This window comes from Pinus tabuliformis, chromosome Q (genome assembly GCF_031772625.1).
Source record: "Pinus tabuliformis cultivar Carrire ecotype Pingquan chromosome Q, CPIR1, whole genome shotgun sequence".
Lineage (NCBI taxonomy): Eukaryota > Viridiplantae > Streptophyta > Pinopsida > Pinales > Pinaceae > Pinus > Pinus tabuliformis.
In genome coordinates, this window is record NC_142296.1 from 770,004,785 (window position 1) to 770,148,963 (window position 144,179).

The 144,179-nt window shown below is 39.3% G+C and overlaps 1 protein-coding gene and 1 pseudogene across 2 annotated transcripts; both read right to left on the reverse strand.

Moving 5' to 3' along the window:
• Positions 1 to 12,075: 12,075 nt before the first annotated feature.
• LOC149221759 (uncharacterized) lies at positions 12,076 to 109,496 on the reverse strand. 2 transcript variants are annotated; one of them, XM_089385226.1, is made up of 3 exons: positions 109,053 to 109,496; positions 49,552 to 50,073; positions 12,076 to 12,636 (listed from the first exon to the last, which is right to left on the reverse strand). In XM_089385226.1, exons 1-3 carry the CDS (start codon positions 109,275 to 109,277, stop codon positions 12,370 to 12,372), a joined length of 1,014 nt encoding a protein of 337 aa, XP_089241352.1. In that variant the 5' UTR covers positions 109,278 to 109,496; the 3' UTR covers positions 12,076 to 12,369. The 2 variants fall into 2 exon arrangements, with proteins under 2 accessions (XP_089241352.1, XP_089241351.1); XM_089385225.1 differs by having other exon boundaries at positions 49,552 to 50,076; positions 109,053 to 109,492.
• On the reverse strand, positions 83,269 to 91,401 carry LOC149221760 (auxin response factor 2A-like; annotated as a pseudogene).
• Positions 109,497 to 144,179: the final 34,683 nt, after the last annotated feature.

Sequence of the window (144,179 nt, forward strand, 5' to 3'; positions counted from 1 at the left end):
GAGATGTTCACACCCTTTGGAAGAATGGTCAGTGAATTGGAGGATCACCAAATTGATGTTGAATCATAGGTGGATCACGATCATTAGACCCATAGATAGGAGTACGAAAATGCTAATATAAGGCACTAGCCAATGTATGGAACTATGAAAAAACAAGTGGAATGGGCAATGAATCATTTACAAGGAAAGCATAAGTGCAAAAGAGTTAATAAGTCATACAATGCACATGGGATAGACTGAAACGGGCATAGGTCATTCAACTCAATAAAATGCATTGAAGGAAGACTCATCATGGAAAACTTCAGCCTCTACAAGGAATTTTTTGTATCTTAGTTTATGGAAATTTTAATATCTCAGTTTTTATCATGTTCGTTGTGACCAATCGAGGGAGATATTGCAGACTAGTGTCACCAAATTGGATTACATCAAGTGCTATCTGTGTGAAAAAATTGTGTTAAATTTCACATCACTAAATATAACCCGAGACAACAAATAAGATCCAAATGGAATAAACATACTTTTGGATACCTACATGTAAATAAAAAAATAAAAGATAAAAATAAAAAATCATCTTTCCATCACTGCAAGTCTGCTTTTTTTGCTTCTATTCTGATCTTGCATTTTGCACTTTTGACTCCTACAACCCGTGAAGCTTTCCCAATCACTGATTATTTCATTTGAAGTGAAATTGACAACAAAGGATATTTATGATGATCCTAAAGTATAATATTATTGCAAAATCTCTTATTTATGCTTAACTAATGAATTCACAAGGACGCATTTTCATTAGAAAGCAAAGCAGGTTAATAATTGTGTTCCAAATGAAAAGCAACAAATTATCAAAATTGGTAATGCTAACACTGGAATTTTCAGTTTACTGCACTTTTTATTACATTATAAAAACAAGAAGTGCACACGTTATGGAACAGATGGAAATTTTACAACTAATCGAATTTAAAATTTAGAACTAGTTGAGTTTGGTTTCCAATCAAGGAGGCCTCAAAATTACTTCACAAACCCTATAGGTCAAGTGAAAGCAATCTTGCAGCGTTTATACTTCAAATGCACAAGAGGAATGGCTCGTCAAGGTCAAATTTTACCTCTAGGATATTTCGCTCATACTACAAGGGACTGTGCATGGAGAGAACGTTATGATAGGGACAATCCCACAATATTAAGCAACAATTTGCAAACAACAATTAACCTTAAAACAACGAAAATCACATCCAACATATATGACAAAGTAACAAGAATATATCAACAATTTCATAGTTATAGTGTAGTAGAGTATATCCAATCATTCCAAATGACAATAATGAAGCTCCAAAAGAAGATAAACCAATAACCATACATCAAAATTCATCCATAAATGCTCCAATTCATCCTCCAGCAAAAAGTGTGAAATTCTCTGAAGAAGAGAGAGATCTAATCCAAAGTTATAATGAGAAATGATTTCACCTCATTTGTATTTCTACACATCTAAGGCATTCGAATTAGCCTACTTGCCCTACATAAGCTCCAAAAATAAAATAATGTGCTAATAATACGACATTTTTGTGACAAGCCGACCAAACTAGCTCACAAATAAAAAAGTAAGCCTCTCAAGAGGACAAATAATAATCTATGCATGTCGTAGGGCCCTCTAAGAGGCCTAATGAGGTCCATCGGTGCCATAATGAAGAATAGGACCCTCAAAAGCAGTGGACAAGGGGTTTGCCCCTTGTAATAACAGGTGGTGCTCCAAATGATTGTGGGGGCACACAAGTGTCCTCATGGGTCTCCAAACAAATCGAAGATGCCTGTAGGTTGCCCCCAAGGGCTAAGATGATAATGTAGGAGACGCCACATCACCGTAGAATTCTTGTATCATCTGCCAAGTTATGGTGTATATCTGGGGTCAGTTGGGCATGATGTATCAAGTGCATCCTCCTCGTCCAATAAGTGAACCACAAGCAATCTCTGAATGGTTGTGGGGATCCATGAAGTGCAATCTGTTGCTATGGAGGCCCATGGATCTCAATGCACACCCTATATGTGCCATTGTAGCCCTCTGGAGGATTAGGACACCCTATAGGGAGACCAAACCCCAAATGGAAAACATTTGTACCCCTTCATAAGATCCAATCCATCCCCTAGGCTTCCAGTACAACAAGTCATTAGAGGAACCGAGTAAATGAGCTTACCTAATCATGGACCACAGGTGGGGACTTCATAATGGCTTGCCCTTCCATAATGGGTTTCGAGATGTGTCAATGTATCCTAATGGGGTTAACCAGGTATCCTATTAGGTGGTATCTACTTCTAAAGGGGGTAATATAGTCAAGGTACATCCTTCAAAGGTGGTGGCATGTGAGGTACATGAGGTGCCCCAACCTTAGTTTTTCCACCCTTCTTTATATGTCTTTTTCCTTTTTATGGTTTTCTTTGATTAACTGCTCGAGGCTCAAGGGGTTAGAGCATGATGTATAATATATGGCAATGCATTCCCCCCTTTTAAGGTGGATTGGTTCATCGCCCACCAGCGGTTGGGACAATCATGGGTTCTTATATGATGAGGGAGGTTCATGGAACCTTTTGGAACTAGGGTGATGGCCATGATGATGGGATAGAGCTGCATGTAATGGATTTTTCCCACATGCTAAATGTTTTGTCCCGTCCATATTTTTCATTTTGTGTACTTTTCCTGTTGAATGTGGCCATATATGCTTTTAACTTTCCTTTTAGTTGCACCAAGCTCCGGGCTTCATTCTAGGCCATGACCCAAGGTGTGGGCAAGGGGAAGAGGTGAACTGAACCTATGTGGACCCGATGGAGGAATGTGGACCCAGGGGGGAGAAATGATGGATGGGGTAGTAATGAATGGAAATGGGGTAATATGAACAGATAAGGGAGCGAAACCACGCAACTAAATTGAGGTTTCCCATGAAATACCATCCCTGAAAGCAAGTGGTCAATTAAAGAGATTCCATGGGACTAGAATCCAAGGTTAATTCTTAAAAGGGGTCTAGGGGACAGAAGCACAGACCTACCCCATTCTTTCCATTGATTCTCCCCATTAATCTATGCCCAGAAGTTTCCATGATAAGCAAGCTACAAAACTCGATTTCAAAATGACAAGGCATACCTTTAGCTTCGGGAAGTCCACCTTCAAACATACGATCATGGAAAATGGGCAAGGGACCACATAACTAGCTCAGGTGGCGGAGAAATGGCACAATGAGCTAGTTGATGGCTGCAAGGGGCTGCTAGCTGCCGGCTGAGGATCATCTTGGAGAAAAAATTTATCCTAGGGCTATTACCCACAAAATGGTGGGTAACATCTAACTTCAATTGGGATTTGATTTCTTGAAGAAGTGAGCGAAGCTACTAGAACTGGAGGTTGGGAGAACTCCAACGATCTCTTGGTTACGATAGACCGGTCACCTGCACATACAATGGATGAAAAAAACACGGGGCAGCATGTTTTCGCAGCGTCTCATGATCTCACATGCTAATATGTTAGGCCATAAAATCAACAGAAATATAAATATATGCAGATTTAAATCTAAGTGTAGTTAATCTATGATGAGAAATATCATATGACATTATTTCTAATGCAAAAATCGGCATGTGATGCATCATATACTACCATGCATATTATACAATGTCAAGTATCAAGGAAGGAGGTGATACAACTTAATTTGACCATCTCGGGCCAAAGTTCATCAATAAGTTTAGCAAAGTAGTAATATTCATCCCCAACCCTTCCATGAATCCTAACAGGTACGGGATCCTTATCTACCAAGACTAAATCCCCAACCTTATATTTGTTTTTAGGCTTCCACTTCTTGCTTGTTTGGGAGATTGGTCGCTTGAGTATTCGAATTTCTTTGGTAGGGAGAATATGGGAAGGTCTCTCGCTTTCGCATGTCTCATAATATGGTCCAGGCTTGATCACATGTGGCAAATAAGCAGGTTCCCTATAAAGGATAAAAGGGGTGTCATCAGATTGGGGAATGGTTGCATATGATAAATCCATTTGAACATGTCCCCCAACGGTACCTCCCCATTTCCATGATAACAACATCCCCCACACATCATGTGTATCAATGACAATAACATCCATGAGGAGGGATCTATCAGGATTCCTAGCTAAAGAAACGATAATATCTTTGATGATGTCTTCCACTTCCACGAGTTTGGAATTTAAACCACACACCCTTTTATATGGTCGAGTGATGTTGAGACCCAATTGCTTCATAATAGTCAAAGGCATGATATTAGCGGAAGCACCGGAATCCAACATACATTTGCGTAGAAAGAGGTCATTGATAGTCAAAGTGAGCAAGAAGGGTTTATGACGTGGGTTTCAATCAGGGATGTGAATGTTTTGCAATTCTTCAAGTATTTCCTCATCTTGAATCCCAAGGGGTGTCTTAAGTTGTTGTTCTTGCTCAAAAAGCTTAACAATTTCATTTAGGGGAACATGTATAGTCATTTTTCCTATGGCACCCCCTATGCCTATGTCAAGTTTAACTTCCTTCCCCTTTTCCTTCTTTTGATTTACTTTTGGAGGATTCTTCTTGGGAGGAACTTTGGGGATGGATTCTTTAGGAGGGGCTTGCTTAGGTAAGGGATCTTCCTTAGGCGATTCTTTAGGAGGTGAGGGGTCTTTGTCCTTTTCCTTGCGAGAATATTGGACCCCTTTGAACCTTCCCTGGCTATCAACATTAAGAATGGTTTCTTCCTTTTTTTCCTTAAGGGTGACCTCACTAATGGGGGGATGTGTGTATGATCAAAGAAATGACATGGATCAAAGAAATGATTTGACTCAATGATGTTGTGCCTAACTTTTCGGGAAATTGATGCCCTAGGCGCCCCAATGTGGCTAGACTTGGGAGAAGGTGAAAGAGTATGAGTTTTGGCGACCACCCTTGGTAAATCAGTGCCTTATGACTTGGAAGAATGGAGTCTATGTTGATTATGTGTAAGAATTCTTGGTTTCCAGTCAAGGAGGCCTCAAAATTACTTCAAAAACCCTCTAGGTCAAGTGAAGGCAAACTTGCAGCATTTATACTTCAAGTGCACAAGAGGAATGGCGTGTCAAGGTCAAATTTTACATCTCGAATATTTCACTCATACTACAAGGGAAAATGCATGGAGAGAACGTTATGATAGAGACAGTCCCCCAATATTAAGTAAAAATTTGCATGCAGCAATTAGCCTTAAAACAACGAAAATCCCATCCAACATATATGAAAAAGTAACAAGAATAGCATCAACAATTTCGCAGTTACAGTGCCTTAGATTATATCCAACCATTCACAAATGACAATAACGAAGCCTCAAGAAAAGATAAACCAATAACCATACATCAAAATTCATCCATAAATGTTCCAATTCGTGCTCTAGCAAAAAGTGTGAAATTCTCTAAAGAATAGAGAGATCCAATCCAAAGTGATGATGAGAAATGATCTCACATCACTTGTATTTATACACATCTAAGGAGTTCAAATTAGCCTCCTTGGCCTACATAAGCCCCAAAAATAAAAGAATGTGCTGATAATATAACTTTTTGGTGACAAGCCTACCAAACTAGCTCACAAATGAAAAAGTAAGCCTCTCAAGAGGACAAATAATAATCTATGCATGTCGTAGGGTCCTCTAAGAGGCCTAATGAGGTCCATGGGTGCCACAATGAAGAATAGGACCTTCAAAAGCAGTGGACGAGGGGTTTTCCCCTTGTAATAACCTGTGGTACTCCAAATAACTATGGGGGCACACAAGTGTCATCATGGGTCTCCAAACAAATCGAAGATATTTGTAGATTGCCCCTAAGGGCTAAGATGATAATACAAGAGATGCCACATCATCGTAGAAGTTCTGGATCATCTTCCAAGTGTATGGTGTAGATCTAGGGCCATCTGGGCATGATGGATTAGGTGCATCCTCCTTGTCCAATAAGTGAACCACAAGCAATCTCTGAATGGTTATGGGGATCCATGAAGAGCAATCTGTTGTTGAGTCCCATGGCTCTCAACGCACACCCTATATGTGCCACTATAGCCCTTTGTAGGATTAGAACCTCATATAGGAAGACCAAACCCCAAATGTAAACCATCTGCAATCCTGCATAAGATCCAATGCGTCCCCTAAGCTTCCAGTACAACAAGTCATTAGAAAAACCCAGTAAATGAGCTTATCTAATCATGGACCACAGGTAGAGACTTCATAATGGCCTGACCTTCCATAATGGGCTTTGGGATGTGTCAATGTCTCTTAAATTCCTAATGGGGTTGACTAGGTATCCTATTACGTGGTATCTACTTCTAAAGGGGGTAATATAGTCAAGTTACAGCCTTCAAAAGGTGGTGGCATGTGATAGATTGGTGAATGGAGTAGGGGATGAGAAGGGGTATCGCTAGGTCACATGTTGGGGTACAAGGGTAGCTCATAAAAGGGAAGCCCGCACTTGGGTTTATGATGTGTAAGAGGGAGCGATTGTGGTACATGAGGTGCCCCGACCTTGGTTTTTCCACCCTTCTTTATATGTCTTTTTTCTTTCTACGATTTTCTTTTATTAACTGCTCGGGGCTCAAGAGTTTAAAACATGATGTATAAAATATGGCAATGCATTCCCCCTTTTAAGGTGGAGCAGTTCATCGCCCACCAGGGGTTGGGACAATCGTAGGTTCCTATATGCTGAGGGAGGTTCATGGAACCTGTTGGAACCAGGGTGATGGCCATGAGGATGGGGTAGAGTTTCAAGTAATGGTTTTTGCCCACGTGTTAAATGTTTTGTCCCAATCATCTTTTGCATTTTGTGGTATTTTTCATGTTGAATGTGGTCAAATATGCTTTTAACTTTTTTTTTAGCTGCATCAACCTCTAGGCTTCATTCCAGGCCATGACTGAAGGTGTGGGGAAGGGGAAAGGGTGAGATAGCCCTATGTGGACCAGATGGAGGAATGTGGACCCAGGTGGGAGAAATGATAGATGGGGTAGTAATGAATGGAAAGGGGGTAATATGAACAGATAAGGGAACGGGACCACGCAAACAAAATTGGGGTTTCCCATGAAATACCATCCTTGAAACCTAGTCAGTAAAAGAGATCCCACTGGACTAGAATCCAAGGTTAAGACCTAAAAGGGGTCTAGGGGACAGAAGCACGGACCTAGCCCATTCTTTCTGCCAAATCCCCCCATTAATCCGTTCCCAAAAGTGTCTATGATAAGAAAACTACAAAACTCAATTTCAAAATGGCAATGCATACCTTTAGCTTCGGGAGGCCCATCCTTCAAACATAAGATCATGGCAAATGGACAAGGGACCACATGGTTGGCTCAAGTGGCGGAGAAATGGCACAATGAGCTAGTTGATGGCTACAAGGGGTTGTTGGCAACCGGCTCGGGATCATCTTGGAGAAAAAAAAAATTCTTAGGGATATTACCTATAAAATGGTAGGTAACAGCTACTACAACTAGATTAAATCAAACCCAAACTCAAAAGGCATCCAAAGAATCGAACCAAAGATAGGAGAGGACCAGTGCATTATGGAAATTGAAATGAATTAACCAAATGTCCATTTTTAACTTCATTACCTCTCCTTCAGAGGAGGTCAACATCTAACATTTTGTGGGAAGATCACTAAAGGGAGCTAGAATCTATTGCCCAAGCCATTGGAGAGCATGAACTAACAATGGAACAAATGATCCCACAACATGCTTAGCAGATCAAGCTAATATACAACCAATGGGAGAGCCACATAGCTAGCAAAGATAGCACATATTTTGCACCACCCCCAACTAACTGAGTTGGTTTTAGTCTATTATATGACAAATTCTGAAACCAAATTAGTTTCACCACCCCCAACTAACTGAGTTGGTTTTAGTCTGTTATATGACAAGTTCTAAAACCAAATTAGTTTCACCACCCCCAGCTAACTGAGTTGGTTTTAGTCTGTTATATGACAAGTTCTAAAACCAATTTAGTTTCATGATTGGGATCTCACTCCACCACATGAGAGGTGTGGGTTGTAATTCTATAAATGAGGACAGCAACCTAAGGGCAAGGGGTTGAAAAAATTTATAATGGGGGTTAACTACATAGGAATTATGTAAGAACTATTTCTATTACATTCTTAATGTTGAGAAGCTATTCTTTGCCATAACCATGTTAGAGATTCATATGCAATCAGACTATTATGTGTGCAGTGGTTTCTCCTACAAATTAGAATAAACCTATTTTTCTTATGATTCCTTGATGATGATGATTAATTTGGATGTTAATTATGCTCCATGTTTTCACATAAGGATTCATTTGAATTGTGATCCATATAGACTTATGTAGCAAAGATCTACATATTGTTGAACTTCTCAATACATGTGTGTTTTTGTATTGTCCTTTATTAGTTAATATAGATTAGTTACTTCCATTTCCATTGAGTTAATTAGTGTTTCCTTTCCTGCAATTAATATAATTTCGGATGCTATATTTTGATCAATTCACACTAATCTTGGTTGGTTGAATAATAAATTGTTTTATTTCATATTTTTCATAGCATTCTTGATTTAATGGTAATTATCCAAATAGTATTTATTTCAACTATTAAAGCCCATCAAAACTTCTTGTTGGGTATTATTCTATAGAATTCAGCTATCCCAAACAGGAGAGTGTAATTGAGCCTCTCTTCAATTGGATTGGGTTAGGTTGTGGGCCAATTAATTGAGTTTCAGATGTATTACCAACTATAGCAAGTGTTACACAAAGAAGCACCTTCAACCAGGGAAAATGCAAAAACTATTAATGATGTGTAAACGTTGCCTTCAATTGTCACCTTTGACCCATATTATGGTGTAAATGTTGCCTTCAATTGTCACCTTTGACCCAAGGATAAAATTGAAACTATAACCTGAAGCTTATATCAGATAAGTTTTAACAAGTTGAATAATATATTTTGGACCTCACTTTGCAGGAGATGAGCGGATAGGAATAATATTGTTACCAACTATAGCAAGTGTTAAAAACTATTATTACCAACTATAACAAGTGTTATACAAAGAAGCACCTTCAACCAGGGAAAATACAAAAACTATTAATGATGTGTAAAAGTTGCCTTCAATTGTCACCTTTGACCCATATTATGGTGTAAATGTTGCCTTCAATTGTCACCTTTGACCCAAGGATAAAATTGAAACTATAACCTGAAGCTTATATCAGATAAGTTTTAACAAGTTGAATAATATATTTTGGACCTCACTTTGCAGGAGATGAGCGGATAGGAATAATATTGTTACTAAAACTTGTTAACAATGATTTAAAGTCCTTTTTCATTTTCATAATATGTGGATCTGCAGGTGGTATAAGTAGGGTTTGGTTGAAGGTGTTTCTTGTGTTTAGAGGCAAAGCTTTGTGATATCTTTAGGTTGAGAATTCTTAATCTTTAGGTTGCCTTCTCATGTTTAGACGTATATGTCTTGCTTAATCTCTAAACTGCCTTGTAATGAATCAGAGAACAGTATACATTCTCTTGTAATAGTCAGTGAACAGTATACATTATCAAGATGGTTGTAAACAAGGGTCTACTTGCTATAGGTGACAAAGCCTATTGCAAAGACTGTGGCCAAGGTAAAAACAGATTCACACGAGAGAAATTTCCACATTTAATAACACTTTGGATGGATGTATTGCAGTGAAGTCTTCCATTTTTACTTACATTGAAAAGCAATTTGATAATAAAACGAAGCAATTTGATGAGAAAACCATGCATTGTGAAACCTAAGCATCAATACATTGGGTTGAAGAAGTGAATTGGACAATATAGTGAAACCTAAACATTAAATGCTGTGTTCAAAAATACTATAACAATTGTTGAAATAAACCTCAAACACTAAAAGACATGACGTGTTTACTCACCAAGATGGAACACGAGACGGCTTTAAAGTTGACAAAGCCAACACTGATCAAAAGATGCCACCCCTAAGAGTAGCAGTCATATTGGATAGGAGGATCAGAAAAGGGATGTCAAGTCGCCACCAGATCAAGATGGTTCGACTTGAATAGGAAGATAAACAATGTCGCAGTTGACACTACTCTAGAGATGTTCACACCCTTTGGAGAAACGGTCAGTGGATTGGAGGATCACCAAATTGATGTTGAATAATAGGTGGATCACGATGGTTAGACCCACAGATAGGAGGGATGCAAATGCTGATATAAGGCACTAGCCAATGTATGGAACTATGAAAAAACACGCGGAATGGGAGATGAATCATTTACAAGGAAAGCACAAGTGCGGAAAAGCTAACAAGTCGTACAATGCAGATGGGATAGACTGAAACGGGCACAGGTTTTTCAACTCAATAAAATGCATTGAAGGAAAACTCGTCATGGAATTGTTCAGCCTCTATAAGGAAATTTTTATATCTTAGTTTATGGAAATTTTAATATCTCAGTTTGTATCCTGGTCGTTGTGACCAATCGGGGGAGATATTGCAGACTAATGTCACCAAATTGGATTACATCGAGTGTTGCCTATTTCACAAATGCGTATTAAATTTCACATCACTAAATATAACCCAAGACGATAAATAAGATCCAAGTGGCATAAACATACTTTTGTATACCTACATGTAACTAAAATAACGAAGAAAAAAAAATCCTCTTTCCATTACTGCAAGTCTGCTTTTTCTGATTCTATTATGATCTTGCATGTCGCACTTTTGACTCCTACAACTAGCGCAGCTTTATCAATCACTGACTGTTTCATTTGAAGTGTCATTCACAACCAAGGATATTTATGATGATCCTAAAGTCTAATATTATTGCAAAACCTCCTATTCGTGTTTAACTCATGAATTCACAAGGACGCATTTTCATATGAAAGCAAAGCAGGTTAATAACTGTGTTCCAAATGAAAAGCAACAAATCATCAAACTTGGTATTGCGGACACTGGAATTTGCAATTTACTGCACTTTTTATTACATTATAGAAACAAGAAGTACACACGCTATGGAACAGATAGAAATTTTACAACTAATCGAGTTTAAAAGTTAAATGATTTCAAGCTGTCATTTAAGCGTTTAGAACTTTCAAGTAATATCAACTCTTGAAACCATCTAAGTGGATTTAGCATGCATGTAGTTCTGAACTATGCAGATAACATACAAAGCAAAAGTTCACATAGTTCCCCACTTGAATCAATGGGGACCCATTTTTTTAAGTGCAAGTGTATATATTCAAGCACTTGACAATTGAGAAGCCTACGAAGATATGATTAAATAGTTGAATTGAACCACTTGAACCACCATAAACAAGAGCTTTAGTATGACTAAACTTTGAATCCTCCACTTTTACAAAGAAACAGTTAACCAGGACAACTTGGACAAGATCCCACAGTTCACATATAGCAACTGTATACCTCATCAAACATTCATACAACTAAAGTTGCAAGAACCACCAATTTTTTAGTCAAAATTTAGGGTCTTAACATTCATTCATTCTCAACAGGGTACTGACATGAATCAAGTGATCCGTATACAGTACGCTGATCAAATTTCCTATATATTTTTATTGTGGTGTTCTACAATAGCGTTATACCAGGAAAACAACGATGGGAGACTTAACAAATTGTTTCAAATTACAAAACAAAAAATAACAGATTAACTGGGTCTTGGTTTAATGGTACGGAAGGATAACAAGAGACATGTTTCACCCCTCCCACGCTGCCTCGTCAATGCAAGAAGGCCATTCCTGGCAGTTGCTTCTTAGCCAGAGATGCGAAAATTAAGAGGTAAACAAAGGAACACAATCTTAAACTCCACCCAAACGTATTCATTTGGATAATCACTAATTTAAAATAGGACCACAAAACTGGCAGTATCAAATATAATAGGATGAAAAATAAGAGAACCAACTGCAGACCACACTTATGACGAAATTGAATCTAGTTATGATTTATTTGACCTAAAAAGGCCTCAAATTATAAAGTTTTCCCCATTTAAGAATCCCATGGGGAAAACTTTACCCTACTATATTATGAAGACAAGAACAAAGGTGCTCAAGTAAAAATAGTTATCAAGGTTTGGAAAACCAATGGCAATAAAAGACCTGTCTCACTGTTAACACATTGTAACATGCAAGTTGCAACCATATATTAAATTATGGAGAGGAGCTTCTATCTAATACAACAAATGGCCAGTGGCCACAGACCAACTGCTATCATTAGAGAAAATAAAATACCTCAACCATGTTGTCTGCTTGCCATTTACAATAGGGAAGGCTCAGCAACTCAAACAGACTTTGTGTAAACTTTGAGGCCCACAAGGCAATAAGAATAATGAATTTAGCCTGAAAATAAACAAACCTACAAAATTTGAGCAGCAAAGCATTATGCCTCTCTCTCTTCTGAGACATCAGAAGAATCTGATGCATTAGCATCCTTTGTTGTTTCCTTGCATTCTTCAGCTGATTTAGCAGAATGTTCTGCAGCATTTTCACAATCTTCTGCAGCTTTTGCAGGACCTGGTCCTGCTGACACTTTAACCATAGCAGGGCGCAAAAGCTTGTCACCAAGAATAAATCCTCTCCTGAATTCTTCAATAATTATGCCTTCTTCAAATAATGTAGAATCCTCACGCATAATTGCTTCGTGTAGCTTTTACACCAAACAAAACAAAACTTCGTCAGCATAGACAACCAAAATACAGCTTAAAAGAAATTATTCTAGAAAACAACTCTTCCATCATTGAACACTTCTTAATCTAAGGTATTTATGTTGTTGCTCCTCACCATAAAGTTTAGAAATTCATAATTAGACACAAAATAACCATAACAATGTAGAATCAGGGCCTGTTATTCATTGAAATCTCAACTAAATTAAACAGTAGTTGCCAGATGCATCCAGATTCATCTTTACATTTTTAACTGTACAAATGCTTTCATTTTATAGGAAACATTCTGGTCTCTTCCACATGATGCCCTTGTGTAGGTGTCAAAGAATTTTGATGCACCATCCATCATTATGAACTCATTTTGACTTTCTCAGTCTGAGATTGATGGACATATCAGGTTCCCAACATCTAGTCTCATGCACCATCCTTTATGAATTCATTTTGACCATCGCAGTTAGAGCTTGATAGACATTTCAGGTTCCCAAAATGTAATCTATGTGGCAAATAGCACCATGTTTCCCAATCGCTTTCATCAAGAGAGTGATGACAGATGTTTTCATCGTACATTTCCATGAGCTAGCTAAAAATATGCCCATCAAATTCAGAAAAGATCTTGGGTTGGACGAAAAGAATTCTTTGAGATTTCTTACAAGTGATAAAAAGAAGCAATTAATAAAACTAACGATGCGATTCCCCAAAATTTGTTTGCCTAATAAAGAAACTGCTAAAATATAGAATAGAATGTTATGCAGTTGTGAATAAACACTGTTTGACTGACACTTACTGCGTTTATTGCTGCACAACCGACCTTCAAAAAATGAACACAAATGCAACTAGTGCACACCAAAATCTAAGATCTGTGCATTATGAACTAGTGTTCCTAAACCTCAATTACTACATCCAGTATATGTTAGAATGCCCGAGTGAAATGTATCTCCAGGTGCAAATTTTCAGTGTCAGATTTAATTCTCAATTCCTTGAAAGATGTCTTTACCTGCCCCTGTGACATACTGATGCACTGAACAAGGCTACAGCATAAATATCCATATATAATTCAGATAAAATGTCCTGAAATTTTGAGAAAATCCAAAACATAATATGACAAACAAAGAGAAAATAATAGGCATTTTTATGCCACTGGTGGAACTAACCTCTGGAACATATCAAAAGAAGCAAATATATTTTTGCAACGCAGCTATACTTAAGGTGGAGAGACCCAGCCATGGGAAGTGTTGAATCCTTTTGCTTTGTGAATGAAAAGGATAATTGACCATACATACTGCCCATTACGTCTTGGAAATTACATGCTTTTACGACATGGAATCCAAAACAACTTAGACCAGACTAATATGAAAAAGGTTGTTCCATCTTGGAACTTTATAAAGGCCCGGACAAAATATCAAACCCATTACTTCCAGATACAGATATAAATTGCAGAAACTAGTATTCCATTATTGAATTTTCTCTAAGCAATCATTCAGTGTAACGCTAAATCTTTTACCATTTTATACAAAATTAACAATAGAATGTTAAAAATATTTGAAACACGTGGACAGATAAAAAGTGATAAATAAATGGTTTATTTCTCATTCATGTCATTTACATTTGGTGCATACATATGCATATCAAAGGGGGGTAACATGTTCCCTTTTTCCTGTATGGAACAAAGTGACAAATTAATGGTTTATTTCTCATTCATGTCATTTACATTTGGTGCATACATATGCATATCAAAAGGGGGGGGGAACATGTTCCCTTTTTCCTGTATGGAACAGATTACGGCTTATTTCATCAGAATCACTTGATTACTACTCGTCCTTTCATTATATGAATAACTTTATAACTGAACACTAATGACCCCAAAGGCTTAAGACATGTAAAATAAGCATTATATTGTCTAGCAGGCTAGCAGCCCCTTTAATGCTTATTTTGTTTTCAGCAACTAAATGGGTTTCCAAAAACATATTTGGGTGAGTGCCTCAATGAAAATGTCGAGTACTTGATCTTGTGACCTGCCAAAAACCAGCTTTATTTTGATGAGTACCTCAATGAAAATATTGAGTACTTGATCTTGTGACCTGCAAAAAATTAGCTCTATCTCCTTTATTACATACTTGCTATTTCATGTAATAATGATGAACTTCTGTGTCTTATTTGTGAAAGAAAAACTGGATTCCTTTGTCATTTTTATTGTCACAATGTAAAACTGTTAGCCACATCTGATGTAGTAGCTTCAAATCATTCGATATTCTGCATAGCCAAACTATTTCACAAGTTGCTCTGACTACTGATTTATATTCTGATTTTGTTGATGAAAATGCAACAGAGGTTTTGACTTATCCAAGAAATTACACCATTTCCAATGTTCAAAGGATAACCTGATGCTGATTTTCTGTCATCAATCTCTCCTATCCAGTCTACATTTGTAAAACTACTCATTATATAAAAATAATATAATTTATAAAAAAATAAAAAATAATGTTATGAATATAATTTTATTAAAAATAATAATAATAATAATGATCATAACAATAATTAATTAAATAATAATTTGTACTGAAAAGGCATGTCTAAGGGGACATGACCGTTCATGAAAGGGCACCTGCCTAGGCATATAAGCGGGCCCTATTTTGTAACATCATCTCATGTCTTCTGTACATTTTTATTAAATATATTTGTCCCGTTGTCACCCAAAGTGTACACCTAAGGCACAATGTTCAGAGTAGGGGCTGTCACCTATACCCTACTCACTCCGTTTAGACTCTCTCTTAGCTAAGTCAAGGGGGGGTAGTCCCTAAAGGATGAAAAGTGGATGAAACTTGTTGGAACAACAAGTCTAGGAGATATGAGGGCAAGACAATTATTATTAGTGTAACTTGATTATTAATTAGAGCAATTTTAAGAGTTTATGAGCAATGTTTAAAATGGATTCAATTAGGATCAATGAGGCAGATATAAGATTAAATATGACAGACCAGTGCCTTAACAAATGCTCAATGGATATTAAGGATACTTGCAAATAGATGTCTCAAGTCACAATAATAACAACGCTGCAAGAAGTATGGTATGAAGTGGCAAAGTATCAAAGTATGAGCAGATAATACAATTTGCAAGAGAGAGGACCTGTACTTCAAAGGAAATGCTCAAGTAAAATATAAAGATGTAGATAGACAATGAGCAAATTAATCAAAGATAAGCACAAGGTTGCCAATGTAATATTGCAAGGAAAATAAAATGCCCACAGCTAATAATATGCCATAAGAGAAAGAAAGTTACAAAGGTGAAATGAAAATCTAAACTAGGTGAAATGCAATGTCTTGGTTGATTTTATTTATATGCCTAGTCTATGTGAAAAATTCTCCTCAATTGTTTTGAAGCAACTCTCACACAAGGTTGTCGAAAGAAGTCCACAAGTGTTGAAAAATGTAACTAGGTTTGGTCCTCATAATGACATGTAATTGTGATTTTTGTAAATGATGTAATGAAGAAAAATAAAATTATTATTATGCTTGCTTCATGGGTTTCATAAGCAAGGGATTTTATTTTTAGATGGCTCCCATTGAAAGCCTTAGGATTGGTCATTAAAGTCAAAGAGTCTATGTCATGTATGGAGAGCCCTTCTTGGGCATGTTACGAATATATACTAGTCTATCGGATTGTCAAATAGCCCTCTGTTAAGTTTTGGTATGTTCTATGCTAGAGCAATTTATTTAAATTTTCACAGTTAGCAATCACATCAGCATTAAGATAAACTGCAGATAGAACATAAACATAAATCGTAGAAGACAAGCCAAGACAAGAGGACACAAGATATGGCGCGAGCTAGGGACAAACCCCACAATGTGTGGGGAAACCCTTTGATCAAATCTTCTTTTATTTATACTAAAAGCGTAAGGTTGAATAGGCATGACGTTTGGGCTTCTAGAGCCTACATGAGAGCTGGTCGGCTTGATAATAATTACATAAACAAAATAAATTCATATCTCCATAAATACTTATCGGAATCAGATGATCTTTGGATCAATCCTACACCTCTCGACGAGAGGGATCCAATAAAAATATCAGCTTCCATAAATAAGCTGACCCACATGGAGTTTGGCCCTAGTTGCCAATTTAACACTCCCTCTCATCTAGGGAGAACTCCATCCGCTGATCCATATGTACGACTGTACTATCTCTGCCATTAGTGCCTTGCACTACTTTGCCTAGCTCTGTTGGCTCTACTCATCTCTACTGGGTTTGCTCTGCTATGCTCAGCTCTGCTGGCTCGGCTCTGCTCTGCTCAGCGCTGCTGGCTCTGCTCTGCTCAGCGCTGCTGGATCTGCTGGCTCTGCTCTGCTCAGCTCTACTGGCTCTGCTCTGCTCAGCTCAGCTCTGCTAGCTTTGCTCTGCTGGCTCTGCTCTGCTCTGCTCATCTCCGCTGAACTATGAAGAAGAAGAATTGATCGAGAATGAGTCATATCATTCTCCACTGACCTGAAGTCAGTCTCAGAGTGCATACCACTAGTCCCAGACCAGTCTCAACTGACCCGAAGTCAGCTTCATAGTAAGTACCACTCCTACCACTGGTCCCAGACCAGTATCGTAGTCTCAGAGAGTGTACCACTGGTCCCAGACCAGTCTCAACCGACCCGAAGTCAGCCTCATAGTATGTACCACTCTCACTGGTCCCAGACCAGTACTGCACTGACACGAAGTCAGTCTCGGAGTATGCACCACTGGTCCCAGACCAGTCTCAGCCGACCCGAAGTCAGCGTCATAGCATGTACAACTCCTACCACTGGTCCCAGACCAGTATCATTGATCCCAGATCAATGGAGGACATCCTAGCATAGGGAGTACGGTAGATACAACGATGCGTCCATCGGTATTACTATGGTCCCTAACTTCATTTCCCTGCTCATTGATCAGATGAGAGGTACTTCCCATGAGTCCCAGACTGCATGGGTAGGAAGCCTCAACAAGAGAACTTAATCAATCCTGTCCTCACAGGATAACACATCAATCCTGCTACAATCGCCATGGAGAACACATCAATCCAGGCTGCCATGGAGAACACATCAATCCAGGCCTCACAGGAGAACACATCAATCCTGCTACAATCACCATGGAGAACACATCAATCCAGACCTCACAAGAGAACACATCAATCCTGCTACAATCGCCATGGAGAACACATCAATCCAGGCCTCACAGGAGAACACATCAATCCTGCTATAATCGCCATGGAGAACACATCAATCCAGGCCTCACAGGAGAACTAATCATCCTGCTACACAAGAGAGTGAATCATCTTGTCCCACAAGAGAGCGAATCATCTTGTCCCACAAGAGAGCGAATCATCTTGTTTCAGTGCGCACCACCAGGGGAGGGTGAGTCACCCTGTGGTCGTATGTTGCTCCAATAGAACTGCAAGCCCCCCAAAGCTCCTAGAGCTCAATGTATGCAGCATGCAGGACCCTTTTACAAAGGTCTCTCGACGACTCCAAGTCGTTCGGGAAAATCACAAATTTGATCTTTCCTCAGGGCTCTGTCCTGTACATCATCTCATTGTGATGGAGCCTCCTTGATCATCGACTTACCATATCCCAGATAAGGCAGTAATTGATGTCTATCTGCTGGAGCAATTGTCAAATACGGGATTCCTCAATAATCGAATCCCATCTCTGGTTGTCACAGAGATTCACAGTGGTATTCATCATGTGTACAAACAGCTCACTGAAGAGCTTCAGCAACCGGACTGCCTCATAGAAGGCCATACTATCAGCAATGTATTCTGCCTTGGTGATGCTCAGAGTCACCGACTTCTGCTTCCTGCTCATCCAGGATATCAAGGCAGATTCCAAACAACACTGAGAAGTGCTCTAGTGATCCTCCATGCTTCCTGCCCACTCATCATTCGAATAATCATGTGATTTCATATTTCCGGCAGTGTATCTCAATTCATGAGAGATTGTGCCCTGAAGATATCTTAGAAGATTCTTGGCACCAATCTAGTGAGGCTCAACCAAATATGAGCTCACCATGCTAACTGCAACATAGATGTCCAGACGAAGGTTCTCCAAGAACATCAATGCGAATGAGTTTATGAAACTTAGAGGCATTTCCCAAATCTGGTCTGACACCATTACCATATAACTTCTGAAAGTTAAGATCCTCGAGGCAATCACAAGCTTGCAGCTTATCTTCTCACATTCAGAATCCAACTCCCTCTGTCTTCTATAAATGAGAGGGTTTGCACCTGTCAGACATAGGTGCCGGTACGAGAGGTTTATCATCCACAACCTTCGAGTAATGGTTTGGATTGGTTTCACTCCTAGTGAATCTCAGCTGCATTAGACAGCTATCAATCCTCTCATACTATGCCCGAGGTGTTTTTCTTCAAGCCATAGAGGGATTTCTTCCACCTGTATACATGATTCTCAAACTCCTCGGGTTGTTCCAACCCTGTGAACCTGCTGCATGAGGGGAATGGTCCCCTTATAATATTTTCCTTCGGTACTTTTCAGATATGTACCTTCATGCTTCTTTTTGAATTCAGGCATCCTAGTCACCATCTTACTCATAGACCTCGGGTGCTGAGTCAATGGACATGGTCCCTAGTGGACTTCCTGCAACTTGATACAACCCTGAACTCAAAAACATCTTTAAAAAATCTATTTTCAAACACGTACCTTTCCATCGATAAGTGCCACCCTGCAACCTTTGACTTCCATTTCTGAGATGGACATCAGGTTCGATCAAGTACATAAAAGAGATTCAGGTAAATGAATCGAGTTACCCTCATTCAATTGAGGGGTAACATTCCCTACACCCTTTTCGGGATAGGTGGCATTGGCTCCAAGTATGATCCCACGATTATTTCCATCTCTACCAAATTAGAGAGTGCACCCATCTATCCGATGAAGTGCCTTGAAGCACTACAATCAATAAGCCAGATTCCCAAAGAATCTGAAGCAAAGGGCCAATACAAGATAACGCTTCTTTATCTTATCATAAACAACATTTGATTCTTCATACCTGGGGTTCCTTGCTTTCTATGAAGAGTCGGCCATTTCCTTGAAGACCTGCATTACTTTTCATTCCTTTGATCATTGAAGATGTCCCTGGAATGATTGTTATCTTCATCAAGAGATGTGTCTCTACCATTCGGACACTCCTTCGCATAATGGCCGAACTAGTTATCTGCCTTTCCTTCCACCCTGAGATCCGGTCTTCCAATGAAGTGATCTTGAGGTAGGCCATATTCCGCTGCGCCATTCTGATAATATTCTCTGCTTCAACTTCACCCTTGGTGAATTTGAAGAGGGATGAGGAATGCACTGATTCTTTTGTCCTTTCCCAACTGTCTTCGGTGATTGCTCTTTCACTCTTGCTTGGGCATTGTCTTCACCTCAGCTCTGATACCATGTTAAGTTTTGGTATGTTCTATGCTAGAGCAATTTATTTAAATTTTCACAGTTAGCAATCACATCAGCATTAAGATAAACTGCAGATAGAACATAAACATAAATCGTAGAAGACAAGCCAAGACAAGAGGACACAAGATATGGCGCGAGCTAGGGACAAACCCCACAATGTGTGGGGAAACCCTTTGATCAAATCTTCTTTTATTTATACTAAAAGCGTAAGGTTGAATAGGCATGACGTTTGGGCTTCTAGAGCCTACATGAGAGCTGGTCGGCTTGATAATAATTACATAAACAAAATAAATTCATATCTCCATAAATACTTATCGGAATCAGATGATCTTTGGATCAATCCTACACCTCTCGACGAGAGGGATCCAATAAAAATATCAGCTTCCATAAATAAGCTGACCCACATGGAGTTTGGCCCTAGTTGCCAATTTAACACCCTCCAACGACAAGCAAAAGTCCTCATGTCGGCTTCAAAAAGAAGTAACAAACTCATGTTGGCTCACAGTTTGGAGACACGCCTATACATATCTTCATGTTGGCTAAATATGACGGATATACCACTATAAATAGGCACCTCGGCCTATTCCACAGATAGAGATTTTCAGATACATCTCTCTGAATTTTTCGGATGGGTATTAGAGAGACAAGCTCGATGGAAGTGACAACGAAGACATGAAGGGACAGTAAGGGCTGATCTCAGTCAACATAAGTTCAGATCTTTTCTGAGTTCGATGGATACATTACAGTGACAAGAAGAGCAGCAAGTTCAGATTACAGTGCCAAGGGTGAAACTCTGTCTTGGTACAGCAAGGAGAAAATTCAGTTAAGACTACAATAATCACATTCGGTATAATTACAAGAAGGGTATCTCTCTCTGTTTTGGTGTAATTGCAGAGGTCATATTTCGGATTGAAGCAGAGAAGCTAGACAAGATTTTGGTGATATCACAGTGACATCCCCTGACTGTCTCGGTGCTATACCACAGTGATGATCTTGGAAGAAGATCACAAGACAAGGTATCAGTGCTATCACATGTAGAAGGTCTAGATACGAAGAAGACCGAAGTGGAAGTGGATCGAAGGAGAAGGTTGACTGTCAAGAGAACTTGTGTCTTGGTCTTGGAGAGGCTACCAGGTCAAGGGTCTTGGTCTTGATCTTCGTCAATTGGAATCTCTATAAGAAGAATTTGTGCAGGTTTTCCTCTCAAAGAATGAGAAGCTTTGGCCCTGGCTGATAGCCTACATTCTGTGTCTCTTGTCTATATTTATGTTCATGTATTGGTTACTGTTTGTTGGAGAAGAACACTAATCATCGAAGAAGAAGAAGATCCTAATCTAAAGAAGTAAAAAGAATTCACAAGGAGTTACTAATCAAAGAGAAATCACCTAATACTAATGCCCTAGATTTCTCAACACAAGATCTGGGAGAAGTCATGTCTGATAGAGAAATGACTACAGTTGTATTAAATGCACTACCATAGAAGTGGGGTAACTTTACTTCAAGTATTTATGGGAAGAAAGAAGCTACTCCATTCTAGGATCTATGGTCACTTTGCAAGATTGAATAATCTAGACTAAAGGCCAAATCTGTTGTGGGAGCAGGTGAGCAAAGTCAAGCTTATGCTGCAATGACAAAAAGAAAGGGACAATTTGGAAAGTTTGGTCCTCAAAAAAAGAAGAAGAACATGGCTACATCTGGTGTCTTTGATCTTCGTGTTATGATTTTGGTAATTGCTTGATGAACTAAGATAAAAGAAGAACACAAGAAAGTTAATAAGAACATAAGAATATCACAAGTAATTATCAACATAAAGAAAATATTTCTGGCTTTCTGATTTTCCAACATGATTTCGGAGCAAAGATAAAGATGAAGGAAAAAAGCAGCCTGAAGATCTATTGAAAGGAGAATAAGGAGTTTTAAGAAGTTTGAATAAGAGTCATCAAGTAAAAGGATCATATAAGAATTCAAGCCTACTATCTTCAAGAACAATGTCTAACTCAATGAAGGGAGAAAACAAATTAGGAGCATCCAATTACAAGGCATGGAAAAAGGAGTATAGATCTCATCATTGAGAAGAATAAAGGGAACCTTGATAAAGAAAAGAAGCATATCTCCCAAGTTGAGAGGTGTTGAAGAATCTAGGGCAATTAGGTGTAGTGTAATTCTTCTTAACTTCATAAAAATTTGTAAAGCACTTTCAGAATTATCTTAGCTTGATCTTCTTCTTATTATTAGTGTGTGTGTTTCATCAAACTGCTACCAAAAACATAAAGACAAGAACACAAGATGTTGGCTCTTTGCCAGGACCAAAACCTCGCTTCTCTTCAGAGGAAAACCCTTCGGTAAGTTTTCTCTAATTGAAGCTTCTTTCTTGATCAATGTCAAACCCTAGACCCTTGACTAGAAGAACCTCCAAGCATAAATCAAGTCCTTCCTTTTCTTTGTACTATGTTTCCCCGACACTTTGTCTACCTCCTTACGGCACTTCATTCCCCGACACTTCGTCCTTCTTCCAGCTCTTCATTCTTCCTTCCACTATAAGTAGATCTTCTAGAAGAGATACTTTTACTTAGTGATATCCTTCACCTAAGGATACTCATTCCTTCTCTTGATCATCCGAGTTCCTTCTTGATGTATGGTGGTAGGCTTAGTGTGACAGTACCACAGCCCTAATTCTCGCACGTGTGAGAGGTACCCTAGAGAATTAGGGTCCTTTTCCTTCGCTAGAGAGATAGGCTTCTTCACTTGACTTGGGAGGCCTTGTAGGCCTAGTTTCAAACCCAACCAACACTAATTCATGAACTGTTTGATCCTACTGTCATACCCACAGACTTACCCTCCTCTTCTTCGCACGTGTGACTGTTTCTAGCCCTAGAAACAGTCCTCTTCACTTCGGCCTTCTTCCTTCGCTTGACTTGGAGACCCTTTAGACTAGGCTTTCCCTTCTCTTTTTCGACTACTTCCCTTCGCTGATTTCAGAGATATTTCAATGCGTTATAATGGAGTGGGAAACCTCTATATATAGAGGATTGTCCCTCTTTTTAGGTCGACTAGAAGGCCGACTTGGGGACAATCTGCAAGCTGATTTGTTGTGCTTGCTTCGAATGGCTTCTTTGGTGGTGTAACATGCTTGAAGGAGCTTCTTTGATGGTGCCTTTGCATAGGAGGGGACTTGACTTTGCTTGGAGGTATTCTCTTGACCCTAATACATGGTGTAACATGCCCTTAAGGCCTTCAACATTTCCTTTTGACTATTTGACTCACCTATAGCACTTAACATGTGCTAGACCTATTTCAATGAGCAAGAAACTCATTGATATATATAATAAAAATAATATTTATTTTCTTGAGTAAGTACAAATATCAAAAGTACATTTATGAAGACCGAACCTAGTTACATTTCCTTCAACAAGAGGAAGGGCATATTGTAGTCATGATGGATACCTTAAAGAAGAAATTGGAGAATGTATATTGAGATACTGCTAAAGAAAGGAAAGCAAGATCGAGTTGTAGAATATGTTGCTGCATGTGAAAGGAAGTTGTATGATTGAGCAAACTTTTGTCAAGATTTTCTTGGGAAGCCTCTAAGACCTACTGTGATAAATTGTGAAGCAGCATCTAGATATTTGAAAACCCTGAAGTTTCCTGTTTATGTGTATTTGAAAGGTTGTTAATAATTGGGGTTGTGATTGTTCAGGTAAATCTCTTGAAGTTTTGGAAGCATGCTTGATGTTACCGATTTGTTTGATCGGGAGAGATTTGATGTGTTGAGGCTTTGTGTGTAATACACATTTCCTAGGAGGGCATCTGGTTGCCCTGCGTGTTGATGTCTAGTTCTCAAAGTAGGGAGGGTGACGTTGGTCATAGAGCTCTGACCTTGCATTACGCACCTAGTTCCCTGGGTTGATGGTTAGCAAGTAAGCCTGATGGTACCTAGAGAGGCTGAAAGCTTTAGTCCATCTTAGTCCCACCCGGATAGATTTCCCTGGTCAAGAATCTAGTCCATGGCACTAAGTGTGCCTAAACTCTTCATGGTTCATGTGTTTTGAGACCTTCCATGTACTTGTATATATACGAATACCTCCCTAGTTAAGAGGGAGTGTTGAAGAATGTAATTAGGTTTGGTCTTCATAATTGTATTTGAGTCGTAATGAAATGTATTTATCAAAAGAAAGAAAAAGGAATTTTTATTATTATTATTATGACTTACTAAAGCATGGGTTTCATGCTTGCGTCATCATGTTTTAGGTCAAAAGTCCCCATTGAGGACTTCTAGGTTTTATATTGAGTCAGTAGAGTCATTGTCCATTTTAAGAGGACTGCTTTGGAATCATGTAAAAAGAATTATTATTGAGTGAAATTAGGCATTTGTCACCTCCACACCAAGTCGACCCTTACTTGATCAAGTCGGCCTACATGAGGGTAATTCGAACTCCAAAAAAGGCTATATATAGAAGTGCAGTTCGATTCATTTGGAGCATCTCACACGTAAGTTCGATACTCAAGAAAAAGCAATAGAAAAAGTGCGAAGTTGCAGAAGGAGTAGGATAATTGCAGCAAAAGACAAGATAGAATTTTTGGGCTATCTCTCTCTCACACGTGCGTAGTTACTGGGCTACTACTAGGGTCAAAATTTTGGATTCCACTACAAGGTCAAAGATCTGTTGCTGGAAGTCTAAACTTTGTTGCTGCAAGATCGAAGTGCTAGGTCGAAGTTGTTGCTGGAAGGTCATCATCTGCAGAAGAAAGGAAGGGCTAAATTAGTGATTGGAGGAAGTTTGTGTCTAGGTCAAGGAGTCTTGGATCATCTCATGAAACTATTGAAGGAAGAGTTGTTGACTGGGTTTTCCCCTAGATAGGGGTTTTTCCCTGGTTGTCTGCCTACATCTAGTGCCTTTGATCTTTGTGTTATGATTTTGGTAATTGCTTGATGAACTAAGATAAAAGAAGACCACAACAAAGTTAATAAGAACATCACAAGTAATTATCAACATAAAGAAAATATTTCTGCCTTTCTAATTTTCCAACAGAGGTAACCCTATAAATCCTAGGGTACTCGCACGTGTAAGCAAGAGATGGCAAGATTTCATATTTAATTCTAGAGCCTCTTCCTTCTTCGCTAGCCTTCCTTTGTCTTCTATGAACCTCGTATTCCTTCTTCTATTGTAGATCAAACCAAGAATGTGCTTTATTGGTTATTTCACAAATGAGGTTGAACCCTTTCTTTATATATCCTTTCTTAGGGCTCAAATATCCCTCACAAGGCCGACTTCATGTAGGTTGGCCAACTTGGTTCTTAGGACACTTCTAGACATTTCCATATACAAAATAATTTTTCTTTTAATGATACAAATGTCGAAAAGGTCTTTCACAATAATAATGACTCTTTGACTCATGATAAACCCTTGGAGACCTAATGACCAATAACTTGAGCATGAAACCCATGCTCGAAAAATAATTTTCTTTTATTCTTTACATCATTTTCTTTCTCCAAATAATATTTACATCATTACATGAGTCAAATGACAATTATGAAGACCGAATCTAGTTACATTCTTCAACACTCCTTCTTAGCAAGGGAGGTATTCATAATTGTCCAACTGGTAGAAGGACAATACTCCCTTTGAAAAGTCCTCATAAGAAGAGTTGGATTGATAAGCCAACTATAAGCATCAACATTCTGATCAACCAGCATTGTCCTTTGAGGCCTAACTGGACAAGCTCTACTTCATTCAAGAGCATTATGTTGGGAGACTTTACATGTGATAACGCACTCCTCTACAAGGGACATACCCCATCCGGATGTCCACAAATAATGACCTTTTAGGACTATTCTTATCTTGGATTCATTTCCTTGAATCCTCAAAGAATATCGATCCTCTTTGCCCACTCTTATCTTGAATACCTACCACATCCTCAAAGAGTGTTGGTCCCTTTCCTTTCTTGGATGTTCTATCCTCAAGGAAACCATAGATGCTTATCCAATCCTCTACCATTCTCTCTCCAAGTGTTTCACTTAAACTTATGGTTGTTAGTCCTAGTCAAGTGCTTAACACATGAAGCAGAGAATGCATATGTGATGTCCAACATCACTACCTCTCAACCTAGAGAGGATATCCCTATTCTCCTTTTAACTTGAGAATAGATCCTTGCTCCTATTCAAGGAGACTCCTTCACTCCTCAAATCTAGAGGATATTTATGACTTCCTTTATAATTGGGAAGTCATATCCACAAGCCTTCTAGCTTGTCTTCATAAGAGTATCAGATGCCAATTCTTTATAGTTGCCTGGCTCGCTCTTTTCTCTACATCTCATCATATCGAGCTTGCTTCCTTTCGAGGTATCACAAAGCCATCCTTTTTAATCTAGTGACAAGTTCCACAACATTAATCTTGCAAATCAATTTCAACTTGTCAATTTCGATGAAGGCATTATATTGAGCCTTCCCAAGTTTCCAGTTGATCATAGCTTCCTCAAGAAAGTGATCTCCTTTGACCTTCAAGTTATCTTCTCGCACTGCTACCTTTCAATCCCAAGATGAGCGCATCTTGACTTCACAGTTGCCAGGTACCATATATTGAACATCCCTCAACATTCTTCATACATTTCGTTCATACAGGTGAACTTGCTTCAACTGTCATCCTGCAACATTCTTCCAGGTATGAAAACAATCTATTAACCAGATAACTGACAATAAAATATTAGACTTACCTTATCATGAAAACTTTCTCATCATCAACATCCTTATAGTTCATCTCCACTTGAATGTTCCTTCATACATCAGAGTGCCTAAGGATCGAACTTGATTACCAAGTTACCATTTGCTTCTGGAGATTGTACTTGATGTTGATTATTAGTAAATATATTCTAGCAAGAAAGTCTTAACATTCTATCCATTCTAGAGTAAGTCAAATTCATCTACTTAGGCATCATATAATCAAATGAAAGATTCACTATGCATGTGACCAACCTTTCTTCTAGGATTATATGAATCCTACCTAAAGGTTACCTCTTAAACATGTGTTCCTAATCTTTCAAGCAATCATCTAGTTATATGTATTTCACAAAGAGCTTACAATTTTACTAACTGCATTCGTTGATTCTTTTCAGAGAATTGTTTCCATATAGTATGGAATATGTACTAATATTGTCATAATGCTTCTTTCAAGAGCCTTCCAATGATGATGACTCTTACAGGATCATGATGATCCACCTTAGCAAAATGACTTCCTTTAACATAATGTTAGACAATATATGGATGAATACTTATGTAGAATGGTCCCGAAGCTTTTCATTCTTAAGGACTAGATGATTTCAAGCAATTCAAACAAATAGACTTAAATATGCTACTATCACATTCCTCTGTCTATGATGCCATACTAAATCAAGATTCTTCTAGAAAATACAATGATGCCATATCATTAGTTTCTTCGGGGTCCTTACAGTTCCCTCCTTCCATCATGCTTATCATTAACAAGCACAAGGACTACTTCGCTAGTCCATCCTTCTCATTTTGCTTCCTTCATTATGTACTTGCAACATTCACCGACAAGTATGACCAAGCAAAATACAAGTACAAGAGCATGATAATGACCTAGGATTTCATGGTTTTCATATAGGGTATTCTCCTAGGATTCTCAGACAAACCCTAAATTCCTTTGATAACTCTCATAGAAACATCATCCCTAGGGTTTTGAATTCATATCCTAAATTTCAATTCCACCCTCGCTCAAGATTATCATATACCCTAGATTATTTACAAACCCTAAAATTCAAAGAGTTAGAGTTTCTATGAGGGAACAATCAAATTAGGGTAAGGGTTCTTAACTAGGGTTTTCTAGTCCAAGTTTTATCTAGGGTTCTTAGATACCAAAACTTGCAAAGTTTATGAACCCTAGATTCTAGTCATACAAAACATGTTAGAAAACAGGGATCACTTTATCAACCCTTTTATCTTTAAGCTAAACAAATATACATACCTTAAGGACCACGTACCTTTGTCTTTCGTGATCACTTGGAAGTTGCTACAAGACCTTCTTCAAGATCTCAAAATCTTGATCAAAGCATGATTACTTCCACTTTTGTCTCGATCTTTCTAACAGTGCTTCCTTCAAGATTTTAATTACCTTAAATGATCCAAAGCCACTTGATGCTAATTCAAGTTACCAAGTTGTTGCTTCTTTTGTTTTTCTGCTTAGGGTACATTGTAATTACCATAACTGTGCTTCTAACTCATCCTTATTCTTCTTCAAATAATTTGTGGATGAATTGTTTTTATCAATAGGTCAAGTACATATTTCTGATCTATATATATCTTGATAGTTTTTAAGCCTTTTTCTAAAACTTCAGCCCTCAAACTAGGGCTTCCATTACAGCTCCTTGCTTTTTACTTCAATGCCTTTAACAATAGATTAGGATTTCCACTATTACTCTACAACCTCAGCCCCTCGACTAGGGCTTTTTGTTGTCACTATAATAGCCTTTAATATCAAGCTTAACAATGGATTTATTTACTGCAGCTTCCCTTCTTCTTTAAGGTAACCTCTTTGCGACCTCAATAGCCCTGATCTGAATTTGATTTAAGGCTTTATGGCCCCTTCAAACAATCCACTACAAGACCCATGATCCTTCACTAAATGTGACTTGATCTAGCCACCACAAACAACCCAAAAATATTTTCCAAGACTTCGCTCTATTATAGGGATGTATCTTTCATCAAATCATGCTTAACTTTTTCAAGCGACCCTCTTATGCCCTTGTTTCAGGGTTGCGGTTCTGATTTCAAGTTTTGATCTGATCTATAGCTAAAACAATGATGAAGATAGGCTTATTTTAGGCCTTAACTAACTCAAAACTCGACGACCTTAGCTCAAATTATTTCAACCCTCAAGTAGATTACTAATAGTCCTTACGTCTTGTCCTTCAAACTAAAGTGATCTTCTAGTTGCCCATGCCTTGACCTTAGCTTTCATACCATGTTAGAAAATTAGATAAGGTGGCATTTAGATTTATCTTTTCCATTCATGACAGTTATTGGTGATTTATATTCTTCTTCTTGTTTATTATGCTTATGTTCTTATCATTAAATAAATGCCAAAACAAGATCACAACCATACACAATAAACACAAGATATAGGCTCCAAGCCAAGGCAAAACCCCTCCAGGGGGAAAACCCAAAAAGAACTACTCTTCTTATAGAATCAACTTCAAAGGAGACTTCTAAGACCAAACCCTAGACCCAGGTTGCCACCAAGAACCAAGTCAACCAGCCGATCTCCAAGGATAATGCAACAAGATCCCTTTAAAATGAAGGCCCTTCTAGCCTATCGTCCATGTCAAGACAGCCTGCAACTCTTTCCGCAATTTAGACTTGACGTAACCCTAGAAACCCTAGGGTACTCGCACGTGTGAGCAAGAGATGACAAGATTTCAAACCTTCTCTTAATTCTAGAGCCTCTTCCTTCTTCGCTAGCATTCCTTTGTCTTCTATGACCCTCACATTCCTTCTTCCTTTATAGATCGAACCGAGAATGTATTTTTCTTGATTATCTCACAAATGAGGTCGAATCCTTTCTTTATATAGCCTTTCTCCCTCACAAGGTCGACTTCATGTAGGCTGGCCGACTTGGTTCTTAGGAGCCTTCCAGACATTTCCATATACAAGATATTTTTTCTTTTAATGATACAAATGCCCAAAAGATTCTTTTACAATAACAATGACTCTTTGACTCATGATAAACCATAGGAGACCTAACGACCAATAACTTGAGCATGAAACCCATGCTCCAAAAATAATTATATTTTATTCTTTACATCATTTTCTTTCTCCAAATAATATTTACATCAATACATGAGTCAAATGACAATCATGAAGACCGAAAGTAGTTCCATTCTTCAGCAAGGGTTTCTAACCTAACCTAGAGCACACTAATTCAAGGTTTGTGATTGTAAACCCTGCTATTTTTTCCTAATATATAAAGGAAGTCGAGGGTTGCCACAAGTGTGTGTTGAATTTTGTAGCTATGGTCGGTCATTTTTATTGATTAGCCCATGAAATTGTAGCTATGAAAATGTAAGACATGTTCTTTGCATCATTTTTATTGATCAGCCCATGAAATGATTAATATAAGACATGTTCTTCATGTCGATTTCAAAAGAGAAAATTTTGAATTTTGAATTTTTGGCTCCAAACTTGTCAAGTCAAGTCAGACCCAGGCAGAGAGACACCCATTCGGCTAGGCAGAACACTATATATATGGCACTCGACCTCCTCCATAAGGCACCATTCGACCTCTCACACGAGAAGATGTATTATGGGCAATGGGCATTCAAGTGAAGGAAGAAGAAAGACAAGAAGGGCAAAGAAGCATGAATTCATCTCAAGCATATCTCTCTCTCTCTCTCTTTGACATCGCACATGTGACTTTCTAGGCACATTCTAGAGAGCAGGTTGAACTTCTAGGCAACAGGGCCAAAATTTTGGGGAATATTCTAGGCAATTTATGGGTGGTCAAAATTTGGCCTAAGAAGATCAAACAGGGCTGAGTTTATTGAGCTTGACAAGAGGGCAGTTTGACCAAGTTTGACCATTGTATTGTAGGTCAGTTTAGCCATCATATTTGTTGAGAAATGTAACTAGTATTGGTCTTCATAATTGTATTTGAGTCATGATGTAATGTATTTGTCAAAAGAAAAGAAAAAGAAAATTATTTGTAAAAGAAAATTAATTATGAGCATGGGTTTTTATGCTTTGCTTATTTTGTTTTTAGGTCAAAGCACCCATTGTGTACTTCTAGGGTTTGTTTCATGAGTCCTTGTCCTTGTCTTTTTGTAATAAACCCTTCTTGGGCTCATTGTGTCAAAGAAGAAAAACATTTTTTATGTAAATAGTGTCATTTGTCACTCCTCCACCAAGTCGAACTAAAGAGAAGACAAGTCGGCCTTATTAAGGGAATTCAGCCACACAAAAGGTTATATATAGAAGTGTAGTTCGACCTATTTGAGCTATCAATCAAGCAAGAAGTTAGATCTGCAATTTAAAGTGAAGAATAAGGTGTAAAGAGGCTAGAAAAGAAGAAGAATCGTAAGCGAAGGAGGAAGGATCATTTGTCAAGCAAAAGGAAGTCGAAATCCTCTCAATTCATTCACACGTGCGAGTTTTTTGGGTTCCAGAAAGGGACTGAAATTGCAAGTTTGCAATAGAGACCGAAATCCTATGCGGTAGGGTCGAAATTCTTGGTTGAAGCAGTATTGATGCAGTGTTGATGCAGTATTGAAGAAGTTGATTAAAAGGACTATCTTGGGAGGTTGACTTGGTGGATTGGAGGTGGTCTTTGCCTTGGTCAAAAGGTCTTGGTTATCTCATTATATTTGGTTCTAAAAGAAGAGAAGAAAACTTTTGAGTTTTCCCCTAGAAGAGGGGTTTTTCCCTGGTTGAGACCCTACATACTATGTCACTTGTTGTTTTGATCTTCATACATTTATGTTTTGGTAATTGTTTGATGATAAGAAGATAAAGAAAACATAAAAGAAATTAATAAGATTGCAAAGAAATCAAAAGTAATTATCAAGATAAGAAAAATTTCCTACCTTTTGATTTTCTAACAATATTGACTAGCAGAATTAGGCGTATCTCTTGTTGAACTAAAGAATTTCTCTAAGGAAAAGGTTGTTAGGTTTTTCCCCCAAATGGGTTTTCCCATGGTAAATCTTGTGTTCTCTTTGTGCATTGTGATCTCTATTGTCCGTGTGAATTTTGTTGAAAATGTAACTAGGTTCAGTCTTCATAATTATCATTGTACTTGTATCAATATGTATTTTATGTAAAAGCAAAAGAAGAAAAAGAAATTATAATTGTTATTGTTATTTTCTGGTCAAAAGCATGTTCTTCATGCTTCTAGGATTTTTTGAGTTAAAAAGAAAATTTGTCACATGTCAAAATCCCATTTGAACTATTTGTATAAAAAAACAACTTTGATTTACGTGCAAGAAAGAGGAGAAAAACAAAGAAAGTTTAAGGAAGAAGAGAAAATGTAAAAGGAGATAAAGTGAAGGTCAAAGGAGAAAGAATCTTTTGATTTCTAGCCTAAATTTGCCGCACGTGTGAGATTTGTGATCTGTTGCAGGGTCGAAAATTTCAGGGTCACTGCAGGGCCGAAAAATTCAGAGTTTGATCAAATTTTTAAGGTGCTGACCAATGTTGACTTTGTTGGATTTGACTTCGTTGAAGAAGGATTGCAGAAGGGTTGACTTGGGTCTTATGGGAGGTCTTGGTCTTGGTTCTTGGGTTGACTTGGGTCTTGCGGGAGGTCTTGGTCTTGGTTTTTGGGTCTTGGATTTCTCACTTTGATCTGATTCTATAAGAAGAGGAGTTGTTTGTGTTTTTCCCCTTGTGGGGTTTTACCCTAGCTTGGAGCCTATATCTTTGTGTTCTTTGTCTCTTGTGATCTTCATGGTTTTATGTTTTGGTAATCGTTTGATGAAGAGAACATAATATAAGAAATAAGAAGCCAACAAACATTCACAAGCAATTATCAAGTAAGAGAAATCAACCCTAGTTTGCTAGCCCATTGGTTTCTCAACACATTTATGGTTGAAATTTTGAAGTGTAATTTCTTAATGATAAATTGGAATTTCTAAAAGAATATCTACATTAGAAGTAATTATTAGTTCTCAGAAATTAGTGTGTGTATCTATTGCGCTTGAAAAATCAACAGTGTGGTCATGTGTTATTGAGTTTTGGAGCTATAGTATTCTACCTACTATTTCAGATTTAATAAACAGAGATGCACATTTGAGAGTTAAGGTTTCAATGTGTTTGATTTTTTGTTTTCTACAATATGAGTTTGTAGATTCTGGCACTTAGAACAATGCAATTTTCACTAATGTGATCAATTTTAACCTATCTAGTTTAGGATGATTCTTCCAATGCAAAATCAGCTTACCAAGGTTTAGAAAAAATTGAAATGAAGGCTCTATAAAATCTTCAAGAAATCCCTTTATATATACCAAAGAAGGGAATAATACCAGCTTGTAACCTAAAGAAAACCAATTCCTAGTTTCTAATTGTAAACCCTAGTTGTTTTTCCTAGTCTACAAAGGACGCAAAGGGTTTCAACATTCCACAACTGCTTTTGATTTTCAAACTACATCATTCTTACTGCTATTTTCAAATTTAACAAAAACATAGACACAAATCAAAACAATGAAGAAGAAAACCCTAACAGTAGTTCTTATGATCCTTAATCCTTGTAATTGAATCACAGACAACATATCCAAGGATATGATAGAAAATCCCCTTAACTCTGTATATCAAAATACCATCATGATAAGGCAATACCATACAATGATACTTTTATGTGAGAATCAACTCATATGCACTTGCCTCAAAGGAGGCATCCTCCCAATGAGCTAAGCTCTAAAGATGCTCTATAAAGAGGACTCCATGATAGCTGGAAAACCCTAATCATAATTAAATGCTGACAACCTAGCGGACCTTCTAAATGAGATAATTTTACATTCACTCCCTAATAACTACCTAGTGGGTCTCATTTAATAATTACAAACATAATGGACCCACTCTACCTTTCATTGAATGTTCGCCATTATTATTAGTCTAGTGGGCTCTCCAAACCCCCGTTACATTGTAGTGAGGATCTACAACCATAAACTAGGGTGCCATGTATGAGTGTTGACAAACACGCTAAAGTAATCCAAGAAACTAGGTTCCCTGTACAAGTGTTAGCCTCGACGTTGAATAGCCTAAGATGTCCATAAATGGGGGTCCCATGTCTCGATGCTCATAATTCCCAATTGATAACAACCATTATTGATGAATGGTTAAGTATTGTGTCCCAAATTCTAATCATGATGATACAAATCCAAATAAATATAACCATCCTTGTCCAAAATATTATCCACATAGTTGTAAAAGGTGAATTGTGGATATAGAAGAATACTACTATTGTAGAATATGCACGTTGAAAACTAGTAGTCATGACCTACTCTAGACTTCCCTCCATGGTGTTTACTTCATAGGAGACAGTAGCGTCATCAAAGAGAAGTTGGAAATAGTTGTCATTCTAGAAACGATACTTGTCGATATATTAGTTATCACAAGAATCCTCTAAATCACCCCAACCATATATGTCTCTGATATACTCTTATTTGATGAAAGGATATGTCTCACCAATGATATAGAGCTCCTCGTATTTTCCAAACTCTCTTGAATATGTATGCACTTGTGGATCATTTTTCTTAACTTCACTATTCTTGGGCTCCATTAGATTATTGAGGCAACAAATTTTAAATGGTCCTAACATCCTTAATGCTAATTAGGATTATTATCATGACCCCAATCTCAAAATTGCACAACTACTCTACACCAACCATTGTTGATATAGCTACAATCTAGGCTCTCTATCAAAAGATATCTTCTTTGCAATATTTGTGGTCATCAACAACAAAAAATATGGTTTAGTTTAGTTTAAATCAACAAAATCTTCACTTCCCAAACTCTTTTTTAAATCAAGTATTTTTCAAGAGGAACTTAGATCTAAAATTTGTTTCTTCAAATTCTACACAAAGAGCTTCAAAAATGGATCTAAATTTTACAACCCTAATTTTCCCCTTGAACATTTGCAAAAATAAGGAAAAAAACACTTCCACTTTCTTGCCTGGGAAAGAGCTCTAAAGCGCCACTTGTTGTGATCATTAATTGTGCAAATTGAATCACAAATAATATATCCAATAATATGATAGAAACCCCTCTTAAATTCATATATCAAAACACCCTTATGGTAGGGAAACACCATACAATGATCCTTCCATGGATGGCTAAACACATATCCAATTGACTCTTCAAGGGGGTCATCCTCCCAATGAGTTAAGCTCCAATATAATATAGTCCATAACATGCTCCATATGGAAAACTCTGTCCTTATTTATAACCAGCTAGAAAACCATCATCATAATGTTATGAATATAATTCATAACAAGTAATTAAATAAAATAAATATAAATATTAAATAATTAAATATTAATTAGGTTAAATAGTCATTAAGTTAAGTGAAAAGGCATGTCTAAAAGACATGCCCATTTACAAAAGGACACCTGCTTAGGTATATAAATGCAAGTCCTCATTGTAAACAATCATCACTTCTACATCTTATATATATATTAATAAATTATTATTACAAATACCTATGTGTATTTTAACATATTAAGTTTTCAAGCTATCAGTTTTGTGCTTCAGCATAGTTTTTTATGCTTCAGTGGTATCAGAGCCATGGCGCCCAATATAATCATGCGGGTCTCTGAACGTTGTTCGCCGCACAATGTGCCATTACGTTCACGTCCTGAATGCGTTGAACAGTTTAGTAAAATTCAAGAAGCATTTCAGCAATTAGAAAAATCATATGCAGAAATTAAAGCATGTCGAAGGGAGATAGATAATAAGGAATATAATAACAATAGTAAAGAAACAAAACAAGGTAACGCAGGAAAAGAAGATTTTGATCAGAATGATAATAATGAAAACAAAGATGAAACAGATAATGATGAATATGACAATGATATAAATCAAGATGATGATCCAAATAAAGGTGATGATATTAATATGGAAAATTTTGAAGAAGGGGTTGTGTCAAATATAGATTATGATCCTAAAAGCAGAGATGACTATGAAAATGATAATGATGAAAATGACCTTGAAACATTTAAAGTTGTGCAACATGTTCCCTTAAATGAATTTGGTAAACTTGATCCATCAACTGATGAGAAAGGAAACCATGATCAAAATGATGAAAATAATGCACAAAACATTACGTTTTAATGGTGAAGATAAACTTGATCGTAGTAACGAAGATCCACATGAATATGATGATGATCGCAACCATAAACATAGAAAGAGAGTCACTCAGTTTCAATCTTTTGATTGGGATGGTGAAGAAGATGATGAGACAAGACCTATCAAGAAGCAAGGCAAACTTCCAGATAATGGTCAGTGATTGCAGGAAGGTGAGGCACAGTTTTTAGAACACTGAAGGGAATATACCCCATTACAAATAGAGAGAGAAGGATCTGTAAAGTTTGACAAGAAGTGTTATGGTTATTCACCCTTTGCTCGGTTGAATGTGAAGGGAGGTCAAAATCGGTGAGGGGAAGTCAGACATATCGTGTTGGACTTGCTCCTCGGTTTGATGTGCAGAATTCCCTTCTTCGTGCTCCCTTAGGAAGAGGAAGGGGAAGGAGTATAGGTAGCTAGGCTCTACATGATTCAAGGTTCACCTCTATGGAGACAGTTGATTTTTCGTCAATAATGCCTCAGGGACCTACGTCTTCAAATATGTATCGTGCAAGACCTATATCAAATCCTGGAAATTTTGCAAATTCATCGTGGGATGCATTTGGGCTGATTCCTGGAATGCCTAATAGTGGTCCGAAGCAGATGCATACACTACACATGTTAAATTACAAGAAAACTGGCAATTTGAAGTCACATCCTTTGTTATGCCACTACCCTATCAAGGCTCAGTTCTTGAAGAACGGTCCTTTTTATACTTCATGTGCTATTAGTTGTTGCAAGTGGAGAATTGGGCATAGTTGTCAAGACATGCACTGGTTCTATAACATTCAATGTTATAAACATATGCACTGATGTAGGGTTCGTAGTGTTCAGAGATGCCCTTCATACCCCACTGCTCTTGTTTTACACTGCTAATTTTTGTCAGCCATGCACTGAAGTTGTTGTTATTACTTCTAAGGAAGTATTTGAGTTCGGTCATTGGGAAAGAATGGAAGCAGGTAACAGAAGCAATGCAATTGATGAACTAGTTCTCGGTATTCTGAGAGACGTTGAAGCAACAATAAACGCGAGTATTATTCCTGGTCCTTCTTTAGAAACCTCAACAGAGACAATTACAACCATTGAAAGGCCCCAAAACGAAGGTGCAGATGTTGAGCATTTGGTGTCCAGCGTGACTGTTAATATAATAGAGTTGCAGAATCTTAGTACGAGGGAATTGCATAATTTCACAGAGAATGTTGATCTACGTGAGTTGGACAAACAGTGGCAGGAAGAGAGCATAGATCGCATTAGAATGGATGAAAGTGAAAACGAGATGATGAGAATGTATGCTCGGTATGCTGAAGACCTTCAACAACATCTTGCTATTACGCGTGTTGAACACGCCGAATGTGGGAGACCAGCGAACTGTCATACCCCAAAGCATTGCGGGTACCAATTACACGGTGCAAGGTTTAACAGCATAAACAAATAGCTTATGTGAGTGTTCTGCTGTAGTCTGGTTGTCGAGCAGGGATATCGAGCAGCAGGGATCCGCAGCACTGTCGATCATTCACTGTTAATTAAAAACAAAAAACAAAAAAACATTGTTGCCGCCATCATAGGTTATGCCCACGGTCAAACGTTGAGTCATACCTACATGACCCTTAGTGATACGACGGGTCCGTTAAAAATGGTCCAAAGCATAGTCATATAACGGTTACGCGTTCATAATGGTCCAAAGCATAGTCATATGATGCGTTGGTCACACCGTTTGAAAACGACCGGTCAGTAAATACAGAGGTTTGATAAAATATTTAGGTATATATATATATATATATATAATGTTAACAAACCACAAACCAACCAAAAAAAAAAATACAACTTAAATTAAAAATATTTATAAAAAAATAACATTATAAAAAAAATAATATAGAGTTATTTAAAATATATATATATTATAAAAAAAAAAAATATATATATATATATATAGAGTTATTAAAAAAAATTAAAAAAAAATCCAAGGGAATATTACTAATGAGCTATAAGACGCCAGATTATATACGTCAAGATGACAGACACTAAGTGAAGAAAATCCACAACAATATAGCTTTGAGGACAAAGCTTCTGAAGGAAGGGGCTATGTTATGAATATAATTCATAACAAGTAATTAAATAAAATAAATATAAATATTAATTAGGATAAATAGTCATTAAGTTAAGTGAAAAGGCATGTCTAAAAGACATGCCCATTCACGAGAGGACACCTACTTAGGTATATAAATGTGGGTCCTCATTGTAAACAATCATCACTTCTACATCTTATATATATTAATAAATTATTATTACAAATATCTGTGTGTATTTTAACATATTAAGTTTTCAAGCTATCAGTTTTGTGCTTCAGCATAGTTTTTTATGCTTTAGAACCAAATGCTAACCATCTACTAGAACACCTTTTACGAGGCCACATTACTCTTACTCCTTATAACTACCTAGTGAGCCTTCTTAAACAATAACAAACTTAATAGATTCTAATCCACCTTACATTAAATGGCCAACATTATTACTTTAATGGGACCTTCACACCCCCTTTGAAATCATGTTACGATCACAAGAGAAACAGGGGATCAAATGTAACTAAACAATGAAACAAAAAATCTAGAGAAGTTAAGGAGATAAATGAACTAAACAAGTGCACTAGAGAATGGAAATAAAATGTAAGCATAGAACAATAAAATCCCAAAGATTTAGTGCTTGTTTAACACTTATATAAAGGAATGATGCCCATAGGCAAAAAAATAATCACATGAACACGCAAGATAATATTACAAATGAGGTTTGACTTATGTATTTATAAACAACTCAAGGCATCCTCCCAAGAATGGTTATGGGCCCACATAAATAGGGCACACTCCCCAAAAGGGTTTTGAGCCCACATATCAAAGTTAACTAGGTCAAACTTAACCATAAATTAGTATTACAATAAATGATGGCTTTAACAATAATTAATTCCTATCAAAATGAATTAATGACACTAGGAAATGGTCATGGTCGCACGTGAAAATTACACCATTCCGAACATTCGCCTCTTCTCTCACAGGAGACACCACAACATCCAACTAACTCTTAACATATCAAAATTATTCAAATGTTAAGGTACTAACCTAAATAAACTTTTTAGGGCCATCTTTTGTGTTCAAACTAACACTTCTCTTACTCACAATATAAAAGTGCACATGACACCCAACATTTTAGCACTTTAATATTTCAATGCCCGCAACCTTTTGATTTATTAGAAGGAAAATAGAGTTACTCAAGGCTTGAGGTTATAATATGGTCATCACATCAAAAATTTGTATTAAAAACAAGGACAATTATACTAATACTTGGATTCAAGTTTCATCATTCTATTAAATCCTGAACCTAGCACCCAGATTATTATTGATCTACTTAATAAAAGCACAACTAGGTTCTTAACACAATTATTTGGTGCAAGCAAAAATATTAACCAATCTCAATCACATGTGACACATGCAATTTCTACCCAATCAGTTGTTCTTCATTAACTTAATAATCTAAACCAAATAGGTCTCTCATCCTGGGATAATGACCCAGTTGAGGAAAATACCTTGATATGATCTAGTTGATCAGGGCGTAGATTTATCCTTGATATGCTTGGTTGATCTGGTTCTCTAATGTTGTAACCTTGTACCTTCCTCGGACCTAGCACATTTGAGTATCTTAGTCCTCACTTGAGAAAATCTTTTTCTTGATGCCTTGTGCCATTGCATGGTGTGTCCTTCTCCTCTCCTTAGCCTTGCTTTTTTAACTTTTTGTTGAGCTAAATCCTTAACCCTAATCTCCAAAATGACGAATGGATATGATTAGATCTCACCTCACATGAGATCAATGATTGAGATTAAAACATGAACACTAAAGTAAATACATTATTTTTCCTAAGTTTCTTTAGATCAATAGCCAACATAATTAATTATATAATTTTCCTAGGTTAAACTTATGCTAAGTAACAATATAAACTTACTCAATACTTGAGCAAGGGTCCTAAGGAGACTTTGGGTGACTTCTCACACCTAGACACCTAGGCCTCTGCAAAAGCACCTGCCCAAGCTACAAACATCAACACTCCCTCTTAGCAAGGGAGGTACTTCTGTCACATGGAACTGACTAAAATCCTAAAAATGCATCTGCTACCATGGCTACTCACTTTGAACAAGAAGCATTCCTCGCCACTTGGTTTGGAATCATCCTTGAAGACCTGCTCACTTTGGACTTGTTCCTAGAAGCCTCTTGCTCCTGAACATCCTATAAGGTGATCTTATACCATGAGAACTCTTGATAGATTTGGAAGGATCTGCTCAGTACTCCCCACCTAAACCTAAAGACAGACTCCATCTACTCTACTCAACCTCGAAGCTTTATGTTCCTTGTTCTTTGTCACCATCATGTTTCTTGCCATGGCTCAAATAAGATAGCCCTTTAGCCTATACTAGTTGCCCTTTCTAACTCCAATAACGTGGCCATTGTCAAAGCTAGATACCATGGGTCTCATTAGTGTTTGTTCATCCTAGAATGCTACACTGAACCCCTTCTTCTCTATCATAGAGACTGTGAGCAAACTCCACCTGAGTTCCAACACCCATAGCACATTCTTCGCTTCCAACACACCTCCTGACTCATGCTGGAATATCACTACTCCAACTCTTACTATGAGACCTAAGTTAGACTTATGTTAAGTTACAATAGCAAGTTACTCGATACTTGAGCAAGTGTCCTAAGAAGACTTTGGGTGAGTTTTGCACGCCTAATGAGATCCCATGAGTCTTATTAGTGCCTATCGATCTGGAAATGCTTAACCAAACCCCTTCTTCTCTATCATAGACTGAGAACAAACTCCACCTGAGTTCTAGCACACATAGCGTGTCCTTCACTTCCAACACGCCTCCTAGCTCAAGCTGGAATATCACTATTCCATCTCCCCCCACTACATTTCTTGTATCGACACCAAACTCCACATGCATCTCTGAGTCCCACTCTGTCGGTCTTGTCAAACAGTGCATGTGTGCCTCTCCTTGTGGCCCCTATTCTAAGTCCTTCTAGCACCCACAAGAAAGTTGTTGGTCTATAGATCGACAAAGATATTCCTTGTGAATCTGTCTCAGTCCTTTGAGACACCTACTGAAATAATCCACTGCCAATCCCTATACTGCTATAGTCTCCCTCTCTGCCTCTGAGTGTTGACCTCCGCCAATCATGCTAGCAAACCTAGTAAACTTGTACACTTTGTATGGCCCCTGCTGACTGACCATGTTGGCTATTACCAACTCTAACAAACATTACTAGCTTGTTCCTGTCGCAATAGATTCGTTGCCCAATGACTCTTCACCTTCTTACAGCTATTGTCTAGCATACTGCAAACTTGCCCGTAGCCCTACCTACCACTCTGCCCCAACTTGGTGCTCCTGCTCAAGGTTGAACACCTCACCCACACTGAAACATCATCTACTAGATCTTGAGGGTCCTATCATCCACCAATCTTCGATTGCAGTCGAATTGATACCTTACAAGCGACTACACTTTCGTGCACAATCATGTCCAAACTGGCTCCCATTGTGGCCCACCTACATGTTGAACTATTAGGTCCCCATAATACTAGTGATTACCCCATTACTATTGTAGTTGTATCCTTTATTAATATTGTTGTGCCCCTATTGTCCCCATATTGTTATTACTGTGCCCCATAGAATCCCTCTATTGTTATTTTTGTGTCTTTATATTATTATTGTTAGGTCCGTTGGGTTATATTGTGACTCCTTAGACTCCTATATATAGAAAGGAGGTTTTGTCATTTCAATCATCAAAAAATCATTCATTTGTGTAATGTAAAGGAGGATGCCCCCTCGAAGAGGCTGAATTCTAAGGCGTTGATCTATCTTTTCTATCTTTTTGTGAGCTGGTTTCATAACATTTGGTATCAGAACTTTTGGATTCTAGGGTTTCGCTGCTCCAAATAGGTCATCGTGGCATTTTCGCTATAACTTTTTTCTGTGACGTTTCAAAAGCGAAAAAAAAAAACCCATTTGAAACAAAATCGCACTGAACCTCGGGTCCGAATTTTAGAGCTTTTCGCACTATATTTGTGGAGATATGATCTGAGGAAGTTGGTCTTTTTGCAGACTCCTGAATTACATTCCAAACAGGTGACCTGGGGAAAATCATCATAACTTTCTCTCTGAGCATCGGATTGAAATTTCGTAAGAAGGTACAGAAAGAGGATGGACTGTAGTTTCTTGTATATATTTTTCAGAGCCAAAGGTCGAAACAGGGACACGTGGCACGTCGTACAAGTTCGCTCTACTGAACTAGTCTATAATCAGGTCATTGTGGGAGATTTGGCATAACTCTTCCTTGGAGAATCCAATTTGGATCAGACTGGTGGCATTGGAAAGAGGACACAGAGGGCTATTGTAGGTTGCAATTTCAGAACTGGATGATCCGAAATTATAGAGATACATCAGAGGCAATATCGAGCTCCTATAAAGTGAAAAAATGTGTGTAGATTTTTTTAAATTTTTGCTTAAGCTTGGTTTGAAAATTTATTTTGAAGGAATTCAAAGAGCATAATAGAGCATTGTTATCGGTAACTGATGCCCCAAGGAAATAAAATGCAAACACCTAGTAAGCAACCTGAAAGCTCTAGCATGACTCATGAAGAAGAGGAAGAAAAGCTACATGAAATATCAAAAAATGCTCCATGATATATCAAAATTACAAGACCACGTGCAACAAATGTCGCTCTCACAAATGCTAACAGAAGCTAAGATAAATGGTGTGGAAGCTAAGATGAATGGCATGGAAGCTAAGATGGACAATTTGAAGATAGATTTGAACACAAATTTAAAGACAGATTTGACAAATTTTCTACAAGAAATACTTACTAATGGTGAAAAGGTAGTAAAGGAAACTCATGATGCGAACAAAAGAAATGTTAATCATGATTTCATAGACTCTAATGTTGGATTGAAGACCCACCATATTCCAAAAATCGATATGAGGAAATTTGATGGCAAGGATCCCGCAACATGGATATTACAAATGGAGCAATTTTTCGATCTCAATAATGTGCAAAACACACAAAAAGTACGTATTGCAACTTTATATTTGGAACCCAATCAGTTTGTATGGTATCAATGGCTTTTCTCTCATAAACAGATTATCACTTGGGCAATTTTTACGTAAGAATTGACAGCACATTATGAGGATACAAAAAGCAACACTTTTTTTAGCCAATTGATAAGTCTCAAACAAAAGAGTTCAATAATGGAGCACATTGAGGAGTTCCAAAAACTGAACATAAGGGTAAAAAATATTCCAGAGGAACATAGGATTGATGTGTTCATAGGGACTTAAAAGGATAATATCCAACATGATGTTCGCCTTTGGGAACTTGATTCATTAGAGAAGGCATTCAAGTTAGCAAGAAAAATGGAAAGCAAAATTATGGCAACCAGGAAGCATACCACTCACAACTATAAAGATGGAAGTGTTGTTGCCCCTAGTCTTCCACAACCTATAAAGTTGACACCACAACAATTGGAAGAAAAAAGAGCAAAAGGGCTTTGTTAGAGTTGTGATAGCAAATACACTAAAGGTCATAAGTGTGCTGAGAAGAAATTATTCTACATAGATTGTGAAGAGGAAGAAGAAAAGGAGAAAGAAAGGTCAAAAGAAGAGGATATACTCCAGGAACAAAGCCTAGATAAAGAAGAAATGAATCCGACCATATTTTGTAATGCATTGGCTGGAATTACCACTCCTCTAACCATCAAGATAGAAGGACAAATCAAGAAGAAAAAGGTAATAGTGTTGATTGATTCATGAAGTACCCACAATTTTATTCATTGTAAAGTAGCAAAAGAATTGGATTGCTTCCTATATCCAACACCAGAGTGTCAAGTGATGGTTGCAAATGGCGGAACAATAAATTGCTCTGGAAAGTGCCATAATATCAAGCTATCCATGGGAGAATATGTATTAACTAGCCCAATGCTTTCCATTCCAATGGGAGGTGTTGATGTTGTACTAGGAGTCCAATGGCTACAATCCTTGGGTACAATAGCTTTTAATTTTCAAGAACTTTTCATGAAATTTTCTGCAGAAAGAAAAGAAGTTGAATTAAGGGGTATTGCAGGGAAACCGGGAAAGATAATCAACTCTAACGGTATGACCAAGCTTCTAAAAAAGGAACAAAGAGGTGTAATTGCACAATTATGTTCGCTAGATGTTTCCACATCGAAATCATCTATTTTTCCAGATCTCCAAAAAGTCTTGGACAATATTCCAAGGTATTTGAGACTCCCAAAGGTCTCCCACCTATTCGTGATCATGATCATGCTATTCATCTGATTCTAGGAAGTGTTCCTCCAAACATCAGGCCGTACAGATATCCCTATGCCCAAAAGAGTGAAATTGAACATATGGTTGCAGAAATGCTAAAGGTCAATATAATTCAACCTAGTCAAAGTTCTTTCTCTGCTCCAGTAGTATTGGTGCACAAGAAGGATGGATCATGGCGCATGTGTCTGGATTATAGGGAGCTCAACAAGCTCACTATTAAAGATAAGTTTCCCAATCCTGTCATTGATGAATCACTAGATGAATTGCATGGATCAATTTACTTCACCAAGTTGGATCTTTGTTCAGGATATCATCAAATCAGAATGAAGACTGAAGACATTCCGAAAAAGCATTTAGAACTCATGAGGGTCATTATGAATTTTTGGTCATGCCTTTTGGCCTTACCAATGCACCTTCTACATTTCAAGGTTTGATGAATTCCATTTTCAAACCCTTCCTTAGAAAATTGGTGTTAATATTTTTTGATGGTATACTAATCTACAGCAAGTCTTCAAGGGATCATGTTGAACATGTTGACAGGGTGCTACAACTATTGGAGGAGAAACAATTATATGCAAAAACATCCAAATGTTTCTTTGGAGTACAAGAGTTGGAATATTTGGGTCATATTGTATCTCATGAAGGAGTTAAGGTAGACCCTAGCAAAATTAAAGCCATTAAGGAATGGAAAACCCCCACATCCATAAAGCATTTGCGAGGATTTCCCAGGTTGACAAGGTATTACTGCAAGTTTGTTAAGAATTATGGGAGAATAGCAGCACCTCTAACAACATTATTGAAGAAAGATGCATTTTCATGGACTCCAAAAACAACAAAGGCCTTCGAACATCTTAAAGAGGCAATGTGCCAAGCACTGGTCTTAGCTACACCGGACTTCACAAAAACCTTTATTGTGGAATGTGATGCTTCAGCAAAAGGAATTGGTGTTGTTTTAATGCAAGATGAAAGACCCATTGCTTTTGAAAGTTGTCCAATCAAGGGAAAGTTTTTACACAAAGCTATTTATGAAAAGGAAACGTTGGCAATACTACATGCCCTTAAGAAATGGCGACCCTACCTAATGGGAAGACACTTCAAGGTAAAAACGGATCATGATAGCCTTAAATACTTTTTAGAACAAAGATTATCCTCTGAAGAGCAACAAAAGTGGGTCACAAAGATGTTGTGTTATGACTTTGAAATCATCTACAAAAAAGGGAAGCAAAATGTGGTCGCTGATGCACTCTCAAGAAAGGATGAGGATGTGGAAGCATTGTTGTGCACCATTTCTATTATCCAACCAGATTGGATAAACAAAGCAAGGGAGGAATGGAAGAATGATGAAGAAGTGTGGGCACTTATTCGAAAGTTACAACAAGATTCCAGTACATCTGATACATTTAGCTGGCAAAATGATTCGTTATGGTACAAAGATCGCTTATACCTCTGTAAGAATTCCCAACTCAAACAAAAGATTCTTATGGAATTGCACACTTCTCCCTTAGGAGGGCACTCAGGACTTTTAAAAACTTACCACAGGGTTAAGAAGGAATTTTTTTGGGATGGCCTTAAATCGGATATTCAAAAGTTTGTGGCGGAATGTTTGGTTTGCCAACAAAATAAAGTTGAAACAATTAAGACCCCGGGCCTATTACAACCTTTATCCATTCCAAGCCAACGTTGGGAGGAGGTTTCAATGGATTTTATCACAGGTTTACCCAAGTCTGAGGGAAAGAGTGACATCATGGTGGTAGTTGACAGACTTACCAAGTATGCACACTTTTGTGCATTATCACATCCATTTAAAGCCAGTGCAGTTTCTACTGCATTTATGGAAACAATTCAAAAGCTACACGGAAACCCAAAGATTATTGTAAGTGACAGAGATCCCATTTTCACTGGAAATTTTGGACAGAATTATTTTCTTGTCTCGGTACTCAGTTAGCTCATAGCTCATAGCTCGACTTATCATCCTCAATCTGATGGGCAAACTAAGATAGTAAACAAATGTTTGGAAGGATATCTTCGTTGCTTTGTATCTGATAAACAGACACAATGGGTCAAATGGTTGCCTCTGGCTGAATGGTGGTATAACACTTCCTTCCATACAGCAACAAAAATGACCCCATTTATGGCACTTTATGGATATCACCGACCATCCATCACATCATATTTAAGAGAAAATTCTAAGGTTCAAGCAGTGGAACATCACATCGAGCATCAACAACAAGTCCTCCAACTCTTAAAGGATAACCTCGTGTTGGCGTAGAATAGAATGAAACAACAGGCAGATCAACACAGCAGCGAAAGAAGTTTTGATGTAGGTGATTGGGTATTCCTACAGCTACAACCTTATAAACAAATGTCCCTCAAGCAAGCTAAGAAGGATAATAAATTATCACCAAAGAATTATGGTCCGTACAAGGTGTTGCAAGAGATTGGTACTATGGCATACAAATTGGAGCTTCCTGCAGCTTCTCGAGTGCACCCAGTTTTCCATGTTTCATGTTTAAAGAAGGTTATAGGCGACAAGCTCCCCGTTCAAACAATATTGCCAGAACTTGATGAGGAAGGAAAAATTATATTGGAACCGGAAGCAGTCAGAGGAACAAGAACTCGACATCGACGAAATCGATCAATTTCAGAGTATCTCATCAAGTGGAAGAACTTATCCGCTGAAGATTCCACATGGGAGGATGAGAATTTTATACAGAAGCATCCAGAACTACTCAAGCGTTGAGAACAACACTTTTTTGAAGGAGAGGGGCATATTAGGTCCCTATAATACTAGTGATTACCCCATTACTATTGTAGTTGTATCCCTTATTAATATTGTTGTGCCCCTATTGTCCCCATATTGTTATTACTGTGCCCCATAGATCCCTCTATTGTTATTTTTGTGCCTTTATATTATTATTGTTAGGTCGGTTGGGTTACATTGTGACTCCTTAGACTCCTATATATAGAAAGGAGGTTTTGTCATTTGAATCATCAAAGAATCATTCATTTGTGTAATGTAAAGGAGGTTGCCCCTCGAAGAGGCTGAATTCTAAGGCGTTGATCTATCTTTTCTATTTTTTTTGTGAGCTGGTTTCATAACATGAACCTTGTTAGCACCTTTGTTTATGGCCCTTCGCAACAGATCCCCTACCCAGCAAATCATCACCATATCCTGCTCGCGGCACCTTTGTTGTTGATAGTTGCTAGTTGTTCAAACTCTTAGTCTCGAGGCTACTCCTCACAGCCTGTCCTTAAGCATCTATTTTTCTCAACTAGGGGTTACCTACTCAAGCTCAACCCCTCATGTCCCACTCTACAGCTTTACCTCGATAGTTATGGCCTCATGCTCAGCTACTTTGTACACGACCCTCAACACACCTATGACGACTATGTTATCTTGTTTCCCCGACTTGTGATAACTCTCTACCTATGTGGCAACTCTATTGGGTGTCGACAGTTTCCACCACAAACCCCAACCACCTCGTGTTCCCTGTTGACCCACCTTACCTCGCCATTCGCTACCATTTACACCCTTGGTGGTTGTCTGCATGACAATTGCTCATACACCCAACACTATTCACCAACACAATGGCCCTTGCTACATGACTAGTCGATTGCCAAATCCCCCGCACTTTGTTGGCTATTACCCATTTCCGCATGGCAGCACTCTGACTCACCCTACAATTGTTGCAAACTAACCTATCTACGGGCCACATGTCAGTTGGGCTCATACATTTTCTCCCAATGGCTCTGTCAACCCTTACTCCTATAGGGCCTTATCACATCTATCCACTACTACAAATTCTTCTACCCTTCCTGGTTGTCGACCCAACAAAACCTTTTTTATTCTTTTTTTAACTTAAATTTTTTGACTCACCGTACAATCAATCTCTACACAATTTTGGCCCTCCTCCTGTGTTACCTGTACGACAACATATACAATCAAGTTTCCTTTGTTGCCTCCTACGATTGCGGTCGAACTTGGCCCTTACAGCGCTTGTACACTCCTAGCACCATTGTGTGATTCAAATATTTGTCCCTCAGAGTTTACGCTCTAATACCATGTTAAATCTTGAACCTAGCATCAATTATTAGTTCCTAGCATATTATTACCGATCTACTGAATAAAAGCACAACTAGGTTCTTAACACAGTTATTTAGCCAAAGCAAAAATATTAACCAATATCAATCACATGTAACACATACAAATTCTACCCAATCAATAGTTCTTCATTAGCTTAATAATTTGAACCTACTTTGGCTCCCATCCTAAGATAATTGCCTAACTAAGGAAAATACATTTACAACATACCCTCAATCTGATCCTGTTGGTCAGGCCCTAGATCTATCCTTTCTTTGCTTGGGTGATTTGCATCTTCAATGTTGTACCCTTGTAACTTCTTCGGAACCAACACACTTCATTACCTCACTCCTCTTGCGCTCTTCTTGAGAAAATCTCTTTCTCAATGGCTTGTGTTGTATGGTGTGTCCTCCTCTCCTTAGCCTTGCTTTTATAATTTTCAATGAGCTAAATCCCTAACCCTAATCTCCAAAGTGATGGAATTTCTTTAGCTCAATAGCCAACATAACTAATTATGTGCTTGAGTTAAACTTATGCTAAGTTACAATAGCAACCTACTTAATGCTTGTGCAAGCATCCTAAGGAGACTTTGGACTTCTTTTGCATGCCTAAACACTTGAACCTGTATAAAAGTACCTTCCCAAGCTAACATCAACACATTCGGAGTACAAAGATAATAAATACTAGCATATAGGCACTATTCACTGAGATCCAAAGCTTGGGACCGACTGAGAATTGATTTTCCATCAAAAATAGATTATTTGAATTTTCGTAACTAAAACAATCAGAGCAGAGTTAAATGCGTATTTACAAGTTTTCTGGTGTTGTTGATAATTTCCTAAGATTTTGAAACCGATATCTTCTGAGTAACATAAAAAGAAAAAAAATTAAGTTCCAGAAATGCTTTGCTTTTCTAATTTGACAATGCCTGTGCCTTACCATGTGTGGCCATAGAATAACTCATGATTGCTTCAATTTTGGTGCTGGCAATTCATTGAACAGTACATAGGGCAAATAAATTCAATTTGATCATAACATTTTCAAGGCCTTACATAATCATCATACTTTAATCGATGTCTCCTAACGGCAGCACAACTGACAAAATCAGGCTGTTTTAGTCTCTCATTGCACGAAAAACACGTCTGAAGAATGCAGAGACATTGATAAGGAAAGAAGTTATAGAATGAAAACGTACCATAGGATCAAATGGTTTTCCAACAGTATTGACCACATTAACATTAAATCCTTTCATGATTTCTACGAACTGTTTATAAATACCCTGGTAACTTTTATCAATTTTCTCCTCCCCTTCTGTTTGTATCTTAATCTGTGTTTTGGCTCTTTCAAAATTGTCCACCATAGGCAGCAGACTTTCAATAACATCACCTTGAATGTTAGATGCCAAACTTAATCGTTCTTTCTCTGCTCTCTTCCTGAAATTGTCAAAATCTGCATTTAGACGTAGTAACTTGTCCTTTCCTGTTGATGCCTCTTCTGTTAAAGTCGCAACCAGCTTAGACAAAGCAATCTTTTCATCCTCAATAGCCTGAAGCTGTACCTCTATTTCAGAAACCCGAACATCATCACTGTTCGCAATGGCTTCTTTATAAGCCTCCAACAAAGTAGAAACAAGAGATGCAGGTTTTTGCTCTGTAGTAGCAGCCTTGGACTCCTCTGTATCACTTTCCTCAAGCTCGTCATCACTTTCTTCCTCCACCTGCTGCAAGAAATTGAAAAAAATAAGATAGGGATCATATTAATGTTATGCACCCAAATAAGCAAACACTTACAGTTTACTCACCTACCCAAAGACACAATCATTAGATTTATAATTAGTAAAAGTGTCATTCATTATATTTAGGATCACCAACTGAGGTGTAATATAAATCATTTTTTTTGTGTATTACAATAGTATGGCTCTTCCTTATCAGCCAGGACCTTAATGTTATAATTTACTGACTCGTGAGATAACGTATCACATGGTAATGCTGCAAGTTAGGATTGACACAAGATTTGGCTCAATATGATAATGCTAAAGGGAGAAACAGGTGCATAAATATGCAGTCAGGCATTCAGTTGTAATTGTAATGATTTTCATAAAAGCTCCTCTAAGGATATGCTTGAGAGCAAGGTACCTGTTTATTATTTTACATTCAGACATATTTATTTTGTTTATAGCTATCAGAGTATTCAACTACGTGATCTTCATCTACCATTATTATATTATTTGTCTATGGAATCATTTTCAGAATGTGAATGAAAATGTGAATATTATCTATTCTAAGTACATATTCCAAGCCCCACACCATAATTATTACTGCCTTTCTTCTAGCAACTCTGATGTGTCAATAAATCACTCACATATGAATCTGAAATTTAATCTGATTGTAATGTCCCATATTTCATGTCCTTCATTAACCCTGACTTAAACCTTAAGTTATTAGTAAATGAAGTCAACTGTCTCTGGCACCAAGTTGGTTCTCAGAGGATATGAGAGGTATTAGTAAATAGTTATCTCGACTCGTGGTTATGCGATATGTGATCATGATCAGTGAATGTTAATACTACCTTGAGATGCCCTATGTTGTTATTGAGCGACTTCCACTTTTGTAATTTACTGTAGTGCCCCACTCGTTACTCAAGACTTGTAGACCTGATGTGCACTGACTCAGAGGCTATATGTGAAATGACATTAATTTGATGGGACTAAATTTTTACTGGGACATCAAATGTTATACCTGTGTAGTTTTTCTGTTTAATATAAACATATGTTGATTGCTGCTATATACTGATATGTATGTTATATGATGCTGGCACGATGTGACGACAACATACTGTATTGACTTGAGACAGGTTATGGATTATGTCTTTCGATTTATAATTTCATGTTTCACGTACGATGCAGATAGTCACAATACTCGTTACAAACAAAATTACAAATACTGATATTCAGCACACGTCCAATCTAAATTGTGGCACTATGGATATATGCATATAATGACAAACTGACTGTACATTTCATGGACAGTTTATGCCCTTGATTACAGCATGTAGATATGCTAGTTATGTTATTAGCATGTCATGATTGATTATTTTGTACATGTGATCACTAATTGTCATGTTGACATGACATGGACAAGAAGATTTTCAAGATCCCTTGAGCACTAGAGGTTTTCAAGATGCCAATAACACATAACACAGCATCTAGTGTCTCAAGGTATTTGTTGTTTGCTTAATAGTGCACAAGTAGGGTCCACACATGATAGCCACACATGCACACCACTCACCTGCACACTACTAGTAGTATATTAGCAAGTGCATTTTTAGTTGATGTCTTAATAGTAAATGTGTATTTTTAGTTTATGTCTTAATAGTAAATGTGAATTTGTGGCATTACACTGATACATCATAAATTTCCAATATGAACTTGCATAGTTTTACTTCAAAGTGCCTTCAAAACTGTAAACCTTTGTCTCTTTCACTCATGTGTTAAAATCTGAAAAATCTATACAGAAATTTGAAAGCTCTATGCAGAAAACTGAATGTACTTTGCAGAAAGTTTAATGTACTTTGTAGAACACTGAATGTACTTTGCAGAAAACTGAATTTACTTTGCAGAAATTTGAATGGAACTGAATGTACTATGCAGAAAGCTTAATGTATTGTGCAGAAAACTCACTATACTTTGCACATAACTGAATTTTCTATGTTGTTGCAATTCCCTGAAATGCAAATTTCTTCTTCAAAACTTTTCAAATCAGCAATTGTAGATAAAACATAAACTTAAGGATCATATGAAGACATCCAAGCACAAATATAAGACAGAGAGAGTTAAATCCAATGACCAAGGCAAAACCCACAAGGGGAAAACCCAAATGATTCTACTTCTATTAGATTTCTTCAATTTTTCAGCACAGTACAAAGAAAGAGAGAGAGAATGAATAAATTCACCATTGCCTAATCAACTTGCAGTTGAAGTGCTCTTTCTATTTGTTTGAATATCTCCTTCTCTTGATCAGATCTTGTCCTTCACACTTGCTCTAGCTCTTCCCTTGCTCTTACTCTTTACTTGCTCTCACATTTCTCTTGCAAACACTCAACACTAGCTCTCATTCTTCACAATGAACATGTTACTCTTAACTCTCACTTTCTCTTGCTTAAATAGATGAGAAGGGAGAGGAGTTACAAAATGAATTCATGCCTTGCGCCAATAATAGGAGAATCGAACTCCATGACGGAGGAGTTACGTAAGGAGAAGTGTAACTCATCCCAAGAATAGAGAGAGAAGTACACTTGTCTTTAGGAGTTACAATTTGAATTAGGGAGAGAGAGAGTTACACAGACATTAGAGAATATTTGGTGAGAGCTACAAATCGAATTGAATGAGGGAGTTACAAGTGCATTTTATGAGGAGTTACACTTTTATCATACATTGAATTAGTGAAGGAGAGTTACACGCTCTTAAGTGTGGAGTTACAATTATATTCCAAGAGATAGGTTCGATTTTCCAAGTATGAGATTCTCAATTTAATTTACATATTCCATGAGAGAATTCGTTTTTTATTAATCCATTAAAAGTAAATGACTTTAGACTATTTTATAAATAATAGTATCATAATAATAATCATAATACTAGTAAGGATAAATATATTAATTCTTGACCTGTATAATCATGATTGATTTGATTTTAAAGTGGATTCCATATGTCAAGATCATCCTTGATCATTTAGACATGACTTTCTATTTTCAGAAAGTCACTTCCAGATTGAGATGTGACTTACTATTTTTGGAAAGTCATATTAGAATTGTTAGAAATGAAATTTTATTATAGGTGGTTCAAACAGAATTGAAAGACATGATTTTTTCTAGGAGAAATTCATCCCTGAGCTGTCAAATTTTAACATTGTGAAACTGGTAAATTCAACTACTTTGAAGAACATGCTAGTCAAATTGCACTTGGAGTGTTTTTGCTTGCACAGATATCAATGATTACGAGTCTTTATGATGGACGGATACAAGATTATGAGGTGAAGCTTTACAATCATTGAGGGGCATTACGGTTGTGCTCACAGTCTTCTCAACACTTCCCTTATGACTCTATCAACCAACTTTGGGTGGGTGTTGAGGCGTCTTGAGAAGAGATATTCTTGTGCAATACTTCTGGGTGTTGAAGAATGTAACTAGTGTTGGTCTTCATAATTGTATTTGAGTCATGATGTAATGTACTTATCAAAAGAAAGAAAAAGAAATTTGTATTATAAAAGAAATTGACTTACTAAAGCATGGGTTTCGTGCTTGGGTCAGTGGTTAGGTCAAAACCTCCACTGCAGGCTTCTAGGGTTTATGTCAAGAGTCCTTGTCCTTATCGTCATGTAAAAGACTCTTCTTGGGCTTCATCTATCAAGGAAGAAATTTATTTTCGTGTCAAATAAGTCATTTAGGCCTCCTCCACCAAGTCGGCCTTATCAATGGAATTCAACCTCACACAACCACTATAAAAGGGTAGAAACTCAACTATTTGGAATACATCCACAATAAGTTTGATCTGCATTTGTTGGAGGCAGAAAAAGGATGTGAAATTCAAAGAAGAGGAAGGAAACCCTAGCGAAGGAAAAGGAAGTCTTTGTCAAGCATAAGAAGTCGAATTTTCTCTCTCCTTGTCTCACACCTGCGAAGTTGTTGGGTTGCTGGAAGGGCTGAAATTGTAGTATTGTAGCTAGGCTGAAATTCTAAAGTAGTTGGGTGTTGAAATTCTGGATTGTAACTAGGCTGAAGCTGTTGGACAAGAAGACACTACTAAAGTGTGTTGAATCATCTTGGAAGGCTGACTTGGTGGAGAAAGCAGGTCTTTTGGTCAAGTCTAAGGTCTTGGTCTATCTCAATTTCATTAGTGGAAGAGTTTGACTGGGTTTTTCCCTAGAGAGGGGGGTTTTAGCCCTGGTTGAGTGCCTACAACTAGTGTCATTGATCTTCATGTTTTGATTTGACGCTTGCTTGATGAAACTAAGATAAAAGAACATAAAGAGAAGACAATAAGACTACAAGATTATCACAAGTAATTATCAATATAGGAGAATCTTTCTAACTTTCTAATTTTCTAACATGGTATCAAAGCTAAGGTGAAGAAGGAAGGAAAAGGCAACTTGAAGGTCAATTGAAAGAAGAGTTAAGGAGGAAGGAACAAAAGAAGGTCATTAAGGAAAGGATCATATAAGAAGAGAAGCCTACTATCTATAGAGACTATGTCAACCTCAATGAAGACAGAAAACAAGCTAGAAGGAGACTCCAACTACAGGGCATGGAAGAAGAGGATAGATCTTATTCTCGTTAAGCATAAAGTTTTGGATCTTGTTCAAGGAAAAGTTAAGAAACCTACAGGAAAGGAGAAATTCAGGGAAACCAACATCTTGGCCATGAATCTGATTGTAGATGGAGTAAAGGACAATTTAATCCCATACATATCCAATATAGATTCCGCTCAAGAAATGTATGAAGCCCTCTCCAAATTGTTCACCATCAAGGATATTGGTAAGATAATTGGTCTTAAGAATGAACTAAGAACAATAAAGATGACAAAAGATGATATTCTGTCATCATATTTTGTAAGGATCTCTAGACTAAGAAATGAACTCCAAGTTATTGATGAAGTTGTACCAAAAAAGGAAATCATGATTGCTACTCTACTAGATCTACCAAAATTTTGGAGTGCTTTTGCATCAGGAATTAGCAGTTGGAAAGATACACCAACCTTTGAACAAATGTGGAATGCATGTAGTCAAGAAGAAGCTCGTATCTCATTAGTAAGTGACAAAAAGGAGGATGAAGAAAACAACCCTTCAAATGCCTACACTGCCTGTCATAAGAAGAAGGGAGTATACAAGAAGTTCAAGGGACCAAAGAGAATGGTGTCGAAGGAAGTGTAACTAGGTTCGATCTTCATAAATGTATTTTTGATATTTGTACTTATTCAAGAAAAGAAATATTATTTTATAATATATGTCAATGAGTTTCTTGCTCGTTGAAGTAGGACTACCACATGTCAAAGTGCTATAGGTGAGTCAAATAGTGGAGAGAAAATATTGAAGGCCTTAAGGGCATGTTACACAATGTGTGTGTATATATATATATATATATATATATATATTAAAGTCAAAGGGAAAAACCTCCAAGCAAAGTCAAGTCTACTCCTATGCAATGGCACCTTCAAGAAGCTCCTTCAAGCATGCTACACCAACATGGAAACTATCCGCATTCAGCTCAACAAATCAGCCTCCAATCTTCCCTCAAAGTCAGCCTACAAACAATTGACTAGTTGGCCTTCTAGTCGGCCTAATGGAGGGGCAGCCCTCTATTTATAGAGGTTGTCCACTCCAAATAGAATGCACTCACTCAACTCTAAAATCCGCAAAAACAGGAGGACAAGAGGAACAAAGGAGGCAGAGTTATAGGTTTCACTAAAACAGTGAACTAAAGAGGAAGAACAGTGAAGTGTGAGGGATTGTTTTTCTAAGGTATATATAGTCACACATGCAAGAGAATCTGCGGCTATATCAACAGTGAGACAACAGTCATATATTCCTCCTTGTTTGGGCTAGTGACTTAGGCCTATTAGACCTAATACTCAAGCGAAGAAGAGGGTCTCTCTAGCGAAGGAAAAAGGAGCTAAAAGCTTGAAGGAAACCTCCCACAAGTGCGAGAAGGTAGGGTTGTAGTGTTGCCGCATCAAGTCTGCAATCTTACATGAAGAAGAAGCTCGATTGGTGGGAAAAAAAAGGAAGTGCATCATCCTACGTGAATAGGTGCACTTAGGATCAAGGAAAAAATCTCTTCTAGAGCTAGCATAAGAGACCCTATCACCAAGGAATAGAAGAACGAAGTGCCAAAAGAAGAAGGACAAAGTGTCGGAGAACAAAGCGTCGGAAGAAATGTCGGGGTATATGGTGCAAAAAGGAGAGAGGTCTTGACTTGTGCTTGGAGGATCTTTTTGTCAGGGGGTCTAGGGTTTGGCATTGATCAATAGAAGCTTATATAAGAGAAATTCACTGAAGGGTTTCCCTCTCAAGAGAAGAGAGGTTTTGGCCCTAGCAAAGAGCCAACATCTTGTGTTCTTATTTTTATGTTTTGGTAGCAATTTGATCAAGTACACACAAATGCACTAATAAGAAGAAGAATAAGCTAATAAGGAAAAGTAAAAATACTCCACAAATTGTTACCAAGTAACAAAGAATCACACTACACTACTTTGCCCTAGATTCTTCAACAAAAGGTTGATCTATCAAAGATTGAATGCTACAATTGTCACAAGATGGGACACTACAAAAGTAATGTCCTAAAAATCCATGGAATAAGAAGAGAGAAAGAGAACATGCAAATGTTGTTGATAAACCGCCACTTAAGAAAAACAACACTGAAGAATTTGAAGTCATAGACTTATACTATTAAGTTTCCTCTTACATTTCCTTCTTAGTCTACTATTTTAAATTTTGTAATATGTATTGATTTCTAGAGTTTGTATATCTAATATTGTTAATTTTAGGTTACAATGGTATGTCCTATGCTTAAGAGAAATTTACTTCAAATTCTTTATTAGCCCAGTATCCATATCCAGTTTAGCAATCACATCAGCATGATAGTAAAATGCAGATAGAACATAAATATAAAAGTAGAAGACAAGCCAAGACAAGAGGACACAAGATGTGTCACCAACCAAGGACAAACCCCAATGTTGGGAAACCCTTGATCAATTCTTCTTATATTCTTCAATAGTTCAGTAGAGAGAGAGATAGTACAAATTACAAATCTGTTAATTTATGGCAGAAGCAGAAAAGCCCTAACCAGAAAAGTCAACGTTGGTCAAACAAGGCAGAATCCTTCCTCTAAACAGCTCGGTCAAACCCAGTCAACTTTGGCCTCCAACAGCAAGCTCAATCAACGCAAAACAATCCGAAAAAGTCCAGTCAAAGGTTGGTCAACATAAGTCAAACTGCGACCAGATCTAGGGCAGTCAACGTTGGTCAAATGAGAGGTCAAATCGCCTCAATTTCAGTGCCCGGATCTACGGCCTGCTAAGAGAAAGATACCTTACAAAATCGGCAGTCAAAAGAAGGTCAACACTGATCAACACAGCCCAAGGCCCCAAAACAACAACCTCTAAAATTCGATCAAGTTGGTCAACGCAGCCCAAAACAGCAACCTCTGAAATTCAGTCAAACAGGTCAACGCAACCAAACAAAATACGTCCTCCTTCCTTTGCACGTGTGAGAGACAGCTGCCCAGATTAGCGTACCCAAACAAGTGAGGGGAGAGATATGTGAGGAGATGAGATGACGACAAAATGACTTGAGGTCTCCTTTTATATGCAATGTTGAGGATGAGTTGGGGGTTTGAATGCCTATTTTGCTTGCTAGCTGACCTCAACAATTTGTCCATGATATAAATAAATTCATATCTTCATTTTCACATGTCGAAATTGGATGATCTTTAGATCAATCCTACACCTCTCGGAGAGAGGAATCCAAGAAAAATATCAGTTGTCATAAATAAGATGACCCATTTGGAGTTTGGCCCTAATTGCCAATTTTAACACTTCCTCTCAACTAGGGAGAACTCCATCTGCTATCCATCTGCCAATCTGTACTATCTCTGCCATCAAAGCACTGCTCTGCTCTGCTGAACTAGGAAGAAGAAGAAGTGATCAAGAATGTATCATACCATTCTCTATTGACCTGAAGTCAGTCCTAGAAAGAGAGTGTGTCATAACACTCTTACTGACCTGAAGTCAGTTGCAGCAAAAGAGAGTGTTCTACCACTCTTACTGACCCAAAGTCAGTTCTAATTGATCCCAGATCAATATCAGTCAGTCTAGCATTGGGAGTACAGTAATACACGATGCATCCATTCGTAGTACTATGGTCCCTATCCTCATTTCCCTACTCATTGGCCAAATGAGAGGTACTTCCCATGAGTCCCAGACTGCATGGGTAGGATGTCTCAGCAAGAGAAGGATGAACCACTCATCCTGCCTACATGTTGCCACGGGGTATCACAGGGGAAGGCTGAACCACTCACCCGATGGTTGCTCATCGCTCCAAGAATTACCACAAGCCCCTCGGAGCTCCCATAGCTCAATGTCCATATCATACAGGACCCTCATAAGAGGGTCTCTCCACGACTCCAAGTCCTTCTCGGAAGGCTAAGAACTTGACCTACCCGAGGGGCTTTGTCAGAATATCGACAACCTGCTCATCAGTCCCAATGTGATGGAGCCTTATTGCTCCTCATTGTACCATATCCTGTATAAATTGGTATCTGATATCATCTATGTTCTTGGAGCGATCATGAAATATGGGATTCTCTGATAATCGGATCCCACTCTGGTTGTCACAAATAATCACAGTGGTATCCAGCACATGTCCAAACAACTCACTGAAGAGCTTCCTCAACCAAACAACGTCACAGGAGGCCATATTAGCAACTATGTATTCGGCCTCACCGGTGCTCAAGGCAACCAATTTTTGCTTCCTACTCATCCAGGATATTGAAGCAGAACCCAAAGAAAAACGACACCCAGAAGTGCTCTTGCAATCCACCACATTGCCAGCCCAATCAGCATCAGAATGACCATGCAGCCTCACATCTCCGACAATGTATCTCAGTCCATGAGTGATTGTGCCCCGAAGATATCTCAGAAGATTCTTCGCACCAATACAATGTATATGATGAGGCTCAACCATATATTGGCTCAACGTGTTAACTACAAAACATATGTCTGGACGGGAGTTCACCAAGAACATCAGTGCTCCTATGAGTTGACAATACTCAAAATCATTCCCGAATTCAGGTCTGGCAACACTACCACATAACTTCTTGAAGTTAAGTTCCATAGGGGTAGTCACAGGCTTGCAATCCACCATCCCAAATCTTTCCAATATCTTCACAACATATTTTCCTTGAGATAGGAAAATTTCTCCTACCTTTTGCTAGACCTCCAACCCTCGGAAGTAGTGCATCAGTCCTAGGTCCACATCTCAAATTTAGAAGCCAGCTCCCTCTTACATTTGTGAATGAAAGGGTCTACACCTGTCAGAAAGAGGTCATCCACATAAAATACTCGTATGAGAGGTTTATCATCTTCAACCTTAAAGTAAACTTCACTTCTAGTAAATCTTAGCTTCATCAAATAGCTATCAATCCTCTCATACCAAGCCCGGGGTGCTTGCTTCAAGACATACAGAGCTTTCTTTAACCTGTATACATGAGATTCCCAGTCATGAACCTCAAACCCCTCGGGTTGTTCCACATAGACTTCCTCTTTGATCGAACCATGCAAGAAAGCGGTCTTGACATCCATCTGATCTAGGTTCCATCCTTGCGAGGCGGCAAGGGCTATGATTGAGCGGATGGTGGTGTATCGGACAACAGGTGCAAATATCTCATCGTAATCTACACCTTCCTTTTGAGAGAAGCCTCGAGCAACAAAGCGAGCCTTGAACTTTTCTGCACTTCCATCAGCTCCATGCTTGATTTTGTAGAGCCACTTAGAGGTGACAACCGATTTGGCCTGGGGTCTACGGACCACATCCCAGACACCATTCTTCATAATTGACTCGTATTCTTCATTCATAGCATCCTTCCATACTAGATGCTTCACGGCTTCTTCGAATGATGAAGGCTCATTTTGAATAATAGTGCTCATGCCGGTCAAATATACCTATTTGGCTTCTTTCTCTCACGGAAAGTCCCCCTTGGTGCAATGTGTCTCTTGGCATCTTCGATAGTCTCCCTAAGCCATGAGGGTCTCCTCTTGGAGGAGGAGGGCTCTTGGGAGGAGGATCAATAGGATCCATAGGTTCATCAACATCAGGCATTGTCTCGTCCTCTTTTTCACCCTGTTTTCCGGTGTCATATTCTTTGTCCTTCCTTGGGATAGGAACGTTGTTGATCTTGCTGAGGGCCATTTCTACGTCAAAGGTGACATCATGACTTGAGATAACTTCCCTTTGACCAGCCACATAAATTCTATAGCCCTTAGAATTTTCGCTATAGCCCACAAAGATTCCTTTCTTCCCTAATGCACCCAATTTGTTTATTTTCTCTTTCGGCACATGAAAATATACGAGACTTCCAAAAATTCTAAAATGAGAGACATCGAGTTTCTTACCAGTGAACATTTCTTCAAGAGTTTTGGAGTCCAATGCTTGATAAGGGCATCGGTTTTGAACATACACGGTGGCATTCATTGATGGAAAGGTGGCATTAAAATTCCTTTTCCAAACACGTACCTTTCCATCGATGAATGCCACCTTATATCCATTGTTGAGATGGACACCAGGTTCTTCTCGAGATGAGGTGCATATAGGACTTCTTGTAAATGAATCGTGTTACCTTGATCCAATTGAAGAGTAACATTCCCTACTCCCTTTACGAGATAGGTGGCTTCGTCTCCAAGGATAATCTCCAAGTTTCTCTCCTTCTCTATCAGATTAGAGAGAGCTTCCTTGTATCTGGTGAAGTGCCTTGAGGCACCACTATCAATTAGCCAAATTCCCCAAAAAGTCCGGAGGAGAGGTAGTGGAGAGGGTCGATATAAGATAGTATTCCTTTTGCTTATTGTTAACAACATTTGATTCTTCATACCAGGAGTTCCTTGCTTTCTTGGAGGGTTGACCATTTCCATGATGTCCCGCATTCCTTTTTCCTTTGCCATTGAACCTGCCATTCCTTTGATTGTTGTTGTTGAAGTTACCCCTGGAATGATTGTGATCATCATCATGTGACTTGTCCCTTCTATTTAGACACTCCTTTGCATAGTGGCCAAACTTATTACAAACAAAGCACCCACCCTTCCTTCCACCCTTAGATTCAGGCTTTCCATTGAAATGACCTTTAGATCCTACATTATTTCTCCTTTAGCGTGAGCAGAGAAAGCAATGGGATTGCTTCTATTAGAAGGCATTTCTTGCTCCACCATTCTTGTTTCTTCTTGAATGCATCTCGACATCAATTCTTCAAACCCTGGAATTCGATCATTATTGAGAATAGTGGTTCTAAATATATAGCACTCAAGTGGGAGTCCTCCAAGGGTAGTGATAGTAAGTTCCCTGTCAGGAATGACCTCTCCAATCAAAAGTAGATCATTCTTGATCTTAGTGATCCTTAAGAAGTAGGATTGAATATCCTCGTCCTTGCCCTTCTTAATATCCTTCAACTTATTTTTGAGAAATAAAATTTGATTTGCATCACTAACCTTGAACATGTTGACCAACCTGTCGTAGATCTCCTTGGAGGTGTTCAAATCAGAGATGTAGGCCACCAGACGCTTGTCAATGGAATCTCTAATAATCTTCTTCGCTTTGACTTCAGCTCTATTGTACTTGGTCTTCGCAGCAGTCGGTGCATTTGAAGGAGGCTCAGGGATTTTACCCTTCACATAATCCAACACTTCTTGTTCTTCCAAGGTCAAATCAAGAGACATCTTCCATCCATGATAGTCAGACTTTTCACGGAGCTTGTCTTCAGCTGGGAAGTGGGATGAGGAACCCATTGAGCCTTTTGTCCTTGTCCAACTGTCTTCGGTGATTGCTCCTTAACTCTTGCTTGGGCTTTGTCTTCACCTCAGCTCCGATGCCATGTTAATTTTAGGTAACAATGGTATGTTCTATGCTTAAGAGCAATTTACTTCAAATTCTTTGTTAGCCCAATATCAATATCCAGTTTAGCAATCACATCAGCATGATAGTAAAATGCAGATAGAACATAAATATAAATAGTAGAAGACAAGCCAAGACAAGAGGACACAAGATGTGGCACCAGCCAGGGACAAACCCCAATGTGGGGAAACCCTTGATCAATTCTTCTTATATTCTTCAATAGTTCAGCAGAGAGAGAGTAAAAATTACAAATCTTATCATTTATGACAGCAGCAGAAAATCCCTCACCAGAAAAGTCAACATTGGTCAAACAAGGCAGAATCCTTCCTCTAAACAGCTCGGTCAAACCCAGTCAACTTCGGCCACCAATGGCAAGCTCAATCAGCTCAAAACAGTCCAAAAAAGTCTAGTCAAAGACTGGTCAATGAAAGTCAAACTGTGGCCAGATATAGGGCAGTCAACGTTGGTCAAATAAGAGGTCAAATCACCTCGATTTCAATGCCCAGATTTGCGACCTACTAGGAGGAAGATACCTCACCAAATCTGCAATCAAAAGAAGGTCAACGCAGCCCAAAAGAGCGGCCTCTAAAATTCGGTCAAACTGGTCAATGCAACCAAACAGAAAACGTCCTCCTTCCTTCGCACGTGTGAGAGACGGCTGCCCAGATTAGTGTACCCAAACAAGTGAGGAGAGAGAGATGTGAGGAGATGAGATGATGATAAAATGACTTGAGGTCTCCTCTTATATGCAACGTTGAGGATGAGCTGGGGGTTTGAATAACTATTTTGCTTGCTGGCCGACCTTGACAATTTGTCCATAATATAAATAAATTCATATCTTCATTTTTACATGTCGGAATCGGATGATCTTTAGATCAGTCCTACACCTCTCAGAGAGAGGAATCCAAGAAAAATATCAATTGTCATAAATAAGATGAACCACATGGAGTTTGGCCCTAGTTGCCAGTTTTAACAAATATACCTTGTTAGAACATTTTTGAATTGTTTTGATAATTTGCAAGTATCCCTCAGAAAGATTAGATTAAGAGGGAGCCTTCACCATTGTACCAAAATATAAGTATGTTGTGCCTAGTTTCGTCTTTTATGTTTGGTTTCCTCCTCACATCGAGATTTGTTTGTATTGTACACTCATAACCTTTTCTTTATATTTTCCTTGGTAGGAAAGCTTGCAAAGTACACAAAGGTTGTGGAGGTGACCTCAAAGGAAAGACTTGAATCATGAAAGAAGTTTTGTTGCAAAGGAAGCCCTTCAAGAATTGATGCCCTACAAGGTTTGTTAAAAGAACAACTCAAGGTATGTCTTAGACTACAAGTATACAAAAGGTATGATCATTCCCTTTTGAAATCTGCTTTACATTACTAGCATCTTTATGTATAGGGTTTTCAATCATAAAGATTCTTGTTAGGGTGATTAATCATTAGATTGAATCTACCCTTGTTATATTGTCTCTTGTCATTTGATCATTCTTGTTAGACCAACCCTTAGGGTTCACTGCAAAACCCTAGCCTCCTAATGCTAAGGGTATGTCAATGTTGATTATGAAGCCCTAGACTTCTTAGGGTTTGTTGATAAAGTCTAGAACATATAATGAAATCCTATTCTTTTGAAGTTTAGGGTTTTGGGAAGGTCATGTTAAAAACCCTAGTCCTTTAGGGTTTGTTGTTAATGTCTAAATGAAACCCTAGTGTTTCAGGGTTTGGTGAATTAGGATCTATGAACAAAACCCCTGAAATAGTTATAATAAGATCCTAGGAAAAAAAATCTTGGGTGTATATTCTTTCGTATGATCGAAACTGTAACCTGATTAAAATTGTTGTATATCTAACATTGATGTATTAATGTTTGTATCTTGAGTTTACCTAGTTGATATTAATATGAGATGCTAGTGCATGATAATGAAATCCTAGATATGTATATGTGAGTATGCTAAACAAAATCTAGGGTTTGTAACAAAACCCTAGTAGAATCTGTTATGAATTCTAGGACATAATATTGAAGCACTAGATGTACAGTGCTATGATTGCATTAATATCTTGATTGAATTGCTTTAAGTCTTGATAATGGAGTCTAGGGTTTGTGAAAAAACCCTAGCAAGTTGTTGAGGTCTAGTATATCAAAGACATGACCTTTGTTAATTATGAACCTAACTAAGTTTAGGTATTTGATGTCTAAAGCTTGATTATTTTGATGCTTCCATTGTCATATAGTTGACTTCATGCTTCTATATATTTGTATTTGGTTGTACTTGTTATTAAAGTTTTGCAAGTAGATAATCTTCAAGATGTTGAAGATGTTTGTAATTGAAGATGATAATAATGATGAGCATGATGAAGGAAGCTATAAGAATGATGATGATCAAGATAGCCTTGATGCCATGAGAAAGAAATGAAGCCTTGAAAGGATAAAGTTACTCTGATATTATAAAAGAAGGAAGTTGATTATCTCCCTAAGTTGAGAGGGAGCTTGGATAGAAGAAAGGGTATAACTCCTTAGTTAAGAGGGAGGACATATTATGACAACCATAGTAAATACCCTAAAGAAAGAATGAATGCAAACAAAAGACCTGACAAGTATTGAGGTTGTATTTGGTGAGACTGAAAGAAGAAAGCTTCTGACAATTTGATGTTGATATAAGCAGCATCAAGATAATTGAGGACCCCGAAGGTTTGTGTTTACTTGTATATATCTGAAGGTTTATTATTGATTGGGGTTGTGATTTTGCAAGATCTCTCCGCAAAAAGGTTGAATATTTGAAACATGCTTGGATTGGTGGATATATATCTGATAAGGAGAGATGAAGCATCTTGTGGCAACAAGATGCTTGGTAGGACAATTGGTCGGCCTATGTGTTAATGTCTAAATCCCGAAGTATGGAGGGTGGCATTGGTCATGGAGCTCTAACCTTGGATATGTACCTAGATCCTTGGGTTGGTCTTAGATCTTAAAATCCTGATGGTACCTAGAGTGGCTAAAGCTTAAGCACACCTTAGTCCCACCCGATTAGAGTACCCTGGTCAAGTATCATATCTATAGCATTGTGTGTGTTGTGTCTCTTCATAGAGTACATCATTTGAGATCTTCCATGTACCTCTGTATACTTGTAATTATGAATACCTCCCTAGTTAAGAGGGAGTGTTGAAGAATGTAACTAGTGTGACTCTTCATAATTGTATTTGAGTCATGATGTAATGTACTCATCAAAAGAAAGAAAAAGAAATTGACTTATTAAAGCATGGGTTTCATGCTTGGGTCAATGGTTAATAGGTTAAGGCCTCCATTGCAGGCTTCTAGGGTTTATGTAAAAATTCATTTTCCTTGTCATCATGTAAAAGACCCTTTTTGGGGTTTTTTATCAAAGAAGAAATTTATTTTAGTGTCAAATAATTCATTTAGGCCTCCTCCACCAAGTCAGCCTCAAAGAAGGACAAGTTAGCCTCATCGATGGAATTTGACCTCACACAACCACTATAAAAGGGTAGCAACTCGACTAATTTGGAATACATCCACAACAAGTTCGATCTAGAGGCAGAAAAAGGGTGCGAAATTCAAGAGGAAGGAAACCCTAGAGAAGGAAAGGGAAGATTTTGTCAAGCATAAGAAGTTGAATTTTCTCTCATTGTCTCACACATGCTAAGTTGTTGGGTCGTTGGAAGGCCCGAAATTGCAATGTTGTAGCTGGGCCGAAATTTTGAAGTAGTTGGGGGTCGAAATTTTGGATTGTAGTTGGGCTGAAGTTGTTCGACAAGAAGAGACTATTTAAGTGTGTTGAATCATCTTGGAAGGTTGACTTGGTGGAGGCGGCAAGTCTTTTGGTCAGGTCTAAGGTCTTGGTCTATCTCAATTTGATTAGTGGAAGAGTTTGACTAGGTTTTCCCCTAGAGAGGGGTTTTAGCCCTCGCTGAGTGCCTACATTTGGTGTCGTTGCTCTTCATGTTTTGATTTGATGATAGCTTGATGAAACTAAGATGAAAGAAGAACATAAAGATGAGATAATAAGACTACAAGAATATCACAAGTAATTATCAATATAAGAGAATCTTTCTGCCTTTCTGATTTTCTAACACTATGCCTATTGTTGTTGCCATCTAGAGAACATCATTGTGGTGGGATTGTTTCTAATGGTTTATTACTGGTATACCACAGTTAGATGATATGGCATTGTCTTTCAAGTTGGCATCATCATCTCTTGCTTGGAGACTTTTATCTAGCACATGTGGTATTTGAGGGGTGTTTGAGGGTCATGCATTGCTCAATGGCTCACATATTTGATTGACCCTCAACACATTTATGGGGAGAACTACCCATCAACTAAGGGCCTCCCTAAGTTTTATTGGTTAATTATTGCTCCTTGATGTGGTGAATTAGTTACTTAGTATGTTTGCATGGGTTAGTTTTCACCTAGATTATTGATTCATTATTTTGATTGGTGGACCTTCAACTCATTTTTGCCTCATGGCGTGAATGCCCATGAGGATATTGATAGGGTGGCATTGAATTAGGCATTATTTGAGCCGTCGATTACTTGGTGGTGTACAGTGCTCCTCTTATTTGGCATCTTTTCACACATGTGGACGCGTGTGGACCTTGCTTTCACATTGCTATAGATCACTCTACATTAGCATCTACGGTTTTGGAGAATGGTTCGTGGTATTTGAACATGGTTTCTCTTGTTTCTGGTAGGCTTCCTTATTGTTATATTGTAAGGTGTTCTAGCTTCATTGCACAATCACCTAAGGCAAATTGTTTGTGATATTTATTGCAAGAAATGAATGGGTACATGTACATCTAACTATTTTGACACATTCACCTAGGGCACACTACTCTTGGAGAATTATTTTCTTGATGGATGCCCTAGATCCATTGGAAAGCATAACTACCTCTACACACATCTCAAGGGTTCTCCATTTTCTGGATTATTATATTATTTATTATGAATATATAACTACTTTAGTCAATTGGGTTTATCTCAGGTGGTTGGGAGGAATGATTGTTATCCTCCCCGCCCAAGTTCAATTTCCGCAAATCACATGATGAGCTTTGTTGTAATGGCTTCGAGCCTTGTGGTTGAGTTTGACTAGTTTGTCGAGGACCGAAACAAGTATATTCCTCATATAGAATATAAAGATATTTCTCATGGGAAAAAAAAAAAATATATATATATATATATATAGATAACTACTTTTGCACATTCTTGAAGGGCACAACCTCCAAGGAATATTTTATGTTATTTTACTTGGTCGACATGGTCACAATTCACCTCATTGCACATTTATCTAGGGCAAACCTCTTGGGGAGTTGATTTGGCACATATATTGTGAGAATCCAACGACTAAAAGCACACTCTTCAAGGGCACATTTTCTCATGGAATATTTTGTATTATATGGCCAAGTGAAGATGACCAAAAGACTCCTTGCACATTTATACAGGGCATGCCTATCCCTTTGATTATTCTACAATATTTGACAGTTGTGGCATGATGACTTTTCCACCCTCCTATACTGGAGCTCTCCATTATGTGGACTTCTTGCACATATTTCCATGGACTACTATATAAGGAATGTTTGTTGAGCCTTGGAGTAGCACCCTAACCTCTTACTCTATTCTTGGCATGTATGGTGTTGGTTTATGTGCATCCAACCACCTAGGGCACACACATCGAGGTTGTCCCACTCTCTTGTGATGCACTTATTCCTATGTTTCTTGTGAAGCGAATCATTTATTCCTTGGAGAGAGAGTGCTTGTACTCATTCACAGATATCTTGTGTCATTTATGGATATATTAAGGGTTCAACCCCTCATTCAGGTAGAGTGTTCTCATACATTATGGTTATTGCACATGTTTTTTTAAGGCCTCTACTAGAGCAACCCCCATATTTTATCTTATTTCACACATGTGGAGGTAATAGGCAGATATGTTGACTTGTTATAGAACTAAGCCCTAGCCATTCTCCCTTTGCATTGTTGATTGATACCTATTCTTGTGGGGTTCTCCACCTTAAGGAGTGATGTGGCACATTTTAGAGGCTCCTTAGAGGGGGGAAGCATTGGAAGACTTAGCTATGATTTCATTATTGAGCAAAGTGTTGTCATTGATGTCAAAGGTTAGTCATTCAAGTCAACCCCAAGGAGAATGTTGAACAGGTTGCTAGGTGATAGTCAATCACGTGAAAGTGAATACAAGCTTAGGGGGAGTTGAATGTATGATCCAATAGCCTATCTTTGAAGGTATGTTGTCTGCAAGTAACTATCTCAAATGCCCTTGCAAAGAATGTAATTGGATAGTTCTCTCAGAGACCTTTCCAATGGTATATGACACTTAGTCAAACTCCCAAGGATTAATGAGAAAACCACTGTTGAAGTGAAGGTGGGTTTGACTGAAAGAGAAGGATTCAAAGAATTTGGGGGCATCCGAGCAATCTAGGGTGCAAGCAAGTTAGCGTGTGGCTAAAAGAGTCAAATACCGGATTCATTTGGACTAATCCAGGATATCTGAGCAATCCAGGGAGCAAGCAAGTTGGTGCGCGACAGAAAGAGCCGGATTTTGTCATTCTGACCTATCCGGGCACATCCGAGTATCTAGGAGCTACGCAAAGTAGCAAATTAACAAAACACCCAGATCTTAACTCTATTCGACATTTTAAGGATCAAGGTTCCAATAAAGTGTGGTTTCGCAGAGGAAAGTGTAACCTGACCTCCGAATCTTTTGAAAGAATGATAAAGAAATACACAAGAAATTGACAAGATACTAGATTTCCTCGGACTAGTGATGATGTGGTAGAGATGAGAGGTGGCAACTATGGATTGACTGACGTGATGACTTGGCAACCAAGCTAGCTAGCTAATGTGGCAGGGAGAAGTGCATACAAGTATCCGAGCCTCAGGGCATGGGAGCAGATATGCCATTTTTTCTAAACACTCAAATCTGGCTTTTTCAAAAATAAATCGACGTGGACCCCAAACCAATGCAAGGACAACAATGACAGATGGCATAATAATGACGTGGCATATGACATGGTGCCAGATGGCAATGACATGGCACACTAATGGCATGACATGTGGCAAGTGGAATTGGCCTTATTGGGTGGTCAGGCGGCCTATTTCCAAGTGACATGCAGCATCATCCAAAGGGTGCCATAGGGCACAATGATGTCAGCATGATGATGTGGTAGAGAGACCAAACAGAGCTAAGGTGGCAAAATGTGTGCGGCTGAGAGGACAAGTGTTAGGGCTCTTATATGTTTTGGTGTCATGTACACAAAACAACAAAACGCAAACCCCCCCTCCATTAACCGTTGTGCATACAAGGGACCCCGCAATGAAATAGGTTGTTGGATCCAAGCAGTTGGAGATCTCTTTGTGGTGCGCTTTGAGGAAAATGCATGGGAATCGGGCACAAATACGACAAATTGCAGACCACCCCCCCCCCTCATTAAACATCGTACAAGCAAGGGGACCCAGTAATGAACCTCGGTCATTGATCAAACATAAGTGAAATTAATCGATGGCCAGTCGATGTGACCAGTGACCAGTGACCAGCAAAAGAACAGGTGGTGCTGAACAACAGGGTGAAGCAGCAGGCAAAGGGATGTGGAGACCAGACAATAGCTGAGGTGTGGCAGCATAATGTGGCAAAGGTTTTAGCAGCGAGAGGTGTATTTGGGCATCTGGGTCTCCGGGCATTTTGTACAAATGTCGTAACTTACAATCACCTAGATACCAAATTGAACGAGAAAGGTAATAAGCGCTTTTTGGCTTAAGCCATTGGTCCCGACTCTAGGTCATATGGGGCAGAGCACTAAAGTTTGAGGGGCAGCGAAAATAAAAATTGTCCTTTTGAGCACCAAATTCAGAAAAAAACATTAAAGGTTGTTAGTTGCAAGGTTTGTTGTGGCCACGAATAAAATCGAAGCCAAGGCAGCATGACAATTGGGAACCAGCACTGACAATTCAGTCTTGATTATCTTGTTGGAGAAACGAAGAGACTAGCGAATTTCAAACAAACAGCGTGAACCTAAAGCAATTTGACTTCTAATGACTGTGAAGGCGAAAAGACGCAGTTGACTGAGAGGGAAAGAAGAAGAAGAAATAAATATAAGTTGAAGTTCCTAACTGAAAATGTATGAAGATAATTGAAGAGAGAACCTGTGTAGTGAACGATGTTAAACAAATGTAAGGGGTTTCCATGCATGATGAGAGAGAGAACTATTGGTTCGAACTGTATGTGAAGAAGAGAGTTATGCACATGACTTGGTCTAATTGATTCAGTCAAACGACTTGTTCTAGTTGATACCGTCAATGTGTAAATTACCATGAGCATATACCATGGACTGATACCCATGGTAAATGATGGAGAGAGTTATAAAAGAAAAGAAAATCAATGAAGGAATGTTGGTTGTCCCAATGGAGAAATGAAGAAGCTGAATTTCTGATAGGGCCGAATTTGTGAAAGAACTAAGACTATCAAAGGTTCTGTTGATGGAAAATAGAGGTTGAGTAGGAGAAACAATGGGTTGTTGCTGCAAAAAACAAGAAAACGATGACAATCGAGAGAGTCTGAAGACTGTTTAAAAAGGTTGAGTTAAGAAGAAGAGCCCACAACAGATTTGTCTCTAGATTTGAGGTCTGAGATGCTACTGATTGGTAAAATAAGCAGATCTGAGTAATGATATCACATTTAAGATTGCAGAGCAAGAGTTGCCAGAACATGTCTGAGAAGTTGTGATCAGATCTGGAACTGAAGGAAGAGTTCCTGAGCAAACCTGAAGAGTTGTAACCAGATCTGAGTGTAAGGAGAGAGTCGCAGAAGACAGACAGAGTTAAAATCAAAATTATAGATGAACTGAGTATAATGGTAGTGTAGTAAGATATTTGGCTTAGTGAGAATTAAAGCAATGAGAGCAGCAAATACAAATATCAAGTTTAACGTGACAGAGTACTTGTGGATCTGAGTTTAAAAATGGATAAAAAATGGACCTGCTAGGTTCTGCAAGTTGGTACCTGCACATTAGGGAGTTGGTACTTACTTCAGGTCGGTGTATGTAAAACAAGTGGGGGTTGGTGCCTCCTAAAAGTGAGTGCTTTCAAATCAGGGAGTGGGTACTTTCTTTTAGTTGGTGCCAGTAAACATAATGTAGTAGCAGGTTGGAGCTTGCATTTGCATAAATAACTAAAACAAGATTGGTGATTTTTTCCCTTTATGGGTTTCCACGTACATCTGGTGTCTCTGTGTGTTACATATGTGTATGTTGTTGTGTGATTCATGAATTGTTTACATGGTTGATTGTTAAATGAATTGAAAATTTGTTTATTGCTAATAATTGTTAAAATTCGCCATAATACTGATTGAAGCAGAGAACTTATGAACGCAGAAATAGATATGCAAATATTTATTAATAATTAGATAAATTACAGATGATGATGTTTACAATGGGTTGCCTGGCTTATATACCGCCATGGGCACCCTTTGGGAAAGGGCATGATCTTATGATCATGCCCTTTCATCTAATTAAACCTAGAATTAAATAATAACCTAAAATTAACTAATTTTTTACATAACATTGCCTTCCTCTCGAAAGAATGCTTTGTCCTCAAAGCATACGTAACGACGGATGTTGTTGACAAAATGCTTCATTCTCCCATGAAGCGTTTTCTTCGGCAAGTCTTTCCACTTGATTATATATTCCAAAATGATCAAAGTCACACATTGTAAAAGGTCTTGGATTAATCTCTCAATTTCCGTTTTTTGGAGATGTGGATATCGGTATGGCTTGATGTTGACAAGGTCTGACTCTGTTTTAACTTCTGTTCTACGCTCAATTTCCGTATTAGGCGGCATCTTCATAGGTAGGTCTTGAATCTCTGGTGATTCTTCTCTGGTCATATTTGCAGATATCATTTCTAATTGGTGACATTGTACTACATAAGTAGGTGCTCCTTTTCGACTCAGCTTCATCATCTGGGATGATGATGTAACTTGATTTTCTGGTGGTTGGAATCCGTGTAGCTTGTACTTCTGACCTCCCCATTTGAATTTTATAAATTGTACTTGATGGTTGGCGGCATAAGTACCTAAAGTTCGTAGCCATTGGATACCTAAGACTACATCTACTCCTCCTAACGGTACTGTGAAAAACGGAGACTCTAAACTGAAGTCTTGAATCTGCAATTTAACCTTATGGCATTTTCCCACCTTTTCAATCTTTTTACCGTTAGCTATCATCACTTTCATGTTTGGTAAGAGAAATGAAAATATATTGAGTCTCTTTGCCACGGTTGCATCTAAAAAATTGTGTGTGCTTCCAGAGTCGATGAGAACCACTACGTTGTTCTTCTTTATGTGTCCTTTTAACTTTAAACTCTGAGGTTGTGATATACCTGTCATAGCTGATAATGACACTTGCGGAATACTTCCGTCATCCAATTCTGGTGAGAATTCTGGGGCGTCTTCTGTGTCTTCTATGTCATAATCTTCATTGTTTGAATCATTGGTTGCTTCACAATTATATAGGTTCTTTGGTTCTTTTCCTTTAGCACATCTATGTTTGGGGTCCCACTTCTCACCACAGCGTTTACATTTACCCTCTTTTATCCTTTGCATTTCCACATTAGATTTTTCATCTTCATGACGATGTGGTGGAACATATCTTGTATTATTTGAGTCCACATACTGGGGTATCCTTCGTCTTGCATAAGCTTTTTCCGCTGTTGACCAAAATATTGGTTCGGATTTCTTTTCGGCTGTTTTTGCTTTTCGTCTTGCTACTTCTATAGATGTAATGTCATGCATCTCAAGTTCTGCTTGTAAATGGGTTTTGAGTCCCGAGATGTATGACTGAATTAGACGAGATTCTGATAACCCAGGTACTCGTGTTACTAAGGTCTCCCATTCTTGAGTGTATTCATCCACACTTCCTTTTTGTCGTAATTTGATGAGTTTTGAAAAGAACTCTTCTTCCTTTACACCTTGGAATCTTTTGAAGAATGCATCTTTAAATCTCCTCCAGCTAATGACGTGTGTTGTCTTTTTCCACCACATATACCAGTTATATGCTTCTCCCTCCATTTTCATGGATGCATGTCTGAGCTTTTCGTCATCGTCAGTGATGTCATATATCTCAAAGTATTCTTCTGCTTTATTTATCCATGCAACATTGTTTTTTTCGTTCCCATCGAATTTAGGCATCTCAACCTTTACCCTCTTCTGGTATGTGGCTAATGGTTGAGCAAAAAAAGGGTGTTGATTATTAAGGGTATCCCAAAGTTGCTTGTTTGTAAAGGCAGTGTTACTTGCTTCTTGGTGGGGTGCCGTTGATTTTCTTGGAGATTCAACCTTTTCATGAGAATTTGTTGACTTTGTTGAATCTGATGAGAGATGTTCTTGATTTTCTTCACCATCTTTTAATAGCTCTTCGGGTGTACAATTCGACTTTTTACACAGACTTTTCAGCATTGTTAAGACTTCTCTGAAATTTACTCCTGTTTGGACATGTTGACTTTCCATCTTTATCTCTATTAGATTTGTCGTATCTTCAAGATTTTTGATTTTGTCCGCTTGCTCCCCAAGCTTGCTCTCGACTTCATTTAATCTTTTACTGACCTCGTCGTGGTTGTTATTTATCTTTTGCTCTGCATCCAACAACCTTTTTTGGAAATCCGCCATTGTCATTGTCGACATTGAGCGGGTTTGCAGAGGCGTGTATTTATTTGCCAGCTAAAATATTTTTCGAAATAATTAAATTAATTAATTTAATTATTTGACAAGTTAGTTATTTTTTTTTAAATTAATTAAATTATGTATATAATATATAATATGATTATGTATATATGTTACTTCACGTTATATATATATAAATAAATGTTATATATATACTTGACTATATATAACTTTTTAATTAATTAAATTAATTTTAATTAATTAAATTATACGTATTATATATAATATATAATATAATTATATATATGTTATATATTATATATAAATTAACGTGTATATGTTTCACGTTATATAAATATACAAATAAATGTTATACGCTATGTGTATATTTGATAGTTTCCCTGACCGTCACGTTCGCTGGTGGGGTCGCCTCCTTAGAGCAGAGAACCTTTGAGTCCCGATAACACTTCGAACCAGAGAACTTTTGAGCAGATAACACTTCGAACGAAATAAAAAAAAGATTGGCAACTGGTCAACAGAGCGAATAGTTGCGTATATTTTTCTAGCCGTCGATGTTGGAGGCGGAGAAAACCGCTACAGGTGGGGGCGTCAGCAATAGAAAATGTGGTTAACAAACTGACAGCGTCGATAGTGCTGAACAGCCCGCTACACAGTGGTTGGAAACGCAGTGTGAGCACAGCAGTGGACGGAAGGGCAGAAAGGCGATGGTTCGAAAAGTTTAATTGGGGGTCACACCGTTTGACTCCCAATCAACACAAAGTGGGCAGGTCTGATTATGATAGGGTTTATGACAAGAGTGCCAGTGGTTTAGCGCCGGGACGTATGATGCAGGGACGGACTGAGACAAGTCGATAATACAGTTGCAACAGAGACTTGGACTGTGGACGAGACGATTGGGACGAAGTTCGCAGACAGACAAGCGTAGAGGAAGAATGGTGTTGGACGTTGATTCAGTGGAGGAGAGCGGAAAGAGATGTGTTGTTCAATGATTGTTGGGAGGACGTAAGCCACGCGACAGAAAAAGATGGGGTTACATACCGGATAGGAAGCAACAGAGCGACAAGGAGCAACGGATCGATTAAGAAGGACAGATGGTGAGTGAAACACAGTGAGTGAAACTAGCACAGGGAGGATTCGATGGCTCTGATTACCAGATGAAGCAGAGAACTTATGAACGCAGAAATAGATATGCAAATATTTATTAATAATTAGATAAATTACAGATGATGATGTTTACAATGGGTTGCCTGGCTTATATACCGCCATGGGCACCCTTTGGGAAAGGGCATGATCTTATGATCGTGCCCTTTCATCTAATTAAACCTAGAATTAAATAATAACCTAAAATTAACTAATTTTTTACATAACACTGATTCACCCCCCTCTCAATATTATCCTAGCTTCCAACATTGATGGAGGCTTTTACATGGTCAAATCCCCAAAAGTTCAAGGAGGGTGTTTTGTCCAAGATAAGGACAAGTGGCATCCCCATTGTCTAGTACATTTCACTTGCTTATTTTATTGTTAGGGGTTTTGACTTGTCAATTGCTACGAGGATATTGTTTGTTTACTCCTCCCCGGGAGAAATTTAGGATCTAACATTGGATATATTATTTTGTTGGAGGAGGTTTTGATCTCTTATGGAGTGCTCCTCCTTAGGAAGTGATGAGGCACATTTTTAGAGGCTATTGTAATGTCCTAAGGTAATTTTAGCCCTTAGGGTTCTATGTTTGTCTAGGGTTACAATAAATCAACAAGATTATACAACAGCTGTACTCATTCATTCAACATCAGATATCATTCAAATAGCACAAATGTTAAATGAAGTTAGAGGAGGAAGGAGTGTTGGAAATGTAACTAGGTTCAGTCTTCATTAATGTATTTGAGTCATTGTGTAATGTACTTGTCAAAAGAATAAAGAAAAAAAAAAATATTATTGTACCAATGACTTCTTAAAGCATGGGTTTCATGCTTGGGTCATCAATATATTAGTGAAAGTCCCCATTGTGGACTCCTAGGATTAATATTGAGTCAATAGAGTCATTGTACATTTAAAAAGACCCTTCTTGGGCTTTGAAATCATGTAAAAAGGTTTATTAATGAGTCAAATATAATTTATTTAACCTCCACACCAAGTCGGCCTAAGGGACACCAATTCGACCTCACTTGGAGCCTATAAATAAAACGAGATCGAATTCATTTGGAGCATATCATCTCAAGCAAGTTCAATATCTTTAGTGAAGCTGGAAAAGTGTGAAGTGGGTCAAAGAAGTCTAAAGGAAGTACAAGTTGGGTCAAGTCTAAGGAGAAGGAAGAAATCGAAGTTTTGGTGCTAATCTCTCTCTCTCTTTTGTGCCCTAGTTTGGGAGATTGAAGTCTTGCAAGTGTTGCTGCCAATTGTCGTCTGATGTCGTAAGTTGCTGCATAGTCGAAGTTGTTGGGGTGGAAGTACTGCTGCAAAAAAGTCGAAGATCTAGAAGGGTTGACTTGGTGTGGAGGGAAGGTTTGGTCTATGTCTAGGTTGAAGAGTCTCAAAGAATACTATTGAAGGAAGAGAATTTTTGACTTGGTTTTCCCCTCAAGGGGGGTTTTTCCATGGCATAGTGCCTACATCTTGTGTCTTGTGTTTTTGTGATCGTCATACACACATAATATGGTAATTGCTTGATGAAACATAAGATAATAAAGATGTAAAAGAAGCCAACATAACTCACAAGTAATTATCAAGTAAAAGGAATCAAACCCTAATCTACTTGCATTGATTTCTCAACATGGTATCAGAGATAAGGTCAAGGAAAGTTGAAGATCACTTTGTTGGCATGGATTCTCCCTCTTTGATAAACTACATGAGAATAGGTATCAACACTACCGAACGCTGGATCAAGAAGGTCATCTACTACTTATTCAACAAGGTCAAAAGTCAAGGGTTATTGGTTGCTCTTACAATTTCTCTTAGTGATGACAATGCATGGATCATTGATAGTGGAGCATCAAGGCACATGACAAGAGAAAGTAAACAACTTCATACACTATCAAAGGAGCCATCTTCTCATGCAATGGAATTGGGTGACAACAAAAGCTATGTTGTTAAAGGCCTAGGATCAACATCGTTGAAGCTAGAAAATGGATCGAAGTTGCACCTCAACAACATACTATATGTTCCAAGTTTGAAAAAGAATTTGCTTTCTATTTCTTGTTTAGAAGATAAAGGGGATATAGATTTGCATTTGTTGATGGAAAAGCATTGGTTTAGGGAAAAGACTCTAGCATTGATAAAGGTAGGGTTATTGGGGTTCGTGAAGGAAGCCTTTATAGAGTTATTACACCACCTCCTCAAGCTTTGGTTCATATGGAGATCAATCCCATTGAGCTATGGCATAGGAGGTATGGTCATCTACATTATAAGGTCATCCCTACTCTTAGTCAATTGGTTCATGGCATCCCCAATATGAAGTTAGATCATGAAGGTGTATGCAAGGGATGCTCTTTGGGAAAACATACAAGAAAGCCATTTCCGAATAGTGAAACTAGGTCTAAAGAGATATTAGACCTCATTCATTTTGATGTGTGTGGGCCCATATCTAACAAATCACTTGGAGGTCATCTCTACTATGTAACATTCATTGATTACCATTCTAGAAAGACATGGCTCTACCTTCTCAAAACAAAAGATGAAGTATTTGAAAAGTTCAAGGAGTATACGTCCGAAGTGGAAACCCTAACCGAAAGAAAGATAAAAACTCTATGGTCCGACAATGGTGGGGAATACACTTCTAAGGAATTGATTGCATATTGTAAGGATGCAGGAATTAAGAGGGAGCTCATTGTTCCCTATTATCCCAAACAAAATTGAGTGGCCAAAAGGAAGAATAGATCAATTGAAGAAGGCATTCGAACAATGCTCCTTGATCTAGACCTACCAAAATTCTTATGGGAAGAAGCAGCAATGACATCCGTGTACATTCAAAATAGAAGTCATCATTGAAGTCTTAATAATATAACACCCGAAGAAGTATTCATAGGAAAGAAGCCAAGTGTGGATCACCTCTAAACCTTCGAAAGTCTAGCATACATCCATGTTCCAAAGGATAGGCGAAAGAAGTTGGATTCTACAAGTATCAAGGGAATATTCATTGGATATAGTCTCTCCTCAAAAGCATATAGAATATACATTAAGGAAGGAAGGCATATCGAAGTAAGCAAGGATGTCATATTCGATGAAAATCAAGCCTACAAGAAATCAAAGGACATTCCTATTGATTCTGATGACAAAGAAGTTCCAATATTTGAAGAAGAAGAAGATCATCATGAAAACCCTACTACAAATCAAGAAGGGCCAAGTGAGTCTATTCAATTTGTGGTCTTCCCAACCACAAGGAAAAGACCAAATTCGCTAAAAGCTACATTAGAAGATGTTGAAGGACATGAAGTTGCGAAAGGAACCTTCAGGGAAAGTAAAAGACCAAAGAGATACTCTGGTTATGCTGCATATATGACGAAGTTAATTGAAGCGGAACCATCTACATTCAAGGAAGTTGCTCATCAAGAGGTTTGGAAGAAAACGATGCAGGAAGAATATCAATCCATTAAGAAGAATGGGGTTTAGGAAATTGTTCCTAGACCTAATGACAAATCGGTTGTCACCTCCAAATGGATCTATAAGATCAAACAGGTTGTTGATGTAAGTATAGACAAGTACAAAGCTAGACTCATTGCAAGGGGTTTCTCTCAAAAGGAAGCCATTGATTATGAAGAAACCTTTGCACCCATAGCAAGGTACACTACCATTAGAGATCTTTGGTTTCATTGATTGCTACAATGGGTTGGAATATCCATCAAATGGATGTGAAGACTGCATTTCTGAATGGGACCATTGATGAGGAAGTGTATATCGAACAACCCGAAGGCTTTGAAGTTAATGGTAGGGACTCTCATGTTTGTAGACTCAAGAAGGCCCAATATGGTTTGAAACAAGCACCCAGGGCATGGTATACAAGAATGGATGTATATCTACTCATAATTGGGTTCATAAAGAGTTCTGTCGATCCAAATCTCTACATCAAGGTCGTGAATAATGAGCCCATCATTATTCTACTATATGTCGATTATCTATTCATCACAGGTGTGGAGCGAAGAATTCAAGAATGCAAGAAGATGTTGGCAGTAGATTTCGAAATGAAGGATTTGGGACTAATGCACGATTACCTGGGTCTAGAAGTATGGCAGAAACATGGGGAGATATAATTGGGGCAAGGAAAGTACATCATCTAGTTGTTGCAGAAATTCGGGATGATGGATTCCAAGCCGATGACTACTCCTATGATCACCAATCTCAAGAAGTTGAGGGACTTTGACTCTAGTCTTGTGGATCCTACCTCCTATCGTCAGTTGGTGGGCTCCATAATGTATCTAGTAAATACTAGGCTAGATCTTTGTTTTGCAGTAAACATTCTTAGTCAGTTTCAGTTGGAGCCTGGTCATGATCACTGGATAGCTGCCAAACACATATTGAGGTATCTTTGTAGCACTGTACATCACTGCCTGAAGTATGATAGTAAGGAAGTCAAGCTAATTGGCTTCACAGATTCTGATTGGAGTGGCAGTGAGACCGATGGAAGGAGCACTACCAAAGGATGTTTTAGTCTGGGAGCTGCTATGATCTCATGGATGAGTAGAAAGCAAGATCATGTTGCTTTAAGTAGCGCTGAGGCAGAATATGTGGCTGCATGTGAAGTAGGAAAGGAGGTTGTTTGGTTAAGGAAGCTTGTGACAAATTTGTTCGAGAAGTCTCTAGGTCCAACTGTGATTAATTGTGACAATCAAACTTGTATCAAGATGTACTGAGATCTCGTGTTTCATGATAGAATGAATCATATCAACAATAAATTCCACTTTATTAGGAACTTGGTGCAAGATGGGATCGTGAAGTTGGAGTATGTCTCAACAGATGAACAGGTAGCAGACATAATAACAAAGCCTCTTCCTAATAAGAAATTTGAATATCTAAGTAGCATGCTTTGTTTAGTAGATATTGCTTATTGTATTGATGATAAGAGATTGGAAGAGATTTGTTGAGGCTTTGCGAGTGAAGCGTTGCCTAGGAGGACATATGGCCAGCACTTTGTGTTGATGTCTAGGTCCCAAAGTAGGGAGGGTGGCATTGGTCGTAAAGCTCTAACCTCGGATACTCACCCAGGTCCCTGTGTTGGTGGTTAGCAAGTAAGCCTCATGGTACCTAGAGAGGCTGAAAGCTTGAGTCCACAGTAGTCCCACTTGGATAGATTGCTCTAGTCAGGAATCTAGTCTGTGGCATTGCAGTGCCTAAATTGTTGAGAGACCAATGGATAGATTGCCCTGGTCAAGAATCTAGTCCATGGCATTGCGGTGCCTAAACTCTCATTGTTCATATAGTTTGAGATCTTCCATTATATTTGTATATTATGAATACCTCCATAGTTAAGAGGGAGTGTTGGAAAATGTAACTAGGTTCGGTCTTCATTAATGTATTTGAGCCATCATGTAATGTACTTGTCAAAAGAATTTTTATTATTATATCAATGACTTATTAAAGCATGGGTTTCATGCTTGGGTCATCATTATATTAGTCAAAGTCCCCATTGTGGACTCCTAGGATTAATATTGAGTCAATAGAGTCATGTACATTTAAAGAGACCCTTCTTGGGCTTTGGAATCGTGTAAAAAGGTTTATTATTGAGTCAAATATAATTTTTGTAACCTCCACACCAAGTCGACCTAAGGGACACCAATTCGACCTCACTTGGAGCCTATAAATAAAAGGAGATCGAATTCATTTGGAGCATATCATCTCAAGCAAGATCGATATCTCTAGTGAAGATGGAAAAGTGCGAAGTGGGTCAAAGAAATCTAAAGGAAGTGCGAGTTGGGTCAAGTTTAAGGAGAAGGAAGATCGAGTCTTCCAAGTGTTGTTGTTGCCAGTTGCTACCTGATGTTGTAAGTTGCTGCATAGTCGAAATTGCTTGGGTGGAAGTACTGCCACAAAGGGGTCAAAGATCTGGAAGGGCTTACTTGGTGTGGAGGGAAGGCTTGATCTATGTCTAGGTTGAAGAGTCTCATAAAATACTATTGAAGGAGGAGAATTTTTGACAGGGTTTTCCCCTCGAGGTGGGTTTTGCCCTGGTATAGTGCCTACATCTTGTGTCTTATGTTTTTGTGATCGTCATACACACATAATATGGTAATTGCTTGATGAAGTTAAGATAATAAAGAAATAAAAGAAGCCAACATAACTCACAAGTAATTATCAAGTAAGAGGAATCAAACCCTAATCTAGTTGCATTGATTTTTCAACAAGAGGTCTGCCATATTTAGCAGGTGCACTAAATTTGGAGGGACCCACAAGTGGGGCTAAGGCACAGATTTCACTTTTTCTCATCATTTTGACTTTAAAAAAAAAAGTATCTTATAGTCAAAAAGTGAAACGATCTCAGCCATCCATTGAGATTTAATCTCAACCATTCGTGGAAAATGGTGGGCCCAAATCGACTTCAAGGACGGAAAAGGGTGCAGATTCAGCTCATTATGCACTAGAGACTTGGTGGCGGGAGGGGCAATAAGAAGAGAACACTTCAAGCTAGGGTTTCAGCGAATTAAAAGCTTCAAATTAGCACAGATATAGGAAGAAATAGAGATTACAGCATCAGATCTTTTCCAACCATCACAAACTTCAACTAGGTTGTATTCAGTGCGCAAAGGAGGTCGTGTTCAAGCCATATAAAGTTGTACAATTTCATACAGTGCACAAACTTATTGGGCCGAGAGGTTGTGAGAAGGTGTGTCAGCGTGTTGAGGAATTTGCGAAAACAAGGGAAGCTTTACCTCCATTGTAAAAAAATTCTAAACGATATTTTTGCTCAAGCGCCTTAATAGAAGCCACCAAGTTTGCACGTTTTCCCCAGTAGGGGTTTCCTAGGTAAACCATTGTGTATTGTTTTTTAGTGTGTGCTTGTCTTCATCCATTCCTTTCGTTTTCCGCTGCGTGCAAGTTGGAAAACTCAGCTTATTCGTGAGTTAGAAGTTAAAGTCCAGATTTTCATTATTTCTGTGGTTAAAATTCACAGATTAGTTAGCTAGGTTTTAGAAAACAAACAACAATGATTTCCATAGTAATAAAGATCTGTAATAGCAATATGATTCTTCAACAAACACAATAAGTTAGGGCAGGTTGCCCAATGAAACAGTGGATTCCTCAATAATCCACAATATAATTCTAATTCCAAGATCAAATTTCAGCTCTTCCACTACTCCAAATTCTACTGTGACTATACCAATTACAATTCATTGCCTAATATCTAGTAGCAAACAACACACAAATGACAACTCACTATGTGAAGCCCTTGGCTATTGTCATGGTATGTGTTGTTCCAATGAGGACTGATTATTGTTGTAGAGATTGGAACTCCTTGTTCTTTCCTCCAACAATTTACAAAATTTCTCTATTATTGACTCGTCACATTAACCAGAATTAGGGTTGACCACAGTTGGATTTCACTAGCTCACTGTTGTTGAAGATGGTTGTTTGAACTTTCAACTAAATGTAGAAGGCCCTAATCCGTTTTTGATCCATGGAATCTGAGTTGTCCCCTAAAAATAGCCGCAAAAATGGACTGTAATAGGGCTCGGATATCTTCCCTAAGGATACCCGCACCCCAAGCAAGGTAATTGCTAACCTCAAGATGGCCTAGTTAGGCTCGTTGTATTGAACAATGCCCCAAAAATGGTTGGTTAAACAAACAGTTATAGTAGTGATTCAGTAGTCCTTTCTAAGGCTAGTCCTAGCCATAGAAGGCTAGTCGCTAACCAGATGTGCCTAGATATACTTTTTGTTCCAAACAGAGTTGTAATGATGTCCTACTTTGCACCTTCGATTGCACAAGAACCTTTGAACCTCAGATGAAAGGTAGAGCCACGAATCCTCTACATAAACCTTCTTTGATGTGTCAAACAATAATTGATCGACCAGAGGTAGAAGAGTGTTTACCAGATAAGTGTTCAAGAAGATGCTTAACTAGGGTGGAGTCTTTCACCACCAAAATTAGATAGAAGCTAGCTAGGGTGGGATCACCAGCGCCGAAACTAGATAGGAAAAAAGGGGTCTTAAAACCCTTGGAGCCTCAAGCTCAAAGAAAACAGAGATAATCAATCCAATTCAATGAATGATAAAATGATCTTCACTATCTCATATTTATAGATTCTTCATGAGGGGTTTCTCTTCCTTAATGTAATGTGAGGGGTTCATGTGTAACCCCCAATTTGGGCTTTTTTGCCCCAGCTACCCCAAACTTCACACAATGTTGACCCAAAACATTAGATAATGGGTTTCCCCCTTTATCAATGACTATAGCTTATGAGGTTGAATACGCTACTCCGTCCTCCCTTGGGCAATTAATCCATAGAGGACATTACAGTGCCCCCTTTCCGACATTGCTATCCCCAAGTAATGGCCAACCTGGGTGCTGCGAAATTTATCTTCCTATCTTCAAGAATAAGGACCTCCCTCGATTGGACATCCTTGTCTTGTGAGTTGTCTAGAGGGGACCATGATCGGATGGTACATGCAACCCATCATCTGAACTAACACCATCTTTTGTCATTATACAAGCAGATTCCTTGAACAGGGAAAATCCAAAAAAAATTGCAAATCCACTCTTCTTTCACTTTGCTAATATCTTTTGCCTGAGGGTAGGGTGCCTCTGAAGCAACATGATGCTACCTAAAATACAAACACATGGCTTCCCTCAGGGAGACTTCTGTGGAATTATCTCTAGAGGTATCTTCAGTATCTTTTGACAAACAAGGGAAGTTGAGGAAGTCTTAAATCTGGCAACTGTTTCCACTATTTTGGGGGTAGCACTAGTAATTCGTTAGGGACTCTATTCAAAAGGAAAAGGTTGCCCAAAGTCCCAATGTAGATCACCTTCCAAGGGTCACTTACTACAGAGCTTAGGAATATTGTAGACAGATGCAACTTTGAATTGCTTATTGGTAATGACTTGAAAAGAAATGTGTAAAGAAGTCGATGTAGTGTAAGCCCCATTGCTCAAAGGTAGTGCAACACCATTCTCCCTACCTAGTAGCTGTGTAAAGCACTTGAGTTGTTGTTGAGTTGCATCTATGCTCTTTGCAAATGGAAAATTTATGGAGCTTGGAGTCTTAAGTTCATGTAACCATCCATACTTCCATTTGTCACATGGTAATTTTGAGGAAGAAGAAATATTTGTTTCTCCTGAAAGAAGCCATATTTCATGTCCTGACCTCCTTGCTCCTTCAGAGACTTATTGTTTAGTATTCATCAAATCCATTATATCAGTTCTTAAAGGCATTTTTAAGGGTGACATTTTTAATCTTGCAAGACTTTTTGGAATTTTGATGATTCTTCAATGTCCGATAAAGTATCCCCGTCAAGGATAAACAATTTTGTTGGTGCAAAAGGAAAACTTGTCCCAAGTATTTTCTTTCTTGGATCTAGCAAAGCATTCAATCCTGTAGCAAAAATAAGTGGTTTGGTTTCCCATGGAGACAACTTGTCCTACCTTTCCTGTGTTGCATGTTCATCTGTTAATTTTAGATAACAATGGTATGTTCTATGCTTAAGAGCAATTTACTTCAATTTTCTTATTAGGCCAATATCAATTTCCAGATTAGCAATCACATTAACATGATAGTAAATGCAGATAGAACATAAATAAAAATAGTAGAAGAGAAGCCAAGACAAGAGGACACAAGATGTGGCGCCAGCCAGGGACAAACCCCAATGTGTGGAAACCTTTTGATCAATTCTTCTTATTAATCTTCAAAAGTTCAACACACAAAGAGAGTACAATATGTAATATTCACTTGCCCAATCAAAGTGAAATTTGTCCAGTCAAACAGCGGCCACATGAAGCCCTAACCAGAAAGTCAACACTGCTCAACAGGGAAGAATTTATCCTCCAAAACAGCTCGGTCAAACCCAGTCAACTCGGCCTCTAACAGTCAACCGAATCAGCCCAAAACAGTCCCAAAAAACTCAGTCAAACTTGATCAACGTTGATTCAAACTTGCAGTCAAACCCTTCTACAGTCAACGTTGGCCAAACAATACAGATTGCCTCGATTTCTGTGCCCAAAAATGCGGCCTGCCTAAACAGAAATAAATCCACAAAAATTGCAGTCAAACAAGGTCAATGTTGCCTAGTCAATGCTGGTCAAACCTCCCTGAAATTCGATCAACGCTGAAACAGAATATTACAGTCTTCTTCGCACGTGTGGAGAGAGAGGCTGCCCAGAAATCCATACTGAATTAGATGAGGAGAGAGAAATGTGTGAGTGATGAGTGTCCAAATGAGGTAGATGCACCTTCTATTTATAAGCAACGTCGAGGATGAATAGACATGTCTTTTGGGCTTCTGAGCCTACATTAGATTATTGGCCGACCTTGACAATTTGTCCATAAACAAAATAAATTCATAATTCCATTTGTACATGTCAGAATGAGATGATCTTTAGATCAATCCTACACCTCTCGGAAAGAGGAATCTAATAAAAATATCAGTTGCATCCTATGAGCTGTCCAAGGTGGAGTTTGGCCCTAGTTGCCAAATTTAACACTCCCTCTTAACCGGAAGAACTCCACCTGCCAAACCATCTGACAATCAGTACCATCCCTGTCATCCCTACTCTGTTGAACCATGAAGAAATGATCAAGAATGTATCATATCATTCTCCACTCACCCAAAGTCAGTCTCCAATAATCGAGAGTGTATCATACTAGTCTCCACTAACCCGAAGTCAATCTCCATTGATCCCAAGTCAATATCAAACATCCTAGCATAGGGAGTACGGTAGTACGCGATGCGTACATTGGTAGTGCTATGGTCCCTATCCTCATTTCCCTACTCATTTGCCAGATAAGAAGTACTTCCCATTAGTCGCAAACTACATGTGTAGGATGTATCAACAGGAGAAGATGAACCACTCATCCTACTCATATGCCATAGGAGAAGGTGAACCAATCATCCTATGCATATCTCAACATGGGGTATCACAGGGGAAGGTGAACCACTCACCTTGTGTATCACGCACCACTAGGGAAAGGTGAACCACTCACCCTATGGTCGCTCATCGCTTCAAGAAGTACCCAAAGCTACCCAAAGCTCCCAGAGCTCAATATCCATCTCATACAGGACCCTCTTATGAGGGTCTCTCCACGACTCCAAGTCATTCATGAAAGGTTAAGAATTTGACCTTCCCCAAGGGCTTCGTAAGAATATATGCGACCTGATCATCAGTCCCAATATGACGTATAGCCTTATTGCTCCTCGTTGTACCATATACTGGATAAAGTGGTACCTAATATCAATATGCTTGGAGCGATCATGAAACACGGGATTCTCAAAAAGACGAATCGCAATTTGGTTGTCGCAATAGATCACGGTGGTATCCAGCAAATGTCCTCAACCAAACAACTTCACAGGAGGCCATACTAGCACCAATGTATCCAGACTCAGCAATGCTCAAAGCAACCGACTTCTGCTTCCTGCTCATCCAATATATTGAAGCAAAACCTAGAGAGAAGCAACATCCAGATGTGCTCTTTCGATCCACCACACTGCCAACCCAGTCAACATCAGAATAACCATGAAGCTTCACATTCCCAGCAGTGTATCTCAATCCATAAGTGATTGTGCCCCAGAGATATCTCAAGAGATTCTTGGCAGCAATCCAGTGTATGTGATGAGGCTCGACCATAAACTGACTCAATGTATTCACTGCAAAACATATGTTTGAATGGGAGTTCACCAAGAACATCAGAGCCCCCACGCGTTGATGATACTCAGAAGGATTTTCCAAATCAAGCCCAACAGCACTTCCGCATAACTTCTTGAAGTTAAGTTCCATCGGAGTAGTCACGGACTTGCAATTCACCATCCCAAATCTTTCAAGTAGCTTCACAATGTATTTTCCTTAAGAAAGGAAAATCTCACCTGCCTTTGGACAAACCTCCAATCCTAGTAAATAATGCATGAGTCCTAGGTCCGTCATCTCGAATTTGGAAGTCAACTCCCTCTTGCATTGATGAATGAGAGGGTCTGCACCTGTCAAAAAAAAATCATCCACATAAAGTACCAAGAGGAGAGGTCTATCATCCTCAACCTTAAAATAAAGGTTTGGATCAGCTTCACTTCTCCTAAATCCCAGCTTCATCAAATAGTTGTCGATCCTCTCATACCAAGCTCGGTGAGCTTGCTTCAACCCATAGAGGGCTTTCTTCAACTTGCAAACATGTGTCTAACAATCTTGAACTTCGAACCCCTTGGATCGTTCTACATAGACTTCCTCCTTAATTGAACCATGTAAGAAGGCGGTCTTGACATCCATCTGATGTAAATTACATCCTTGCGAGGCAGCAAGGGCTCTAATCGAACGAATGGTGGTATATCGAGCAACAGGTGCAAATATCTCATCGTAGTCCACACCTTCCCTTTGAGAGAAGCCTCGAGCACCAAATCAGGCCTTGAACTTTTCAACATTTCCATAAGCTCCATGCTTGATCTTGTAGAGCCATTTCGAGGTGACAACAGATTTGTCCTTGGATCTAGGGACCACATCCTAGACATCATTCTTCATAATCGACTCATACTCTTCGTTCATAGCATCCTTCCAAACTTGGTGCTTCACAGCTTCTTCGAATGTGCAAGGCTCAAATTGAACAATGGTGCTCATGGCAGTTAAGTACCCTTGGTACCTATTCGGCTTCTTACTTTCACGAAATGTCCCCCTTGGTGCAACATGTCTCTCAGCATCTTCGAGAGTTTCCCTAAGCCATGAGGGTCTCCTTTTCGAGGAGGAGGGCTCATGAGGAGGTGGATCAATGGGATCCATTGGTCCTTTAGCATCGGGCATTGGCTCATCCTACGATTCTCCCCGTTTTCTTGAATCTGCTTCTTTGTCCTTCCTTGGAATACGAAGGTTACTAGTCTTCCCAAGGGCAACATCCTCATCGAAGGTGACAATCATGACTTATCTCCATTTATCTTTGACCAGGCACATAGATTCTATATGCCTTGGAAGTTTCATTGTAGCCCACAAATGTTCCTTTCTTCCCAGAAGCATCCAATTTGCTTCTCTTTTCTTTCGGCACATGAAAATATACGGGACTACCAAAAATTCTAAAGTGAGAAACATCAAGTTTCTTACCGGTGAAAACTTCTTCGGGAGTTTTGGAGTCCAATGCTTGATGAGGGCATCTATTTTGAACATACATGACAGTGTTTGCAGCTTTGGCCCATAGAAACTTTGGAAGGCTTTGATCATGAAGCATGGCACAAGTGGCTTCTATAATAGAACAGTTCTTCCTTTCAGCAACACCATTTTGCTCGGGAGTATATGCGGTAGTAGTCTCCCTCTTAATGCCAGCTTCTCTACAATAGTCATTGAACTCATTTGATTCATATTCAGTTCCATTATTGGTCCTCAATATTTTGATCTTCTTCCCAATTTGATTTTCAACCAAAGCTTTGAAAGAACGGAACCATGAGAATACTTTGTCCTTCTTCTTCAAGAAGTAAATCTAAGTCTTGCGAGAGAAATCATCCACAAAGATAGCAAAATATAAATATCCTCCCAAAGAGTTCACGGGCATCATACCAGATAGATCAAAATGAACCAATTGCAATATGTCAGTAGTCTTGCTATCACTTGAGGGGAATGGTCCCCTTGTATGTTTTCCTTCAACACACCCCTGACAAACACCTTCATGTTCTACTTTAAATTTGGGCATACCTGTCACCATCTTCCTCACATTGGGTAGAGCCTTATAATGCAGATGAGCAAACCTTCAAAGCCATAATTCGGATTGAAGTCATGTGTCGCAAGACATAGCTCCCAGTGGACTTCCTCCAACTTTATATAGGCTATCAACCCTGAATCCAAGTGTAAATGCATCTTTGAAATTTGTATTCCACACACATACCTTTCCACCGACGAATGCCACCTTGAATCCTTTGTCCTCTATTTCCGAAATAGATATCAAGTTCTTCTTTAGATCGAGTACATAAAGTACTTCTTGTAGATGAATGGTGTTACCTTGATTAAATTGAAGAATAACATTCCCAACTCCCTTCACAGGATAGGTGGCATTGTCCCCAAGGATAATTTCCAAATTTGTATCCTTTTCGATCAGATTTGAAAGAACTTCCTTATACCCGGTGAAGTGCCTTGAGGCACCACTATCAATCAACCAATTTCCCAAAGTGTCCGGAGGAGATGCAGTAGAGAGTGCAGATATAAGATAAAATTATTTTTGCTTGTTATCAACAACATTAGATTCATCATACCTGGAGTTTCTTGATCTCTTGGAAGGACGACCATTTCCATGACGAGTAGCGAGAGAATTCCTTTTTCCTCTATTGTTGAATTTGCCATTCCTTTGATTGTTGTTGCCCCGGAAATTGTTGTTGTTGTGGTTGTCATCATCATGAGGTGTATCCCTTCTATTAGGACACTCCCTAGCATAGTGGCCAAACTTGTTGCAAATGAATCATCTTCCCTTCCTTCCATTTTTGAAACCCGGTCTTCCTTGACATTGCTTCTTTGAACCTGCATTGTTCCTCTTTTTTGCATGAGCAGAGAATGTAGTAGGATCATTCCTATTTGAAGGCATATCCATTTCCATCATCCTTGTTTCTTCTTGAGAACATCTAATCAACAATTCTTCAAAACTTGGAATCTTGTCATTGTTGAGAATAGTAGTGTTGAACACATGTGATTCAAAGAGTCCTCTAAGGGCAATGAGAGTGAGCTCCCTATCAGCGATAGCTTCTCCAATCGAAAGAAGATCATTTTTTATCTTAGTAATCCTCATGAAATAGGATTGAATAATTTCACCTCTTCCCTTCTTTATGTCCTTCTATTTGTTCTTGAGAAAGATAACTTGGTTTGCATTGCTAGCTTTGAACATGCCAACCAACCTGTCATACATTTCCTTAGATGTGTTTAAATTGAAGATGTATGCAACCAAATGCTTGCTAATAGAATCCCTAATAATCTTCTTTGCTTTGACTTCACCCTTCTTGTACTTTGTCTTCGTGGCAGCCAGAGCATTTGAAGGAGGTTCACAAAACTTTCCCTGCACATAAACCATAACATCCTACTCTTCCAAAGTCAAATCAAGGGACATCTTCCATGCATGATGATCAGACTTATCATTGAGCTTATCATCAGGCTTTAAGTAAGATGCGGAGGCCATTAACTCTTGTCCTTGTTCAACAAATCTCAGTGATTGCTCTTTTCACTCTTGCTTGGGCTCTGTCTTCACCTCAACTCTAATACCATGTTAATTTTAGATAACAATGGTATGTTCTATGCTTAAGAGAAATTTACTTCAATTTTCTTATTAGCCCAATATCAATTTCTAGATTAGCAATCACATTAACACGACAGTAAATGCAGATAGAACATAAATAAACACAGTAGAAGACAAGCCAAGACAAGAGGACACAAGATGTGGCGCCAGCCAGGGACAAACCCCAATGTGGGGAAACCCTTTGATCAATTCTTCTTATTAATCTTCAAAAGTTTAGCAAAGAGAGAGTAGAATATGTAATATTCACTTGCCCAATCAAAGTGAAATTTGTCCAATCAAACAGCAGCCATAGGAAGCCATAACCAGAAAGTCAACGTTGGTCAACAGGGAAGAATTTATCCTCCAAAATAACTCGGTCAAACCTAGTCAACTCGGCCTCTAACAGTCATCCGAATAAGCCCAAAACAGTCCCAAAAACTCAATCAAACTTGGTCAACACTGAGTCAAACCTGAGGTCAAACCCTTCTACAATCAACACTGGTCAAACAGCACGGATTGCCTCAATTTCAGTGCCCAGAAATGCAGCCTGCCCAAACAAAAATAAATCCACAAAAATCGCAGTCAAACAAGGTCAACACTGCCTAGTCAATGCTGGTCAAACCCCCCTGAAACTAGGTCAACGTTGAAACAGAAAATTACAGTCTTCTTCTTCGCACATGTGGAGAGAGAGGCTACCCAGAAATCCTTACCCAATCAGATGAGGAGAGAGAGATGTGTGAGTGATGAGGGTCCAATCAGATATGGAGAGAGAGATGTGTGAGTGATGAGGGTGCAAATGAGGTAGATGCACCTTCTATTTATATCCAACGTTGAGGATCAATAGACGTGTCTTTTGGGCTTCTGAGCCTACATTAGATTGTTGGTCGGCCTTGACAATTTGTCCATAAACAAAATAAATTCATAATTCCATTTGTACATGTCAGAATGAGATGATCTTTAGATCAATCCTACACCTCTCAAAAACAGGAATCCAATAAAAATATCAGTTGCATCAGAGGAGCTGTCCAAGGTGGAGTTTGGCCCTAGTTTCCAAATTCAACATCATCCCATCCTACCTTGAAGGATTCCCATCCTGAATTTGGCAATCTCATAGGATCATTGCCACTTTTCCCAACAACTATTCCAATATACCTTCTTTTAGTAGCATCCTTGGTTTCAACATTCATTTTGAATCGTGTCCCAATAGAAAATGAGTGGTTAAAACTTCTTACATTCTTGTGCTATAGAATCACAATTTTTGTAGGGCCTTCATTGCCTTTACTAGATGCATCCAATATTGTAGTAAAACCTTGTATTGTGACACAAGAAATTTTCATATTTGTAAATATACCTTCTAATTTTGATGTGAGTTGATAATCACATTCTTCCTTCCATATTTCAAGCAAGCTCCTTTTTGCATCATCTGAAACAATCTTGCTTGAGAGAAGTTGCTTAGCCAAGTGTTGCTTGTAGTACTTTTCAAAGACATCCTTTCTTGAAAATATCAAAACAAAATTATTACATCCAAAATTACTTCGACACCTTGTTGACCCTTTAAGGCTTATAATCTTGTCGTAATACTTTAGTTTTTTAGTAGATTCCTAGCCTTTTCAGGATGTGCCTTTTATAGTGTAAGCCTATGACTGTGGTGATTATTGTCTCTCATCTTTTAAATGCTCAGCTTCTTGTCTTATTTTCTCATCTTTAAGCTTTGCAGATGGGTTTCCCAATCCCTGGGTTTGATGGTGTTTTCTTCGAGGAGCTCAGACTGTCCACAATTAGGTATTACTTCTAGTAATTTAGAATCTCATGTTTTCCTTATGAAGACCATTCTACCTTGAGGTGCTTTTATATTGTCATCAACTGGCCACTCTTCAGCGTTATCTTCATTCTCGTGTAAATGCCTTTTCAAACGACAATGCCCCCTCTTTGAGAAGACCATTCTGCTCCCTGAGATTTGGTCGACTTCGTTCATCTTCTTTGGTAATACGATCACCCTTGGCAAACCTACCATTAGGAGGAATATTGTTTGTCTTGTCAGGAGCGATATGCACTTATTCTAAACTTTTATTTTGACTAACAATGACCTGCTCTTTCTACATAGCTTCAGATACTACTGGTCCACTAGATACCATTTCACCTTTAGGATTTTCCTCCTCCTGAGATGTTGCAACCCTTCTATTCAACTCTTTCAATATTGCAAGAACCCTTTTGTTCAACTCTTTCAATTTTTCAACATCTTTTGCCTTCTACTCTTTCGTTCTCTCTTCTTCTTCTTTTTGTAGCCTCTTTGCATGTTGTGCCACAATTTCCTTTACCCTTGCACGCTTGGTCTCATAATCCACATCTCTTGTCATATCCAACACATCACATGCTAGTTGATTATCATTGTTCTTAAGTAAAGGAACGTTATCACTCACCTTAATAGTTTTATATGGGGCATTAATTGACCTTGTTGGTTGATCAAGTGCTCTCGATGATGTCATAAGTGCCTATGCCCTTGGAGTTAATAACAACATTGACCTTACTTGAATAGGTTTTTCATTAACGGGCAAACTAGATATTATGTATTGAACAAAGGGATAAGATTACCCTCTATGACCAATACAAACTGGAGGCATGGCCTAAAAATTGCCACATGGATCTGTTATAGTTTGTGGTGTGGTGACCATTATATTTTGTTGAGCGGGTCACCCACATGTGCTCTGCCCAAAAATTGGCGTTGATATGTCACCAAAACCATCAAATTGAAGATATTGATCTCTTGTATTCTTTCTTGGATGATATAGCCAATCAAAATTGTAAGGTGTGTTACCCACCAAAATTGGGTGACCCCATAGGAGAAAAAATTTCTCCCACACTTCACATCCAGCTAGCTAGCCAACAGCCAACAGCCACCACTAGGCAATGGTGTGCCACTATTCATCTCCACCACCTGCATCAGTCTGATGACTTCTCACCCATCTCGCAAAAGCACATGAACAAAGGTGGGCTTCTGATCAAAAGGTACTTTATTCATTTTGCAATCGAGTGCTTATGCTTTTTGTACTTTGGGCTTTTGATATGGATTATGGGGTGACCTAGAAGGAGGGATTTTGACAGTATATTGTTCCCTCACCTTAAATGGGGGGTTAATATTCAATCCTAGTCCAATGGAACCTTCCTTAATGGCCCAATGGGTATAGGAGGGGCATTACTTAAGAAGCCTTGATTGAGATAGTGTGTTCCATCTATCTCGATTCTATACTTATCACTTTCCATCTTACATTACAAGCCCTATATTCCACCTCCATTCTTCAGATTCAACTAACCATTGGTTCTTTGGGATTTGGCACCCATACATCCTCATACCTGGGTAGGGCTCGGAACTTGGCCCTGGGAGGTTGATGCAGCGAAAAGAAAAGGAAAAAGCATATATTGGCCACAAGCAAAAATAAAAGAAAGAATGTTAAAATGCAAAAGATGGTCGGGACATACACATTAGCACGTGGGCAAAAGCCTAGCATGAGCTCTACCTCATCCCTTATAGCCATCACTCGGTTTTTGAGCACCATATTGCTCCTTTTTACATCATAAAAGGAACCCTTGCATGTCCCAACCCCGATGGGCAATGAGTTGCCTCATCATTAAGAGGTAATACCACCATTATACATCATACAAAGCAAGCTCTAACCCTTTGAGCTACGAGTTGTAATACAAATAAAAATCAAGAAAAAGTAAAAGGCGCACAAGAGAGATGGAAAAACAAAGGCCGAGTTGGCAACTCATGCATCCACAATTGCTCCCTCCTCACATCTATACACTCAGGATGTGGATCCCCACTATGTTGGTCCCCCTTTGACCATGGCACTTGGCCATGAAGTCTTCTTCCCTCCGTTAATATCATTGTTCACATAACACCTATTTATTGAAGGGCGGAAAAAGGAAATGTCACTTCCCCTTGGGAGATGGAAACATTCAAACACCTAAGAAGGTTGTCCTTTAGCCACTCCTACCTAGGGAGGAAGCACTATTGCACTATCATGTGTTCAATGCCCCGGATTTGGAAGGGAAGCCTTGTTTGAAGTGTCAAATAGCCCCTTACATTCAATTTTGGTCCACTTAGATGCAAAAATGATTGTTGTACATGACGATTTGTTGCTTGCTAGACATCATGATGTGATTGTTAGGTGGTTTCCACAGCCATGACCTAGGCAATTTAACTGGGCCCAAGCCTCCAAAGAAGCATATTGACACCCACAAGTGGAACACTGAGAGCCATAGGATTCCAAGCAGCAGAAGAGCATCATACACACCCTTGGGCACCTCTAGCACCCACAACGTTTTGACACTTTGCCCTGCATTTCATGACTTTTTGGGATGAGGCACTTGAACCCAGCAGGCCCCCAGTCGGCTTAGCACTTCATGAGGGATGGGTGTTGATCCAAGGCCCAAATGAGGATGGTCTCACAACTTGAGACATGACGGGGGTAGCACCATCTTGGAAGCCCTCGACGTTGGAGCAAAGAAACCCATGAAACCACTTTTCTTGCCCAAAGATGAATTTTGGGCTCCACAAAGGGGTATTGATAGAACTTTGAGGGTCAACCATTAGAGGTAACTTTAGAGATCTTCTAAAACAAGTTTGGCACCCAGAAGCACCAATGCATGCCCTAAAAGGCCTAATGCATGGATGATGTCAACATATCTTGCCCTATTTATCCAAATTCTTATGTTTATTGTCTAAGCTAATGGGTTAGCTTGTGACCCAATTCATCATTGTGACATAACTTGTTGACCTAGGGGCTTTTAGGCGAAAATAGATGTTAGTCCTCCCCTTATAAATAGAGGAGAGGACACTTGTATTTTCATCATCACTTGGAATTGGATATTTCAATCTCTTTCTCTTGTGGAGGAAATTGGATTTACGAATCATTTTGATATTTGTAGCTACTCACTTATATTTGGAGCTATTATCTTGGACCAATGAATGGAATTTCATACATGTTATCTTGTAAGTGAGCATTTTGTTATATAAATCTTTTCTTTATGTCTAAATGTATGGAATATGTTGAATCTAGGGTTTTCTATTGTGCCCTAATTTATAGAAAATCGATTAGATAGAATCTAGATATCATTATTGCATGCATTACTCACGAATAACATGTGAATGATTCCCATAAAATTTCTTGATCCATTGCATAGGTAATCGCTAGGATTTTTTATGCACGGGCATCAATTATCCTACCTCCTTAGCAACTTTTAGCCATCCAATCAACTCATAGAATCCATCCTCCCAAGGAATAAGGCACTGGCCTACCTTGTTGGTGATCAAACTCACTTTTCATCCATAAAATTTATCTCCTTTCCTCTTAACCTAATTCGGCCCCTTCAAGACCAAGCATCCAAGCTAGGGCTTGGTGGGAATTTCTAGGCAAGGAAAGGAAAATTTTTGGGATTGGGGAGTCAAAATGCCTAGAGCATAGTTGGTTGCCTCAAAATCAACCCTCTTGGTAGGAATTCACTTCAATTTTATCCATAAACTTTCTTGCCCTAGATAAACCCTAGTTTGGTGTTTCTTCAACTTAGGGGCTTATTAGAGGGTTTCATGGGATTTTGTCTTATTGAAAATCAATGTTTGAAACTCTTTCTCATCACCTTGACCTTTGGCCATCCCAACACTCAACCTATTAAAAAGCCCTAGGTCTTATGCCTCGTAAATTCAGCTTCTCTTGGAAAAGCAATGTGCCTCCATTTGATGATTGAAACCTTGTACTTAAGTTGAGATTTTCCCTTAGAAGCATATTGGTCATCATATTCCTTTGTACTTAGATTATCCATCATAGGTGACCTCATATCGAGACTCCTCCCATTGGTGAAAGTCCATAAAGAGCAAGGGGAGGTTTTGGCCACTGCCCCATCATTGTCTCTTCGTCTAGTAACAACCTTGTAGGGTACCCCTCTCCAAGGCCTACTAGATTTTGCAACAACAAGGTGAAGGCTTTAAGTTGCCCATAGATTCTAGAGATTGAGTTTTTTTATTCTGTTTATGAGGGTACAGGCATGACCAACCATGTAGGTGTGCCTTAATCCATGCTTTAGTCTATTCTCCCATTTCTATGTTGTCCTTGGCACGATCTTCAACTTTTGCAAAAACTGAGAAAATTAATGTTTGCTACACATTTTCTCATGACCCTTCAAGCTGGCAGGAGAGCCAGCTTTGATAACACCATAATATCCTAAGGTAATTTTATCCCTTAGGGTTCTATGTTTGTCTAGGGTTACAATAAATCAACAAGATTATACAACAGCAATACTCATTCATTAATTCATTCATTCAACAATAGATACCATTGACATAGCACAAAGATTTCCACAGTAAAATAAAATCTCTAACAATGATATGATTCTTCAACAAACACAATAAGTTAGGACTGACTGCCCAATGAAACAATAGATTCCTATATAATCCACAATATAATTATAATTTGAAGATCAATATTCAACTCTTCTACTACAAATTCTATTGCGATTATACCAATTACAACTCACTGTCTAATGTCTAGCAGCAAACAGCACACTGTTGACAACTCACTGTCTGATACCCCTGCTATTGTGATGGAGTAGGTGTTGTTCCAGTGAGGTCTGATTACTACTAATGAGATCCTAACTCCTTGTTCTTTTCTCCAACAATTCACCATGTATCTTTGGTATTGGACTCGTTGTCACATTAACCAAAATTAGGGTTGAACGTAGTTGGATTTCACTACCCCACTATTGTTGGAGATGGCTGCCCAAACTTAACTAACTGTAGAAGACCCTAATTCGTCCTTGATCCACAAAAATCCAAGTTGTCCCCTAAAAATAGCTGCGAAAATGGACTGTAAGAGGGCTCGGCTATATTCCCTGAGGATACCTGCAACCCTGGCAAGGTAATTGCTAGCCTCAAGAACCAAGATGGCTTAGTTAGGCTTGCTATATTAAACAATGCCCTAGAAATGGTTTCCATTTGAACATACAGTTACAATAATGATACAGTAGTCCTTCCTATGACTAGTTGCAACCCTAGAAGGTTGGTCACTAACAAAACGTGCCTGCATATGCTTCTTGTTCCAAACAGTGCAATAATGATGTCCTACTTTGCACCTTCACTGCCACAGGAACCTTTGGACCTCAAATGAAAGGTAGAGCCACAAATCCCCTACAAAAACCTACTTTGATGTGCCAAACAATGATTAAACGATCTAATATAGAAGAGTGTTTACTAGATAAGTGTTGAGGCAGATATCTGACTAGACTGGAATCTTTCACCACCAACCCCCGCAACCCTGTACCTGCTATTTAGTGGTGGATATTATCCCTAGTAGGGAGGCTTCCTAGGTAAGGCTTAGTGGTTAGATCACTGTGGTTCCAAGCCAAATGGCTCTCTAAGGAACTTGCAGATAAAATCATCTAAACAAATCTTCAACAAAAGGAGGTTTATGTTGAAGAATGTAACTAGTGTCAGTCTTCATAATTATATTTGAGTCATAATGTAATGTATTTGTCAAAAGAAAGAAAAAGGAATTTTATTGTAAAAACAATTGACTTTATTAAAGCACGGGTTTCATTATTGGGTCCATGATTAATAGGTCAAAGCCTCCATTGTAGGCTTCTAGGGTTTATGTCAAGAGTCCTTGTCCATGTCATCATGCAATAGACCCTTCTTGGGCTTTGTTTATCAAGAAAGAAATTTATTTTTATGTAAACTATAAGGTATTTAGGCCTCCTCCACCAAGTCGGCCTCAACTTAGACAAGTCGACCTAATTGGGAGGTAGAATCCACTATATAAAGGCAACAAATCAACCTCATTTGGAACATACATACAAGAAATTCGATCTGTAGTTGCAAGAAGACAAAAAATAAGTGTGAAATAGAAAGGAGTGAAGAAGCCTAGAAGAAGAAGAACCCTAAGCGAAGAAGGAAGAACCTTATTTTCTCTCTCTTGTGTCTCACGTGCGAAAATCTGAAGTTGCAGGAGGGCCGAAGTTGCAGGGCTGCAGTAGGGCCGAAGTTGCAGGGCTGCAGTAGGGCCAAAATTCTGACTTGAAGTTAGGTTGAGGCAGTTTGACAAAAGTTGACTCCTAGTGTTTGGTTTATCATCTTGAAAGGTTGACTTGGTGGGGGAGGAAAGTTTTTTTTGGTCTGGTCTAAGGTCTTGGATTGTCTCAAGTTTGATTTGAATCTACTAGTGGAAGAGTTTGACTAGGTTTTCCCCTTTTTAGGGGTTTTAGTCCTGACTAAGTGCCTATATCTGGTGTCCTTGATCTTCATGTTTTACTTTGACGATTACTTGATAAGAAGAAGATAATCTTTCTGCCTCTCTGTTTTTCTAACATGGTATCAGAGCTAAGATGAAGGAGGAAAGAAAAAGGCAGCTTGAAGATCTATTGAAAGGGTCAAAGAGAAGGATCATATAAGAAGAGGAAGACCTATTATCTAGTAAGGAAAACATTATAAAGTCTATGGAAACTTCAATGAAGACAAAGAATAAATTAGGAGCCACCAACTATAGAGCATGGAAGAAAAGGATGGATCTCATCCTTGCAAAACATAAAGTATTAGAATTTGTTAAAGGGAAAGTTCAGAAACCACCAGATGATGCAGGAAAAGAAAAGTATAGGGGCACTGACATCTTGGCCATGAATCTAATTGTAGATGGAGTAAAGGACAATCTAATCCCCTACATATCCAACATAGATACTACACAAGGGATGTATGAATCAATGAAACAGGAATCGCCGATTTTGGCGATTAATCGCGAGTCATACTCGGCTTGGCGGAAAAAAGTTTCAATTTGAAACTCTGCAAGTCAACTCACGTTGACCGAGTTTGACTCGTGGTCAACGCGAGTCTGGCGATTTACCCGACTCTGCGTTTTTTTGGCGAGTCCCGCCAATTTTGCGTCGGGTTTTGGGTTTCGGTTTGTGGCAATAACGCGTTTATAACTTGATCATTTACGTGATAGCGTTGTTTCAATGAAAGGAGGCAGAGTAATTTGTATGCAGGAATATGAGCTTGTGTAAGTGGTGAAGCATTTCAACGTGAAGATCAAAGATTGGCTGCGGAAGACCAGAGCAGATAGCAGCAAGGATATTCTGGTAGCAGTGATTCATAGTCCCGAGTTCGCAGAGTCTTCAGTCGACACCGCCGCAGAGTCCTCAGTCGACACCGCTGCAAAGCCGCAGAGCTGCATTCGACGCCGCAGAGCCTGCGTGAGCCTTCAGCCTTGACGTAACCTGCGTGAACGGTGAACGGTGACGTATTTACTATTCGGTATTCCTTTAACTTTATATGTGAATCGTGATACTGTGAGTGTGATGCGATACAGCAGAGAACAGAGATGCTAATGCGGCAATGCCGTATATATAACTGTGATGTCATAGTATGATAGTCAAGTGCTTAGTTGGGTCTCCCTTAAAATAAACCTTGCAAAAAACAAAAAAACAAAAATGATCTCCTCAAAACTCCGGAAGAATACATTTCTGTGTGCTGGTTGCCTCCTTGTATTGCTCTTAAACCAAACGCTTCTTCAAATGCTTGATACTTGACCATTGATCTACCTATGCTGTAACTCGTTCCGTTGCTTTAGGCATTTTCCAGAATCGTAATAAAATTACAGATTTGGAATGAATTTTTTAGCTTCTTTAACGACCTTTATTTGAACCCAAGGCTTGCTCCACCTCAAATCATACTGGGGTTATGGCTGCTCTGGAAAATACTGCAAGCCTACCTATAGAGTGAAGACATGCTGGTATGGTGGTACCATGTTACTGCCTTCTACACAAGCAAATAGAAAAGAGATTTACCTAGAACATGTGATCAATGGTCAACCTGAGTTTGAATAGTTCATTGTTCAGTGAACCTAGCAGCATCCTAATAAAGGATCGTCTCCGCTGCTACCATAAGAGTGCCTTCAAGAAAAGTGCCAACAATTTGTGATCTTCAAGGCTGCCACTGCAGTAGAGTCACCGTCGGTCTTGTTTGTACAGGAAATGAATGTTTTTAGAGCTTAGTTCAAAATATATTTTCATAGTTTGTTCAAGGATGATAAACACCCTATTTCAAGGTCTGCTGAGTCTAGAGTCTAGACTCTATACTAGATACTTATACTATATAGAAAGCCTGATCCATTTCCATCTAGAAACTTTTAAGAACTGAGTTATCCTTTTCTATAGTGCCACTAAAATTCAAGCCATTGCCATTGATCCTCAAGTCACATTGCCGCTGTTATGACTGTTCTCAACCAGCAAAACTTAAAAGGCAATACTGCACTTTGGCCTTTCAGCATGACATGGCACTTTCTTGGTGTGCTTTTGTGCCAGTTTTTAGAGCTCTGTTGTGCTCCATTGAATAAAACCAGGGTTCTGCATGTTTTCTGGTTTTATTGAAAGGCAACATTTCTATATGTTCACTGACATCTGTCTTCATTTAATTTTTTAAATTTCTAGCATATTTTAAATTTTTGGATCATTTTTAAATTTGATTTTTTGTTGTCTTTCACAGGAGCCACAAATTAAATAGAAGCCAGACTCCAAATCTTAACAGAAGCCACAAATTAAACACAAGTTCAAAGCAACAACAATGCCGAGAGAGCGGGATTTTGCTTGGGCTTATTGTGACAAGATTCCCAGAAAATCCATGTTCCTTTGTAAATTTTGCAAAAAGGAATGTAGTGGAGGCATTTATAGATTCAAGTTCCACCTTGCACAAATACCTGGCCATGATATAGGTCTTTGCGGCAAGGTTGACGACAATGTCAAATACCAAGCAGCCTTGGCCCTTGATATGTTAGAGCAGCATAATGCCAAGAAAGCAAAGCAAAATGTTGAAATAGGAACTGGTTGAGTTGATACTTTTTCTGCCACTAGCCCCATGTCACCTCAATCTGTTGAATCCTCAATGTCGTTCCCAAGTTTTCCACACATGCCTCCAAGGCCAAGTCAAACTCAAAGCCATGCGAGTCCTTCAACTCCTTCCTTCAACACTGGAGGTGGAAACATAAACACCTTTTTTGCTCCCCGCACAAAACCCGGTTCCCAACCTACCTTGGATGGCACTGGTTGGAAAAAAAATATCTATAGTCAGGCAAGGAAGGCCATTGCTAACTTTTGGTACTATTCTGACATACCTTTCCACTGTGCCAGAAGTCCTTATTGGCAAGCTATGATTGATGCAATTGCTGTTGCAGGTCCAGGGTTCAAAGCCCCTACATCAGAGAGCCTTAGGACAGATATGTTGTTAGAGAGTGTTGAAGATGTCATGCTTGTGCTAGCTGAGTTTCGTTCATCATGGGTAGAAACAGGGTGCACCATCATGAGTGATGGATGGACAGATCAGAGGAATAGAACTTTAACAAATTTCCTTGTATCTTGTCCCGCAGGCACAATGTTTCTCAAATCAGTGGATGCTTCAGACAAGGTTAAGACTGCCCAAATTATCTGTGAAATGATGGAGGAAGTCGTTCAAGAAGTGGGAGAAGAACATGTTGTACAAATTGTCACCGATAATGCAGCGAATTATATGGCTGCTGGTAGACTTTTTGAGATGAGGCACCCCACTATTTTTTGGACCTCTTGTGCTGCCCATTGCATAGATTTAATGCTTGAGGACATTGGTAAGCTTCATTGGATACATGAGGTTGTGGAGAAGGCAAAATCCATAACCAAATACCTACAACCACACTATTTTCCTAAACACTATGAGAATATACACTGAAGGTAAAGAAATTGTTCGACCTGCAGTGACTAGATTTGCAACAAATTTCATATCTTTGCAATCTATGGTTGAGCAAAAGATAAATCTGAAGAGGATGTTCTTGGGACCTGAGTGAATGGGATCTAAACATTCCAAGACCCCTGAAGGCATCGAAATTGTTGCACTTGTGTTTAATGATGGCTTCTGGAAAGATGCCGAAGAGATTATTGCTGTGACGGGGTCCCTTGTTAGAGTTCTCAGGTACTTCAAGTCTTTTAACTTTTTCATTTTTTAAATTTCATTTCAAGCTTCTTTTTATTTAGAATGTTTCATATTTCTTTAAATTTGAATGCTTGAACTTTCAGGATGGTTGATGGTGACAAACCCGCTATGGGTTACATTTATGAGGCGATGGATCTCGCAAAGGATGCCATCAAAAGAAGATATGGGGATGATGAGACAAAGTATATGCCTCTTTGGGACATTATAGATGCACGTTGGGATAGGCAATTGCATTCCCCCTTACATGCTGCTGGGTACTTCTTAAACCCACAATATTTTTATGATAAGAGCAAATTTAATGAGGATGGGGAGGTTGGCAGAAGACTTATGACATGCGTGGAAAGGTGCTTCCCTGATCCAGAACAACAAAGTCGTGTCTTTTCCCAACTACAAGATTATAGGGCACCATCTAAATTGTTTGCCTATACTAGTGCTATAAGACAAAGGTCTAAGATGTTGCCAGGTACCCAGCTTGAAGGCTTCATCAATTCATTAAATTTGTTTAAACTTTATTTTGTATGTTAAATGTTTTATTAAATTTTCTTTTCTTTTTAAGTTTTTACTATTTACTAATTTAGTACTTCTAATCTTCTACTCACAAACCCTTACCACTTGCTAGGTCTTTGGTGGCAAAACTTTGGTTGTGATATGCCAGATTTGAAGAGATTTGCCATTCGAATCTTAAACCAAGCATGCAGTGCTTCGGGTTGTGAACGCAACTGGAGCATGTTTGAGAAAATACATTCTAAGAAGCGCAACCGATTGACACAAAAATGCTTGAATGACCTTGTATTTGTCCATTACAATCTACGACTTCGCAACAAACAAATACAAGGTGAGATTCGAGAGCTTGAATTTGAAGGTTTCATAATCTAGTTCGTACTTTAAAGTTTAAAGTTCAAACTTCAAACTTCAAACTTCAAAGTGAAATTTTAATTCACATTTCAATGTCTTGTGATAATGGCAGGTATGGATCATTCACCAATCGACCTTGAAGAGATAGATTTGCAAGCTACAAATGCGGCAGACTGGGTTCAATTAGATGAGCCTCCTCTTTTAAGCCTTCATGACTTGGAGAACTTTGAGAGTCAAGCAAGCAAAGGAGTGGAAGGAATCGCTTCTAGTTCTCACTCTTAAGAGTCTTAGACTCTTAGTTGCTGATTTTTTTCTGATTAGTATGCAATTTTTAACTTTTTTGTGAACTTTTAGAAGCATATGCTTCTAAGGACTCAAGACTCAGTGCTTTGGATCATGCGTGGACCTATAACATATATGAGATACTTATTTATTCATGATATTTTGGACATCTATTGATATTATGCATTGTTTGGACATGCCTTTACCCAATATTAATGAAAAATGGTTTTTTTTAATTCAATATATGTGTATATTTTTATTTAATGAATTCAACAATTATTTCCCGATTTTTTCCCGATCCGATTAAAACTCTTCGCTCTTTTGCCTCGCCGATTTATTGCCGATTCCGAGTCTGGTAACAATGGTTTGACCAATGTTCACTGTGGTTAGGGCTGATCACAGTTGGACTGTTTGACCAGACTTTAACTGGGCAGAATTTGACTATTTTCAAGGTTGTTTCATCTTGTTGTTTGGAGGCCGAAGTTGACTGAAATTGACCGAATTGTTGAGGGTCAAATCTACCATGTTGACCAGCATTGACTTTTCTGGTTAGGGCTCTTTTGCTGCCGTTATACATTATCAGATTTGTAAATTGCTATGTTGCCAGGAAACGTGGGTGCGGGGACGGGGACACGGACGGGGGCGGGGACGGGGACGGCATTTTTGGAAACAGGGTGCGTGGGTTCGTCGGGTAATATAATAATATTAAATTTTAATAATTAAATTTTATAAATTATAAATTTATAATTAATAATATATATGAAATTTGAACATGCACATCATTAGAAGGAAATGCCCCATGCATGGTGTGCTCTGTGGTAAAGCAATCCCAAAAAGTTAAAAGTTAAAACAGTGGCAGCCTTACCCTTCCACAAAACACGCTTATTCATTTAGGCATATTTTCCTAGTTTTAATCTTAACATGATGTTATCAGAATGCTGTGAGAAATTGGCAGATTTTGATACTTAATTTAGCCATTGTCCAAAATAGCCCTTCGCCATTTAACAGCATCAGCTGATTACAGCTTATGGCTGGTCTCGACTCTCAATCCTACTTTCTATTTGACCGAAAATGTCTGAACCTGTATGTGTGCATTTACAGTTTATAATTTGATGGTTATTAAGTTATTAACTTATTTGGCTTGGGAATGAATGTTTCATAAATTATTAAATTCATTCCAAATTGATTTACAAGAATCTACAGGCTCAAATTACAGAGTAAGAGGTCTCTTTTCCAGTTCTGGTTTCGATGCCATATAATATTAAAGGCATTGAAGATCCACAAATACAGGAGATTCATAATTTACATTGAGACTCTAACAAACCTTGGGCATAAGTTTTGAAATTGTTTTTATAGCATAAGACTAATGGAGAGACTGATCATAAGAGTCTCCTGTGGTAGGAAGGGACTCATGAATGTGCAAACAGCTACCCTTTTTTTTCCAACTATGGTCATCACCTTATTAAATATTTCCACAAAGCTACAGGCAATATGATATGATATTCTGCTTGTGGGATTGTACACCCATAATGTTCCTTTTATAATATTGAGATATCATAATCATATATGATTTCAGAATACTGTGTCGCTCATAAGTTTTGAAAAACTTATCACTGTTGATAAATTTTTACAATGATTCATTACCCTTGAGCAGCACGTCATGCCCACAGAGCAATGCTAAGGCATGTGAACAAAGACAGTCTTCGGAAACTGTAATCTTTGGAAATGAGAACACGGGTCTACAGAGAACAGAGAACACGGGTCTACAGGCCTGGGTTTTTGGTTTTAAACTTTTAAGGAAAATTGAAATAATAAAATTGCAAAGGAAAACTTGTAAATACCACGGTCCACTGCCGTTGAAGTTGCTCTGTCCATTGCCGCTGAAGCTGCCCACTGCTGCTGAAGCTGCCCACTGCCGCTGGATTTAGGGTTTCTTAAGTTTACCTTTGTTATAAGTTATTTATTAAATTTCAATAAAAAAAATTATTTGAAAATTAAATTTTTAACATAGTTTTTTATGAAGAACCCAAAGAACCCAACCCGAAGAACCCAAAGAACCCAACCCAAAGAACCCGAAGAACCCAAGAACCCAAGCACCCGAAGCACCCGAAGAACCTGAAGAACCCAAGAACCCAAGCACCCGAAGAACCCAAGAACCCGTTAAAGGAAAAGAACCCAATTTTTTTTTTGAAGAACCCGGTTCTTCTGGGTTCATCTGGGAAGAACCCGTACCCGAATCCGGTACTTGGGTGCGGGAACCTGGGACGGGTTCGAGAACCCCACCCCCGGGTGCGGGTTCGAGAACCCCACCCCCGGGTGCGGGTACCCGTGCAACACAGGTAAATTGTATTATCTCTCTCGACTGAACTATTGAAGAGTAAAAGAAGAATTGATCATGGCTGGTGCCACATCTTGTATCCTCTTGTCTTGGCTTGTCTTCTACTGTTTATGTTTATGTTCTATCTGCATTTTACTATCATGTTGCTGTGATTGCTAAATTGGATATTGGGCTAAAATTGCTCTAAAGCATAGAACATACCATTGTTGCCTAAAATTAACAGCATCACCATCAACTAAGTCTCCATCTACAAGCCAATCGGCAAGGCGATCATCGACCCGTGTAATGTCCAAGTGGCAAGAAGAGCTTTGTTCTAACTGAAAGGCCATGGGGTCAAAGAGAAGTGCTTAAGGAGGGGTGTTTCTATACTCCATGTCAAACAGAGCAATGGCAGATGCAGAGCTGACATGCGCTGGAAAGGATGTAAAGCTAATAGGCTCTAGAAAGCACCGAAGTCTGACCTGTTTTGATACCACTGTTGCACTGTGCAAGCCAGAATGAAAAATAAGTGTGAATGCATTTTCATTAAGAGGATAGAAATATAAATACAATGTTCATGATTGTTGGATTGATCTTCCAAGAGGTTTCTTGGACTTCTCTTGAACACCTACCCAATATAAATATATTGGATAGGTGCTCAACAGGCTCTCCAACTCCTGTTGGATTATTTCATTAATAGTCGTGTAGGGCATCGAGTGGGGAAACATGCGCATCATCAACTAAGTCTCCATGTACAAGCCAATCAGCAAGGCGATCATTGACCCGTGTGATGTCTAGGAAGAGCTTTGTTCTCACCAAAAGGTCGTGGGGTCAAAGAGAAATGCTCAATGATGCTTACGGGGGGCGTATCTATACTCCATGTTGAACAAAGCAAAGGCAGATGCAAAGCAGACATGCTCTGGAAAGGATGTAGAGCTAACAGGCTCTGGAAAGCACCCAAGCATGGCCTGATTTGATACCACTGTTGCATTGTGCAAGCTAGAACGAAAAATAAGTGTGAACGCATTTTTGTTAAGATGATGGAAATATAAATACAATGTTCATGACCATTGGATTCCTCTTCTAAGAGGTCTCTTGGACTTCTCATGAGTCGTGATTGTTGGTGTTCACTTGAGGCTTTTCGCCTTCCTCTCATGTGCATAAGCCAAATTTAATTTACATAACCCAAGATGATTGTGTTTCCAACAAATTGTTATCCTCACTACCCAAGTTCAATTCCCGCAAGTGACATGTTGAGCATATAATGAGTATATTGTTGTAATGGATTCTGGCCTTCTTGTTGACTAGCCTTTTGCCCTAAAGAATATAGGGATTATCCTAGGTACCATCCTCAAAATGAGGGGAAGTATTTTGGGGTTTTCCCAAGGCATGTAACCTAGAAAGGGCAAAAAAGGTTATCCAAATAACTTAGGCAAATAAGGAAAAGAAAAGTTAGAAATAAAAAGAAAAGCTAAAAGCTATCTACAAGATATTTTAGAGCCTCTTTCCATTTATGGAGCTTTGTATGCTTTAACTTGGACTATGATTTCTTGTTAGTTCTAAATGTGGTATGGAAAGAACGCAGAGCCATTTATGCTTTTTTTTATTATTACTGCAGTTTATTCTTTTATAATTTCTCTTGTAGCAGTCTTGGGGACCGGCTACAATCTCCAAATCAGTGTTCCCAAGAATTCCAACTAAGGCTTATCATCCTTAGGTTGGAGAAAAAACAGAAAGGAACCTAATGACTACCCAAGTCAGATCAATGCAACAGGAATCACAAGTCGAACTTGTTGACTCTGCTCAGTACAGTAACATTTTTTCCACTTTGTGCCTGGCCAGATTCATGGTCAAAGAGAGTGATTAATCACAAGCCATTGATTCGAAGAACGGGAGTCAACAAGTTTAACTTGGGACTTACAAGTCAAACTCACCAGCACAGTATAAAAGCCCAAAAAGGGTGCATTTTGCTAATTTTCTCCTTCCAAGTGAAGACTATCTTCAACCTGAGCTCTGCCACATCGATTGCAAGCCTAAAAGTGACCAATAGAGAAAGGTGTGGAGGGTGCATTTTGCTCATTTTCTCCTTTCAAGTGGAGACTATCTTCAACCTGAGCTCTGCCACACTGATTGCAAACCTAAAAGTGACCAAGAGAGAAAGGTGTGGTGTTCCTGTCGCATGGAACATCCAGGTGTTGATGCATATGCAGCTGGGAGTGCTATGGGAGTCTGTGGAAGGTTGTCCATGTCTGCACCTGGATAACTGTGGATTTAGATATCATTGATCCAGGGGCAACTGAAGGCACGGGTGCAAGTTCCTAGTTTATAGAAACAGATGGTTCCCATTTTGTTATCATTTTTGGATCTATGTCATATAATATATTGTATACATTAAATATTTGACATATATTCATATTTTGCATTGTATGGAACATGGATTTGTTTAATATCAATAAATAAATTAAAAAACACAACAACAAAAAATCAATCAAAAAGTAAATATTTCTTTACATTGTTTAACTTGCCCACAGTTTCTGTTGAGCCAAGTCAAATACTTGACTCTTTTGCCTCAACGAGTAATTATGCGAACCGAGCCCGGTAATCATGGCTCAGGCCTTGTCCAAATGCTCTGCTAGATACAATAAAAGAGAAAGACACGCATGGGGACTTCCTGATGTAGCAAAGTACGTTGCACTCTGGCATTTGTCTGTTATATTTATATCCTAGAAAAAATTTACTTAAGAAAAGTGATGGATACAATACTTGTAATTGGGGGGGCCCAATGCCACTGATTCGATAATGGTTAGTGGTAAGCAGATATGTCTGGGAATTTACTTTTAGCATCTATTCCGTAATTTTTGTTTCTGTTTTTTATTACAGCTTCAGAGAATTTTGTATAAAATGCCATTTTCTGACCCCAAGGTGGTGACCTTTATTGTCACCCGTGTTTTCTTGCAATGTACACCATGTACAGATTATGTTATTGGTAGAATATTAAAACATATTTTCAATGAGGGTGGATACAGATGAATGCACCAAATGTGGCATTGGCATATCCTTGTTGTCTGCTGGAAATCTCGATTTGCTATGAAAAACAAAAATAATAGACCACAGAATGTAGCTACAAGATGCTGGAATCGAACGAGTCAACAATATTTAGGTCCACTAAACCAAAGCAGCAAAATAAATAATCCGAAAAATATTACCATTAAAGACACCTGTACGTAATACAACGAATTTCAAGCATGGCACTGGGTTACAGTACAATAACAGGAAATGTAGAAAAATCATACTGATAGAATGAGCTTCAAAACATCATAAAACCGATAAATAAGTGGACTGGTGGCATTTATAGGAAGAGAAAACTCTAGCATGAACTGAAAGCTTCTAAACACTGTCTTTTGAAAGCGAGCTCCGCAAATGCTTAATTACCAGAAGAAAAGCGGGGGACCTAGATAATTCTACCCCAAATTTTAACAAAATTCGAAATTCAGACATTAGACTTCAAAGATACAGACTCAAAACTGTTGTCTTACCTTCGACTCCGTTTCTGCAACCTTTTGGTATACAACGAACCTCGAACGCTGTCTGTTGACGGGATTTAACGGTACAAATCCCATGGCAGCTGTCTTAGTAAAATGTCCACTGTTTTTAACAGAAATTCGGAATTGCGAACAAGGATTCAGCTTGGTTCGAGATGGTTTGAAGCCGGACTGAGATACAACGAAGACAGCCGCACCTGCTAAAGCAGTGGACGCCATTGAAAGCTTTCTCGAGGTCCGGGATTCCAAACCCTACCAATGAAAGTAACCAGAAAAAAACCAAAAAAAAAAAAAAGAAGGAACTCAGATGAAAGAGGGGAAAATGGAATTAGGATAACAAGATGGTGTCTAGATGTTTCTGAGTCTCAAGTCAAACTAAGAAAATTTAGCGGATTCGCAATTTCCCCACATAGGATATGCCCGGTTGGTACAGAAACTAAGGGTTTATATTTTTAATAAGTTTTTTCAAGCAAACGACAGGTGGTTACTTTTAAAACCACGTTCTAGAAAGCCTGCAATAGAAAGGGCTGAATAAGAGTATATTCTGTACCATATATTTCAATTATTGGATTATTGTAATATTGCGTTTAACGCATGTATTTATCTTTCAAGAGTGTGGACGGTGAAAAGGTAATAATCTATTTCAGTAGGGCGGTTTTTAGGAAGGTGGATAGTGAAAAGGGTAAATTATATTGATGATGATGATGGTGGTGGTTAATGTCTATTGAGACTAAATTGGTCTATTGGACCTATAATTTTCTTAGTTTTTAATTATCTGGCTCCTCGTCTTTCTTGGCGAGATTGGTGTTGTAGCTTTCTTTTTTGTCTCTACGGTTTTCCAACTTCCTTTATCTTGCATCTCCTTCATCTCTTATGGTTCTTGGGACATTGGTGTCTTAGCTTCGTGATCTATTGTGTTCGTCCTTTTGAAGATAGTCGAAGAAGAAGTTTGGTCTAGGAAATCTGTTTCGCTGTTAAATGAAGATTTATTTTGTGCGGTATTCGAATCCTCATAACTGTTGATTTGTTGGGCGGGGCTTTCTCCCTGCTTGTCTTGAGAGTTGTTTCTTTCTTGCCCGATTTCTTGTGATTCAGAGTTTTCTCTAGAGTATTCTTCTTTGATGACAGTGTAGTGTTCTTTTTGTGCTCCTTCCCACCATGTATGTAAGGACCTGCAGTCCTTGACACGCCACCGGGTGAAGTGCGACCGCGACCAAACGAAGGAGAGCAATTGGAGACACGAACAAACAGCTTGAAACGATGAAGTGCGAGCTCGGACCTACGATGCGATGGCGTTATGTTATAATGCGGGTGCATAAGAGGAGGAGTGACGGTTTTACAGATGTGTGGGGAGCATGAACGTTCAACCCACGGCCGACCTACAAAGCACCAAGGCCGACATATGTTTGAAGGCTTTTGTGATGGAGTTGAGGGCGTGGGCAGGTCAGCTGGGCAGCCAAGACCTCGCCCTACCACGCATATATATTGGTCATGCGATGGAGTCATTTCCACCATCGCTCAACACACAACGACTTCGCTCATGAAGAAGAGGAAGGCACAGATCTAAGAGGTGGATGCAGTAAAATAAGGAGGCGCAGATTTTGGTGATGCGCCCATTCTTGGGCAAGGCCGCACAGAGATAATGTCGTTTCTCGGTTTTGGTCAAAGGGCGCGGGTAGAGGTCGCCCGCCGGTTGGAGCAAGGCGTGCACAGGTGTGGCACCCAGTTTGTGCGATGACTTGGCACGGGTTCTTAGGTGACTCGGGTGAGCGCCCGCCCGTCGTGCAAGTGTGCATGGTGTGACTTTTGGTGAAGTGTTGAGATTGTGAACGGAGGTGCGACTCGTGCAGAGGCGCCCGTGTGTGGCGACTTGGTTACGACAAGGTGCGCCCAAGTTGGGCAAACAACACGATCGTGCGACAAGGTGAACAAAGGGTTGGTGAGTCATGCGGCGACCATGCGGAGGCGCCGACGAGCTAAGCAACCGAGTTTGCCGAAGATTGTAAATTTGGCTAAGTATGAAACTTGGGGATTCCAAGTATACTTGTAAAGCTTTGTAATATTGAAATATTGTATAATATATTATCAGGCAGACTCATTGTTCAGGGAGTTGCCCCTCCCTTTATACTGTGCAATTGTGTTCTTCATGTATAATTGTTGATGTTAATGAATGTGTATGGGTGTTCATTGGTATAAAGGAAACATTAATAATACTTGGTTGTGAAACACAAACTAAGTAGGAATAAGTGGTTAGGTGTAGTCCACGAACATAAGTATTGGTGAAAAGAAAGTGTTCGGTGGTGCCGCACCTCACCTAGCATGGTTGAAAGACTACCGTAGGCTTGGGGGCGTGATAGTTGGTATCAGAGCTCGGTTGGAGCTAGTGAGCAGGGTTGCTCGTGACAAAATGCAGGTGTGGATACACTTGAAATTGAAGACAGTGAAGCAGGTACTTGCAGGTGAAGGAAGTTGTTCCACATACAAGTGGAACAAGAGCTGGTTCAGGTTGCAGGCACCTTGGTGAAGCTGTTGGATGGTCAAAACTAGATCGCAAAGAAGAAGGAAGTTGTTAGCAATGGCAGCTGAATCTTAGGCTGGGTCTAGTCATGGTGCGAAGGATGCTATTATGGAATTCATTGAAAAAGTGTTGGAGAAGATGGAGGACTTAGAAGCTTTCTGGACTAAGAAGATGGACTTGATCGAGAGAGATCAAGAGGCCAATTCGAAGATGAAGGAAGAGCTCGATGAACTCCGGACTCAACACGAGTACAATGATCTTATGTGTACACAACTTGAAGTAAGGGTCAAGGAGGTTGAAGAGGCAAGAGACCAAGGTCTTGCAGAGATCTTGGACTTGCGAAAATCTCTTGACGAAGCCAAAGATGAGATCGCGGTGTTGAAGAAGGTCGTAAGGCATAACTCAGATGGAGGAGTGCCTCATCTGAAAGTCAAGGAACCGGAATCTTATGATGGTACAAGGAGTGCAAAGACTCTTGGCAACTTTCTACGGGACATGGAGCAATATTGGAACAATTGGGTTTATCTGATGATGAGACGAAGGCCAAGGTAGCTGCTCAGTTCTTAACAAAGGATGCTAAGATGTGGTGGCGAAGGAGGATGGATCAGATTGCCAATGGCAGTGCTGGTGACATTCCTTCGTGGGATGAGATGAAGAAAGCTTTGCAGACCCATTTCAGTCCTCAGGATGAAACGTGGGAAGCAAGGATGAAAATTAAGTTCATAAAGCAGACCGGGAACCTTCAGACATATCAGCGAGAGTTTGAAAGTGTGGTTCTGGAACTTCCTGACATGGCGGAGAGGGACAAGGTGCTCAATTTCATTATTGGATTGAAACCTTAGGCACGCAATGAAGTGAAGAGGCAGAGGATTAGAACACTTGGGGAAGCTTTTGTTGTTGTGGACAGGTTGGTGGAGCATTATGATGAGACTTCTGATGATAGGAAGAAGAAGTCCGATAAGCCGAAAGAAAAGAAGAAGGATGATGCTTCGAAATCAGATGATAATTCGAAGACGAAGGAAGCCTTGAAGTGTTGGATATGTGTTGGACCACATACAGTGAAGAATTGTCCTTCTAGACCAAAAGTGGCTACGATTGCACAGTTTAATACGAAGAATGAAGAAGCTTCTGTGGGGATGATGCAGATACTTGGTGGTGGTGTTGCTACAGAGGTGATCTCTCGAAAGGATCCTGAGAGGAACAGGTTGGAGGATGTTCAGATGAAGGTCGGGGTGCTGATATACTCACTATGGTGGATAGTGGGGCTACTCACAACTTCATGGGCGAACATACTGCGAGAAGAATTGGGCTTAAATTTGTACCGGTGAAGCCACAGATGAAGACAGTCAATTCTCCTCCGGATAGTGTTCTTGGTGTAGCTGAAAAAGTGGACACAACACTAGGTGAATGGACAGGGAAGGTCGACTTCACTATAGTGCGGATTGATGACTACGAAGTTGTGTTGGGAATGGAATTCTTGAAACAATTCAATGATATGATTGTTCCACATTTGAAGAAGTTGTACATTTACGATGGAAGGGAGGATGTATCCATTGGTGTTCCAACCATTGGAGTGACAAACCCTGAGTGTAAGTTGGTAGTAATGCAAATGGAGGATGAGAAGCGAATGGAAGATATGAGTAAGCGATTGTCCATGGTTGAGACGAAGCTTACCGAGCAGTCATTGGTCATCAGGACACTTTCAGATAGTATCTTGGATTTGTCAAGAAGGCTAGAAGTGGTCGAGGATGATGATGATGATGAGGAGGTATATGTGAGGCCGTGTCCGGGAGGAGGATCGGGTCACTTATCTACAGAGGATGGAGATAGAAGATCCTGACAGATGGATTGAGATGATTAGCGAGGGTGAGCCTTCAGGCTCTACCCCCTCCACATCTTCTTAGATGACATAGAAGATGGGGCTCATTGTTAGCTGCTCATGGTAGTGAGTCCTTAGAACAGGTTGAGCAGGTATGACAGACGGTGCAGGGATGGCTTGGCATCAAGCATCATGACATGTTGCAGGTGGGATGGAGTTTCCATGGACCTGAGAATGGGTGAGATTCTTGGTGAGTCCGGGATGTGGCAAAATCCGAGATAGACTGATAGAGGCATAAGGATGTTCACTCTCATGGCTTGAGCGTGACAATTGGATTAGCTACCCAACTAGTTCAAACATAGGGCCTGGAAGTGCATGGAGAGATGCTGGGATCAGGCAGGCGAGGAGGACAGTTCACAGGATGAGGATGAGACATGATGGAGATGGAAGTTCTACATATGTTGCAGGGATGTTTGCAGTATGTGGAGGAGTTGACATCATGGACCGAGGATGAGACAGATATTGATGATGATCTTGGTGGATGGCTACCAGGATGGTATGTTATCGAGGACGACAACGATTTCAGGTGGAGGAGGATGTAAGGACTTGCAGTCCTTGACACGCCGTCGGGTGAAGTGCAACCGCGACCAAACGAAGGAGAGCAGTTGGAGACACGAACGAACAGCTTGAAACGATGAAGTGCGAGCTCGGACCTACGATGCGATGGCGTTATGTTATAATGAGGGTGCATAAGAGGAGGAGCGACAGTTTTATAGATGCGTGGGGAGCATGAACGCTCAACCCACGGCCGACCTACAAAGTAGCAAGGCTGACACATGTTTGAAGGCTTCTGCGATGGAGTTGAGGGCGTGGGCAGGTTGGTTGGGCAGCCAAGACCTCGCCCTGCCACGCATATATGGAGTCATTTCCACCATCGCTCAACACACAACGAATTCGCTCATGAAGAAGAGGAAGGCGCAGATCTAAGAGGTGGACGCAACAAGATAAGGAGGTGCAGATTTTGGTGATGCACCCGTTCTTGGGCAAGGCCGCACGGAGATAGTGCTGTTTCTCGGTTTTGGGTGAAGGGCGCAGGTAGAGGTCGCCCGCCGGTTGGAGCAAGGTGTGCATGGGTGTGGCGCCCGGTTTGTGCGATGACTTGGCACGGGTTCTTGGGTGACTCGGGTGAGCGCCCGCCCGTTGTGTAAGTGTGCAAGGTGTGACTTTTGGTGAAGTGTTGAGATTGTGAACGGAGGTGCGACTCGTGCAGAGGCGCCCCATGTGTGGCGACTTGGTTACGACAAGGTGCGCCCAAGTTGGGCAAACAACACGATCGTGTGACGAGGTGAACGAAGGGTTGGTGAGTCGTGTGGCGACCGTGCGGAGGCGCCGACAAGGTAGGCAACCGAGTTTGCCGAAGATTGTAAATTTGGCTAAGTATGAAACTTGGGGATTCCAAGTATACTTGTAAAGCTTTGTAATATTGAAAGATTGTATAATATATTATCGGGCAGACTCATTGTTCAGGGAGTTGCCCCTCCCTTTATACTGTGCAATTGTATTCTTCATGTATAATTGCTAATGTTAATGAATGTGTATGGGTGTTCATTGGTATAAGCGAAACATTAATAATACTTGGTTGTAAAACACAAACTAAGTAGGAATAAGTGGTTAGGCGTAGTCCACGAACATAAGTATTGGTGAAAAGAAAGTGTTCGGTGGTGCCGCACCTCGCCTAGCACAGTTAAAAGACTATCGCAGGCTTGGGGGTGTGACAATGTAGATATGTGGTGGTTTTTTCTAGCAGAATTTTTCTGGGTGGCTTTTGGGCAATTTTTGGCTAGATGGTCTGTCTCAAAGCAGGATCGACATCTGAAGCGGACACTTTCATAATCGAGTTTCTGGTTCCACACATAGTCTTTACTTGTTAGGTTTATTTCAGTGGGGAATCCAACGCTGAAGTCCATTTCCACACAGATGCATGTATAGGTGGTTCTGGCAGTTTTTCGGGGGCAGATTTTTAGTTGATTTTTATTGATATCGAGGAAAAAAATTATAAAATTATGTTTCAAAGTTGTGTAGTTTATATGGTTTAATTATTACTATTTCATTAGAAGTTGTTTATTTTATATAGTTTGATTATTATTATTTTAAAATGTGATATTTTAAAGTTATTAATGCATATAATCGGACTATTATTATTTTATTAAACTATATATTATTTATGTGACATTAATTGTAAAATATTATTTTCTGGAATAAATATTATTATTTTATTAAACTATATATTATTTATGTGACATTAATTTTAAAATATTATTTTCTGGAATAAATAAATATTTATAATCGCCATATATAATAAAATTTATTTATAATTGCCATATGAGTTATTAAAATTTTAAAACAAGAATAAGAATAAGGTCTTGAAATAATGAGTAAAATAAAAAAAAATAATAAGATTTGTGTAGTTATTTAAATTGTTTAACAATTTATTTATTTTTTAATTTTCAAATCACCAGTGACACATCAATTTTATTAATTTTGAAGTTGGAAGGCAATCACCATGTACACAAGAATCTTATTAATATCGAAGTGGGAAGCCTTTGTTCTTAGCATAATTTTGAAGTTGGAAGGCAACCATCATGTACACATGAATCTCATTAATATCGAAGTGGGAAGCCTTTGTTCTTAATTGTTAATATGCTAATTTTTTTTAAAAGTGGGATTTTTTTCTATTCTAAATAAAGATTAAGGTTTATTTTTTTGAAATTTAATATATTGATTTGTAAAAAGTAATAACTTATATATTAAATTTTATGATCTAAGTGATAACAATTACGTTACTTCTCTTTTACTCTCTCATTGTCAATAGAGTATGGCAAACATCTCACGGTTCATTCTATGGGAGCATAAAAAACGAACATTTAAGAATATTGGGGCCTCCGCGGACTTTATTTAGCAAGCTATCCTAAATAAAACAAGGGAAACAATTTCTTCTCTTCCTTGGTCCTCCAAAAATCAGGAATGAAATCGACCTGAAAAATTCGTTCTAACCAAAATGGGTCTCTCCCCCAATTCCTTATGGCAGACTCCCTTTATCCCCAATTTCTTCGCTTCCAACCCTTCCTTCAAATCCCCCCCCCCCCCCCCCCAACTCTAGAGGACTTCACCAAACTTAACTTCAGCGAGACCTTGAAAGAAGATCCAAGCCAAGACAGTTATGGTGGAGTCTTTCATAACGCTAATGGGAAGATTCTACATGTTTATGCAGGTGCCATAGGCATCAACATTAATAATGTTGTTGAAATCTGGGCACTAGAGCAGGGTTTCTGAATTTCTATCCACAAACAATTTCACAAGCTCATTATTGAAGGAGATTCCAAGACCATTATCAATATTTTCTACAAAATCCAATGTGGATTAGACCCTTCCAAAGTCTTTAGGAGTTGGAGGTTGGAATCTCAAATAGGTAATACTACAAAACTCTTGCCAAAATCATAGTTACCCTCCTCTCCCATGTATGCAGGAAAGGCAACAAATTGGCTGACAAGCTAGCCATTTTGGTCTCAACATAACAGATCATCCTTTTTACTTGGATTGGAGTCAGAACATTCCAGAATATATTCTATCTCACTATCAAGATCTAGCTATGAAGGACCCTATCCCCCAAGGAGGGTACCCAGGAGTGGTCGTCTGCCCCCCCCCCCACCCCCTCTCGCCTTGATATGATTCCAACTAACACAAGGAGATTGTTGCTCCCACTATACTTGGCACATTGCATGCACTCTCGTTGCTTCATCGGTCATGTTGGGTCCCTATAATACTAGTGATTACCCCATTACTATTGTAGTTATACCCCTTATTTATATTGTTGTGCCCCTATTACCCCCATATTGTTATTTTTGTGCCCCATAGAATCCCTCTATTGTTATTTTTGTGGCTTTATATTATTATTGTTAGGTCGGCTGGATTATATTGTGACTCCTTAGACTCATATATATAGAAAGGAGGTTTTGTCATTTGAATCATCTAAGAATTGTTCATTTATGTAATGTAAAGGAGGTTGCCCCCTCGAAGAGGCTGAATTCTAAGGCGTTGATCTATCTTTTCTATCTTTTCTTGAGCTGGTTTCATAACATTTGGTATCAGAGCTTTGGATTCTAGGGTTTCGCTGCTCCAAACAGGTCATCGTGGCATTTTTGCTATAACTTTTTTTTGTGACGTTTCATAAGTCCCAAAAAAACCCATTTGAGAAGAAATCGCGCTGAAACTTGGGTTCGAATTTCAGAGCTTTTCGCGCGATATTTTCGGAGATATGATCTGAGGAAGTTGGTCTTTTTGCAGACTCCTGAATTACATTCAAAACAGGTGACCTGGGGAAAATCGTCATAACTTTCTCTCTGAGGATCAGATTGAAATTTCGTAAGAAGGTGCAAAAAGAGGACGGATTGTAGTTTCTTGTATGCATTTTTCAGATCCATAGGTTGAAACAATGACTCGTGGCACGTTGTACAAGTTTGCTCTACTGAACTAGTCTATAAGCAAGTCACTGTGGGAGATTTCGCATAACTCTTCCTTGGAGAAACCAATTTGGGTCAGACTTGTGGCATTGGAAAGAGGACTCAGAAGTCTACTATAGGTCAAAATTTCAGAACTGAATGATCCAAAATTACAGAGATACATCATATTCAATATCAGGCTTCTACAAAGTGAAAAAAGGTGTGTAGTTTTTTTTTTTAGTTTTTGCATAAGCTTGGTTTGAAGGAATTCAAAGGGCATAGTAAAGCATTATTATCGGTAACTGATGCCCCGAGGAAAGAAAATGCAAACACCTAGTAAGGAACCCGAAAGCTCTAGCATGACTCATGAAGAAGAGGAAGAAATGCTACATGATATATCAAAATTACAAGAACAAGTGCAACAAATGTCACGCTCACAAAAGCTAACAGAAGCTAAGATAAATGGCGTGGAATCTAAGATAAAGGGCATGGAAGCTAAGATTGATGATTCAAATGTAGATTTTAAGAGAGACATGGCAGATTTGAAGACAGACATGGACGAATTGAAGATAAATATGAATAAGTTGCTACAAGAAATGGGCACTAAGGATGAAAGGGTACTAAAGGAAACTCATGATGAGAATAAAAGAAATGTTCATCATGATTCCATAGATGCTAATGTTGGATCGAAGACTCACCGTATTCCAAAAATCGATATGAGGAAGTTTGATGGCAAGGATCCTGCCACATGGATATTACAGATGGAGCAATTCTTCAATCTCAATAATGTGCAAAACACACAAAAGGTACGTATGGCAACTGTATATTTGGAACCAAATCAGTTTCTATGGTATCAATGGCTTTGCTCTCTTAAACAATTTATCACTTGGGCAATTTTTACGGAAGAATTGATAGCACATTATGAGGATATAAAAAGCAACACTTTTTTTAGCCAATTGATAAGTCTCAAACAAAAGGGTTCAGTAATGGAGCACATTGAGGAGTTCCAAAAATTGAACATAAGGGTAAAAGATATTCCAGAGGAGCATAGGGTTGATGTGTTCATAGGGTCTTTAAAGGATAATATCCAACATGATGTTCGCCTTTGGGAACCTGATTCATTAGAGAAGGCATTCCGGTTAGCAAGAAAAATGGAAAGCAAAATTATGGCAACCAGGAAGCATACCACTCACAACTATAAAGATGGAAGTGTTGTTGCCCCTAGTCTTCCACAACCTATAAGGTTGACACCACAACAATTGGAAGAAAAAAGAGCAAAAGGGCTTTGTTACAGTTGTGATAGAAAATACACTAAAGGTCATAAGTGTGCCGAGAAGAAATTATTCTACATAGATTGTGAAGAGGAAGAAGAAAAGGAGCAAGAAAGGTCAAAAGAAGAGAATATACTCCAGGAACAAAGCCTAGATGAAGAACAATTAAACCCGACCATATCTTGTAATGCATTGGCGGGAATTACCATTCCTCAAACCATAAAGATAGAAGGACAAATCAAGAAGAAAAAGGTAATAGTGTTGATTGATTCAGGAAGCACCCACAATTTTATTCATTGTAGGGTAGCAAAAGAATTGAATTGCTTCCTATATCCAACACCAGAGTGTCAATTGATGATTGCAAATGGAGGAACAATAAATTGCTCTGGAAGGTGCCATAATATCAACCTATCCATGGGAGAATATGTATTGACTAGCCCAATGCTTTCCATTCCAATGGAAGGTGTTGATGTTGTACTAGGAGTCCAATGGCTACAATCCTTGGGTACAATAGCTTTTAACTTTCAAGAACTTTTCATCAAATTTTCTACGGAAGGAAAGGAAGTTGAATTAAGGGGTATTGCAGGGAAACCATGAAAGATAATCAGCTCTAATGGTATGACAAAGCTTCTAAAAAAGGAGCAAAGAGGTGTAATTGCACAATTATGTTCGCTAGATGTTTCCACATCGGAATCATCTATTTCTCCAGATCTCCAAAAATTCCTAGACAATCATTCCAGGGTATTTGAGATTCCCAAAGGTCTCCCACCTATGCGTGATCATGATCATGCTATTCATCTAATTCCAGGAAGTGTTCCTCCAAACATTAGGCCGTACAGATATCCCTATGTCCAGAAAAGTGAAATTGAACGTATGGTTGCAGAAATGCTAGAGGCTAGTATAATTCAACCGAGTCAAAGTTCTTTCTCTGCTCCAGTAGTATTGGTGCACAAGAAGGATGGATCATGGCGCATGTGTCCGGATTATAGGGAGCTCAACAAGCTCACTATTAAAGATAAGTTCCCCATTCCTGTCATTGATGAATTACTGGATGAATTGCATGGATCAATTTACTTCACCAAGTTGGATCTTCGTTCAGGATATCATCAAATCATAATGAATATTGAAGACATTCCGAAAACAGCATTTAGAACTCATGAGGGTCATTATGAATTTTTGGTCATGCCTTTTGGCCTTACCAATGCACCTTCAACATTTCAAGGTTTGATGAATTCAATTTTCAAACCATTCCTTAGAAAATTTGTGTTAGTATTTTTTGATGATATACTAATCTACAGCAAGTCTTGGAAGGATCATGTTGAACATGTTGACAGGGTGCTACAACTATTGGAGGAGAAACAATTATATGCAAAAACATCCAAATGTTTCTTTGGAGTCCAGGAGGTGGAATATTTGGGTCATATTGTATCTCATGAAGGAGTTAAGGTAGACCCTAGCAAAATTAAAGCCATTAAGGAATGGAAAATCCCCACATCCATAAAGCATCTGCGAGGATTTCTTGGGTTGACAGGGTATTATCGCAAGTTTGTTAAGAATTATGGGAGAATAGCAGCACCTCTAACAACATTATTGAAGAAAGATGCATTTTCATGGACTCCGGAAGCAACAAAGGCCTTTGAACATCTTAAAGAGGCAATGTGCCAAGCACCGGTCTTAGCTACACCGGACTTCACAAAAACCTTTATCGTGGAATGTGATGCTTCATGAAATGGAAATGGTGTTGTTCTAATGCAAGATGAAAGACCCATTGCTTTTGAAAGTCGTCCAATCAAGGGAAAGTTTTTAAGCAAAGCTATTTATGAGAAGGAAATGTTGGCAATACTCCATGCACTTAAGAAATGGCGACCCTACCTAATGGGAAGACACTTCAAGGTAAAAACGGATCATGATAGCCTTAAATACTTTTTAGAACAAAGATTATCCTCTCAAGAGCAACAAAAGTGGGTCACAAAGATGTTGGGTTATGACTTTGAAATCATCTACAAAAAAGGGAAGCAAAATGTGGTGGCAGATGCACTCTCAAGAAAGGATGAGGATGTGGAAGCATTGTTGTGCGCCATTTCTATTATCCAACCAGATTGGATAAATGAAGCAAGGGAGGAATGGAAGAATGACGAAGAAGTTTGGGCACTTATTCGAAAGCTACAACAAGATTCCAGTACGTCTGATACATTTAGCTGACAAAATGATTCGTTATGGTACAAAGATCGCTTATACCTCTGTAAGAATTCCCAGCTAAAACAAAAGATTCTTATGGAATTGCACACTTCTCCCTTAGGAGGGCACTCAGGATTTTTAAAAACTTACCACAGGGTTAAGAAGGAATTTTTTTGGGATGGCCTTAAATCAGATATTCAAAAGTTTGTGGCGGAATGTTTGGTTTGCCAATAAAATAAATTGAAACAATTAAGACACCGGGTCTACTACAACCTTTATCCATTCCAAGCCAACGTTGGGAGGAGGTTTCAATGGATTTTATCACAGGTTTACCCAAGTCTGAGGGAAAAAGTGTCATCATGGTGGTAGTTGATAGACTTACCAAGTATGCACACTTTTGTGCATTATCACATCCATTTAAAGTCAATACAGTTTCTACTGCATTTATGGAAACAATTCAAAAGCTACATGGAAACCCAAAGATTATTGTAAGTGACAGAGATCCCATTTTCACTGGAAAATTTTGGACAGAATTATTTTCTTGTCTTGGTACTCAGTTAGCTCATAGCTCGTCTTATCATCCTCAATCTGATGTGCAAACTGAGATAGTAAACAAATGTTTGGAAGAATATCTTTGTTGCTTTGTATCTGATAAACAGACACAATGGGTCAAATGGTTGCCTCTGGCTGAATGGTGGTATAACACTTCCTTCCATACAACAACAAAAATGACCCCATTTATGGCACTTTATGGGTATCAACCACCATCCATCACATCATATTTAAGAGAAAAGTCTAAGGTTCAGGCAGTGGAACATCACATCGAACATCAACAACAAGTCCTCCAACTCTTAAAGGATAACCTCGTGTTGGCACAAAATAGAATGAAACAACAGGCAGAACAACATCGCAGTGAAAGAAGTTTTGATGTAGGTGATTGGGTATTCCTACGGCTACAACCATATAAGCAAATGTCCCTAAAGCAAGCTAAGAAGGATAATAAATTATCACCAAAGTATTATGGTTCGTACAAGGTGTTGCAAAAGATTGGTACTATGGCATACAAATTGGAGCTTCCTACAACTTCTCGATTGCACCCATTTTTCCATGTTTCATGTTTAAAGAAGGTTATAGGCGACAAGCTCCCAGTTCAAACAATATTGCCAAAACTTGACGAGGAAGGAAAAATTATATTGGAACCGGAAGCAGTCACAGAAACAAGAACTCGACAGCTACGAAATCGATCAATTTCAGAGTATCTTATCAAGTGGAAGAACTTATCCGCTAAAGATTCCACATGGGAGGATGAGAATTTTATGCAGAAGTATCCAGAACTACTCAAGCGTTGAGGACAACACTTTTTTGAAGGAGAGGGGCATGTTGGGTCCCTATAATACTAGTGATTACCCCATTACTATTGTAGTTATACCCCTTATTTATATTGTTGTGCCCCTATTACCCCCATATTGTTATTTCTGTGCCCCATAGAATCCCTCTATTGTTATTTTTGTGGCTTTATATTATTATTGTTAGGTCGGTTGGATTATATTGTGACTCCTTAGACTCCTATATATAGAAAGGTGGTTTTGTCATTTGAATCATCTAAGAATTGTTCATTTATGTAATGTAAAGGAGGTTGCCCCCTCGAAGAGGCTGAATTCTAAGGCGTTGATCTATCTTTTCTATCTTTTCTTGAGCTGGTTTCATAACAGGTCATGACACGGAGCCAGCACAAGTTAAACATCATTTGAATATTGAAGGTCGCATGAGGAGGAATAGGAGAACTCAACAAGATAATTCTATTAGATTGGTAGAGAAGGAGGAAAAAAAATATAGACCGCAAGTTGACCATTCTATCCAAGAGATCAGCCAACATCTCTTTCTCCTCATAGGAGGTAGTGACCAGCCAACATGGATGCTTAGAGATTCTACCCAATAGTTGTTATGACTCACTAGCTTTTTGCTTGTAGCACTAGTCATCCTTTCTATCCTCTTATGTCAATGTCTGTCAAGGTCTTACACAACCAGGTTATTTTTATAAGTTTTTATTTACAAGATGCTCTAGTTAAATGAGGTTCTAGCAACCTTAAGACTCTAAACTTATGTTATTGATATGGTTTCCATTAGAGTCGATTAACAACAACAACAACAAAAATTAATCTATGATCCTCATTTAACACAATGAAAAATGTTTAACTTCGAAAAAAACTTATAAATTTAAAAATATAATCTAAATATGTAAATGTTGAATCTCTCTTCATTAATACAAGATATCATTATCTTGATTATTCAACGCATAATAAATTGCCATGCATAACATTATTAAATAAGAGTTATTGGAAATCCATATCAGAGTGAGGCCTTGAAATAATAGGTAAAATAAAAAAACTGATAATAATAAGGCTTGTGTGGTCTTTTAAATGGATTGAAAAGTAGATTTAGACCATTTCAACTTCCAAGTACCTTTGAAGGAAATTACCATGTATATTAAAGTGGGAGGCACTTGTTACCACTTGGTAACCTAATGAATATGCTCATTTTTCCAGAAGTGGAATTCTTTTATATTCCTAATTAAAGATTAATATTGTTTTTTAAAAATATAGTATATTGATTTATAAAAAGCAAAAACTTGTATATTAAATTTTATGATCTAAATGATAATAGTTTTAAATACGAAGTAATAGTATTGCAAATTTATAAATATAATCTAAACATGTAAACACTAAATTTCTTTTTATTGATAGAAGGTGCCATATTTATATCTTGATCATGTAAATATATCCAAATATAATAAATTGTCATATATCATTATTAGGTAATAATTATTAGAAAACCATAGCAAGAGTAAAGCCTTGAAATAATGAGTGAAATAATAATAAGGTTTATGTGGTTCTTTAATTTGTTTCACAAATATACTAGGCCATTTAAATTTTTAAATATCTTGTAAGCAACCACTATGTACACATGAATCTCATCAATATTGAAGTGGGAGGAAATTATTACCACTTTCCAACCTATTAGATATGTTCATTTTTTGGGGAGGTAGATTAAGATTGACTTTTTAATATATTGATATATAAAGAACAACAATTTATATATTAAATTTTGTGATCCAATTGATAATAGTTCTAAATAGGAAGTAATAACATTATAAATTTCTCCCCTCAATTTATAGAAGCAAAGCTCACAAGCTAGGGTTTTGTAGGCCCCTTGCATTGAGTCAGAGACATCGATACTAGCCATCACCCTTTCCTAAGGCTATCCCTTCTATACTCACCCTTGTACTAACATGTTCATGGCCCCACGGACTTGGAGCTCGCGCTGATTGGATCGCCTGCATAACCCTGCGCCTGAGGCCGTCGCCTCGGCCCTGAGGCCGTTTTGGAGGGCTTCCCTCTTCAGCGTGACGCTTCTTCTGCGAGGGGTTCGTCATTTTAATTGGTGGATCGGCCTTTGCTCCTCCTTGGGGCTTCTTCTGAGTGGTTCTGGGGGATATGTTCGCTGGTTTTGGGTGAGCTCGATTAGATCGAGCTATGGCTGCCTCAACGGAGTCCGCCTCGCCCCCTTCTTCTGAAGTCGAGGCTTTTGTCAACCTGCTGAACTCTCTTCCAAAGAAGAAAATGACAGAGTCTGCGAAATTTGTAAAGCGCTTGGACGACATCCCTGAGATCTCGCTTCCCCCTGAGAAGCCGATCCAGGTCGCCCTTTCTTTAGCGGAGCGAGCTTTGGTTGGACAGTTCACTGGGCTCTGGCCCTCCCCCAAAACCACGGAGAGCTGGGTCACAAGGAACTGGGCGCCGCTCATTAAAAGCAGAGTCACCTCGTACTTTCTGGGGAAGGGTTTCTTCCTGATTGAGTTTGCTGAAAAAGAAGATAAGGAGATGATATTCCGCAATGGTCCCTATTTCATGGGTCCTCAGGGGTTGTATCTTAACAAGTGGACACCTGATTTTGATCCATTAGTTGACGTCCCCTCAGCCGTCCTTGTGTGGGTTCGTTTGCCCAATCTGCTAATGCACTGCTGGAACTGGGAATCCCTCAAACACATCGGAAATACCCTAGGCAAATTCATTGACCGCGCCAACAACAGAGATCAATTTGACTGTGCTAGAATCTGCTTTGAAGTTGACCTTGAGGTCCGTCTGCCTGAGGCAATAAAGATTAGGGTTGGAAGCTGGTCGCATGTTCAAAAACTGGATTATGAGCAACTTCCGTTCAAGTGCAGGAAGTGCCATGTCTACGACTAGGGACTGTCCAAAAAACAGTGAAGCAGAGAAAAGTAAGGGGGAAGGATAGACGCAGGTCAAAACAACAAAAAACAAAGCCCCAAGATCCAGAAACAAAAATGCCAAAGCTCCCCAGACAGGCTCTGGGCTTCAAACTTCTCACATGGAAGAACAAGGCAATAAATTCATCCAGCTAAGCTCAGCAACAGAGGACTCTCAAGGAATAGAGATACAGAATGAAGGATCGCCCCACAAAGAGCCCCCCTCGGAGCCAAAGCAAGTCGAAAACAATGTAGACAGAACGGAAGAGATACCCACAGAAGAGGCTGAGGAAGTGCAAAGCTCGGAGGATTCAGAAGAAGAAGGTGAAATAGCAGGCTCGCAATCCTCGGCCAGAAGATCATTGAGAGGCCGAAAAACTGCCCGCGAAAAAAGGGAGCAGGAGACTTACAAGGACAAATTGCAAGGAAGCCAGCCTACCCTTGAGAAACTTTTGGCTAAAACCCCGAAGATGACTAGAAACCAGCACCAAAGCTCTAAAGGAGCTCCCCACTCCAAAGGCAAGTGATGAGGATTGTCTCCTGGAATTGTAGGGGTATGGGAAGCAAAATAAAAGAAGAAGCCATCAAAAGTCTGATAAGATCCGACTCTCCCGACATACTCCTAATCCAAGAGACTAAAATGGAGGATAAGGTCTTCCTCCATATCTGGAAAAACTTATGGAAAAGAAGTGAAGGACAAGCAGTCTCAGCCAGGGGGGCCTCGGGAGGCCTGGGCACCCTCTGGAATGCAAACAAATTCTCTAAGGTTAAAGAGGTCGCCAACCCACATTGGCTATTCACAAAGCTGAAACATGCAGACTCAGTTGAGACCCTCTATCTCTTTAATGTGTATGTTCTAGTTAGCGCAGGAGAGAAAAAGATCTGCTGGGAATCCATCAGAGGACTGGCAAAATCTGAAGATTTAGCAAATATCATCATTGTTGGAGATCTAAACCTCACTTTATCTCTAGCGGAAAAACGTGGAGGAAGCATAGTAAGGGATCTGGCGCGTGAATGGGTGGAGGATCTGCTCTAGGATTGGGATATGATCGACATCAAACCTTTGTCGGGCAAGTACACCTGGACCAACAGAAGGCTCGGTCCGGGTCACATAGCTGCAAGGTTAGACAAATTTCTTGTTCAAAGTTCCTTTCTTCTTCTTGGTTTAGAATCTAGAATGCATATTCTCCCTTGCAGTGTATCTGACCACAAACCCATTAAACTTGATCTTGTGGCCCACATGGATCAAGGTCCCATTCCTTTTAAATTCAGTTCCCTTTAGGTCAAGGAACAATCCTTTACATAATTAGTAAAAGACACTTGGAAGAAACCTGTCAATGGCTCTGCCTTCTTTGTTTGGGAAGAAAAGCTTAGGAGAGTGAAAGCTGCCTTGAAAACTTGGGCAAAATCGCTTCCTAACCCAGCAGTGGAAAGGGAAAAGATTCAAGAATGCCTCGAGATCCACCATCTGAAATTGGAAAATGAAGTGATCACAAAAGAAGTCCTTGACAAGGAGGCAGATCTTCAGCAAAAGCTTCTCAAAGCAAGTTCGGTCGAGGAAGAGTATTGGAGGATCAAATCTTGGAGGCTTTGGCTCAAGGCAGGAGATAGAAACTCTGCCTTCTTCCACAAGCAAGCTCAAGCTCGGAAAAATTTCAACTCCATCTCTGAAATTAAGGTAGAGAACACCAATCACAGAGATATGCAAAGTATAAAAAATGTTGCCTTCCTCCATTTCAAAAACCTGTATAGTGAGAAAGAGGCCCTGGGGCAGACTTCCACCTTAGTCAATGAGGTGCCCACTCTGATATCGGCTAGAAAGAACCAGTCCTTGGAAGCAGAAGTCACCAACGAAGAAATCAAAATCGCTCTTTTTGCCATGGAACCTGACAAGGCCCCGGGCCCAGATGGCTTCACTGCCAGATTCCTGCAGAATTGTTGGCAGATTGTGGAAAAAGACTTGTGCAGAATGATCTGGAAATCTCAAGCTTGTCAGAAATTAGGGGGTAGCACCAATTCGGCTTTCCTAGCCCTTATCCCTAAGGAAAAAGGAGCCAACACCTTCTCCAGATTCCGCCCCATCTCCCTTTGCAACATAGGCTACAAACTGATAACAAAAGTGATTGCCAACAGGCTGAAAACTATTCTTCCTTCCATTATTCCAGAGAATCAGGGAGGTTTTATTCAAGGAAGACAGATAGTGGATAATTATATCCTGGTCCAAGAGGCGATTCACTCAAGCTTGACTCGGAAAGAGAAAGGAATGGTTGTCAAATTAGACCTGGAAAGCGCCTTTGACAGGGTGAGACACAGATTTCTGTTTGATGTTTTGCATAAGTTTGTGTTTGGGGCCAAATTCATCAGTTGGATCAAGGCATGTATCAGTGAGCCATGGATTGCCCCTTTGGTGAATGGGAGGGCCGCTGACTTTTTCAAAGCCTCTAGAGGGCTGAGGCAAGGGTGTCCCCTATCCCCCTTGCTCTTTGTCCTCCAAGCCTCTGTCCTTAGCTTCCTCTTGAATAAAAAACAGACTGACCAAGAAATAATGGGACTAAACATAGCAAGAGGTGTTAAAAGCATAAATCATGCTCTGTTTGCGGATGACTCTCTCCTGCTGGGTGCTGCCTCCTTACCCTTGGCTGTAAGATTCAAAGAAGTGGTGGATGCCTACTGCGAAGATTCAGGAAGCAGCCTCAACAAAGGCAAATGCCACATTTACTGCTGGAATGCAACGATCAGATCGATTCAAGCCATATCTAACTGTTTTGGTTTTGCAGCCTCTTTTACTTGGTCATCCTTCAAGTATATGGGCCTCCCTGTCTTCCAAAAAAGAGCCCTCAGCAGAGACTGACTGCCTCTGATGGAAAAATTCAAGTCTAAAATTCGTTCATGGGATTCAACTGGCTCAATCTAGCAGGTAAGACAGTGCTTATAAAAGTTGTTCTGAATAGCCTTCCCATTTACCAGGCTGCAGTGATGATGGCTCCTATTGGCATCACGAGGAAAATGGAGGAGTATATTAGAAACTTCTTTTGGAAAGGTGGCAAAGCAAATGAGAAGAGAATTCCATTAATAAGCTGGGACACAATCTCCTTGCCCAGAATGGAAGGTGGGTTACATTTTAAGAATATCAATAAACAAAATATAGCATTGGGCGCAAAGCTGTTATGGAGGATAATTGCTCCAAACCCGGGCTGGGCTTAGCTTGCGCTTTGGAAAAAATACTTCTGTGGGCAGAGAGCACGCTGCTTGGACAATCCTATTACCTCCAGTGGAACTATGATACATAAACTGTGCGAGAGAGCCTCTGTCTTAATTAAACAGCATGTGCATTGGATACCTGGAAACGGAAAGCGCATTAATATTTGGGAGGATCGCATTATGAGCTGCGATCCCCTTGCCGAGGATCGATCCCTGATTCAGTTAAAAGAATGGATGGATAGAGCAGGTGTTAAAACGTTGTGGGATCTATCGCAGTGGGAGAACAACGACTGGCAAAGATGGAGAAATCTGGAGGTGCCATCGCATCTATCCAACGAATACGCCACCCTCCTTAATCACTTAAAAGGCAAAGCCCCATTGAATTCCAGGAAAACAGACACGCGGGGATGGGGTTCGGTCCCGGGCAATTACACAGTCTCACAAGGTTATAACCATCTCTCTCAGAAACCGAATGTGCCACCAAATCCGAAGCCCTGGCAGGGGATCTGGTCTCAGTCAACGCTTCCCAAGATAGACATCTTTTGCTGGCTCCTCTGCCATCACAGGATCTTGACTGAGGACAGGCTTCGTAAAAGAGGCGTTATTGGACCCTCTTGCTGCTCGCTGTGTGAAGACCACGAAGAAACTGCCGCTCACATGATGCTCTCTTGTAGCTTTGCAGCTGATCTATGGAAGGAAGTGTTAAAGCCTTTAAACTCTGACTTCGCCCCTCCTATTCACTGCTCAGATTTGTTCTCTAAATGGACGCGCATGTATCCAGGTGGCTCATCTCAGAACCTGCATATCAAACAAGCCTGGCTCGCTATTCCTAAATTAACCTGCTGGCACATATGGCTGGAAAGAAACCATAGGATCTTCAATGGCAAAAAGAGTGACTCCAGGATAATCTGGGTAAAAATCAAAAGTCATTTGAAAGAATGTTTGGGAGACCAGCTAGACAGAGCAGATCTTAGCGATCATGACGCTACTTGGGGCGATGATTTGGGCCTCCAATTCGTTGATAAAGTCAGGCCCCCTCATATCCTTAAGCATTGGCAAATCCTTCTCAAGGCTGCAGAGCTTGTTGATCTCTGCAAAAAGAAGGCAAGACAAACTCTATTCTTCGATGGTGCTGCAAAAGGCAACCCCGGCAGCTCCGGAGCAAGTGGTGTTATTAAAAACGCACATGGCAGAATCGAATCCAGATATGCTTGGGGAGTGGGTTTCAATTCCAGCATTTAAGCCGAAGCTCTGGCTCTGTTCCAGGGTCTCAAGCTGCTCATCTCTTTGGGTATCAAAGATGCAACTATTTTTGGAGACTCTCAGTCCATTATAAAGGCCATAGTGGATAATTCCTCTCCCTCAGATTTAAGATTATCAAGACTTCTGAACAGAATTAGATTCCTGACAAATACCTTTCAGAATTTGGAGTTTCTTCATATAAAGAGAGACAACAATAAAGAATCTGATGCTGAAGCCAACAAAGCAGTTCTCCTCCCCCCTGGAGTCCTTCTAAGAGACGGAGACGAAGGCTAGGACCCCATCCCGTAACTGTCTGTTTAAAATGTTTTATTGTCTCTTATTAAAGCAGTTTGTCTGTATCTGTAATTTAGGAAAGATAGACAAAGCTACAATAACTACAGCTAGCAAAAGTCGCAGGCTCATTAGAAGGGAAGCCACTTGGTGCCCGGTAGATGAGAAATCTGATCTCTGTTCACCTCATTGTAATCTGAATTAAAGCTTTCCAGCCAAGAATCAATATATCAACATAACCGTTTCTGTCAAAAAAAAAAAAAAACATGTTCATGGCCCCTTCTTTGGGAGGAAGGGGGGGTCATGCCCCTCCTAGTACAATGTCACAACAAGATATGCTAGAATCAATCGAAGGTTACCCAATCGAGCACCTCGTCAATCTATCCTAGGAAATAACTAACAAGGTTTCCAAGCATATTCTCCAATCCTAGGAGAAACTTCCAAAAATAGAGGGAAAAATCATTGCCTCCACAAGGTAGTCCAAAATTTGTAATATAAGGTTAGATCGGATAAAATTGTAGGTTGTATCGAATTTATGCAGGATCATGCACTAATCTACAAATTTATCGGAATATGGCCTCCAAAAAAGAATTTTATCTCATGGATTAAGCACAAATGGAAACCAAAAGGTTAGATTGAGCTTTAGTTGGGAGCCAAGGGTTTTTTTACAATAGTTTTTGCAAAATTGGGATCACATAAGAGTCTTCGAAAATGGGTTGTACTTTCTTAGCAACACGGGTTTCTTAATTCAGTTTTGGACCCCCAGATACAACCCCAACAAGGAAAATTTCCTGACAACTCTAATATGGATCTGCATGTATTCGTTGCTTATTAAGTATTGGCAAGAAGAGATCCTGGAGGACATTGGTAACACTATTGGCTCCTTTGTTAATATTTCAGAGATTACAAAGAGTAAGAGATACATGAGCTATGGCAGTCTATATGTGTACATGAATATATCTCGACCTCTGATGGAGTCCTTAGAAATATCTTAGAAGAGGAAGACATCATGTAACCCATTAACTATGAGCATGCCCCCTTCAAGTGTTGACACTATGATGAATATGTCCATATTTTCAAGGACTACCCACTATTAAATCTTTCACCTCAAGTTTTGTGATTTGCAACAGTAGAACAAGATGACTTCTAGTAGTCGACCAATAAAAGCATAATTCAAAAGCCCTCGACCACCAACAACAGGGTAACCCTTCGATCCAATAACAGATATGAAGTGCTTGCAAATGTAGAAAACCTCTAAGAGAATCCAATGATCCCCAAGGAGACTACAGGGCATCAAGAGAACCCTGAACAAGACAATTCACCCAAGAAGAAAAAAATCCCCAAAAACTCTAATGAGAATCTTATCAATCAAGAAATATAAATGTTTGATGCATTGGAAGTAAGTCAGCAGAATAGCTTTGAAGTCAAAACATTAGAAAATATGGAAGAATTAGAAGAGATGGACATGGATGTGCAAGTTTTGTCGGCAATATTGGAGGAACTTCAACATCAAGGTCCTAGAATAGTACCAAACTCACAAATGAATTTGTTTCACCAATCTTTTCTGAAAGTTAAATTATGTTTAGATGATTTGGAATCCTTTTCAAAGGAGTGTGATCCTAAAGTATATTCTTTCAAGCCCAAGTTCCCTTCTAAGCCAACTTGGGAAGAGAAAAGATGAGTGAGAAAAAACAAGAGAAGAATTTATCCAAAGGGTCGGAGCATAGCTAATTCAGGAAAGGTTCACCTGATCTCAAATGTTTTATCCCCCCCACACCATCCCCCTTCTAAATGAATATCATATCCTAGAACATAAGGGGTCTTAATTATAAAGCTAAGCAAAGGCTTCTAAAATATCTCATTAAAAAGGAAAAAATCTAGTACAATCATTCTACAGTGAACCAAGTCTTCAAGTGAAAAATGGACTCCTCGATTTATAAATTCTAGAAGGGAAGCTAGGTTATATCTCTTGGCTCTAATGGACATGTAGGAGGTTTGGTGATAATCTAGAATCCAAAGGAAACAATATTCTCACATTGGTTTGCAACTCGAAGAATCCTTGCAGGCCAATTCCAGCCAATGAGCTCCAAGGAATTTGATACCCGGTGGCAGTTTATGGTCCTCATCTCTCCACAGAGAAAGCTCTTTTCCTCAACAACCTTCTTCAACTCCAAAAGCTTCATCGGGAACAAATATGTATTATTGGTGGCAATTTCAATATGGTCACCTCCCTCGAGGAGAAAAAAGGTGGTTTGAGAAGGATGGATGCGGAAACACATATTTTCACGGATATGGTCAAAGAAATTCACACTACATACTTTGAAATGATAAATGAAATCTACATACAAAATAATTGCTCTCGAGGTAAGCATCAAATTCCATGTCACCTAGATAGATTTTTAGTCTTTAAAATCTTGTTGGAAAAACACCTCTTCATGGAAGCTTCAACTATTCCCAATGTGGGTTCATATCATTGGTCGATTTCACTTGAGATAAACCTCAAATCAACCCCAAAGAATCATCCTTTTAGACTTGAAACATTTTGGCTCTTGAACCCTTCCTTTGTTGAGAAGGGCAAGCAATGGTGGCAGGAAATCAACGCAAAAACAAGCTGCATTTATGGGTCAAGAACAATCTGCAGCAAAAGAACAAGGCAAGTCAAAAACCATGGACAATAAAGGCATGTTTATGCTAAGTGATGATAACGATCAAGAATGGAAAGAAAATACGAAGTCTAAATTAATAAACATGGGATCTGATGTCTGGAATTTAGTATGTAATGGTTGCACTAAAACTCCTCCATCAAGTGAAGAATTACAAAAGAATAATGTTCCATTAAATGAAATCATCGGTAACATACCCAATTCAGCATTAGGAGAGGCTATGCACTATGAAACTACAAAGGAAGTATGGGATAATGTTCAGATCATTCATGAAGGCAAATCAAAGGAATATTGTTCATCAAGAGAATCATCGGGTAATCTTATTTCTAAAGATATGTCAAACGATGAGTATATTGATAAAAACAACCTTTGTTATGTCAGATGGAGTTACTAATTCAGAAGAAGACAGGTTAGAGGAATTTCTTAAACTTGATTTTGCTTTAAAAAGGATTAACAACCTTAAGGATAAGTTGTAGGCATGTGATGATATGGATCATGTTAAATTGGTAAGAACTGCAGTAGAATCTAAACAATATTGTGAGGGACTTGAAGTTTGAGATCATCTCTCTAAGAGCAGACCTTGAAAAGTCAAACAAGCAAAATGAAGAGCTACTTCAAGTATTTGAAGAACAAGAGAATGAACTGAAGGAAGAGATTATCAAATTAAAGGAGCAATTGGAAGAATGAAGAAGGGTTGAAGAAGGAATGAGGAAGCAGTATTAGGAAAAGGAAGAACAATACCAAAGAATAGAGGTTGAGGTAAACATTCTAAAAGGTAAATTAGAAGAAAAGGATAAACACTTGAGATTTCAAGATAGTGCTAAGATTTTGGTTAACATTCTTAGTAGTCAGATGTCTCCTTCCAATGAATCTGGTCTTGGTTTTCATGAAACTGTAAAAGGAGAATCTAGTTCACAAGCTTGTGTAATGATCTTGAAGGATAACAATACGAAATTTGAAATTCCTGCTAAAGAGATAAGGAGTCAACCAGAGAAACATCCAAGAAAGATGAATTTTCAAAATAAATCATTTGCTCCTAATAATAGAAGCACTAATCAATTCTCTCCTCTGATCAATAATGTTGAATACTTTATATGTCATGATTATGGTCATGTTGCAGCCAATTGCAGAAGCAGATTGTTTCAATCTCAAGCAAATAGCCACTTCATAAGAAGATCATCAACTCCTAGGTACTCAAGTTTCTTTAAGGGATATTGTTTTGCGTGCAACATATTTGGTCACAAAGATATTGATTGCAATAGAAGGCATATGAAATAGATATATAATAATTTGTCAACTCCATTTTCTAGCCATATAAGATGTTATGCTTGTAACAATTTTGGGCATGTAACAAAATAATGCATGAACAAATCAATGGACCTCCACAGATAACATAGCAAGCAATTATAAGAATATTGTCTTCAAAAGACCTAAGAAAGATGGATCCACCAGCATGTCTCATAATAAGCAAAAAGAAGAACAAGAAACAAGGTGTGGTCTTGATCTTTTCTCATTTGAAGATGAAGAAGAGTGGTACATAGAAAGCGGATGCTCTCATCACATGACTGGAGATAAGGACAAGTTTGAGTTCCTCGAGAAAAACAAAGATGGTAAGGTGATTCTCAGAAATAGTGCTCTAGCAAAGGTTATGCGAAAAGGTAGAATCAAACTTGAGAAGTATGCAAAAGCAATTGATGCATTATTAGGTCAAGGAATAAAGCAACATATTCTAACTGTAGGTCAAATGGCTGACAAAGGACACATAATTGTGTTTACATCAACTAAATGCAAAGTTATAGACGAAGAAACTGGAAAGGTTATAGCAAGAGCATACATAAATCTAGGCAAATTATACGTGTTAGCAGAGTAGAATTCAAGCAGAAATAAGAGGTAGAGTTCCTCTCCTTCTTCAGATTTAGAATAAAAGAAGATAGTTCCCATTGAGAATGTTTTGTTAAAAGCATACTTCTAATAGTGGCTGCATAAAATATGAGAGGTACATGACCTCATTAAGAGTAGGTGGTGATTATCAAGTCCATAGGACCAGTAGTATATGATCCCAAAAGGAGTTATGCATGAGTATCTTGATGATAGTTATCTAGTTTGGTTTGATATTCATTTGGTGGTACTTATATTGCGATCATTGCATTGATGAAGTAATAGGAACATGTATGGTATGTTCAGGGGGTAGATATTGTTATGAAAAGTTCAACATTTTACTTTCTGTACACAAATCACATGAAGGATAGTAGTGTATATACGCGAGTTTTGATATAGACAGCCTCGTGTGTTTCTCTGAGATGAAGAAACAATGGGACAAACTCAGGGGGAGTTTCTGATATGCTTCAATTAGTTATTGTTTGCCTTTCTGGTTACAGTCTGTTAATGATGCTCAGATGTTACTTAGAAATGATGATGGTTTATGAGTTGTTGCAATGTGGCATTGTTGCTTTGGTTCTTTTGATGGGTTTGTTGATTAGTGAGTTGAATATAATCATACTTGATAATGATAAGTTGGAACAGGTTCAGGGGGAGCATCTGTTATGCTTTTGTTGTAGCAGCTACAACCACCCTCCAAAATTTTGCCTTAGATTCGTTTTGGAGCCTCGCTTCCAACCTTCACAGCAACATGTATTGCTTCATCAAGTACACAAGCTTCAGTTTTTTTCTTGCACAAAGGCAGCTTGTCGATCACAGATTGATGCATTCCCCTCACAGGCTGATCACCCAGATTTGGTCTAGTTGCAGGCCAAGCATCTCCCCTAAGAAATTGCGCAATTCTGGAGGGTAACTAGCCTTCCCTCTAGAAATTAAGCAATCCTGACTAGCAACATGTTGGGCTCTAGAATTGCGCAATTTTGGCAGTCAACACATAGTGAAAATTGTGCAATTTTCCCCAGCAGGGCTGCTCAGCTCAGAATTTGCGCAAATCTGGGCAGCAGTAAGCTGCTCTGCCCAGAAATTGCGCAAATCCCCTGGGCAGCCTGGCCAGCGCCCAGCCAGAAATGCGCATTTTCTCCTAAAAGTCAAGCAATCTCTTGCATGTGCAGCTGAGTTGACTGGTTCCCTTCGGGACCGAGCAAAACTGACTTGCATGCATGGGCTACTTCTCCCAAGGCAACATTGTTAATTTATGGTATGTTCTATGCTTAGAGCAGTTTACTTCTTTTTATTATTATTATCCACAGATTAGTAATCACCTGTACAATAAGTAAAGCGCAGATAGAACATTAAACGATCGACAGAAAACAAGCCAAGACAAGAGACACAATATGTGGTGGCTAGCTAGGGACAAACCCCAATATGGAGAAACCCTTTGATCAAATCTTCTTTTATCTTCAATAATTCATCATAGAGAAATAGTACAAAGATCTGATTTATATCAGCAGCAACAAACCCCAGATCGGCCCTAAACTAGGGCAGCAGACCCTAGATCGAAGTGAGTCATTCACCATGCACCAGTCCAAGACTCCGTTGTGCACTAGTCCAAGATTCCACCGCACACCAGTCCAAGATTTCGCCGCACACCAGTGCAAGATTTCGCCGCGCACCAGTGCAAGATTTCGCCGCGCACCAGTGCAAGATTTCGCTGCGCACCAGTGCAAGATTTCGTTGCGCACCAGTGCAAGATTTCGATGCACACCAGTGCAAGATTTCTCCATGCACCAGTGCAAGATTTCTCCGCGCACCAGAGAGAGAGAGATGTGATGATCAGTGTGTGTCCAAATGAGGAAAGGAAATCTTGTATTTATATACAAATGTTGATGATGAATAGTTGCGTCTGTTGGGCTTCTGAGCCTACATGAGGTTCTGGTCGGCTTGATAATTATTTCATAATCAAAATAAATTCATATCTCCATAAATACTTATCGGAATCGGATGATCTTTAGATCAATCCTACACCTCTCGATGAGAGGAATCTAATAAAAATATTATCAGCCATAAATAAGATGAACCACATGGATTTTGGCCCTAGTTGCCCATTTTAACACTCCCTCTCAACTAGAGAGAACTCCATCAGCAATTCGTCTATCGGTCGCTACTATTCATCCATAATATGCACTGCCCTGTACAGCTTGAACCCTACCCTACTCTGCTCTGTCTTGATCTGCCCTGTACTGATCTGCCCTACTCTGCTCTGTTCTTCTTTGTTCTGTTCTGCTCTCTTTTGTCCGAATTATGAAGAAGAAGAAATGATCGAGGATGTATCATACTGACTCAAAGTCAGTCTCAGAGTGTGTACCACTGGTCCCAGACTAGTTTCGACCGACCCGAAGTCAGCGTCATAGTGTGTACAACTCCTACCACTGGTCCCAGACCAGTATCATCCTCCATTGACTCAAAGTCAATCTCAGAGTGCATACCACTGGTCCCAGACGAGTCTAAACCGACCCGAAGTCAGTGTCATAGTATGTACCACTCCTACCACTAGTCCCAGAGCAGTCCTTAACTGACCCGAAGTAAGTCTCAGAGTATGTACCACTGGTCCCAGATTAGTCTCAATTGACCCAAAGTCAGCATCATAGTGGGTACAACTCCTACCACTGGTCCCAGACCAGTATCATTGATCCTAGATCAATGAAGGTCATCCTAGCATAGGGAGTACGGTATATACAACGATGCGTCCATCGGTACTACTATGGTCCTTATCTTCATTTCCCTGCTCATTGATAAGATGAGAGGTACTTCCCATGAGTCCCAGACTACATGGGTAGGATGCCTCGACAGGAGAACTTAATCAATCTCGTCCTCATAGGAGAACTAATCATCCTGCTACAATTGTCATGGAGAACACATCATCTAGACCTCACAGGAGAACTAATCATCCTGCTACATGTTGTCATGGAGAACACATCATCCAGACCTCACAAGAGAACTAATCATCCTACTACATTTTGTCATGGAGAACACATCATCCAGACCTCACAGGAGAACTAATCATCCTGCTACACAAGAGAGTGAATCATCTTGTCCACAGGAGAGTGAATCATCCTGTCCATAGGAGAGCGAATCATCCTGTCCCACGAGAGAGCGAATCATCTTGTCCACAAGAGAGTGAATCATCTTGTCTCACAAGAGAGCGAATCATCTTATCCACAGGAGAGCGAATCATCCTGTCCACAGGAGAGCGAATCATCCTGTCCACAGGAGAGCGAATCATCCTGTCTTACAAGACAGCGAATCATCTTGTCCATGGGAGAGCGAATCATCATGTCCACAGGAGAGCGAATCATCCTGTCTCACAAGAGAGCGAATCATCTTGTCCACAGGAGAGCGAATCATCCTGTCCACAGGAGAGCAAATCATCCTGTCTCACAAGAGAGTGAATCATCTTGTCCCAGTGCACACCACCAGGGAAGGGTGAGTCACCCTATGGTCGTATGTTGCTCCAGTAAGAACCACAAGCCCCCAAAGCTCCCAGAGCTCAATGTATGCAACATGCAAGACCCTTTTACAAGGGTCTCTTGATGACTCTAAGTCATTCAGGAAAATCACAGATTTGATCTTTCCTCGGGGCTTTGTTGACCTGTACATCAGTCTCAATGCAATGGAGCCTCCTTTCTCATTGAATTACCATATCCCGGATAAGGCAACATCTGATGTTTATCTGTTGGAGCAATTATTGAATACGAGATTCCTGAATCCCACCTCTGGTTGTCACAAAGAATCACAGTGGTATTCATCATGTGTACAAACAGCTCACTAAAGAGTTTTCGCCACCAGACTGCCTCACAGGAGGCCATACTAGTAGCAATGTATTTTGCCTTGGCGGTGCTTAGAGTCACCGACTTCTGCTTCCTGCTCATCCAGGATATCGAGGCAGATTCCAAAGAGAACCAGCACTGAGAAGTGCTCTCCACACTGCCTGCTCACCCAGCATTCGAATAATCATGCAGTTTCATATTTCCGGCAGTGTATCTCAATCCATGAGAGATTGTGCCCCAAAGACATCTCAAAAGATTCTTGGCATCAATCCAGTGAGACTCAATCAAATATGAGTTCACCATGCTCACTGCAAAACATATGTCCAGACAGAGGTTCACCAAGAACATCAACGCGAATGAGTTTATGAAACTCAGATGCATTTTTCAAATCTGGTCCAACATCACTACCATATAACTTCTGAAAGTTAAGATCCTCGAGGTAGTCACAGGCTTGCATTCCACCATACCTAATCTTTCTAATATCTTCACCACATATTTTCCTTGAGATAGGAAAATTTCCCTTGGCTTCTATCAGACTTCAAGTCCTAGGAAATGGTGCATCAGTCATAGGTCCTTCATTTCAAATTCAGCAGCCAACACCCTCTTACATTTGTGAATGAGAGGGTCTGCACCCATTAGAAAGAGGTCATCCACATACATCACTAGTATGAGAGGTTTGTCATCTTCAATCTTAAAGTAAGGGTTAGGATCGGCTTCACTCCTAGTGAATCCTAGCTTCATCAAGTAGCTATCGATCCTCTCATACCATGCTCGGGGTGCTTGCTTCAGCCCATATAGAGCCTTCTTCAACCTGCATACATGAGATTTTCTATCATAAATCTCAAATCCTTCGGGTTTCTCCACTTAGACCTCTTCTTAGATTGAACCATGCAAGAACGTGGTCCTAACATCCATTTGATGTAGGTTCCATCCTTGTGAAGCCACAAGGGCTATGATCGAGCGGATGGTGGTATATCTGGCATCAGGTGCAAATGTCTCGTCATACTCTTTTTCTTTTGGTTCCTTGGTGTCGGCTTCTTGAGAGCTCCTCAAAGTCAGAAGATTGTCCACCTTGCTGAGAGCCATATCTTCGTCAAAGGTGACATCATGACTAATCACGTCTTCCCTTTGACCGGCTACATAAATTCTATAGCCCTTAGTATTTTCACCATAGCCCACGAAGATTCCTTTCTTTCTAGATGCACCCAATTTATTTCTATTCTCTTTCGGCACATGGAAATATACAAGGCTCCAAAAATTCTAAAATGAGATACGTCAAGTTTCTTACCAGTGAACACTTCTTTAGGAGTCTTGGAACCTAATGCTTGATGAGGGCATCGGTTTTGTACATATATAGTGGTGTTTGCAGCTTCGGTCCATAAAAACTTCAGAAGTCTTTGATCATGGATCATGGCACGAACAACTTCCACAATCGTACGGTTCTTCCTTTTTGCCACACCATTATGTTCAGGAGTATATGGTGTAGTAGTCTCCCTCTTGATGCCAGCCTCTTTACAAAAGTCAAGAAACTCGTTAGACTCATATTCAGTCCCACTCTCAGTCCTTAAGATCTTGATCTTCTTTTTGGTTTAATTCTCGATCAAGGCTTTTAGGTGTGGAAACCAAGAGAACACTTCATCCTTCTTTTTCAAGAAGTATATCCAAGTCTTTTGAGAATAGTCATCTGTAAAAATAAGGTAATATGAATATCCTCCCAAGGAGTTCATAGGCATCATACCAGATATGTCTGAGTGAACCAACTGTAATATATCGGAGGTCTCGCTTTGGCTTGAGGGGAATGGTCCCCTTTTGAGCTTTCCTTCGGCACATCCCGGACATACACCTTCTTTCTCTACTCGGAATTTAGGCATCCCTGTCACTATTTGTCTTACATCGGGTAGAGCTTTATAATGAAGGTGGGCAAACCTCCAATGCCAAAGTTCAGACTGAAGAGATGTGTCACAAGACATGACACTTAGCGGACTTCCACCGACTTGATATAATGAATCAAATCGAAACCTAAGAGTAAAGGCATCTTTAACTTTAAATAAACGCACTTGTCTATCATATATTTCCTTGGAGGTGTTCAGCCAGAAACATAGGCCACCAAGCGCTTGTCGATAGAGCCCCAGATGATCTTCTTTGTTTTTGACTTCACCGGTTTTCCATTTGTTCCTGGTAGCAGCGAGTGCATTTAATGGAGGCTCAACAATATGCCTCTCACATGGTCCAACACCCCTTGATCTTCTAAGGTTGGATCGAGAGACATCTTCCATCTGTGATAGTCAGACTTCTCACGGAGCTTGTCTTTGGCAGGGAAGAGTGTTGAGGACCCCATAGTTCTTTAGGATAGCCTTGCCAATCTTCTCTTCAGTTATTGCTCTAGCTCTTGCTCGGGCTTTGTCTTCACCTCAGCTCTGATTCCATGTTAATTTATGGTATGTTCTATGCTTAGAGCAATTTACTTCTTTTTATTATTATTATCCACAGATTAACAATCACCTGTACAGTAAATAAAGTGCAGATAGAACATTAAATGATCGACAGAAAACAAGCCAAGATAAGAGACACAAGATGTGGCAGCTAGCCAGGGACAAACCCCAATATGGGGAAACACTTTGATCAAATCTTCTTTTATCTTCAATAATTCAACAGAGAGAAATAGTACAAAGATTTGATTTATATTAGCAGCAGCAAACCCCATATCAGCCCTAAACTGGGGCAACAGACCCTAGATCAAACTTTTCAAGTTTCCACTGGTGAGTCGTTCATCGTGCACCACTCCAAGACTTCGCCGTGCACCAGTCCAAGATTTCACCGCCCACCAGTGCAAGATTTCGCCGCGCACCAGTGCAAGATTTTGCTGCGCACCAGTGCAAGATTTCGCCACGCACCAGTGCAAGATTTCACTACACACCAGTGCAAGATTTCGCTGACCACCAGTACAAGATTTCACCGCGCACCATGCAAGATTTCGCTGCGCACCAATGCAAGAATTTTCCGCGCACCAGTGCAAGATTTCGTTGCGCACCAATGCAAGATTTCGACGTGCACTAGAGAGAGAGAGAGATGTGATGATCAGTGTGTGTCCAAATGAGGAAAAGACCTCCTGTATTTATATACAAATTTTGATGATGAATAGATGCGTCTGTTGGCTTCTGAGCCTACATGAGTTGCTGGTCAGCTTGATAATTATTTCATAATCAAAATAAATTCATATCTCCATAAATACTTATCGGAATCGGATGATCTTTAGATCAATCCTACACCTATCGATGAGAGGTATCTAATAAAAAAATTATCAGTCATGAATAAGATGACCCACATGGAGTTTGGCCTTGGTTTCCAATTTTAACAAACATGCAAAGGCATCCCTTATTTCATGGATCTATTTTTAGCAGTTGGAGGTTACATGCAAGGATCATTTTAGAAACCTCCCACCAAGTGTCGCTTTCCCTAGATTTTTGGCATGTGCATCACAACCTCGATGTTATCAAAAATCATCAACCGGACGCCACAGAGCTCATTCCTCACATCAACCTTGCAACTCTGACATCCCACATCAAATCTAGAAGTTGTCGACACACTCAACTCAGTTGCTTTGGGGTAAGCCCGCTTTCCATGACTTATGTTGCATTTTTTGTGCTTTTTGTGTTTTGCTTCGTATGAATGTTGTCTGCTTGATTTTAGATAACGCTTGCTGTCGTTTGGATACATACTAGCTTGTTCTACCACCATTTCAGTTTTCGTTGCTATATCACTGTTGTCGCATGCATGAAACTGTTTTGCACAAACAGTCTCTGATTCGGCGACTTGCCTCACCCACATGCATGTTGTCCCGTTTTCTAAATCTATCATTCATTGTTTGCATGCACGGTCATTCGCTTATGCTTACACTCAGCATCGCCATGCATTTGTATTCACATTCGCTTTTGATTTGCCTGTCGGCGGTCTGTGCAGCCTTGGCCCGGACTTTGCCTCACCAAGACAACATTGCGCAATCCTGAGAGGGAAGGCTCCTCCAGAAATGTGCATTTCTGCCCAGCAGATGTTCCCTAGGCCTGCTTTGCGCAATCCTTAGGGACATTGACTACTGGCCCATAAAATTGCGCAAAGCAGTCATTGAGCCTGCAACCATTGCCAGCTGAGATTGTGCATTGCACAATTCCAAAAGTCAGCAGCTAGACTGGACTATGCATTGTGCAGTTTCAATAGTCGGTCAGTCTCCCGGCAGCCCAGACTGTCCCTTGCGCAGTCTTGGCAGTCAATCTCTTGACCTCGAGGCTGAAATTGCGCAACTTCATGATCAGTCACACAGGTATGTTGCAAGTCAGTTCTCGAGTTCATTTTGGTTTTTGACTGACATATTGCTTTCCATGATTGTTGCCTTGTCTCCAGGTATTACAGGTGTTCATCTACCTCTTAGCAGTGCAGGTACAATGGTTTCAAGAGAGCAGAGTCGAAGACACTGTTCAGAGCACACTTGGGGATGCAATTGATCAAGTGTCTATGAACTTGCCTACCCATGAAGACATCGAGTTGTTCGTAGACAAGGACATCAAGATATGACAGCAATAGCCTCACAGCAAGCAACATCATGAGCACCAACTGAAGGTAGCACACCGGATGCAGTGAACACGAGAGGAAGGTTGTTGACAACATACATAGAGGCGGAACAAGGTTGTAAGCTCAAGTAGATCCACTGGTGATGAAAGAAACTTTGGAGACTTGGGATATGAGGTGACGATGCAACATGAAGATTGCGTGAAGACAAAGAATGGAACAAAGAAGGAGTTGCACGTGCTGAAGCAGCAACTCAAAAAAGAACATGAAGCTGCACAGACAAGCGAATGAGTGCAGCAGGAACAGGAATAGCAAGGGGTGCAACATACATTCACGGATGAAACTGTGCCCGTACAAGTTAAAGATCCATCCCAGCAGCTGGCATGGAGCAGACATGGTGAGCAGTGTTGTTGGTCACATGCAAGGGATTCAACAACATTCATGTCATTGTGCACACACATGCGATCCAACCCATTCAGCACACTCACCAATGCGAAGACAATAAGCAATTCCAACTGAAGCTGAACATGTACTTCGACAAGTTGATGTGCATGACCACCAGCACAGACACTATGCATCATTGTGTTGTCGGTTCAGCTGCACCCAAGAAGACCATGCACATGTTAGCAGATGAGTTGGATGAAGGAGCCATACCAATGCACCGCATGAAACGGAGGCAAGAGTTCGCTTCGACAAGATGTCACCATGGGGTGCATGCACACCATCACAGACGACCAAGCTTGGCATCAATTCACCACCTTCACCATGACAAGCATGTCAAGGAGTTGGTCTCACCTAAATGGACCGAGTGTCAATGATGTCTTGCATGGCTTGCTGAAGCCATTTTGTCTCATATGAGCACATGTGCATTGTAATGTAACGTCATGCCAAGTGGAAGTTCAAG

What these genes read in the sequence shown, in the direction of transcription:
- LOC149221759 (XM_089385225.1), bottom strand. Translation starts at nt 109,277, where the DNA reads ATGGCGTCCACTGCTTTAGCAGGTGCGGCTGTCTTCGTTGTATCTCAG. An exon ending in TTGCAGAAACGGAGTCGAAG is followed by an intron (nt 50,077 to 109,052) that starts GTAAGACAACAG and finishes AATTTCTTGCAG; the next exon opens with CAGGTGGAGGAAGAAAGTGA. An exon ending in GAAAACCATTTGATCCTATG is followed by an intron (nt 12,637 to 49,551) that starts GTACGTTTTCAT and finishes TTGGTGTAAAAG; the next exon opens with CTACACGAAGCAATTATGCG.